The following is a 144,179-nucleotide window of genomic DNA, read 5'->3' as shown; positions in this document are numbered from 1 at the left end:
AAGCATATTTTAACTGCATTAGACCACACACCACCATCCACAAAAAAACAATGTATTATTCTGAGCATTTTCATACTATTTTGGTAAGTTTTCGATGAGTATTTGTTGAGAACGGGACATTAGTTTGACTTTTCCAAGCCCATGAGGTTTCTTTTTTTTTTTGCACTTTTTCCATTACACTCGGTACATCTACATTAACGTTCAAATCTCAATATAAAGTGCTTACCTAATGGCCACGGATGTTACAATTCTGCACGGGTCCTCCAAAATACCTGTATCTTTTGTATTGTTCAATAAAAAGCATTTTAACCCGATTGGTGGCCATTTTCTCCATGCTTTTAACTACCTGATCTTATCGGTCGGAAGGTGTATTGCACTCTGATACTTTATAACTCTTGGCAGCCAATCGGATTAAAAGGCTTTTTATTGAACAACACGGAATATACGGGTATTTTTGAGGGACCGTACATAATTGTAACGTCCGTGGCCATGGGGTAAGCACTTTATAGTTGAAATCTAAACGTTTATGTAGATGTACGGGCCGTAAATGAAAAAAGTGCAAATATCAGGTTGAAGTTTCGTCATGACTGTCATGATATGACGTTTCAGGGCTACTTTGAAACCGAGGAGTTATCTATCTATCTATCTATCTATCTATCTATCTATCTATCTATCTATCTATCTATCTATAGAGATAGAGATAGAGATAGAGATAGAGATAGATAGATTGATCATAATAATAATAATAATAATAATAAATAAATAATTGTGCTTAGATAATTTAAAAAGTTAAATGCAGTGGTTTTCTGTTGAGGACCAGGCCGGCACAACCTTGACGTAGCCTAGTTTCCATACATATTAAACGTATTTTAAATTAAAATACTTATTATCTAACTCGTAACCGCTAATTCGTGGTGCATACTAGAATACGCCTACTACTGTACGTCCGGTCTAGTGGATACGTTTCCGCATCCGCTAGACCGGATACCACTTCTGCAGTCTGCACACAGCTATCTCAGGGTAAGTGTCCGTCCGTTCATTGCATTTATAAGATATACATCGTTAAATATACACCACAAAATGATAGAACCAGGCCATGGTGGCATTGTTCACATGTTAGTATGTAGCAAGTTGTTTGATCTGACTGGACAAGTTAAAGACTATAAGCGACTATAAGTTAACTAGACTGCTTGGTTAGGTTGCACGTTGCTACGCTAACTAGCTAAAACAAAACAACGCTTTGCACTATGATGCACCAGTAAATCCCGTACTTCTCCTGTACAAATGCAACATATACGGTGCTTACCCGGTTGCCCCAAATGTTAACTAGCAGTCCGGAGTCTTTGTGCAATGTATTAGTCAATATTTTTCAATAAAGAAGTGTTTTAATCCCGTCTGTGGCCGAACGCCATTCCTCCCCCTCGTTTATTCCCGTTTACATTGAGTGTAATTCCGGCTTTGACCTGATGCGCCCGTCACTACCGCCATTGGGAACTTCCAATAGAATCGTCCACAGACGGGATTAAAACACTTCTTTATTGATACTACGGTCTAATACATTGCACAGAGACTCCGGACGGTTTATTAACATTTAGGGCGACCTAATCCTTAACTGAGAGAGAGATGAATCAGGGACCCCCTAACTGAGAGAGCTATCAAACAGGGACCCCCACTATACAGTTGTATTGCAGATTTCATAGATGTTGGATTCATGTTAATGTATATTTTCAGACATTTAACCACTTAAACCCCCAATACTTTCACTCTGTACTTGGTCTGCTCTTTTTTCCCCTCTTTGCCAAAAATAGCAGACTTACAAGCTCACAACTCCTCGCTGCATGAGGCGTTGTGAGCTTGTAGATCTGCTATTTTCGGCTAAAGTTGTCCTTAGAATAAGGATGCTAGGGTTCAAGTGGTTAATGTAAAAAACAATGATCCTATCACACAGAGATTTGGTGGACCCCCTGTAGCAACTCTGAGGACCCCCTAGGGGTCCCGGACCCCCTGTTGTAGGGGCCTCATTGTAGGGGCCTCAAAATCTTCATTGATCCTGCCTGGGTCCCATTACATTGAACCAAATGCAGCACTTTTTGGCACATTAACCATGAGCTAAAGTGGACTGAAATAACATGCCAATTTCTCTTGTAATTCAGGTTGAAGAGGGTAAAAATTAACATATGTTTACACTTGGCCATGGGGGGGGGGGGGGGGGGGGGGGGGGCTGATAAATGGTTACCAGGGTCCCCACGGTCATGAAATTCCTGGAAATATTTTGAAATTAGAAAAATCTTTTTCCAGTCCTGGAAAAGATTTGGAATTTGTCTAGGGTCCTGGAAAAATATTTGGCTATATTATTTGGCTATGTATTGTTTTTGGCTATTGATTTTGTTAATACAATTTTCTTCCAAAACGTCTACATTACACAAAATATGTTGTGTAATGATACAAAAATATCCGAACGGGCTGCGTGATTGCAGCCTAATGTATACCGGACGTGACAAAAAATAACAGATCTACAAGCTCACAATGTGCTGCAGCGTGATGCGTAGTTACTAAATTGGGCACGAAAATGGAATTGTTCCATTCTATGGTTTATTTTTGCTACACTGCCTGTCTTTGGGCATTGCACATAGGAGTAAGAGACTCATTATTGCGCTGAATGGATTGTTCTGCAGGCTTGGAAATTGGGTTAAATATTCTGGAAAAGTTTTGGAAATTCAGTGGTAAAAATGTGTGGGAACTCTGGGTTACTCTCTCCTGATTTTCTGTTTCTCTCTTTGAAGATTTTAATATGTAGAGGTCCTTCTATGGCAGTGGTTCTCAACCTGTGGGTTGAGACCCCAAGGGGCTCCCCACATTATTTTGGGGGAGTCCCCAGATGACAGTGAAGTGACAATTAAGGACTTTTAAGACCTTTTTAATACCAAAGAAAATGACAAAGAAAAAAGACCATTACTGCATCAAAAGTAATCAACAGACTATTCTATTAAAACAGGTAAAACATTGGCCAAATTGGCAAATACTGTAAGAAAAAGCCAACAATTATGAAAATAGTCGATCTACAAGTTCACAACGCATCGTAACGCGGGGCGTTGTGAGCTTGTAGATCTGCTATTTTCATAATATTTATCTGTGGAACCGAGTCAAACAAAATGTATTTAAGCTCTGTAAGTTCTCAATATGTTATGTGTGTCCCATTAATCTTCCTTAACCTTAAATACTGTTTGTTTGTTATTCTATTTATAGTGGCTCATAGGAATAGACGGAGAGACGGGTGACAGCCGGAATGTAGACGGCATCCGGGAGCAGTATGGGTTGGCGCCCCAGCCTGTGTCTTCCGTGAGGAAGAAGCCCAACAAATCCACGGTGAGGCCTTTAAGGAGGGCCATTCAAGCAAGCTGCAGTACCTCCACGGGCCAAGAAACCATCACATCACACCAGAATGAAATGTTTGGAGTGGGGGAGTCTGGTGCAACGCTCAGGTCCTGGACCTGGTGAGACGGAGGAGGAGCCCGGCCAGGATGCCAGGATTATTTATACCCCTATTCGTTGATATACATTTGACCTTTAGTCGGCCATATGCATGCACTGGACAATGGACTATACCTGCCATTTTATGCTATGTGAAGATAACATTGATTCATCTCATGTCTATAATGCATTCAATAGTGCTTAGAAATAACTTGGGGACAGTGACGAAAGCAGGGAAGATCGCGAGAGACCCAACTCATAACCTCAGCAGGTCCTGCCCTCAAGTAGGAGATATGGTGCCTCTATTCAGGAAGGCAAAGGGCAGTGCCAGTTTCATCCCCTCTGCCATTGGGCTCCTTAATAAACCCTGATCCACCTCACCTGGTCGAACTGGACTTGCTTGCTAGCCCCACCACGCACACACACAGGCACACGTGAAGTCATACACAAACACATTCTGGGTTCTCCACAAGTGTGGAGAGGACATTGCTTTCTTTTAAAGCCTCTTTTAAATTTAGAATTGTATCTTTTATAGAATTGAAGTACTTTGTTAGGTGTTTTAATTGTGGTGTATATTTATGTATTGTCTTGTCTTGAATGTATGCATTGACCTGAGCAAAACAATTTTCCCTTGTGGATAATGAAGACATCTAATCTAATCTAATCATTATTAGCATACTTATAATGCCATATGATCTTCTTTATAATCTTGTATAATTATAGTCATAAGAACTAATAAGTACTCATAATGCTTTATAACAATAAGCATGTCACATTATACAGCATTCTATAAGGACTCACACGGTCAAGTATAAATGCAATGTAATATGCTTGTAGCACTATAATTACAATTACATTATAAACAAGTATAAGCACTCCTAATGTAATCAGAACACATTAGTCATATGGTCAAGTATCATGATACTTTATAGTTACTGGTCACTCACTGACTTTTTTTCCTTTGGCCAGGATCATAGGATTACTATAGTTCATTGTGTATTCTTAGATACAGATGCTGAGAGACTATGGAGACTTCTTCGGCTATTTTTGCAATGTTTTAGTTAAAAGAGAAATTCAAAAGAAAATCTATGTTCATCACAATATTTGGTCCAATGTGTTATGTATGCATGTATGTTGTTTATCTATCTGAACTGTTTGTTCACAAATGACACGTATGTTATTTAGATTGCATCTGGTTTGGCATGTATACCTGTATCTTGCACTAAATTGTTTTCTTTGAACGATTAACTTTGTCCTGCAATTTGGTGAAATAAAAATTCTGCTTTTTGAATTTGATTGGAGTGATTGAATAACAATGCCCTTATTAAAACATTACATTACAGTAATTTAGCAGACACTTTTATCCAAAGCGACTTACTGCAAAATCATACTGCATTTAAGGCTAGACCTATATGTGAAGTTAAACCAGATAAAAAGTCAGATAAGCCGTATTACAAAAAGGGTTAATTCAACATAGTATATTGTAGTATACAATACCCCAGTATGTAGACTACAGCATGCAAGAGAAATCCTAAAGAGTGAGATCTTTGATGACAGTGTTATTCATCAACCGTGCTACAAGGCAGTGTTTCTCAGTGCTACTGTAGATGTGGATTTTCTGGGTTACTTTGATGATTTTGATTGATTGATTGATCATCCTAAAGAGTGAGATCTTTGATGACAGTGTTATTCATCAACCGTGCTACAAGGCAGTGTTTCTCAGTGCTACTGTAGATGTGGATTTTCTGGGTTACTTTGATGATTTTGATTGATTGATTGATCATTAACAGTTTGCAAAATAAAGGCACAGTGGCACAAATGTATACAAAATAATGCTAAATGGACAACCCAAATAAGCCCTCAGGGCTTGTTTCCATTAAGATCTTGTGCATTCAATTCATAGGTACATACATCTAAAGACAAAATATGATATGCAGTAATATGCAAAAATATCATATATACGAGTAGTAATAAGAAAGAAATATATGTACTGTAATCAGTTTGGGGTTCGTTTCCGGTGATGAGCTTAGACTTTTTACAGGGGCCAGTTACAATTTGCAGTCTTTTGGAAGAGGGTAAGTCCTCCATTTTGCTAATAACATAAAGGGCATGACCTTTACACCATATTATAATAATTGTAATAATAATAAAGTCAATTAAGAGAACCGTGTGTCGGTATGTGAGGAAAGTTATATTGGCGCATTCGGGCTGAAGAGCTGATTAAGAATCCGTTGTCCGATTGTATTCTCGCCCCCTAGTGGCCGAGATAATAGTGAAAAACTGTTCAAAAAGAGTAAAAACAAAATCGGACACCAAATTACGCATCAGCGCGCCGCCCCGAACTCGCTCGTATAACTCTCCTAGTACACGGCCTTACCGTTCTCTTAATTGATAGCTAATTGGTTAGCCTATCTCGCTTAATATCTCGAATACAATAAGGACTTAGAGTCCAATGTTTGGATATGTTGTTCAGCTCACCGAGACGCACGTGTGGATATCTTGTTTGTCCCTCTACGACACTTTTTTTATTTTTGACTTTGCCTGTCAGTATGGGTCAACGTTTTACGCCTCTATGTACCTTGGACAGTGTCAGAAGCAAACGTTAGAAGTGTCGTAGCGGGACAAAAAAGACATCCACGCGTGCGTCTCGGCAAGCTGTAGAACATATCCGAACGGCAGATTCTAAAAACGTATCGTTATGGAGATATATTGTGTTATTGCGCAAAATATGTTAAGATTATACCCCAGCCAATTAAGGAGAACGGTAAGGCCGTGTACTAGGAGAGTTATACGAGCGAGTTCGGGGCGGCGCGCTGATGCGTAATTTGGTGTCCGATTTTGTTTTTACTCTTTTTGAACAGTTTTTCACTATTATCTCGGCCACTAGGGGGCGAGAATACAATCGGACAACGGATTCTTAATCAGCTCTTCAGCCCGAATGCGCCAATATAACTTTCCTCACATACCGACACACGGTTCTCTTAATTGACTTTATTATTATTACAATTATTATAATATGGTGTAAAGGTCATGCCCTTTATGTTATTAGCAAAATGGAGGACTTACCCTCTTCCAAAAGACTGCAAATTGTAACTGGCCCCTGTAAAAAGTCTAAGCTCATCACCGGAAACGAACCCCAAACTGATTACAGTACATATATTTCTTTCTTATTACTACTCGTATATATGATATTTTTGCATATTACTGCATATCATATTTTGTCTTTAGATGTATGTACCTATGAATTGAATGCACAAGATCTTAATGGAAACAAGCCCTGAGGGCTTATTTGGGTTGTCCATTTAGCATTATTTTGTATACATTTGTGCCACTGTGCCTTTATTTTGCAAACTGTTAATGATCAATCAATCAATCAAAATCATCAAAGTAACCCAGAAAATCCACATCTACAGTAGCACTGAGAAACACTGCCTTGTAGCACGGTTGATGAATAACACTGTCATCAAAGATCTCACTCTTTAGGATGATCAATCAATCAATCAAAATCATCAAAGTAACCCAGAAAATCCACATCTACAGTAGCACTGAGAAACACTGCCTTGTAGCACGGTTGATGAATAACACTGTCATCAAAGATCTCACTCTTTAGGATTTCTCTTGCATGCTGTAGTCTACATACTGGGGTATTGTATACTACAATATACTATGTTGAATTAACCCTTTTTGTAATACGGCTTATCTGACTTTTTATCTGGTTTAACTTCACATATAGGTCTAGCCTTAAATGCAGTATGATTTTGCAGTAAGTCGCTTTGGATAAAAGTGTCTGCTAAATTACTGTAATGTAATGTTTTAATAAGGGCATTGTTATTCAATCACTCCAATCAAATTCAAAAAGCAGAATTTTTATTTCACCAAATTGCAGGACAAAGTTAATCGTTCAAAGAAAACAATTTAGTGCAAGATACAGGTATACATGCCAAACCAGATGCAATCTAAATAACATACGTGTCATTTGTGAACAAACAGTTCAGATAGATAAACAACATACATGCATACATAACACATTGGACCAAATATTGTGATGAACATAGATTTTCTTTTGAATTTCTCTTTTAACTAAAACATTGCAAAAATAGCCGAAGAAGTCTCCATAGTCTCTCAGCATCTGTATCTAAGAATACACAATGAACTATAGTAATCCTATGATCCTGGCCAAAGGAAAAAAAGTCAGTGAGTGACCAGTAACTATAAAGTATCATGATACTTGACCATATGACTAATGTGTTCTGATTACATTAGGAGTGCTTATACTTGTTTATAATGTAATTGTAATTATAGTGCTACAAGCATATTACATTGCATTTATACTTGACCGTGTGAGTCCTTATAGAATGCTGTATAATGTGACATGCTTATTGTTATAAAGCATTATGAGTACTTATTAGTTCTTATGACTATAATTATACAAGATTATAAAGAAGATCATATGGCATTATAAGTATGCTAATAATGATTAGATTAGATTAGATGTCTTCATTATCCACAAGGGAAAATTGTTTTGCTCAGGTCAATGCATACATTCAAGACAAGACAATACATAAATATACACCACAATTAAAACACCTAACAAAGTACTTCAATTCTATAAAAGATACAATTCTAAATTTAAAAGAGGCTTTAAAAGAAAGCAATGTCCTCTCCACACTTGTGGAGAACCCAGAATGTGTTTGTGTATGACTTCACGTGTGCCTGTGTGTGTGCGTGGTGGGGCTAGCAAGCAAGTCCAGTTCGACCAGGTGAGGTGGATCAGGGTTTATTAAGGAGCCCAATGGCAGAGGGGATGAAACTGGCACTGCCCTTTGCCTTCCTGAATAGAGGCACCATATCTCCTACTTGAGGGCAGGACCTGCTGAGGTTATGAGTTGGGTCTCTCGCGATCTTCCCTGCTTTCGTCACTGTCCCCAAGTTATTTCTAAGCACTATTGAATGCATTATAGACATGAGATGAATCAATGTTATCTTCACATAGCATAAAATGGCAGGTATAGTCCATTGTCCAGTGCATGCATATGGCCGACTAAAGGTCAAATGTATATCAACGAATAGGGGTATAAATAATTAGGGTTGTCCGATATTGGCTTTTTTACCGATAACCGATATACCGATATTGTCCAACTCTTAATTACCGATACCGATATCAACCGATACCGATATATGCGGGGATTATTGTGATTAGGGTAAGCTCAAATTTCATATCACACACACCATATACAGTAAAAACTCCTGTAACTTATTTATAAAGCCAAAAAAAAAAAAAAAAAAAAAAAAAAAATTTTTTTTTTTTCAAAAACCGATACCGATATTTTCCCGATATCAATTTTTATGCTAATATCGGCCGATAATATCGGGAGGCCGATAAAATCGGACATCCCTATAAATAATCCTGGCATCCTGGCCGGGCTCCTCCTCCGTCTCACCAGGTCCAGGACCTGAGCGTTGCACCAGACTCCCCCACTCCAAACATTTCATTCTGGTGTGATGTGATGGTTTCTTGGCCCGTGGAGGTACTGCAGCTTGCTTGAATGGCCCTCCTTAAAGGCCTCACCGTGGATTTGTTGGGCTTCTTCCTCACGGAAGACACAGGCTGGGGCGCCAACCCATACTGCTCCCGGATGCCGTCTACATTCCGGCTGTCACCCGTCTCTCCGTCTATTCCTATGAGCCACTATAAATAGAATAACAAACAAACAGTATTTAAGGTTAAGGAAGATTAATGGGACACACATAACATATTGAGAACTTACAGAGCTTAAATACATTTTGTTTGACTCGGTTCCACAGATAAATATTATGAAAATAGCAGATCTACAAGCTCACAACGCCCCGCGTTACGATGCGTTGTGAACTTGTAGATCGACTATTTTCATAATTGTTGGCTTTTTCTTACAGTATTTGCCAATTTGGCCAATGTTTTACCTGTTTTAATAGAATAGTCTGTTGATTACTTTTGATGCAGTAATGGTCTTTTTTCTTTGTCATTTTCTTTGGTATTAAAAAGGTCTTAAAAGTCCTTAATTGTCACTTCACTGTCATCTGGGGACTCCCCCAAAATAATGTGGGGAGCCCCTTGGGGTCTCAACCCACAGGTTGAGAACCACTGCCATAGAAGGACCTCTACATATTAAAATCTTCAAAGAGAGAAACAGAAAATCAGGAGAGAGTAACCCAGAGTTCCCACACATTTTTACCACTGAATTTCCAAAACTTTTCCAGAATATTTAACCCAATTTCCAAGCCTGCAGAACAATCCATTCAGCGCAATAATGAGTCTCTTACTCCTATGTGCAATGCCCAAAGACAGGCAGTGTAGCAAAAATAAACCATAGAATGGAACAATTCCATTTTCGTGCCCAATTTAGTAACTACGCATCACGCTGCAGCACATTGTGAGCTTGTAGATCTGTTATTTTTTGTCACGTCCGGTATACATTAGGCTGCAATCACGCAGCCCGTTCGGATATTTTTGTATCATTACACAACATATTTTGTGTAATGTAGACGTTTTGGAAGAAAATTGTATTAACAAAATCAATAGCCAAAAACAATACATAGCCAAATAATATAGCCAAATATTTTTCCAGGACCCTAGACAAATTCCAAATCTTTTCCAGGACTGGAAAAAGATTTTTCTAATTTCAAAATATTTCCAGGAATTTCATGACCGTGGGGACCCTGGTAACCATTTATCAGCCCCCCCCCCCCCCCCCCCCCCCCCATGGCCAAGTGTAAACATATGTTAATTTTTACCCTCTTCAACCTGAATTACAAGAGAAATTGGCATGTTATTTCAGTCCACTTTAGCTCATGGTTAATGTGCCAAAAAGTGCTGCATTTGGTTCAATGTAATGGGACCCAGGCAGGATCAATGAAGATTTTGAGGCCCCTACAATGAGGCCCCTACAACAGGGGGTCCGGGACCCCTAGGGGGTCCTCAGAGTTGCTACAGGGGGTCCACCAAATCTCTGTGTGATAGGATCATTGTTTTTTACATTAACCACTTGAACCCTAGCATCCTTATTCTAAGGACAACTTTAGCCGAAAATAGCAGATCTACAAGCTCACAACGCCTCATGCAGCGAGGAGTTGTGAGCTTGTAAGTCTGCTATTTTTGGCAAAGAGGGGAAAAAAGAGCAGACCAAGTACAGAGTGAAAGTATTGGGGGTTTAAGTGGTTAAATGTCTGAAAATATACATTAACATGAATCCAACATCTATGAAATCTGCAATACAACTGTATAGTGGGGGTCCCTGTTTGATAGCTCTCTCAGTTAGGGGGTCCCTGATTCATCTCTCTCTCAGTTAAGGATTAGGTCGCCCTAAATGTTAATAAACCGTCCGGAGTCTCTGTGCAATGTATTAGACCGTAGTATCAATAAAGAAGTGTTTTAATCCCGTCTGTGGACGATTCTATTGGAAGTTCCCAATGGCGGTAGTGACGGGCGCATCAGGTCAAAGCCGGAATTACACTCAATGTAAACGGGAATAAACGAGGGGGAGGAATGGCGTTCGGCCACAGACGGGATTAAAACACTTCTTTATTGAAAAATATTGACTAATACATTGCACAAAGACTCCGGACTGCTAGTTAACATTTGGGGCAACCGGGTAAGCACCGTATATGTTGCATTTGTACAGGAGAAGTACGGGATTTACTGGTGCATCATAGTGCAAAGCGTTGTTTTGTTTTAGCTAGTTAGCGTAGCAACGTGCAACCTAACCAAGCAGTCTAGTTAACTTATAGTCGCTTATAGTCTTTAACTTGTCCAGTCAGATCAAACAACTTGCTACATACTAACATGTGAACAATGCCACCATGGCCTGGTTCTATCATTTTGTGGTGTATATTTAACGATGTATATCTTATAAATGCAATGAACGGACGGACACTTACCCTGAGATAGCTGTGTGCAGACTGCAGAAGTGGTATCCGGTCTAGCGGATGCGGAAACGTATCCACTAGACCGGACGTACAGTAGTAGGCGTATTCTAGTATGCACCACGAATTAGCGGTTACGAGTTAGATAATAAGTATTTTAATTTAAAATACGTTTAATATGTATGGAAACTAGGCTACGTCAAGGTTGTGCCGGCCTGGTCCTCAACAGAAAACCACTGCATTTAACTTTTTAAATTATCTAAGCACAATTATTTATTTATTATTATTATTATTATTATTATGATCAATCTATCTATCTCTATCTCTATCTCTATCTCTATCTCTATCTCTATAGATAGATAGATAGATAGATAGATAGATAGATAGATAGATAGATAGATAACTCCTCGGTTTCAAAGTAGCCCTGAAACGTCATATCATGACAGTCATGACGAAACTTCAACCTGATATTTGCACTTTTTTCATTTACGGCCCGTACATCTACATAAACGTTTAGATTTCAACTATAAAGTGCTTACCCCATGGCCACGGACGTTACAATTATGTACGGTCCCTCAAAAATACCCGTATATTCCGTGTTGTTCAATAAAAAGCCTTTTAATCCGATTGGCTGCCAAGAGTTATAAAGTATCAGAGTGCAATACACCTTCCGACCGATAAGATCAGGTAGTTAAAAGCATGGAGAAAATGGCCACCAATCGGGTTAAAATGCTTTTTATTGAACAATACAAAAGATACAGGTATTTTGGAGGACCCGTGCAGAATTGTAACATCCGTGGCCATTAGGTAAGCACTTTATATTGAGATTTGAACGTTAATGTAGATGTACCGAGTGTAATGGAAAAAGTGCAAAAAAAAAAAGAAACCTCATGGGCTTGGAAAAGTCAAACTAATGTCCCGTTCTCAACAAATACTCATCGAAAACTTACCAAAATAGTATGAAAATGCTCAGAATAATACATTGTTTTTTTGTGGATGGTGGTGTGTGGTCTAATGCAGTTAAAATATGCTTTTTAGCACGTTCTGTCGTTTCAATGAGATCATATAACCGGTGGTTGATTTGCATACTGCCGGGAGCGGTCATACACACACACTCCACACACACGCACACACACACACCATCTATTTGTCGTATTTGCCGTCGGCGGCGGCCCGCGGCGGCAGGGTGTGCTGTCTTGGGGGATGGCTTAAAAGACTATATCTGCCGACTTGGGAATGAGACCGTGTTGCACACACACACACACACACACACACACACACGCACTTTGGGTGACTTTATGCTAATCACCTACTTTAACTTCCGCTAGCAGCTGAGTTATCAGTTCTGCTGAGCTCTGCAACACTTCCACTTCCTTCCTGTTTCTGGTTACCATGGCGACAGTGAAGAAACATTCTCTCATGGTCAACTGGATTGGGCCACACATTATTTTTACCTTCACTTCCTTCCCTCTGCCTCCTACACCATCTCCCCATGTTTTACACTTTGTTGTTGTCAGGCAGAAACTTCTTATCTTCATATATATATATATTTTTTAAAGTTAATGCCCTACTTCATCATATAGACAGGAGGGATTTCTGAAAAAAAGGCCTTCTATAAGAAGGTTAGAGGCATCTAGGGGTAGAAGTTGGCAACTTGATTATTTTACATAATTCAAGGGTGCTGAATCTGAAAAACATGGTTCCCAAGCGACATTTTTGCCAATTTTGAACAAGGCAAGCAAAACTGACAAATAAAGTGTCTATCTATATGTTCTGAGGGACAGACAATGTATGCAAGGTATTGTTAATGTAATTAGTCGTAAGCCTACAAATAAACATGCAAATTGGAGTCAACCATTACAGAAACCTGTTTAGTACTCAAAGGGGTCCATACGCACCCCCTTATTTTCCCATATTTTCTTTTCTATCTGTATTTTTGGCATCCTTAGGACATCTAAAATACAGATTTAGACATCCCATGCAAAAGAAATCCTGGGCAAAGTATACATTTGGCCCCTGGTGACCCAGAATACACTGTAGTCAATGAAGTTACATTCCATAGACTATCATGGGGATTTCTGCCTTGTACAACCCCCAGAATGAGTTACAGCCACAGATGGTACAGACACCAGGGTCTAGTGCTCTTGAACACGAGGATAGAACTAAGACCTTGAGTGGTTCCTGGGCGGGGTTATAGGTGGCAGAAGTCCTCTAAAGAATTTTCAATGTTTTACTTTAAAACACTGACTGAAAAATGGACGAAGGGAGCCGTGAGGTCACCATTGGTTTACTTTCTATACAGGCCCGTTTTGAAGCCACTATTTCAGCTAATTCAAATCCCCCATCTTGGATTTCCGGTCAGGAAAAGCAACCTGAAATGATAGTGCTATTTGGTGGGTTTTCACCAGTAGAACCCAATCACAAGCCCTGAAAAAATACCCTGCTTTATCATCAATTAAACAATTTATAGGACCATAATTTACAAAAAACGCACAGCCCACCAATGTCCCCGGCCCACAGGTTGGGAATGGCTGATATAGGGTTCAAGTGGTTAAAAGCAGTGGTACTTCATTCATACAGTTAAGACACACAACTGCATCCTCAATGATGGTAAATACTGTACAAGTTTACAACACATCACAATCTGATGCGTTGTGAGCTTGCAGATCAGCTGTTGTTGCTGAATTGTCACCTATTATTACATACCCATATGGATAGGGATGCTTGGGTTCATGTGGTTAAAATTCACATGGGGCAGCTGTGTTGGCACCAAAGGTAGTTAAAATATTTTAATGAAGTATCTGTGTGCATGTGAATATGCATGCATATGAATGCCTGCATGTTTGTGAGTGAGTGTCTGATGTCATATTATGCGCATGAGCAGCTGTGTGTGCATAATAATGTGCATGTTTGACTTTGATCTCCTGTGCTTAGCAAACACATTCAGTCTGTTCTTATCTGCTGCTCTTTGCCCCTCTGCATGTGAGAATACCTAAGAGGACACACTTATTCATTCTGTTGTCATAGTGTTGAATGTATTATGTTTATCAAAAGGTCATGGTGGTGGTGGTGTGCTGGTATAATGCAAATGGCTTTTAACTCCAGTTAATAGCTTGATTGTTGCAGTGAACGCAATTTACTTCATGTATTCCAATAGTTTGTCTTTATTTACTGAAATTGAAGAATATAGTAAATACAGTACAAATGATAATACGATATCCAAACTTGTTAGGTTGACCACTCTTTTATTCTATATTATTATAGTCTAACCATCATTTTCCTCTTCTCCTCTCCTCTCCTCTCCTCTCCTCCCCTCCACTGTATATCCGGTCACAGGTTAAAGAGTAACAGCAGCAGGTGATTAGCCCCTCCAGTGTCCACACACCACAGTCCAAACCTTAACCACCATGTGTGTGTGTGTGTGTGTGTGTGTGTGTGTGTGTGTGTGTGTGTGTGTGTGTGTGTGTGTGTGTGTGTGTGTGTGTGTGTGTGTGTGTGTGTGTGTGTGTGTGTGTGTGTGTGTGTGTGTGTGTGTGTGTGTGTTACTATAGAGGTTTGTGTGAATTTAATAGATAGTGTAGTAGTAGATGAGGCACTGGAAGATGATGGTGGTGGTGGTGGTGGTGATGATGATGATGATGATGATGATGATGATGATGATGATGATGTATTCTTCCTTCATCGTCCTTTCCCTCATTATTTACTTATCTTCTTTTTTACCAAGTAAATTATTTCAGACGCAACTGTCCGTTTACTATCACCACTAACAAATGAATAGTATCTATCTAAATATGAACTTACTATAATAGAAATAGAGTACCGGTTGCATGCTGGCCCAGGATTCAGTGATAGTGCCCAGTCCATATAATAGGCATCATGAATTATAAAACAAACGGTCAATTCTCCCGGGTTGGATTAGCAAACCATTAGCAGGTTGGCTCCATTAAACCCCAGACTCCCACAGGAGCCCCTCTGTGGTCTCAGCAGTTCATCCCTCCCCTCTACACCATGTGGAGGAGCAGTGGATTATATTAGAGAAGATATCAGTATCAGTGCTGCCAAGTCTGCTTATTATTATAGGCGACTTTGGGCTTGTTTTCCTGCAAAGTTGCTTATATTGGTGGTTGCGTTTTTTTGGGCTTGTTTCTAAAGTGTAGTTGTTTAATAGTTTAACCAATTTAACCCTATATACAGTACATCTGCTGTTTTGGAAAAAGAGATTTGGTGTAGAGGGAAAAAGGAGTTGATCAAGTATAGACCCCTGGGGGACCCATAGTCCCCAGTCAATGAAGTATCTAGTTAAGACTGGAAAAATGCAACAGGCTACAGTATAACTTCTCAAAAATGTGTGAACACAGCAGATTATGACAACAAATGCTACTGAACTAATACATGCTAATGTCTTTCAGGCCAAGGAAAGAAAAAGACTTCCATGAAACTTGATAAGAGGCTTTAAAATCTAGCTCTCCATTTAGCTTATTGTCTTAGCAATGTCTGTTGACCACTGAGAGATCTGAGACTGCTTGGAAGTATTCCACAGGTTTTTATTTTCATTGACTATGGATTGTCTGTAAGTGATTCTGTAGCTTTGATGGCTTCATAAATTCGTCTGACACCGCTATTATTATTATAAGTATATTAAATGTGTAAATTAAATGTTTTTTTGTTTGTTTTTTATTTACACATTATCTTTGCTAATAATATATTGGATTCATAGTTGTATTTTAATACATTTAAATGTAAAAATGAAAATTAAATAATAATCCTATCTATCACACAACAATTAGAGGTAAATGCAAAAAACAACAGTCTGGCAAGAATCTCGAATGATGAAAGGCTTGCAATCGAAATGTTGTCCCCATAGTAGTCTGGAGTAGGTACAAGTGCTCTTTGTTTATAGAGTTCTACTGTCATGCCAAGAGGGGGCTGATGTCTAATAAAATTGTTGAATTGTTTTGTTTTATGTCCTGACATAGCTGCAAGTTCCCTGGTTCCTGGCTCAGACCATTATACAGGACTTCAGTGTGTTGCTTAACTCAACATAGTTTTCGCTACTTCAATTAGACTGCTTAGTTTGCATATGAAATGATGTAGCATCTTATTTTCATTTTTTGTTTGCTTGAACCCCAAATGCAAAACAAATGTTTTGCATTTGGGGTTTTGCATTTCGATAGGCCCTTATTGGCCTATCGATTAAAAAATGTAAACTGTGAAGGTGCGCTCAGTATAGCGCAAAACTCTGCCAGGAGGCACGCCCCAATAAGAACACTTAAACTGTCTGACACAGTAACATCAAACTGCATGTCTCTCCCTCTTTCTTTTTGTGTGTGTCTCTCTCTGCCTGTGTCCCGTAGGAGAACACACATGCACAAGTCACAGGAATGGTGTGGTCAGTGATAGCTGACTAATAGTATGAATGGAAACTTTCCCCTGAACTAGGAACAGTAGTTACATAACCTTCGGAACGAGCCACAACTTATCGCGCACGCATGTGCGCGCATCATACGGTACAATCAGTGTAATATTTAATAGTGTGGTCAGTTATAGCTTAATGAATATAAACCTGTCACTATAGGAGCAGTGTGTGTACACACGTACAGTACGTGTCATAGGTGTGCAGGGTAGCCTACAGTACGTATGTTGTCACTTATAAATGTATGTTGGTGTTACTGAACAGCGTTTGTCTATGTCAGTCTCTTTCATATTATGGAAGAGACGGACATACATCTTTATAACATTATTAATGAGACCAACACAATTTTGTTGGTGTAACTACAAACTAAACAAGAGACATGTAGTGATAAGATAGACAACAGCTTATAATTAGACCTATTTGATCCTGTTGGGTTCATTCCATTTTCAGCTTCACCCAGCTGATTGCTGTCCAAGTTGTCAGACTTGAGCGCAAGGGGGAAGCAGTTAAAGGTTAAGTGTCTTGCTCAGGGACACCTCAACATATTGCCGCGGCAAGAAATCAAACGAGAGACCTTCTGTTTCCCAGGCAGCCTCTCTACCCATTCAGCTACAGTACGGTCACCCTGATCCTTATTATGTGCAATGGGATGTACCTGGCCCAGGTGAATCCCATAAGCACTGACGGTCCCCACCTCCTATACTGTACCTGTTAATAGACTGAACAGAACGGGGAAAAGCAACCTAAAACACAAACACACAACCAGCAAGTGGAGTCAGAGGCAGTGTGAGTGGTGGTGAAAAAGAAGAAGAAGATGATGATGATGATGGTGTCATGATCATGAATGATGTTACATGAAAACATTCGAGAACCACTGTTCTATACATCAGTCTAGTAGCCTGCTGCCAGCTTCAACGCTTCCATTTTCCAGGAATGCAAGCCATGACAGGATGAAACACGAAAACGTGTATGTGTGTGTGTGTGTGTCTCTCTCTCTCCTCTTGTCTTTTTCTCCCGCCCTCCCCTTACAGCAGATCCCTCTTCTCCTCCTACCTCTCACCTAAACCTTCATACCTCCCTCATTCTTTTCATCCCGCCTCCCCTCCCTCCGGCTCTCCAATTCTCTCTTCTCTTGTTATTCTTTTGGTGTTGAGTGCTGCCCGAGAGAGAGAGCTCTGCGCTGGTTCTTTATATAACTGAGAGAGAGTGAGAGAGAAAGAGGGAGAGAGAGAGAGTTGAAAGAGTACAGTACCACTCACAGTGGGAGGACAGTGCTCGCTTAAGTATTGCAGCAGCCACAGCAGCATCGGCGGTGGCAGCCATACCAGCCATTTACTGTAATTACAGTCCATTAAACTACTTCGCCACTTCTGTATAAGGGACCTGAGCATGGCCTATAGTGTGTGTTGGTGTCAGGACTGCTGCATTTGTATTTCAAATGTTTCACTGATGTCAGGCTGAACGGTTGAGATGCACTGTGATAGTCTGAGATTGTTATGAATTAATTATTCTAGGCCTAACGGACGATACAGAGTTGTGCAGTGCTGGGTCAGGTCAAACGACTAAAGCAAGAGAGTGACAGCATTATGCTCTTGGACTGCTGATAGAAATACTTTGCCATTCGCCTTGAAAAAAAGTTAATTGTATTACTATTCTTGTGAGTACATAGCATTTTTAGGACAGCATTGGAAATAAAACAATAGCCAAAAAGAATTAAAACATTTGGAGTGTGATATTGCCACTCAACAGAATTTAAATTAGGGGAAACTCTAACCCCAACCCCTAAACCTAACCTCTAAATGTTTAATCCTAACCCCAACTACAACCTGAATCTTTTTCTAATTGTAAACCTATCTCTAAAAAATAGGGCCAGGAAAATTGTCCTCACAACGTCTATTTCTCATATTCTACTATACTTGTGGGAACATTTGGTCCAAGTACACTAATGCACACACACACACACACACACACACACACACACACACACACACACACACACACACACACACACACACACACACACACACACACACACACACACACACACACACACAAACACCCATGTAGAATTATTTCCTCCAAATGCATGCTTCTTACTCCAGAGCGTGTTGCCACTTGCAGTTTGGCAGGAAGTATTCAGCATGCAGCAGAGGTCAAATACCACTGTGTCGACAGTGTTCTGCGGTGTTCCACAGGGCTCTGTCTGCCTGCAGGACATTTACCTTCACTCTGGAATCTCAACCCACAGAACTACATACATGAAGTTTGGTTGATGCAGTTTCCATGAGCTTTGCAGGCCTGCTCCATTGCATTTGTTAAATGTTGAATGATTTGGTGATAGTAGTTCAAATGTAAAATGTGTTTTGGAGCCAGAGGATGTTGTTGTTGACATTTTTGGCAAAACCATATATTGTATGTATTGTTTATAGTATGTATTGTATATTGTATAATTCAGCCAACCTAATTCTGTTAATGGCTCTGGTATCACCTGCATGCCAGTTACAATGTATTACTTTTACACCTCTGCAGGCATGCAGAATTTTTACAAATGCTGAAAAGACCTATCCTCATGTCACTACGTCGCCACGCACATGTCACCATGACTCAGCCATAACCATATAAGGAGTTCCCAATGCAGTTACGCCCAAATATGGAGTGTTCTGTTGTCTAACCTCAATGTGTCGTCATGGCATCAGGCGCAAACAAACGGGGGCATGCCCATATATGGGCATATGCTGATGACATCAGGGATATCCATATATGGGGATAAAAGGGACAAGGATTGACAGTTGCAGAGATCTCCATATATGGGCATATCGGTCGGATCGGTGAACTCTGAGATCTGAGAGCGGCAGAGCGGCCCAAACCTCGAGTCATTAAAAATTTGCCGACCTACAAGCTCACAACGCGTCGCATCGCGACGTATATTAAGCTTGTAGTTTCAAACATTTTCACCAATCATGAAATGCCCAAAATAGGGACGCCAGGTTGAAAGTGGTTAATCAATAGAGAGATCAATTATACATTTCTTTAATGAAGCAGTTAGTTTTCTCACCAAAATTGTCTGTTCTCCTCTTAGCAGAATTTCACAAGCATGCATCATTTACATATTAAGGTGTTTCACAAACTCAGACAAGAAAAAGTGCTCCTCGGAGCACAAGTCTCCGCCAGGTCAGGTAGGTTATTGTGGCCCCCTGGTGGCGCTATAATAGGCCAATGTGAAAAGGGTGCCATTTATTCTTAGGCCTTTCACGGCAATCAGACACTGCATTCATGATTTGAGGCATTTTGTTCCAAAAAAATGTTTTGTTAAATTAGACCTGCTGGTGGCGCTATAACAGGCCAATGTGAAAAGGTTGGCATTTGTTCCTTGGCCTACTGGAAATGTGTGTGCGAAATTTCACGGAAATCACACACTGCATTCATGATTTGAGGCATTTTGTTGGAAACGGACCTATCCTGCAAACTTTGGAAGCCAATGTTAGCCAATTAGGATGGAATATGAAATATCGGACACATCCGTCTTGATGACATGACTATAGAGATACTGTGTACCGATTTGCGTGATTTTTGGACAGAATCTGAAGGAGTAAGAGCACAAAATGTGTTTTCCAAAGGTCGGCCTCCTGGTGGCGCTCTAAAAGGCAGATGTGAAAAATGCAGGGCAAAGGTTTTTCCTTGGCCTCTAGTGATTGTGCGTACAAAGTTTCACACAGATCGGTGCAGTTATAGGTAAAAACGTGAATCGGCCTGTTCTAGCGCCACCATGAGGCTGATTTGAAAGTTTTTAAGTGGCATTTCTTCCTCGGCCTAATGGGAATGTGCGTGCAGAATTTCACGGAAATCGCAAGCTGCGTTCATGATTTGAGGCATTTTGTTCAAAACGAACCAATCCTGCAAAGTTTGGAAGGCAATCTTAGCCAATCAGGATGTGATATGGAAAATGGGACAGATCCGTGTTGATCACATGACTATAGAGATACTGTGTACCGATTTGCGTGATGTTTGGATAAAATCTGTACGAGTAATATCAGAAAATGTGTTTTGCACAAATCAGCCTCCTGGTGGCGCTATAACAGGCCCATGTAAAAGTTTTGGGGCAGAGGTTCTGAATTGGCATCCAGGGAGTGTGTGTGCACAGTTTCGGAGTGACCGGGCCAACGGTGCCGGAGATTAGTCGCTCGCAGACAGAATGGACACAAGGACACACGGACGGACGGACGGAAGGACGGAGGGTAAAACATACTCTCTCGCCATGCCTTCGGCCTGGCGGAGACAATAAACAACTAGGCTAATGGCTTTTTGGGGCCTAATGAAGAAAGAAAGCTCTCTGTGGTAATCCAGGCAATGTTGGTGGCCTAAGATCTGCTTGCACCTCCGATTATTGCTACCATAAACCTGCTTATTGCTCATACTGTGTAAGAGCATGTAAACAACTGCTGGGAAATCTAATGAAGCATTAAGCCTTATTGAAAATATTTTAATGATTAACATTGTCCTTACGCTTCTAAATCCTATGAATCAGTTTAACCCAATTCAGTTTTTAGCTGCAACCATGAAGCTCACAAATTTCCAAGCACAAACCGAGACCTGGTCACAGATTATCATGAATTTTAAAAAGACAATTTTATTTGTTATTGCTGTTCTTCTTTTTAAACTGCTTGGGCTAAAAGTATGATACATTGATGCAAGTCTAGATTAAATAAACGTGCACAACAAAAACACATTCTCACCAAGCGGCTGGCAGCCATTTGAAGTACATATCCAAAATGGTATGAAATAGAATAAAAAACATTCATAGGCTAATGGCACATTCTTCTGTCTAACATGCCTTTCCTCTTGTTACACTGGCCGCAGCAATGCATGACATGGTATTGTAATCGGTCCCGTCTGTGTGTGTGTGTGTGTGTGTGTGTGTGTGTGTGTGTGTGTGTGTGTGTGTGCGTGCTCGTGCGTGCATGCGTGTGCTTGTGTGTGTACGTGCGTTTGTTTGTGTGCTAGCAAGATAACTTGCAGAACAAATAGACAAATATAGCTGCAAGCAGCAATAAGCGGGTTCAAGGGATAAGGCAGAGGCAGGAAGCGGCAGGCAGAGAGAGAGAGAGAGAGAGAGAGAGAGAGAGAGAGAGAGAGAGAGAGAGAGAGAGAGAGAGAGAGAGAGAGAGAGAGAGAGAGAGAGAGAGAGAGAGAGAGAGGCAGTTAGAGAGAGAGAGAGAAAGAGAGGCAGTTAGAGAGAGAGAGAGAGAGAGAGAGAGAGAGAGAGAGAGAGAGAGAGAGAGAAGAGGGGCAGGCAGAGAGAGAGAGAGAGAGAGAGAGAGAGAGAGAAGAAGTGAACATGCATTAATTAGTCATGATTTTTGTTCAGTAAATTATATTTGGACTGGCAGACTGGCAGGTAGACAGACTGGCAGGTAGACAGTGTACTGACTGAGCCATTGGATAGACAGAATTGGATTTCATGCATGGTACGTTAACATACAGCATGGATTGCTTATTATATATATACAAGCTCATAACGCGTCACATTGTAGATCGGCTGTATGTGGTTACTGTAGGTGTTGTATTAATAATTAAATCTGCAAAGTAACAATAACTAAAGCTGTCATATGCTGTAATTGTAGTAGAATAGAAGTGACAAAAATGGAAAGTAAAGTAAAAGTACCTCAAAATTGTACTGTGCATTGTAAGCATTTGTATTGCTACTTGAGTAAATGTACATAGTTATTTTTCAGCACCATTGAGGAGCCAATCACTGACAGGCTAGGTATCACCAGGTGCACTGATTGCTAGAGTGCAGAGGGACATGGGTTGATATTAATGGTTTTAACTCAAAATGTATATATCACACAGCTTAGATTTTTTTGATTAAATCCGACAGTGATGTAAAAAATAATCTGTAGTGTAAAAGTTGCACGTTCATACAATGTGAATGTATATTGTTTCTTGTGTCTGGGTAGCTCAGTTGGAAAAGCTCTTGACTCTCAACCGCAAGGTCATGGAATCGAGTTCTGGCAAAAGCAACACAGCATATGAGTAATCTGGTTCCCTGTTGTATAGAGCATTGTTACAGGTATAGGCTCATGTGTATGTTAATGTTGCTACCCTTTAAATGGCCATGGCCAATCACGTGGCATTGGGCGCTTAAAGTTAAATATTTAAAAAACTACACATTATTTCAAAGAAAAAGCCACCAGGCCACTAATGAGTTGTGACAGGTGTGATTGGTGATGAGTGAGAGCAGGTGAGAGGGGTGGATCCAATCCATGGGAATAGGGGGAAGGTTGCTGACTAGATGCCTCTTTTCTACACCCACCGTCACTAAACTTAACCTCAGTAAAACAACGACCTAACCTCAAGACACACTATTTGTAAAAATAAGAATTCCAAATGATGATCACCTCAACACATTGTTGGGGACAGGGATCAAATCAGCCTATGGATTCACAGGCTGCCTCTCTTCTCATTGAGCTAGAGATATGGCCTCCCTGATGGTGTCTGTTGATATCTATAGATTTTTCCGTCCGTTATGAACCAAGCCTCTGTTTCGCTAACTACTCTAGATCACTGGTTCACAAAACATTTACCATTTTGTCTCCTTGGAATGGAAACTAGTGAAAATAGTCGATCTACAAGCTCACAACGCGTTGCTATCTGAAAAGTTGTGAGATTGTAGATCTCACAACTTTATGATATCCTTGCATCATTCAAGCCATTTGAGGCGGTCTTGTCTATGAATATGTGCTTGCGGTTGAGAGGAGAGGGGGCGGATTTTGTTGCGAATTTGAATTGGTACCCTTATTTTTTTGTTCAAAAGGACATGGTTGCCTTAGGACAGGAGTAGAGTATTTGAGAGGGGACAGCCTGTGTGTGGGTGTGGTATTGGGGCTTGCAGTACTGCACAACTGTTCCTCCAAATATGTCTGGGCAAAGCGTACTTCATGACATGCACCTCACCCTGCTCATACTCTAAACATTTGAAATGAGAGCAGGAAATGGTCAGTGTAATGATGATAAAATTCCTTGTGTTCTTGCAGTGATAATGGGCATGTGGGAAAACCTGATAGCACTTTGCCAGGGAAGCTTCTCAGAAAGTAATCCGGCAGACCCGTCAATCACCCTGTGTCATCTCAAGTTCTGCAAGACCATTTCTACTTCTCCTACTCGCACTGAGAGACTGCAATATCCTGTTTGGACTCAATGGCTCACTCGAGGGCGCAGGGCACAGCACTTGCGACATCAGGGAAGTCACAGCGGTATCAAGGAGAGGCATTGTGGTGGGGGAAGACACAGGATGCAGGAGGAGAGAGGGTTAGACGTAGGCAAGAGAAGGAAAGAGGGAGATGAGGGTGGAGGAGAGAGAGAGAGAGAGGGGGCAACACTAGAAGAGAAGAGGAGCGGAGAATAGAGGATATTTATAGCCAGCCAGCGCAGCTCAGCTCACAGTGCTGTCTTTCAGATGTTCTCTTCACACCCTCCCCCCTCCACTCTCGCTTCCTCCCTCTTGTTCTCCCATACAGAAATGTTTCATAATAAAATTCTGTCTTGTATGAAAATTACATTACAAGCTTGGATGTAAATGGTTAAGTTATTGTAAGGTGTCATATCATATGGCAGAAGCATATGAAATGGATAGTGTGAGGTGTAGAATAGGCCATATGTATTCATATAAAGCACTGCAAGAAACTGGCAGCATTCAAATATAAGTTTTGAATCTGGGCTATCTCTCACCTGCTGATGAGTGTTGGAGCTGTGTAAATCAGATTCACTCCTATACCTCATCCCATCGGCCGGGAAGCGGAGATTATGTTTTCGCCTCTGTGTGTCTGTCTGTGTGTGCGTATCTTATCTAGGAAACAGCTGGACCTATCAGCATCAAACTTTTTGTGCACACTGCCAGTAGGCCAATGAAGACACTCCACTCCCAAGTTTTTCAAATCAGCCTCATGGTACCACTATACCAGGCCGTGTTACGTTTTGGCCTATAAACTTTGAACTTTAGGTCATGCAATCAAAATGTCCATTCTCCTGGATTATTTTGGCTCATGGTGCAACTCGTAACATATAGGTTATGCCCCATTTCAGCCAAACTAGATTGTCATCTTGCATTTCAAAACACACTTTTTACTACTACTTCAACAGATTTTCAACAAATCACTACACATGATCATTTCTTACTGTGCATTTCCAACACTAATTCCGGGACGGGTACCGCCACAGAATTAATTTATTTGGCGTTTGTGGAGGAGGCCTGCTTCTTCCAAAAACACCATATATACACAACATCCAATCGACCCCATGCACCTAAAACGCACTGTCACTTCTGATACCACACAAAAGCGCCGTATAGCACCATGCGTCTTATAAATGCAATTTCTCTGGTCCTGACAGTTCTAACCCACAACTTACACAGCCCTGGGTATAGGCAGCTGAGCCTGGCAGAAATAATGCGAGAGTTACAAATGTAATCTGACTGCAGGTGTGTCATCCTGTGTTATCACTTACAGTAAAAATGTGGTAAGAGAGAAGGGATGTCTACTGTCTGTGAACACTTAATGATTACAGCATGCAGATGATTACAGCATCCCTCTTTATTCTTCTTCTTCGCTACTTGGAGGAAAAAATATATACAATTTGTGCTTGATTTCCCCACAACATATCTGATAGGTCATAAATGACACACTATGACCACGGTAAGCATATCTTAATGTAAGCTACTAAACAGTATGCAAACTGCAAACGATATGCATGTCCCAAGGTTCATTTGGATGATTAGGCTAGTCAGAAAGGTTGTGTCATATGGGTTTTTATAATCAATATAAGCAACACACATACGTACACCCGCCCGCCCGCCCGCCCGCCCGCCCACCACACACACACACACACACACACACACACACACACACACACACACACACACACACACACACACACACACACACACACACACACACACACACACACACACAGTGTTCCACTCATTGTGGTGTAAAAAAGGAAGGAAGAGGCAGAGTTGCAGTATGAGCAATCAAACGTGTTGTTGTCACCAAGGTTTTGAAACCATGGTTCTTCTTCTAAAAGCCACAGCAATGACAAAAGCAGATGAGTACAGTTTGTGTGCAAAAGAGAGAGAGGAAGTTTTAATTTACAGCTACTGTACTTTGTTGTGCAACCACAACGCTCCGCTGAAATCCACGTTATTTTGTTGCTGGTTTAGACAAACTCTCGTGCCTATCAATTTATACTCTATCGTAAGACGATGTCCCACAAGCTCACAACACCTTGTGGTGTGAGCTTGTATATCGGCTATTTTGACACCGTCATACCAACTACAGTATGTCATGATGTCACGTTGCTCATATGGAACTAATGAAGGAACTAAGTGAATGAGCAAAACTCACTCCTCCTGCCTCAATAATCTCCCTTGAAGTTCCCAATCCCTTGAGCAAGGCACTTAATCCCAAACAGTTAAGTGGTCAACAGTATAAGGGAGGGTGCGATCACACATACATGACTGAAAGGGAGTTGCCAATGCAATGCATGGCAACCTGTGCCAACTGTGAGCTTGTAGATTGGTTATTTTCACTTTTTTCAAATGTTTAAAAAAATATAACAAAAACAGAACGGTTTTAAGGTTTTCTACCTGACTGTAACGACGTGTGGCCGTGCTGGGCGTGCCCTAATGTCGAATTCATATGATGAACGCCCACTCGCCTTCCCCGCTGTTGCAAAGCTGAGAAAAGTTCAAAACTTCTATGTGTGCAGAGTAGCAGCCAACCAGGAGTGTGCTGTGGTCTGTCTGAGATAGATGTGGACATGGCATACCCATGAAGGTCCATGTCACCTCCTTGGGTGTTTCAGACGCATTGTACTTTTTTGCTGAAACATTTTGCTGAAAAACAGCAATAGAAATTGTTACCATTGTTAAATGTTGTTAGGCAACGGTTTCTGTTGTGTGATGTCAGACCAGAACTACAGTACTGTAGATGAGGGAGGGAGAGAGACAGCTCAATCAGCGAGAGAAAGAGTGGGAGAGAGGGAGGGAGAGCCTATTTCACCTACGCAATAACCCAGCCAATGCTGCATACGAAACCTGAACATGCTGATTGTTGTCAGTGCAATAACCCCGGCACGCCGATAATGCTACGCTTCCTCGTCTAATAATATAATCCTCCTGCAGCTGCGTTGGCAGCACCCATAGCACTGACAGTTATGGTGATTTTTACTGAATGAAGTTCACATTTGTCTTGGTTGCAGCATGTAGCCTATTCATAGCTAAAGTTTCATGTTCTCATCACATAGAGGAGATATAAACATAAATTAAACCTAATAATTACATCCACACACAACAGGTAAAACATGGTGTGGGTGATGGCTGACTGATGCAGTCACACATCAGTCAAACTGCTTGGACTCTGAGCTGGGAGTGAATACACACCTGTTGGGCATCAATTAATTGAACGCACACAGGATCAATCAGCTATCCCCCCCCCACCCCACGCACGCACGCACGCACGCACGCACGCACGCACGCACGCACACTCAAGCCAGGGCCTCTGTCATGACTCTATGTCATTTCCCTCTGTTCTGGCTTGTACCATCTTACCCTCTCTACAATACATGTTGCCATCTACCTCAATGGTTCTCAAACTTTTTCATGCCAAGGACCCCTAAATTGATATATATTTGGCCGCAGACCCCCATCTGAAACGTTTTGTGCCATGGACCCCCAGAAGAGAGGATTTGTGTTAAAAAGAAATGCAAATTTCTACAAAATTCTTCAAACAAGTTCAAGATTTTTCGAGAATGTTCAAAAAATGTTTGTATGTCTGCTATTTTTGAATAGCCAACGTATAAAATATGGATAACCCCCCCTGGGGGTCCCCAGCCCCACTTTGAGAACCAATTATCTACCTGACTGTGTCCCTGGGTGTCAGAGGTCTTGCAAAGACACAGAGGTGGCATACAGCCAACCAACTACTACACATGGATTTGAGATTCATATTATATTTAAATGACATGTCATGTGTAATCCCAGCTACTGTTGTATACACCAGGTGGTTATCAACACTTGAAAATCTCAAAAGCGTTTGTGGCCCACCCATCCGACCACTTGACATTTGACACCCATTTGCTGCCGTGTTAAGTGGTCGGATGGGTGGGCCACATGCATTTTCAGAGCATGTTTATTTTAATGATCAAGACGGAACACAATCAATTGGATTGTGTTCTGTCTTGGATCAATAGAACTACCATAGAATACCTATTGGTTTAAAAAAGAAACATACATTCTTGATACTGCATTAATGTGATTTTATCAATCACCAAAAGTGTTTTGCCAATGATTTTGGGGGCCCACAGGTTGAGAGCCAGTGGTATACACTGCCAAGCTGAAAACTCTTCCCACAAAGCAACTGGCCGATAAAATAAACACATTCAGCTCCTTAGTAAGAAATAATCATGATAGGCATTTTTAAAGAAAAAATAATTCAATATTTATTTGCGGTATAAACATGTCTTGTGTGGTTTCCATATACTGTACAATACATAGGGTCAATCATATATCCTTCAGCAGACAGAAAAGTGAACTGCCCCCTTTTAACGAGCCCCATTTTTTATACACAGACAGATTGCATCTTTTAAAAACTGCTTACAGCACAATACAAAACAGCTATTCAACGTGTGTTTGAAGCTGTAACACGATGCAAGATGCATTGTCAAAAAATTCCCTGAAAAATTCCTCGGTGAGGTAACATTTTTAATCATTCACTTTTTCTTTTGCTTATGTTATTTTCCTCTTCCTCCCGTCCACTCGTTTTCTCACTCACTCTTTCCTCCCAAGCTCGCGAGCACATTCTTACCAAGATTTAGCTACAACAAAGGACACAGAAACCATCGTTCCTGTGATCTGGCAAATTTACAAACAGAGAAAAGGACTTAAGTTTCTCTTTCATTTTGTTACAAAGACACAAAAAACACAAGAAAGCAGCTTGAAATCAACAATGTTTCTTTTAAATAGAAAAGCTTCGTACTGAAATATATTTCAATCCTAGGGTGAAAGTGATCAAGTCCTTAACATTTTCCGTATTGTGAGTGGGATACGACCTCAAACAAGGGAAGTCCATTCAAGCATGGTAATATTATTCTCATCTCTTGATGCTGTAATAGGACAGGAACTTTGCATATAAACTCATAACATATATATTTAGATATATATTCATATTGAAAGGCCACAGGAATAGCATATAGCACAATATATCAAAACAAGACAGAAAAAGTCAATGTAATTATTTTAAGTCCGGTGGCATAATCATGTATTGTGAAACATAACTGGCATGCTAAACCACAGCTCCGGCTGTGTGTGGAGTAGCTGTGTGTATGTGTATAGTGGGTGTATATGTGTTTATATATGTGTGTGTGTGTGTGTGTGTGTGTGTGTGTGTGTGTGTGTGAGGCTCTGGGCTATTTCTCAAGTTGGTACTGGATATAGAGCCCTGTAGAGTTTAGACACCCCAGGTGAAATGTTACTTCAGTCCACAAGCCATCGAGCTGGATCTTGTACAGAGTTATACAGAATAGATATAGTACAAAAAGAAGAAGAATTAAAAATTCAGAAGTCTCAGATCTAATACAAAATACTGCAAAACGGTGTTTGACATATTGCAGAGTAACAAAAAGGACCTCTTGTGACCCGTTACAGTAAAAGACAGTTAACTGTCCATTATTACCGTTTTGATTCAAATAACAGTTAACAAAGATTTTTTTATACACTGCTTTTTGTTTTCCAAAGTGAGATACAAAGAGTATTGAACAGTCAGCATTAGAAACAAGTTAGAAAGATTATATAAGGCCAACCTAAACCAACCCTGGTCAGATTCACCAGCTGTCCCCTGTGAGACTCGGTTCTTTGTTTCTGTCATAGACCCTGTCCACACTGCGGCTTTGAAACCATTTATCATTACTTTGCTCGAAGAACTGTATGTAAGCTTGCCAAGAGTTAGGGCTCACATTTCATCTGCTTGCCAAACTTCTGCACTTCTGTTACTAAAGCCCAGGAAGGAATTGTTTGGGAAACTCCCCATGGTGTTAATGTAGTATTGATGCAGTGTCCCAGAGACATAAAAAAAAAAAAGTTCTGTCCTTAAAACATGACAGAATTGTGGTGTCATAGCTGGGTTATTATTCTTTTCCAGGTTTCGGGGGAACAGTTTCATGTAGGTTTTCAAACACTGCTGATGTGGACAGAGTCACAGAAACCTCCCTGGCTACATACTGAATGCCACCAAACTCGGCAGCAACAGTAGTTAAAAAAACTACCCTCATCGTTCATCTTTCAACTGGTAAAGCAACATCCAACCCTTGGTTAACCCTACTGTCAGAGAGCATACAGTACCACAGCATGCTCAGGTATTGAAAATAATATATCTAATTTTTACAATTAACCCTAGAGCACGTATAGTCATCATTTTGTGAGTAATATATATTTATTATAATAATACCCAAGGCTTAAGGGTGAATCAACTCAGACAAAAATGTTTCTTTGACTTTGAGGAACTGGATGATCCCTTTTGTAGAAAGATCTCCCTTCCGTATTCTCCAATGCATTTGAGGAAACAAGAAGCTATTGAAGAAGCTAAGTGCAGTTTGCGTCTGAGGCCAGTCCCAGCACAACCAACCCCCACGCCACATTACAATCTGAGGCTACAGTATCCTCGGGGGCCCCTGGTTCTCAACCCAAGAACGGTCCTGGGGACCCATAGTACTGCTGGTTTTCATTAGGGGTTAATCAAACTAATCGATTTAATCAATGGATTTAATCAATTATTATTTATTATTTATTTAAAATATTGATTTTGGAGGAACATTTTGATTTAGTTTAGTAGTTTTAGCTTCATAAGTTTTCAAAAATGTTAAAGAAATACCTATCTACATGCTCACAACGCATTTGCGACAAGTTGTGAGCTTGTAGATTGGCAATTTTTGGGTATTTTTGCATGACCATTGGTTAATCAGACCAATTGATTTAGTTGATTGTAAAAAATCTATAAAAGTTTTTCACGTATATTCGTTGATATATTTTAAAATGTTAAAAATGATCGAAAGAAATGCGCTCCTCGATGATTTGATTAATTGAAAAAGTTATAAATATAATAATTGCTAAAAAGATTATTAATAGTTGCAGCCGTAATTTCCATTAATCTAATCAGGGACTAATTAAGACCCGGGAGACCAGGTGGATGCAAATGACTGACAGGTAGGATAGAAAATGATCAGCTGGCTGGGTCTTCAGGACCAATTGAGAACCTCTTTACGTATAACACGGTCGAATACGCTACGAGTGACAGGTTTAGGTTGGTGTTCATAATGTTTTTGGTTAAATTGTGGGCGATTATTGTGGCTCATCGCTGGCAACCACGTTCTAAAAGCAATAATACAAGAGAGGCCATGGTATATCGTACCAACACCTGTAGCCATGGTATAATCAAGATAATGCATGGCATCTTGTGTATTATTGCTTAATTCTAATCCTAACCATAAACCTAACCCAGCTTTCAATCGATGGGGTTGTGATACACAGAGCTATTCTTTGGGCAAATTGTCTGGGAGATGTTCCCGGCAATGCGAGCTGAAATCCCTGTGGATAAAAAGAAGTTGCAATGGAGTCAAGAAATCTTAGGCACTTCCTTGTCAAATGTTCCTTGGCAATGCTACCCAAATGTCGCACGGAATGAATCAAAGCCATACCATTCCCGAACCAAGTGCAAACCATACTAATAACACTTAGCTACTCATTCATAGCCCTGCTATTCAATCCAACCCTGGAACTGTGGCAGGCTTCTCACACACAAAAATCAAACCTTGTTGATAAGGATTGACAAAGGATTTGGCAAACCTGATTCTATTTCTAAACCAATATGTTGAGATGGTAGCCTTCGGGAGAAGCTTTTAGTTATACATTCTTGACTGAAGAGGAACTCAGAAGATTAAAATAAGCGACGGCTGTTAAAAACAACTGGTAATTCTCAGACAATTTCAAACTCCCTTCACTGCATGCTATGGATGCTCAAGTGGAACACCGGTCTAGCATCCAAGCTGCAAAGTAAATTTTGTTGAACTCTTCTTTAATCCGAAATGCAAAAACTGTTCCTCGAACCCATGTTCCAAGTCCCGTGCCATTGACCTCAGCCATAACCCCACTCCCTCCCCACTGGGCTGCTGTCCAGCTGCTGGGTCTCGTCACAGCCTGGGACTGGCCTCTCCTCTCCCCTCTCCTCTTTTGTGAATGTCTCTTTATCTGCCTGCCTCCAGCACTGGTTCCAAGTGCCAACAAGTCAATGGCTACACCACTGTGCAAACTGCATTAGGTCATTGCAAAACTATGGAAAAAAAATAAAAAGAAAGAAAAACTACGAAAGAAAAAGACAAGTAGAAATATCACAATAACGTTCTCTTTTGTTGCCCTAGCGTCACCCCCCCATTTTCTTTAGTTTTACAATCTCTTAAGCCATTATTGGATTGGATTACTTTTGAGTTTTTTTGGACAAAGATAAGATTTTTATGCGTACAGTATATAGGTATACATTTGTGCGTAAATGTACACAAAGATATACAAAATACATAATAGACATACTCACTTATTAAGGACTGTCCATACATGTTCTGCTATGTACGTTACACACATACATACATACAAACATACATTGTGTGTGTTAATTCCTTGGTTTTTAAAACTCTACATTCAGTAGAGCGAGATTTTCTCCTAGTAAATCCCAGATTCTCCACTTGGCACCAATCAGCTCAGCGTGAGAGCTGAGCGACAAAGACAGCGAGGATGTTGTCGTCTCCTAAAAATCAAGCGCTGTGGATCCCACGTTCCTATCTTTGTATGAAGCTGTCCGTCCTGCTGTTTTGCCCGATTTATACTTGGTCGCGCATCGTGTCGCGCATCGGAAATAGCCGATCTGCAAGCTTGCGGCGCATCGCAACGCGACCCCTTGATAGCTTGTAGATATGCTATTGCCCATGCACGACACCGGCACGCAACTAAGTATAAATTAGGCTTTAGCCTTCACTGTTTCGCAGTCAGTAACTTTCCCTCCCCCGTGACAGAGAAGGCCATTCCCAAAAGTGAGTCCGTCCGAGGTTCTTTCCAAAGCAGGACCCCCGTCCACCCATCCTTCACCCTTTTGACGCTTTAACCCGTCATCTGTGACATCCCCTGTCCGGTCACCGGGGCTGCCGTTGGTCGCGTACGCTCTCTCAGACAACAAGCCTCGGGAGAGACTAAAACATTCATTAAAACCGACTGCTTCCACCAGCGCAGCCACTGTTACCGTGGTAACGACACCACCTTGAACCCGCACCCCCCCCACAACACCACCACCCCCTCCCGACAGGGAACTGGCCACTTGGTTCTCATGTGGACTCTAGTGTGTCCAGCTGAAACACGTTGTGATTGGTCGGCGTGGTGAAGAAGAGCTGCTCGTGGGTGGGCGAGGAGGAGGAGTGGTTGTCACAGGGGCTGTTGAGGCCCAGTGTCCTCTCAAAGTCCAGCAGCTGGCCCATGAAGTTGAAGTTCGGCGAGATGTTGGACTTCTTCCGCTTGACGAAGTCGTAGGCGTCGTTGAGCGACAGGTTGAGCTTCTGCATCAGGTACGCCACGGTGACGGTCACCGAGCGACTGATGCCCGCCAGGCAGTGGACCAGGATGCCACACTTCTTAGAGCGGGCCTCGTCTGGAGAGGAGAGGAAACAGATGGACAGGAACGAAAAGGGGAGGAGAAAAGAGTACAAATTAAGACATTATTAAATCCTACTGTATATCCTAAGTTGTAGCTTATTTTTGGTCAATGAGCAAAATGGAACACAGTGTCCTTGCCTACAGTATATAGTATATTTAAGTTATAATTCACTTACATATTTCAACACTTATCAAAATTAGCTCAAACAAGGCTCAAAACAAAAAGCTACGTTTCTCTATGTGATCCAGAACTGAATGACCTTTCTCAATGACAGCAGAAAGTCATAGGGACATATTATTTCCAGGGGGATGTGGTCTCGTTCTTTCTGCTTCATAACGCTTTGTACATGGACAGGCCTGGATAAAATCCTCCTACATTATTAACAGGCTACATCCATGTGCCTTCTATCAGTTGCAAACCCCTGCACTATCACTAGCAGTATCCATTTGAATAAGTGTTAAGCCACACGCACACACACTCTCTCTCTCTCTCTCTCTCCCTCTGATAGCCCATCCGCACTCTCTGTAACCGCATCTCTTCTTGCAGTAGGATTGGGGTCAGTTGGCTCACAAACTCATCATGCTGCATGAGGATGCCAAATTAATTTTACATGTGGTGTGTGCTCACCAGGTGCTCACTCAGCAATATGAAAGGCAAAAGTAAAAACTCTCCGCATCCAAGTGAGGACGACCAAACACAGCCAAATACATTGGTTCACTCGAATAATCATGCTTCAAGAAAATTTTACAATGCCACCCGACTGTAATCTGTCTTTTTCAGATTCTGTACAGAATGCTAACTATGCTCTCTACGACAAGACGAGGCCTACTGTAAGGAAAATCACTGTATTTTTACAAAGAAATTATATAACCTATGTTTCCAGTTACTATAATATTAGAAAACAATGTTGATCTTACAAGAGATCAACAACTTACAAAGCATAAGGCTGTGCTCTAAGACTAACATTTGGATCCCTGTAAGGTTAAGGTATAATCTGTGTATATTACTGCACAAATAGCTAGACGGCACGATTGTAACATCAACATTATCCTGACCCCTGCTTGTCATATTTCCGCCCACCCAAACGGTGGCATTGGTCTTGCAAACAAACAAACATTCCAACGGTCTGGACATTCCCCCAAGAGCCAACAAAAGACCTTTGCGTTCCAGTGGACCCATACAAAAGAAAAGAGGGATTTCCCTTCTTCACAGAGAACTTCAACAACAGGAATTATGGGAATCTATTAGAATACTGAAAATAGATTAGTGATTGACATTGAGAGAGCACGACTCAAAAGCAGGGCTTTGCGTGGCAGATGCTGCCCTATTCCCCAATATAATGGTCTGGTGCAGCATCATGTTTTACAGAGGAAAAAGGAAAGTAATACCTCTTTATATTTGTGGTAATAATTACACACAGATGACCCACACGTAATTGATCATCTAAATGCAAATAAAGGTCACATAACTGTAATTGGTAAGTGAAATATTCCCAAGCTATTTCTTTGTCAAGACCAATTTCCACAAACCATTTGTATGCTAAGAGGAACAATTCCCCATGATTTATGTTTGAAATCCAGACTAGATGAGCTGTAGTGAACAAAAGGATTGTTTGGGGTGCAGACCACACATAAACACAGCTTTAACAAACACCCACACAACCATATATATATACACACACACATGTACATATACATACATATATATATATATATATATACACATACACACACACACACACACACACACACATTGCACAGACAGACAGACAGACAGACACACAGACACACAGACACACACACACACACACACACACACACACACACACACACACACACACACACACACACACACACACACACACACACACACACACACACACACACACACACACACACACACTCCCCGACCCCCACTTACCAATGAATGAGATGGCCTCTGGGAAAAACTGAGACAGGTTCTGGCTCCAGTGGTCGGAGATGGGGATCTGTTTGTACTTGAAGTCTCCGTCGTGCTCAAACATGTTGGGCAGGTTTGGCGTCACGTTGAGGATGTACTTGATGTTATACTTCCCCAGCACGTCCAGGTTAGTGGAATCTTTGGCACAGCCCAAGTAAAGGTACGGCAAGATCTGAACGGGGAACGCCGGCTGGTTGTTGGGGAGAGGGCTGCCCTCCGACTCGGTGGCGCTGCCCGGCTCGCGGTCCGATTCTCCGTCCGAGCAGTCGGAGCTGATGCGCAGCCCCCCCAAGCCGAGGACGGAGGCCGGTGGGGAGCTGCTTGGACAGGAGATGTCTAGGTTGGTCTCGCAGTGCTCAGGGTACTCTGACTGGAATTTGTTGAAGCCCCCTGAGGACCAAGAAGATGATTGTGAAGATAATGTTAACCACATGAACCCTAGCATCCCTATTCTGGGCATGTCATAGTAGGTGAACATCCTGCGAAAAAGATGATCTACAAGCTCATGATCGGCTATTTTCGGCAAAGATATTTGATGAGACTGAAAAAAGGAAGGGGGGGGGGGGGGCTAGTATAGACCCATGGGGGACCCTGGTCAGTTAAGTCTATAGGGTTTAAGTGGTTAATATTAGGAACGAATCATCAGACTAGTCACCTTAACAATAATAATACACAGTATATAATTTGGTCTGCTACACATGCTGGTGGATTTCTATCTTTCCTATTCATGTATTCCATGTATTTTGACACCTTTGTAATGGGTGCTGCTGAGTGTTGAATCTGACTGGCTGTACATTAATAATGAAACCAAATAAACATTTAATCTGCATGAAAAATAAAAAATAAACCTTGAACCACAATGAATGCTGGAATTTAATACCAGTAAATGTATATTTATCACAAATTAAAACTAATATAGTATGTATATACTATTTGTATATTGAATAGAAATAGAAATATGAAACTAAAGTGCAATAAGAATGACAGCCAAAGTATCCATAGGCCTACAGTCTTTCATCTTATATTTTACAAAATAAAACAATAATGTGGTATTAAAGTCACTGTGATAGAAGGAACAGAGCAGCTTCTTTGACAGATCATGCTCCATTGAGAAAAGATGAATCATGGACAGAAGGCATATAGCCTATGAGAGCAAGACACTGTCTGCTACAACACTGCTCAGTAGTGGACTTTTTGTGAATGACAACTCAGTGCTCTGCTGCTGGCCTGGGAAAGGAAACATTTCTGTGGCGTGATTCATAAACGAACTTACATTTTAATACCCATTAAGACCGGGAAAGCGTCTGTCATTTTACATTTTTTTTTTTTTTTTTTTTTTACGTGATTTTTTTTGCAAATCTCTGAATATATATTTTGTATGATTTGAAACTCAAATCTTTGCTTCTGGGGGGTCCTTGGAATCAAACTATTTTTAGATGGGGGTCCGTGGCAAAATACATATCATTGGGGGGAGGGGGGTCCTTGACATGAAAATGTTTGAGCACCACTGATGTAGCAACATAGGTTTAAAAAAAAAAACTGATTTAGAAGACAATGGGACAAAAATATCACTGGTTAACACAGTCAATGGTTTAACTAGTGATTTTTATGACACACCGAGTATTCATTTGTAACTGTTCTATCGCGCTGCCTTTTGCTCGGCATAGAGTTTAATAAAGTGTTGCCTGACTGACTATGCGTTCGTTTCCCTTCCTGTTCATTCATGAAAAAATGCATGTCTTTTCCTGAAGGAGCAGCACAACATGGCGGGGCCATTTTGCAGCATTAATTGAAAACATATTGAAGCAGAGACTCTTCCTTTTGGGAGACATTCCGCTTTAACACCCATATAACTAATGAACAACATATTACACTGAAATGGTGTTTAAATGACAATAAGTGTGTTCTGTCGCCAGATTCTGCTTGTCCACTCAAAGTATTTTGACAACCTCTGGAATAGACTGGAGACTATAATTGTTTAAATCTCTAAACATACAGACTAAACTATATATAATCCACAGCCAGATGCCTGGAACCGTTCAAGTTCATTGGGTTTATGACACTATGAAAGATGATTACCAGACTTAACATTAGTATAATTATTGCAATGATCATAACAACATGCTATTGTGACATATTAATGCGTTCTTATGTTATCGTAACCGCCTTTAAACTTGTAGCTAAACTTCACAGAAGGGTAATTAGTTACAAAGTAACAACTCTGCTTGATCACTCGTTTGAAAACATCCATTCATAGATCAAATACAGCAGGGGTCCTCAACAGGGGGTCCGGGGACCCCTAGGGGTCCTCAAGAGTTACTTCAAATCTTCGTCAAAGATAAATCAAATCTTTGTGTTATATATTATATATATATTCTTTTTTTTTTTTTTACATTAACCACTTGAAACATATAGCATCTCTCTACCGAGAACTTTATCCACAAATGGCAGACAAGCTCACAAGCTTGTAGATCGGCTATTTTTGGCAAAGAGGTAAAGGTGTAGAGGGAAAAAAAAAAAGTTTGATCTGATACACAATTTTATACAATATAGAGGAGGGGGTCCCTGCTTCATCTTTCTCTCAGCTATAGGGGGTCCTTGGCCCGAAGAAAAACGTTGAAGACCCCTGTACATATGTATACACAAATACATGTGTATAGTGTTCGATCTCCAGATCCTTACCCTCCAGGTAATAAGCCTTGCACCCGTCGTCCCGGAGCTTCTGCAGCAGCAGCCCCAGCACGGAGCTGCCCAGCCCGGCGGTGGTCTGATCCTGATGCCACTCGTAGGAGGAGGTCGCCTCGTCGTACAGCACAACCACGTCCGTCTTGCAGCGCTTGACGAACCGCTCCTTGTCCTCGTTGTTGGGGATGATGGAGCGGATCGGCAGGTTGCCCTTCTTCAGCCGCCGGAGCATCAGGCCCGGGATGGCCAGGTTGATGGCCGACTCGACGTGCGAGGACTCGTACAGCTCGTGCGATCGGCAGTCCAGCAAGAGCAGCGACCCGGAGCCGGACTCCAGCTCCTCCTGCAGCCATTCCACGCTCTTCTTGTTCGACATCATCATCACGGTCACCATCATAGCAGAACAACCACCGCTCCTCCGGAGATTGATTCTCATCGGGGAAATATTCCGATCGCGTCCCGGTTATGACATTATTAAAAAAGGGAGAATGTAGACGAAATCACGGGTGCTGAAGTTCCCTCCTGCTGCGGCGGGGCGCACTCACACACAGACACACACACACACACACACACACACACACACACACACACACACACACACACACACACACACACACACACACACACACTCACTCACTCACACAAGCAGCAGCAGCACCGACGGCAGGAGACTCTTAGGTTTCTTTCCCCGGTTCCCCCCCTGGCTGGCTGGCTTCAGTCCGCTAGCAGTGGAGGTTTCATGATTCTACTCCATCGACGTCCATTATTTTTTCTTATTTTTTTTGGCACGCAGCTTAAATACAGCCTACTACCACTAGAACAAGACAAAAAAAGCACCGTTTGATGATACCGCGTTAATTTGTTACGACGGTCTGGGTTTGCGTTGAAGTGTTGCTGCCGTTACGAGCCATGATTCTTGTTTTCTTGCTTTTCGCCTGTTCAGAGGAGTAGAACTCTGGTTTGTCATTCTTCCACTGAAGGCGGTGACAGCCGCGCACTAGAAGAGGCCAGTGTTGCCAGGTTTTGCGAGAGTAACAAGCAACTGGGTCTTTAAAAACGAGCCCAAAAGAAGCGACTTTGTGGGTTTTTTAACTCTATGGTGGGGTCACACAAAGCTTGCCTTGTAGATCTGCTATTTTCAACAACAACAACAAGTGCAAAATGCGGAACAACACAAATCTTGTATGGGGTCCAAGGCTGCCAGGCTGGCACAAAATATTGTCAGATGGAGGGGGGGGTAAAGTACATATTAATTTGGGGGTCCTTGACATGAAAATGTTTGAGAACCACTGGTTTAAACAACATTAGGAAACAAGCCCAAATAAGTAACTACACTTTAGAAAACAAGCCCCAAAAAAACCAACCACCAATTTCTGTAAAGCAACTTTACAGAAAAAGAAGCCCAAAGTCGCCCTATAATAAGCGGACATGGCAACCCTGTAAAAGAGGCTCTGCGGACATGTGTCACTGAGAGGAGGAGGAGCCGGGGGCGGGGCACATTTAAAGACGCAGTGTTGCTACTGGTGCTACATGTTCTCATTCATTCACTAATAACTTGGACGGAAATTGTGGCGTAAATTAGACGGTTGGCAATTCATGCTGACCCCCTCCCCTTCACATCTTTTGCAAATATTGACCCTTTGAAGTAATTTATCACAATCAGTAAACTATTCAGACAGAGTGGACCTTTAGTTTACCATTCATTAACCTTGATGTACTTCCACAGTCCTACTAAGATTTAATTCGTCCATGGATCGTTGAAAGAATAAAATTAAACGACTGCCAAATTCCCATAATATGATTATTTTTGCTATTTCATTATAATATATTATATACATTTTATATATACACACCGGTATATATTTACCCCCCCTTTTTTTTTTGTAGTTTAAAGATTTTTAATAACCGTTACAGGTGTAATTTCAGTTCAAGGCTGCACCTCTGTCCAGTGCCATTCACAACAATATAAAGTAGTGCAAATACTATACTGATTACAGTTTGAGACAAATGCTCTGTAGCCGAGGAGGGTACTGTATGACCAAGAATGTGGCATGTACAGTATCCACTTATTTTATTGTGTATAACAGTTCAGTGTAACTAACAAGAGTGTACCAGATGACTGGACCTCAATGCATTCTCACTTCCTCAGCTACCTCTATACCACAAACAATGGTTCTCAATATGTGGTATATGACTGTATATGACTGATAAAGTACTTAATTGTCATAATTGTTACATGTACAAGTAAATACAACAAGAGAATGTAGAAGAATGGCTATTTTTTTTTAAATCAATTTCCCTGTTATACCTACTGTACATAGACAGTAAAGGAATTCTGGACCAAATGACAGACCATATGGACCAAATCATGTCTAGCAATAAAACATTTCTTAGATTGTAGTCCCAGAGAAAAAAATCGTATCAAATGGGGGCCCGTGGCCTAATGTATATCAAATTGGGGGTACTTGAAATAAAACATTTTTGAGAATCACTGGTTTAGGAGGTAGCACTCGAAGGCAATTGTATGCTACTTAGGGTGATATCTGTGAATACAGCTATAGTATTAGTACATAGATAAAATGACACATGGTGTCTATACTTCTAATACTCACAGCTATACTGTCTAGGAATTGGTTTATTTAGCAGTGATCGCCATTTTAGCATGTCAATCCTGCTTCATGGTTGTCTTTAATGATCCGACTCTATTCCAGCTGAGCGTTCCAACAGTGGTGATAACATAGCGCGTTACCATCTGTGCACAGAGAGTCTTACTTTTACAGAAGGAACTAGGGCTGGGCAACTAACCAAAAATATATTGAAACCGATATTTAGAACCAATAACCAACTTAATCTTGCTCATGTAGGTTAATCGAATAATCGAGAAGCAGTAAACAAAAAAATAACAAAAAAATATAGATAGATATATATAGTAAATAATATATAATATCTCTATATACTTAAATTCTAATAGATTTTTCTAATTTATCAACAAAATCAATTAGTCTGATTAACCACTTACTTAACTTACTTAATCCTCTTCGTCCCTAGTGGGACATAAGGCTTTAACGATATGCCTCCATCGGGACCTGTCTTGTGCTGCATGTTGTGCCTCGCCCCACGTCAGGTTCATCTCCTTTAGCTCGGCAGTCACGGTTCGTCGCCAGGTTATTTTGGGCCGACCTTTCTTCCTTTTCCCTGCAAGAGTCCACCCTAAAGCGACCTTAGGGATACGATGGGCCATTCTGAACACATGACCTAGCCATCGAAATCGGTGGCGTTTGATCTCTAACACTATACTGTTGCACTTGGTCACCCTGTGTAGCTCTTCGTTGGATATCCTCTCAGGCCAGAAAATGCAGCAGGTTTTCCTCAGGCATTGATTATGGAAGGCATCGATTTTCTTTGTATCCCTTATTGTGACTCGCCAGCATTCAGATCCATACAACAGTACGGACTTCACATTGCTGCTGTAGAGTCGGATTTTGGTTCTTAGCGTGTACTGTTTTGACTTCCAGATGGATTGGAGCCTAACAAAAACACTGTGAGCCTTCCCTAGCCTTGCTCTGATGTCCTTTTGTGTTGCGTTTTCTTTGCTGACTAGACTTCCCAGGTAGGTGAACTCTTCCACATATTCGAGATTGTGCCCGTTCACAGTGACTGGTGCACCTGGAGTGGCATTAAAGCACATCACTTGTGTTTTAGAGGTGTTGATGTTCAAGCCTGTTTGTAGGGCAAACGTGTTAAGTCTGTCAGTTTTCTCCTGCAGATGGGTATGGTTTGAGGAGAGCACCGCAAGGTCATCGGCAAAGTCAAGGTCTTCGAGTTGGGAAAACAGGGTCCACTGGATGCCTCTGGGTCTGTTGGCTGTTGTCTTCCTCATAACCCAGTTGATGGCCATCAGGAAGAGAATGGAGGACACGATACACCCCTGTCGTACACCAGACTCCACTGGGAACCATTCAGATGGTTTACCATTAACAAGGACACTGCATTGGAAGTGACGATAGAACAACCCCATCAGTGAGACCATTTTGGGAGGAATTCCATATGATCTCGCAATCTTCCACAGGGTGCCACGGTGCCACAGTGCAGGCTGTCAAATGCTTTCCGGAAGTCGATGAAGTTGATGTACAGTGCGGTGTTCCATTCTATACACTGCTCTATGATGTTTTTCAAAGCAAAGATCTGGTCTGTGCATCCCCTCTCTCTCCTGAATCCTGCCTGTTCGTCTCTCAGGGTCTGATCAACAGCGGAATCACTTCTGCCAATTAGGATCCTGCAGAAAACCTTTGATGGTATCGACAGCAGTGTGATCCCCCGCCAATTGTCGCAGTTTTGCTGGTTTCCTTTCTTGGGGATTTTGTCTATCAGGCCCTTGTCCCAGTCTTCAGGTATCATTTCCTTCTCCCAGATGTTTCTGAAGAGGTCTGCGAGCACCTTGCTTGAGGTATTAAGGTCGGCTTTCGGCATCTCTGAATGTATTGAGTCTATGCCGGCAGCTTTCCCACACTTCATGGCTTTGATGGCAAGCTTTACCTCTTCATTGGTTGGGGGACTGGTGTCAATGTTGAGGACATCCTCTGCTGGTGGAGGGTTAGCAGGGTCATCTGGCGCTAGGCAGTTGAGTACCTTGCGGAGATGTTGTGCCCATCTCGCTGTCTGCTCTTGCTCTGTCCTGAGGATGTTGCCGTCCTTGTCTTTGACAGAGGCTGACTGGCTGGTGTACTTGCCACTGAGCTTCTTTGTGATGTTGTAAATTGTACTCATCTCGCCTTTTGCTGCAGCTTGCTCAGCTTTATTTGCCATGTCCTCTACGAAGGCCCTCTTGTCGCTTTTGGCGCTCTCCTTCACCTGTCTGTCCTTTTCCTTATAGGCTTCTTGAATCCGCTCTAGAAGCCTGGGTGATTTGGTGCACAACATCTTGGCCTTCAGTTTTTTCCGTTCATCTATCTTCTTCCATGTGTCTGGGGTTAGCCATTCCTTGTTCTTCCTCCTTCTGTAGCCTAGGACTTTGGTGGCTGTCTCTATGTAGAGCTTTTTGATGGTCTCCCAGTCGCTGTTAATATCTGGGTCTTCCGCAGAGTTAGCCAGAGCACTAGAGCGTTTCCTCAGCTCCAATACAAACTCCCTGTTGGTTTTGGGGCATTTCAGCTTGGCTACATCTAAATGTTTCCTATACTGACTCTGTTTTGCCACTTTCCTTAGTTTCAGCTTGATGATGGCTGTTATAAGGTAGTGGTCACTGTTGGCATCAGCTCCACGACAAACTCTGACATCTTGAAGTGATCTGCGCCACTTTCCATTTATCATAATATGGTCAATCTGGTTGATGGTGGAACCATCAGGTGACTTCCATGTGAGCTTGTGGATTGTTCTATGTGGAAAGATGGTGCCGCCAATGACACAGTTATTGTTCATGCAAAAGTCAACAAGACGTTCACCATTGTCATTCATCACACCGCATCCGTGCCTTCCCATAGCTCTCTCACAGTTCGAATTATCAGCTCCCACCTTGGCATTTAGGTCTCCCATGATCAGAAGCATATCGTGCTGGGGGACTTTAGAGACTGCCTGTTGTAGCTCCTCATACCAGTCATCTTTATTGTACTCCTCCGCTTCGTTAGTTGGTGCGTAACACTGGATGATGGTGAGCTTGCAGTGTTTGGAGTTGAAGCGGGCCCTGATAAGCCTGTCACTGAGGGGTTCCCACTCTAACAAGGTGCTAGTCTTCTCCTTCGTGATTATGAGGGCCACGCCGCGTGTGTGTTGATCATCATGCGAGCCATCGCTTGACACTTGCCGTCCACAGCCGGTCCATCGGCATTCACTAATTCCCAGAATGTCCAGTCTGACTGTATCTCCTCATTTTGCGGATGACTTATGCAGTTTTGGATGTCTCGAACATAGTGCGGACATTCCATGCACCTAAGCGGATCTTATTTTTGGGCCCGAGCAGACTGGTTTTCGCTCTCCTGACTTCCTGCTGGATGTTTCATCAATTGGTTGGCTCCAGTCTACTGCTAGGTCCGTGTCTGTCGGTATAGCTACCCAGGTCACGGAGACACACAAGCTTCCCCACCACGGCAAGGTAAACAGCACGGAGAAGGATTAACCACTTAATCCTGTATTATATTTTGTTCAAAAATTGTTACACCGCGACGTGTTGTGAGCTTGTAGATCTGCTATTCCCACAAAGGTTTTAAATAATTGTGATATTTATTTGATGTCATATTGCCCAGCACTAGCAGGAAGTAAAAGTAAGCTGGTTCACCTGTGTGTACCTTTGACTACTCATAGTAAATTCCTGAGCATTCAATTAAAGAGTGTACATACTGTATATATGTATAGAAGCAAATGGTCTTGAAAGGTCAACCTGGGAAAAAAATGTCCGAAAAAAAAGAACAGAAAAATAAATCTAATTTTACTATTTTCACTATTCTTGCACAAGAAAATATATAGGTCTTGAGTGGTTAAATGAACAGTCTGAATTTAAAGTGTACTACTACACATGGCAATGACCTAATAGGGCATCAGGAGGTTGTGACAGAAGCAGCGAGGGTGAAAAGAGGAGCATTTGATTTCCCTCACAGCTGCAGGGAGTTGGAATGGGGGGGGGGGGGGTACACCAGCTGCAGACAATGGTTCTTTATCCCTCCCAATGACTTACACACTCCATGCACACACACACGCTCGCTCGCACATACACCACATAGTGTAGCACACACACACACACACACACACACACACACACACACACACACACACACTCCAGACTGACAGCTCTTGTGTTTCCACCCCCTCTTTGGACAATAACGGGCTCTCTCAGAGTGTATTGCCACTGTGTGTGTGTGTGTGTGTGTGTGTGTGTGTGTGTGTGTGTGTGTGTGTGTGTGTGTGTGTGTGCAAAAATGTGCTCCACCAGTAAACAAAACTATCATCACTAATATCCAAACTCAGGCTGTCATGGCCTGCTGTCATATTAACATAATAGTCTGCTGGTGGTGAGACAATGTATCATTTGAGTGAGAATTCTAAAAGGTAGCCAATCATTCATCGTGCTCTACAATCATTCTTCCTATGCATCAAATGGAAAGTTTTAAGATGATGGTTTCATAGCAAAGGGGATGTAGCTACTGTACCTGTCTCATTACAGAACTGTTAAAATGAACCCCCACCATTTGAATGACTGCAAGTAGGCTACTTGTTTAGTTCTATTCTGTAGATTGGAAAATCTAATCTTAGAGGAAATGCTACAAATAGGGTAATGCATACTATATACTGTAATTTATACCGTCGTACGACGGTGTCCCTTGCCGAAAATAGCTGATCAACAAGCTTGCAACACGTCGCACCACAACACGTTGTGAGCTTGAAGATTGGCTAGATCGGTCGACCGTAGTAGACTAAGTATAAATTAGACTCAAAGCCTTGAACACACTTCTTATTCTGCTTGGTGATTTGTGCATATCAAATACCTTAAGCTGCTTTCTTCTTATTTTTATTTGAGAAAACAGGTGTACAGCAGATACATGCCCCACAGTACACAATAATTCACCCATTTCCTATTCCTTCCCTCCAACCCTTATACACACTGACACACAAATAAGGTGCACATACGTGCTCCCTGGTGTATTGCTTGTAATTCAAGTTCAGTTTCTCTCACCAGAAGAATCTACTTCTACTATCAGTTCTAACATAACTAGCATATATTACTATACAGAGGGATTCTTCCTGACTCAGAAAACCACCTCTGAGGCTCGATGATGGAAAAGTCCCACTCTGCCAGATGGAAGGAAGAGCCCTTTATTCCTACTGTATCATCCAGCTATACTCCAGAATGGTAATGTCATTTTCTTTAGGAGAGAGGAGCACAGAGTCCCGTCGTCCCCTGTGTAACCCCAACTGAGCTCTCCCAAGACGCCAGCCAAGTGTGACGTGTTGCTCCTTTGAATGAAAGGTGCAATTCACTCATCTCCCCAAATACTCCTACAAAGCAGTGCTGATCTCAAAAGCATCGACTTAAAAAAGACAGAGCTGTTCATCTTCCTCTAGGGGAAGTGGGTACATGTAGTGTAATGGTGTTTTGGGGTATAGTATACATACTGTACTTTCAAGCATTACTGTAATGTAATGGTTCTAGCAATAAGAACCAGGGGCTCCAGGGGCACCCCCAGCTAAATGATTGATAGTTAGCAAAGACATTGACCTTTACAGATGTTCCTTGAGATTGTTGAAGAGGGTTCCAGTGGGTCCTCGGCTAAATGATTGATATTTAGGAACCAAATTGACCCTTACAGGTCTGTAACTGTGTGTATATTTTACAGTACGATTGAAGAACCAGTCAGATTGAAAAAGGAGTGCTCGTTTTATTCGAGTTCACCTCCCGCGTTCCCCCGCGTCGGGGCGAGGCGGGGCCCCCCGTCAAAAAAAGATATGACGTCTCGGAGGTACCGAGACTAGGGAGGACGATGATTTACGATTCTGTCCCTATCGGTACATAACTCGGACGGCGCTGAGTCGACTGAAGGTGACTTAGCAACGCTCGGGATGGCAACTCGCTCGCTTTAGCTTGCTCGGCGGTGCCTCCGTCGGTGAAACTGAGTGCACCTAGTTCAATCTGACTGGTTCTCCAGTTGTACTGTAACATATACAAATGGAATCAAATGAACCCTTACGGGTCCATTCCGTTTGTACACTCTGAGAGTTAAATTAACACTGATGATCGTATAGTGTAGATTGGTGTCCCAGGAAAAACAAACAAACAAACAAACAAAAAATCTAATGGGGGCCTGTGGCTTAATGCTAATGAAACTGGCGGTTCTTGAAATGAAAAAAGGTTGAGAATCACTGCTGTAGTGTTACAGGTGAGGGTAACTGAAACACAATTCACAGATGGCGCTCATGTGATAGGAGACTCTCCACCAAGCGGGAAACCTGAGTACCGAGAGCTGAGTGTCTGTAAAGGTTTTCAAGAGACAAAGCAGCTTACTCTACTGACTTTGGAGACACTGCTCATTGTGTGGGCTCAAATATACTGTCAATGGGAACGCTTCAGGCCTTTTGTCTTGATATTATAATAGTTTAGAGTCTAACTTCTTAATCTTGCTCCTAGTTTTTGGAGGGAGTTGCACATGTTGACCTTTTGATAAGGACAATATTATTTAAATGTTGAGTTTGGCTGGATTTCTAGCAACTTGCCCATGTGGAAAACATGTTACATACTGGACATTTGTAAAATTCCCATATTATTGTCCCCTTGCAGGATATAATTTAAATAAATGAACAGACACAATTATAACTGGAACACTGTTAAATTGAAGCTGATAAATGATCCTTATGGGGTTCTCTCCCCCGGTTAAACTCCACTGCTTCTGCACTGGCAGTATCACTTACATGTTTGATATAGGCTGATATATAACTGTCTCTCACTTGCACAAGACTGTGATTCTATCTGATCTGCTGATATTTATATCTACTACAAATATTGTCTCTAATTTCAGCACATTCTGCCTCATTTTATTCCTATTTTGACCATGCACCTTGTTTATTTGACATTGTATATTTGACATTGTGTCCTCTTGTTACATGACTGTGTCCCTTGTTCCTTTCTCTATTCTGTACCCTTATGACTCTTTTCTTGAAAAGGCAAAACATTGTAAGCAAAAAATAATTTGAAGTTGATTGGATAAAATTGGTATCCCAACCTAAACATGTATTTTCTGTTTACCAACGAGCTGGATAGACAAGGAGGCTCCTGTTACTGAACACTATAACAATGATTACGGATGATCGGAGAAAAAAAAGAGCTATTTGACACTTATTTTAACGACATATATCACCTACACCACCTTAACTCTGAGAGTGTCCATTTCTTACACTCTCAGAGTTAAATGAACACTCAGGAATTTCCAGTGTTCCAACCTGGCAGTAATAAGCACTCATTCTTGTCTGTGGTCTCTTTAAGGCAGACTGTGGTTTTAAACCCACTCACCTCAGTGACTGAGGCGAGACGGCCACCCCTCTCCCACGCTTTACACTGGCATTTCCTCCGCTGCTTCCCTTGCCCCCCAAACACGCAGGTCGCCTGCACAAAAAAGCGGGCCTGGAAAAAGTATCAAGGGGTTCTGCCCCCCCCTCCCCTCTCTCTCATCCCCCCGTTTCATGTGGGCTCACCTCCGCTCTGAATATCTTTCCTCTGTTTCTCATCACTGTCAGTCATCGTGTTCATGAGATGTATAACCAAAGGGAATCAGCAAAAATGACTGATGAATTCTCAGTCTTTGAGGTTTTTAACCAATTAAGCCCTATATACTTCATCGTACGACAATTAAAAATAGCAGATATACAAGTTGGAAGTGCATTGTGAGCTTGTAGATCTGTTATTTTTTAAAAGATTTTAATCTTAATGTGATTAAGAAGTAATCCCCTGTTACACAGTGTACTGTTAGTTTATTCAAACTGAGGAAGGGAGGTAGTGTGACATCCTCATGAATAAATGGGAGTGCAGAGGGAGGTAACGTGCACATGAGCGCATGCACACGCACACGCACACACACACATACACAGGGTTTAAGTTTATTGCTTAAAGGTAACTAGACAGTAGTGCTTGAAGTAAAATAATACAAGTAGCATTCTCCTATGTAGTATATTAAAATAAAATAAGTTATCCATTACAGGATTTGTTTTAACCCTTCTTTGGCCTTTATCAAACCATTAGATTAATAGAGCCACAGATACCTGGATTTGAACCCTTGTATCCGCTCATCCAAAGGGGAATCCCCGCTTGTTCAAGGGAGACATTAGGCTTCTGGTCTCCAGACAGAGCTACTCTGCTACACTGACTCATTCTCCCTTTGATCTCCCTCCCCCTGGAAACCCGATCCGGACGAGCCCCCAATGTAACCACTCTGAATTTGAATCCGGGAAATCAAACCAACAGCATCTGGTGGTCTCAAGCCTGATTTATAGTTTATTCATGCGAGTTGCGCTGGAAAAGGACGATCTACAAGCTCACAGCTTGTTGATGGTCTATTTTCGGCATGCGACACCCGCAAGCCAACAAACTATAAATCAAGCATCAGCATTCTACATAAAAAGGCATGCAGCGTTAGCACTGTTTCAATTGAACTGTGTGGGCATATTGGCTGCTATGAATATTTCAGGAAACCCAGAGATTGCCTGTGTGTGTGTGTGTGTGTGTGTGTGTGTGTGTGTGTGTGTGTGTGTGTGTGTGTGTGAACAGTATGTGAGGCGCTGCAAACACGCGCTTAGCGGTGTGAACTCTGAGCAGTCCCTAAGCCATGTAGAAACCTCTCAGCTCAATCCATTATTTAAGAGCAAGCAGAGTGAGACAGGGGGAAAGCGAGTTTGAGAGAGAGAGAACGAGAGTCAGAGAAGAAAGCGATGGACTGATAGCACCAGGGACTCAAATAACAACCTTTAGGAAAAGAGATCAAGAGATGAAGAGATATTTTAAAGGAAGGCTTTAAGGAAGACTAATGAAATAATTCTGCAACCCTCCAAACGCCTCAATATAAAGACAGGGCAACAGATCAATTTAAATGCCTAAACCTTATAATTTAGCATTTTTATAAACAATAAATGTGTAATATACATTCTGGGAATCGGTATTTGAACAGCTAAATCCATCCCGCCCCCACATTTCCCATACTCAAGGCTGTGATGTCAGGAGTGGATGAAGTCCACCCTGGCAACTCACTAATAGGTCTGTATAAACAAATACAGGCTTACTGTACCTATACCATCAATATAAATCTAATTTCACATCATCATGCATAGCAAATATATGTGGTTTTAAATGCAAGACATCTACAATGTATGTCCATTTATCGAGAGGGGTATAATAGTTAATAAAACTAATCGATTTAATTGAAACATTTCGACACTATAATTTCGATTTCTAATTCATTTAATAAAATCACCTTTCAAGCCAATCTACAAGCTGCAAAAGTTCACCCCAGAATAGGGATGCAAGGGTTCACGTGGTTAAATGTTGCACCGGGTCAAGTGTGAGACTTGACTCTAAGCATCAGTTGAAGAGTTTAAAAGAAAACTCCACCCTAAACCTGAGTAACCACAGTGCCAATCTTCTATTCATTATCAGGGCAGAGAATGTGGCTTGGATGACATCACACACTATTCTCTGTCTTTGTTGCTTCTCCTGTCGCTGTGTACACAAAACCACTGATCCGCCATTACAAGAACAACACACCAATTCCGATAAACACTAGATTGTCCTCTCTTCAAAAAAAATTAAACAATAATAAAATGACAATAACGGAAAGAAATAAAACGTTCCGCTCCCACTGCTATGAATCTACAGCACCTGTAGAGTAAACACTGTATCTACCGTACGTACGTAACGTAGGCATGGCTGCGATTCAGATCATAAATGACAAAAAGTGAGTCATACAGCTTGAAGATACACAAAGCGTGTGCACGTCGTACACACACACACAGTGATATAATGAGGTGAGGGACACGCACGCTCGCACACACCTATCTTTATCCTCAACCCATTATATCACTGTGACAGCTGACTGGCAGCTCCATAAAATACAATGGTGGTCAAAGGTTTGCTCTGTACACACTATATCTCATTAAAAGAGTTTCTTTTCTATCTTTCAGGTCACCATGATCTAATGTTGTATAACGTACTTATGAAATAGGTAACCTATTTTTATGTGTTCGTCATAATAACACCACTATAATTAATTCCATAATTAATTCTATATAAGTTGGTAAATATAATCAATTCTATATAAGTTGGTAAATATAATTCATTCTATACTTATACAATAACTTTAACTGTGTATACACTCAAATTAAATTAACTGTTTAACTTAATGCTACTGATATTGACTTGAATTATCCATTTTCTGATCTGCTGATACTCACATTTGGTGTTTTTTTTGTATAGTTTTTCATTGTTTGATTGTATGGTTAATGTTTCTTGTTTTTTATTATATGTTTTGCCTAATTGTGTTTGTATTATTGTCAATGAGGATCCCCTTGAAAACGAGATGGTACATCTTAAGACTCATAAACAGGAACCTTTACAGCATAGGAACCCAGTATCAAAATTTCATAGCACATTCTGGTGACATTGTAACTATTGATCATATTTGAACAAGTACATCTGATGCATAAGCATTTCATGACTCTTAATTTATTTAAATATGTTTGAATAATAAAATGTAAAAAACGCAAGAGGTTTCTTTAGAACAGTGGTTCTCAACCTGTGGGTCGGGACCCCCAGGGGGATCCCCACATGATTCTGGGGGGGCCCCCAGATGACAGTGAAGTGACAGGACTTTTAACCTAATACCAAAAAAAAAATAGAGAGAAAAGAAAAAGACCATTACTGCATCAAAAGTAATCAACAAACCATACTATTAAAACTGGTCAAACATTGACCAAATTGTCAAATAATATAAGAAAGAAAAATTTAGAAAAAATAGCTTGTAGATCGGCTAATTTCATTTGTATGTGGAACCGAGTCAAACTAAATGTCAACACCTACATTCCAAATGCTTATCAGGGTGGGGCGTCCCCAGGTCATATATGATTATTTTGGGGGGTCACGGCCTAAAAAGTTGAGAACCACTGCTTTAGAACACTGCCGTTAGACTTTTAATTAAAACCAGAAGAAAAAAACATATTATTCCTATTTTAACGTCCATAGACAATCTTAAGATTTGACTGATTACTTTTAACCACATTAACCCTAGTATCCCTATTTTGGGCACATTTTCTAAAAGATAATTTTCTTTTCAATTGTTACGTTTTAAATAACGAAAAATTGTAAAAAAAAATAATTGTGCAGATCTACAAGCTCAAAAGGCGCTGCAACGCCTTGTGAGCTTGTAGATTGGCTATTTTCACGATTTTTAAGTATATAGGGGCTCAAGTGGTTCAGGCACTTCGTGGCCTGGCCTACTTATTCATTAACCCCTTATGAGCCAGTGTGCAGCCTGGCTGTTCCTGACTGGAGTTGACATAATTGTTCCGTTTGGAACAACCTGCCTTAGGAGCTCAGGCTTGCTACATCAATGTCTTTTTTTAAGCTGCTTACTTAAATGTATTTATCAAAAGCCCCTTTAATAATAAAATACATTGAAACGTCTTTTCCCTTAATATTTCAAACTCATTTAATTTAACTCTACAAGAGCTTTATGTTATACGTTTGTTTGTGAAACTTATTCACAATATAGACAGTAAATTATGGGAAAAAGACACATTACCTGTAAGAGTAACAGCTACTGCACTGTTTGTATAGTGTACATAGCATTATAATGATAATTACTGATAGACAGATAGATAGACCTTTAATGACCTCCCTTTACCAGTTACCAACCCAAACCCTGATTTTTGTATTAATAAAACTGCAACTTTCTCTTTTTAGCACAAAATAACATTCTGACAACTTATCAGCTACAACATCTCAGTGACACCCCATCTACAGTATGCTATATCTTTGGTTTAATTAACACGCGTGTACTGTACGGTCAATCTACCTTATGAAAAGTAGGTGTGGTTTATACTGTAGGTTAGGAGGCAAGGTTTAAGAAGGCAGAGGGTGTCATTAAAGTCATCATCAGGTTTGCTTTATGGGTTGGTCCCATTATAAAGCAGCTCCATGGCTTTGGAGCCCTCTTTTGAACTCAGAACACACCTTGATGCATGTGTGAGCTGGTCTTGCCCCCGTTGCTAAACATTGGCAGGTCATAATGTATTGCTCCACATTTGTGTGATTTATAAATGACCTCACCGATCGATTAAAAAGGTAGCCAATCTAGGTAATGCACAGAGGCTATCCTACACACAGCAGTGTATAATTTAGTTAGCATTTTGACCAATCAAAGCACCAGTGTTTAATGCAACAAATCCCTTCCAAGCTGAGGCACTAGGATCGTCGGAAATTCATCGGAATACAGATCACTAATGAAGGAGGGCAACAAAGGAATACTACTGAAAACAGGAATAAATATCCGTTTTGGATAAAAGATTTCTGCAAAAATAGGTGATAGCCACTCAAATCAAAAGTAATTGAAAGTAGATTTATAAAATCCTACTGGGGCGACCCAATAGGCAAATGGTCAGGGCATATGCCACACAGGTGCAACGCTCTGATCAACGAGTTTCCGGTTTAATGTCATCCCCCTACTCTCTAGAAAGACAAAAAAGAAATGCACCCAAAAAAGAAAGAAAAAAGTAGGTGCAGATATTGGCTGATAAAATAGATGATAGAAGCTAACAGTCTGATTGTTGGATGACGTGCTGTGCCTCAGGAAAACTGTACCTCTCAAACTGTATGTGTATGGCATTAGGACATAACTCATCGGTATAGATGGTCAGAACAGGCTAGCCTGTCAAACAAAGTCAGCAGAGAAGACTGGAAAACATGGTTTTTGGAGCAGGAGTGGAAGCGTGGGCAGGCGGATCTCAAACACCGGCCAAAATACTGACTGAGGGGGAGGAGAGGGGGAAGCAGTGGGAGGAGAAGGGAGGAGGAGGAGGAGGGGGAGTCTGACAGGAAATGAGGCACTGGGGAGTTCTTCCAAGTCCAGCAGTGGCCAGAGGAGACCTGGAGGTAGAGCAGTGGTTCTCAAACTTTTTAATTCCAAGGACACCCATAACTCTGAGACTGTACACTCTCAGAATTTCAGACCTACAGTATAAGGGTCCATTTGGAACCCCCTTAAGGAACCCAGAGGGTCCCTGGATCCCCCTTTGAGAACCACTGAGTTAGAGAGAATCACCTACTCTCTATCTAGCTCCAGATCTACTTTGTATATCTTTACTAATAAAGTATGAAATAAGGATTATCTACTTAAACCCAATATTAGTTGACTAGAGTCCCACATAACTCTATACTAGGCCCCTTCCTGTTTTCACTCTACAGTCTACACTAAATATCAGGCAAAAATAGCTAATCTACAAGCTTGCAACGCACCACGTCGTGAGGAAATCGATTATCGCCAGAGAAGCTAGGATTTAAGTGGTTAAACTCTCTATTTGCCATTAGTAAATGAAAATAAACTTTTACAGAGTTATAAGAGTGACAAAATGTGTAGTGGCTATTCAGCATGGACATGAATACAGGTGTGGCTTGAGACTTTGACTTGCCTCTTGGTGTGCTTGGTGTGCGCCGAGAAAGGCAGAGAATAGCAGACCTACAAGCCCACTGTAGGCTTGTAGGTCTGCTATTATCGGCGCAAGACACCGGCACACGACAAAGTATGAATCGGGCATGATCAGTACCAAGATTATACCATGAAAACGTTTTGTGGGGGGGGGGGGGGGGGGGCATATTTTGTTCCATCTTGTAGCTGATGTGAAACTATGTACAGAGTGTCAGTCTACACCTGTTGCCATAAAAAACACCATTCCACCCATCAAAGTCAACGGATATCATTTCATTTTCTCTAAGTATATAAATAATGGTTGAGGGAAACGATATAAAGCCGAGAGGAACAGAAGATCACAAAGACCAAAAATACTAAAACACACACGCACACACACACACACACACACACAGGCAATCGACCACAGCACACCAGGAAAAACGCATCCAGATGTGCTCCTCATCTCCAAGATCACCAACCCCCTCCTACACACACACACACACACACACACACACACACACACAGAGTTGTGGGCCACACATGGTCTACATATTACTGAGAGTCACTCTTCAATGTCTCTTCCCTCCCCTCTGCCTTCATTCTCCAACTCACAAACATACATATCACTCACATTCACACTTTCTTCCCCCCCTCTCTCTCACACTCATACACGCACACGCACGCACACGCACACACACACACACACACACACACACACACACACACACACACACACACACACACACACACACGCTCCATCAGGCATGGCAGCTATTGAACCCAGTCTTTAAGCCCCTCCTCTCCTCCACTCCTGGCAGTGAGTCTGGTTGAGGCCCAAACCAAGGGGAGCTCTGGCACAAATATGTACGCATGTGTGTGTGTGTGTGTGTGTGTGTGTGTGTGTGTGTGTGTGTGTGTGTGTGTGTGTGTGTGTGTGTGTGTGTGTGTGTGTGTGTGTGTGTGTGTGTGCCCGCGCACGCGCACACGCGTCCTCCTCGGGTCCCAGACAGGAAGGAAGAGAGTGGGCCCGGCAGCACAGCTACAGAATTCCGGTTTTGTTTTCTCCTTTTTTCCATCAGCACAGAGCCTGAGCTTGGTTCTTAAAGAAACAGTCCTCAATAATTAATGACAGCTTCTCTGGCCTGTGCTCTGTGCCGGTGTGACGTCTGCAATATGACTCACTTATGATTAATTTGCATTGGTGTCTAAATATATAACCCAGTTTCCTTACAGAGCAGTCAAATGAATTATTATTTTTTAAACCATTTTCAACCTGGCGCCCCTATTCTGGGCATGTAATTCTAGCGGAAATGTTTTTAAAAAGTAAAAAAATAGCTGATCTACAAGCTCACACATCAGCTATTTTCAGTATTAGTCATACAGCGAAGTTAGACTTGTTTATTTTAATGGCCCAGCTGAAACTCTCTCTGCGAGAAACAACAGAACTAGCTTCTGAAAGTAAAAGCAGTGAAGGACGATGGTTATAATCGGGTAACGGGACCACATGAAGGACCAGGGGTGGATTTTAAAGAGCAAGAGATGGCGTCCGTTTGTCTGCCGTCGACGACGTGCGAAACTCGGAAGGCACATTCAGATTGACGAGCGGATTCTGGACTGAACTTACAAGCTGCATGTCTGTGGAAGACATGGGGAACTGAATCTTCTTTTGTGGAGGACAATAAAGTCAGTCAGGATTTCTCAGGCGGCTACTCCGGCTCTGCGGGCCAATCAGAGAGGGGGAACAGCCTCTTAGACGGAACACGGTGAGATCACCAAATTGGCAACGACTATGAAAACAAACCTCGCTCACACAAATACCACACGCGCACTCACGCTGACACACACAAGCGCACAAGTAGACACGCACACACGAACGCGCACTCACACAAATAGTTCACAGACAGCATACACACACATACACACACTTACACACACTTACACACACACACACACACACACACACACACACACACACAGTTCAGAGACATCACACACGCGCATACACATTTACACACAGTTCACGGACAGCGTGCACACCCGCACACACATGGCACTACACTGGAAAAGAAAAGAGGAACCGTAATCGGGTTATTGAACCAATAAAGGTCAGAGGTTGAAAATGATTTATTATAAAAGCACAACATAAGATAAAAGACTCCTTAAGATAAAAGATTTAAACAGACTATGTCATACAAATAAAAATGAAGTGTACTTACATAACATTCTGCAATCCAAGCACATAAAGTCACACCTTTACAATCAGAGCACTGTGATTCAAAGTTTACAAGACTGTTATCATTGATGCCAGTGTGGACAGGAGGCCTCTCGTCAATCATGTCACACCACATGCACCAGACTGGATGTGTGATTAAGGCTCGGGTCGGCTGCTTTTGACAGCATGGGTCCTTTTACTGACGATAGCAGGCCGGTGACTGATAACGTATCCTGGAACAATGAATTCAGGGAAGTAAATGTTGGATTAAGGCCACGTTTGGACGACAACGGTCTCTTGAGAAAACAGCAAAGTCCCGTTACATTCTCACTTTTTATTCTGCGTTTAGACGGAGGCGCAACAGTGATTGAAAACGTCGTAGTGTGCATGGCAGGTGGCTAGGTGGAGCCATGACATCACACGTTTTGCGGATTCCCACGTGTTGCCCGTTTACGTGGAGACGCGAGGTGTTGTCAAAGATTTCCACTCAGGAAGGGGTTTTCACTTTTTCGCGCTTTCAACCCCTGATAACGCCGTTGCCTTCTCAACGGCACATCTGATATCTTATTTTACCGTTCTCTCTAGAGACCGTTGTCGTCTAAACGGGGGCTTAAAAAGCTCATCTCTCAAACCACTGACCGAGGACCTCAACATTTTGTTGATAACAGCGTAATATAAGTTACTATTCCTTTCCTGGCCTGAATGCTAACCGTGTGTTGAACAATACCATTATAATTGTAGTTATAGTGCTTTGAGTGAACAGCCCTTTAATACTTGACTGATGTGTGTGTGTGTGTGTGTGTGTGTGTGTGTGTGTGTGTGTGTGTGTGTGTGTGTGTGTGTGTGTGTGTGTGTGTGTGTGTGTGTGTGTGCATGGGTGTCTGTCGCGCACAAAAATAGCCAAACTACAAGCTCACAACACGTCCCACTTGTTGATCAGCTATTTTCATGTGGGATGTGGATATGACGTGTGGGAGTTGAGACAATCCTTTTTTTTTTATGTGAAGGACACAGATACTGTAGTGGCACCACTTGACTTGAATTAACACAGACTAAAAGACAAGAACAATCTCACACCAAGTTAGAGACAAGTACCCACTGACACACACACACATAGACACAGCCTCTTGCACACAGCAACTAGTGTCGATAGATCCTTCGTCAGCAGAAAAGACCCCGCTCTCAGCACTTCCCTGGATGAATAATTTCTAACAACGCTCGACTGCACTCCTTGTATCTTTGCGTAAAAGACACAAAACATCTATAGTAGACTCCACATCTAAAATCAAGAACATTTCACTATTGCTCTTCTGCTAAATGCGCGTGTGTGTGTGTGTGTGTGTGTGTGTGTGTGTGTGTGTGTGTGTGTGTGTGTGTGTGTGTGTGTGTGTGTGTGTGTGTGTGTGTGTGTGTGTGTGTGTGTGTGTGTGTGTAAAAATGTGCTCAACTGTTGTACTAAGATTTACCTATGTGAAATATGTGGTGTTGACCTTTGCTTGTTGCATGATCGGTCTATTGAACAGCACCCACTGTATTATATTTTTTTTACCTATTACAGCGTTCCACTGGTGGTGACAGTGAGACAACACAATGTGAGATTTGAGGGAGAAAAGTAGCCAGATAAACCTGTGTTCTACCACATTCTTCTATAAGATGTATCAAATGTAATGTTCTAAGATGATTGATAGGAAAAGGGATGTAGCTACTGTACCTGACTTATTACAGAACTGGGGTAATTTAAAGGGATATTTCATATGTTTGGGGTCATTTTAACGTCTACTCACGTTGCATGTGTGTGCACCCCAGCCAGTTTTTAAGTTGCTTGATTCAGTATTAAGATATTTGATATTAATTTGATCAGACACAACCCCTTCCTGTATAAACCCTTTGTAACTTCAAACTCCATTTTAACCATGTTAGATTCATTAAAAACACTCGTCCTTGGTTCTGATGACTGATAGGCTATTGTCCTTCTAATGTGTGAGGGGGCTGTGTTTTTTCAATAACCTTTTTCATTTATTTATTTATTTATTTATTCATTTAGTGTGTGTGTGTGTGTGTGTGTGTGTGTGTGTGTGTGTGTGTGTGTGTGTGTGTGTGTGTGTGTGTGTGTGTGTGTAAGGGAAATTGTGCATTATGAGCCTGATCCAAGAGTGAATAGTCTGTTCTGCTCAGCACAGTGTCTACAGCCATATATAACACAAGACCTTGTATTATTGGCTGTGGTCTAATCCCTGCTCTGTAGCTGTAGGCCGATCTTCATCTGGTTCTCCATGCATTCCTTCAGCTTGTCCTCTGTCAAAGTCAGCCTCTGCTCCAGGATAGACACTGTCTGTATGGAGAGAGAGAGAGAGAGAGAGAGAGAGAGAGAGAGAGAGAGAGAGAGAGAGAGAGAGAGAGAGAGAGAGAGAGAGAGAGAGAGAGAGAGAGAGAGAGAGAGAGAGAGAGAGAGAGAGAGAGAGAGAGAGAAAGCGAGAGAGAGAGAGAGGGGGGGAGGATGGAGGAACGATGGGAGGTAGAGGTTAATGAGGAGACAAGGAGAGGAAAGGACAAAAGGGAGGAGTAGAATATTGAAGAGGAGAGGGGATTAGGAGGAGAGAGAGAGGGAAGGAAGGCAATGGTGTAGCCAGAAGGAACATTTTAGAGAGGGCTACTCACAAATCACTACCTACAAAGCACTCAGCAACCAGGCCCCCCGCTACCTCTCTGAACTCATCCAACGCCACGGCCCCTCCCGCTCCCTCAGGTCGGGTGATGCCAGGCTCCTGGACACCCCCAAGACAAATAAGCAAACCTGGGGTGACAGGGCCTTCTCGTGGCCCGCCCTCACTGTGGAACTCACTTCCAGCTCACATCAGAGCTGCCCCCACCCTCACCACGTTTAAAACCACACTCAAAACCCACCATTTCAGACATGCATTCCCTACATAAGTCCCAACCCCCCTTTGTTTACCTTTCTTTTATAGCTTTTTTTAAAAAACCTTTTTAACTACTAATTACCGTTTTTCCTAATAACGTTGTTTTACTCTTTGAGCAACTTTGAGTATTTAAGAAAGACCCCTTTCTATTAAGGGGAGGTGTGTGTATGTGTGTGTGTGTGTGTGTGTGTGTGTGTGTGTGTGTGTGTGTGTGTGTGTGTGTGTGTGTGTGTGTGTGTGTGTGTGTGTGTGTGTGTGTGTGTGTGTGTGTGTGTGTGTGTGTGTGTCACAAGAGGATACACTCCGAAACCAGCTACCCTCAACAGTAGCTCTGCAACCATGTTTTTTTTTAGATTGCATTATCTGAGTAATCTCTGTAGTCACAATACAGACATTATTTTTTTTAAATTGATGAGTGATTAACGTGAGTGAAATGACATGCAGTGTGACAACAACTTAGTGCTCAAAATATTTAGCTAAATAATGAGCGCATTGAATCTTGGAAAATGTTACAAAATTTGACACACACCTGACTATACAGTAAGGTATATACTGTATATATATTTTTTATGTATTCGTTTTTGCTCCTTTTTTTCTTCAAAATCAAAGTGAGTAGAGACAGTGGCCCTCATTTATCAATGCAACGTAGAAACCAGCTTAAATTCCAGCCCAGGAATCAGGATACGGCCACGTCCGCGTGTGATTTATCAAGTATCAAGTACAAATCATCTGAGGCTTTCATAAATCTGATGGCTGAAACCGACCGTTATTTAAATAACACGCCCTTAAATATTCTCAAAATGCCCCGGAATACGACCAAACAAAGTATAGAAAGCCAATGAGAACGATTTCCCTCCGCCCGCCTAACTGTCTGTCATGTCCGCGTACGTTTGTATATTAATTTAACCTATTACCTAGCCTTGATACAAGACCGTCTTGTGATCCAAGGCTACCCATTACCGAGCAGTGCGCATTCCGAGTTACACTAAAATAAAGCAATCATGTATTCCCCGTGAGACACCACGTTAATGAGAGATAGCCTGGCAAGTGGCGAGGCAGTCATTTGAACGTTTATGGATTGATTGATGAATGAATGCATAAACATTTATGGATGAAGGCTGCTGTGTGCTGGGATGGTTATACCTCAGATCTCCCGCTGAGGTCCCGGTGGCCCAAACCCACAACGTGAAGATCACTTGCTCTGGGCACAGGTTTGGAGCGTAGACGTAACTACTGTATACGTTTGGAGACCTCACTGTCCATGAAAAGATTACAGCGGCGCTCTCGCATAAGAGCTTGTATAGCCTAGGTCTGAGCCAGATCTACAATCTTATCTGAATGACCGTTAAAGCACTCGTTTAAATGAGTGAATGCACCTAACTTATAACATTGCAAATAGGCTGTTAGATTGTTTCCATTGCTTGCTTTTAATTGCTTGTCATTGTCACTTGGAAATAAAATAGGCGTGCATGTCCTTGTATGCCTTTATAAAATGTTATATTTTCACAGAGATTATTTATTAGTGTGTTAGATATACATTTTGGAGTGGATACATGTGTCCAGATATCTGTCAAATTGTTAGACAATGCTGCTCCGCATGTCTACAATGGAACAAACTGGTGTAGACAAAGCCTACACGTCCTCAGACCAGACGTGAGGTCTGAGCGTACTGATTGAGTGTACAGCCCACTCAAGTCAAAGTCACGATAGATTGATAAATCCCGAAAGTGACGGTGATCTCGGCGTACGCCCGTTTTTTGGTCTGCGCAACTTTGATAAATGAGGGCCAGTGAGTAGATAGCCAGAAATGGCAGGCGGGAGAGCGGGAATGTCTCCAGCTCTTTAGTAAACAGAAAGAAAGAAAAAATCCGGTCGGGATACCAATCTCATCCAATCATGATACAGGATAAACAAGTGATATTGGAAGTGATGAAACAAATAAATGAGCTGACACATTTTTAACTGTGTGTGTATAGATAGATGGATAGAGCCGGCATACCTCTTTGTACTTACAAAATGACATTATTTTCAAATATGCAGATATATGTTGGTTACTTGTTCACGTTTCGTTATTTCAATTTGTTTTGATTGTTAACAATGTTATTTAGATAACATATTGTTTAGACAGATGCCAGGTTTGTTGTTTACCTGGTACCCTAGTTTCTGTCTTTGCACTGTACTTTAATGTATGTAATATTAATGTCTATTTAAAAAGAAAAAGAAAAAAGGGAATTGTTTCACATTTGCATGTGTAGTACATGAAATTTGCTCTCTGCATACAACCCATCCTATCCTAACTATTAGGAGCTTAGGCGCATACAGCGCTTTTCTGTTCCGAAACCATTCATATAACGAAAAAAGAAAAAAATATCTATAATTATGCTGTTTAAGGTCATCACACATCTAAAATGAATATAAAAGCCTTGGAACACAGAAAGCCTTCCCGGAAAGATGAATCAGGGCTCTTTGTGCACAAGCATTTGCACAAAAAGAACTGCTTGACCTCGCACAGAACAGCACAAAGACCTAAGACTGCACACTCTAATAATAGAATATTGACTGGCACTTCTGAACATTTGTCTGAGAAAGCAGACATGTATGGATCTGGTATAAGACGTTTTTCTTTTTTACCCCATACTTAAAAGAGTTAAATTACCGGAATACCATAAAGGGGGGGGGGGGGGGCAATTCTGGTCATGTAATAATAGGTGAATATCCGGCGACAACAAAATTGGATACTTAAAGGATACGTTTTTCTTTTTTTTAGTTATGAATGCGCAACCTCACCTTCACCTTCCTGGGAACCCACTTGGGGTCCCGATGCATCGTTTGAGAACCTCTGACATACAGCAAACAATCTGGCCAGCCGGGAATCTAACCAGGGACTCGCTGATAAGGGCACAGTATATACAGTATATAGCAACATACATCTTTTGTCATTTCTTAATACATATTTGAAGTTTTTCAGAAAAAGGTCAGGATTTAGAAGGCGTTATTAGAATCGGCCTCAGGTCTAAATGGGTTAAAGGTCAAATTAGCATTCATGATTTTGGGGGATAAACAATTCTCTTATACTGCTAACCCTTTTGGCCAATTGAAACACTTTAAACCGCTTTTTATCAGTTTAACTATTCATGCAGTTTGTAGTAGTCACTTTGGCTTTGTAGAGTAATGGGTAGAGTAGTAGTATTAGTAGTAGTATGTCAAAGGACCCCCAAGTATATAAAGAATGTAATAATTGGACCTTACAGGTCCAAACACACTAATAGGGACTATAAAAGGCAATCAAAAAGGTGCCTAAAGGACACATCGGTAAAAACAGAACCCTTTCCCCTTGAAGAACAAAGCATAAACAGATTTTCCCCTCAGAGAGCCTCCGGTTTGGGCATTTTGTGAAAGATCATCCACTTCCCTAAAAACTAAGCTGTGTGACAAAGGCAACAGATTTCTTAACCACTTAAACCCTAACCCTCTGTTGACCGAGGTCCCCCAGAGGTTGATACAGTACTTGGTCCAGTCCTTTTTTCCCTCTCTACACCAAATGCCATCGCCAGAAAAGAGCAGATCTACGAGCTCACAACGCGTCACGCGATGTGAACTTATACGTATAAGTGAGCATAGTTTAAAACACCTTGGTAGTAGCATCCTCTGCCCCGCCCGCACCCCTCCTTTCTCTGTAAATATACCTGTTGATGCTAAGGTTTTCTGTCAATATGAATCGTACTGTATTATATGTATTACTGATGAATTGAGTACAATGGACCATATTGGAAACAAGCCCCCTGGGGCTTTTTGTGTTATCCTTTTAGCATAATCTTTGACAATAATACCTGTACTGTTAACAAACCTGTTAATAAGGTGTTCAATCAATCAAAAACGCGACGTGAACTTGTAGAACTTGTATTTCCACCAAATGTTCGCCCCCAGACTAAGAACGCTAGGGTTTCAAGGGGTTAAAACATTGTTCAAACATATCTCACACATCATGTGAGGTCTAAACACGCAGTAGGGAACATTCTGTATTCATGGAAGTGAAATTGGGTCAACTGCGGACCACTGTGCTTAAAAGGCTGAGTTCTACTCAGCACGACGCATTGTGACCTTGTAGATCTGCTATTTTCAGTACGCGACCAAGTATAAATCAGGCTTTACAAACAGGACTTGTGGACATACAGCGTATCTTGGATAACGTAGCTGTCAGGTAGAAACCTTGTATATCGAAAAGAGATAGTTTTCAGGAAATGGAAAGAAGAACCAGTGTTCCAAAGGATTCAATGTAGTTATTTAGTCACAAGCTCTTGGTCATACCTTTAATAGGTTCGATATTTATGAAACCCACAGACACACTAGCAAAAACACCGCTTTAGCAAAAATAGCAGATCTACAAGCTGACAACGTGTCAATGCGATGTGAGCTACTGAGCTTGTAGATCAGCCATTTTTTCTACTTTTGCACAACAGTTGCATGAAGAAATAGGGCATTAATTTACTGGAAAGAAAACATAAAAAGTTTTGAAACGTAGGTACGAGGTTTATACTCGACAGCGGCGATAAGAGACACTTCCCGCATTATGGGCTTGTGCGTTTGTACGCGCACATGTGTGCAGATCTGTGATCTCTGTCAGATCAGAGATCACAGCAGGGTCAGCGGTCTGCTCTTCATGTGACATCACACATAAAACACCATGCTGTCTGTTCATCTCCCCCAAGCACTCGCTATCTTTAGATTCGTCTGGCCAGTAGAAAATCAATTGTGATGGAATACTTTATGTCTAAGGAGGCCAAATGTGTGGTTTCACCGCTATTAATATGTGGGCAGGACAAGAACAGTGTCAAAGACACGCGCACACACACACACAGAAATGCTAGACGCACACAAAACTTTTTCAGTCTGGGAGCCATGCAATCCTTAGTTTTTTCTTACTGCTTTATTTCTCTCTGCTTTGTATTACAGTAGGTAGTGGTACGCGCCATTGGAGAGGGAAGGTGTTGGGGCAGGGAAACAAAACAGTTGTGAGCCAGATTTAAACTCACTACACTGTAAGCACATGGGGCAGAGCAGCAAGGACGCGTCTAAGTCTATACAACAGCAACTATTGATTACCTTTTCAAATCGTTTAGATTCTTTTTTAAATAATCGATGGAGTCGATTGGTTCAATTAACTGTTGCATCCATAACAGCAACACACGGCACACGCACACACATAGACACACACACGCTCCAGAAGAATCATGAAAGCGCTACAGTCCGACATACAGAAGACACACATACAGGTTAGAGGTAGTGTGTTGGTGGACACCAAGTGTTTTCTTCTGGGTCATCAAACTGGATAACTATCTACTTCTGTTTCATGCTGCAGGGGAGAGAGAGGGTTTCTATTTCCTTTTTTCGCCCTCGCCCGCCTTATCTCTGTTTTCAAGATCAATACTACCCTGTTTATCTTGCCAACTTGATATGGCTATCCAGTCCTCCTTGCTGATGGTGTGTGTGCGCATGCGTGTACGTACGTGCATGTGCATGCACATGCATGTGCACTGGTTCCCGGGCAGAGGGGAACTTTATACAGGCCTATAGTTTTCATCTGGAGTAGAAACCAAATCTTTATGCTCCTAAAAATAGATGTTGCTGTATTTTTTTCTTCTCAAGAGCATATTATACTCTTCATCGCCCCGAGCATTACTGGACCGAATCTGATCGCTGTGCTGTGACCAGTGTTATGACAGCCTGAAAGTCAGACCACGGCACATTTGTGACCATGATACAGTTAAATGAGTATGCACTAGTACTAGTTGGTGCAACTGGGGGCTATTGTCATGTATTTCTCATTGTAATAAGTGAGGTTAGAAGGCTATAATGTCTCAAGACAGATTCTGCTAACACCACTGCCCTAAACATGTAATGTTAGTAGGAATAAACACATAAGTACCTGGGAGGAAGTGGACTAAGAAGGGGGAGGAGCCAAACCGAGTTTCTACACAAAAAAGGAGGTGGTGGTAGCAAAAACAAAAGAAAGAAAAAAGTACTCCTTTTTTAACCGAATGGGTTCCCAGATTGGTAGGGCTGCAACTTGTTGATATGTATATACTGTATCAACAAATCGATTAACCAGCCCTATCTTATACTCTGTGTTGTAAAGCCTTGTGAGCGGTGAGCGCGTACAGTAGATCAGCTTTTTTCACTTATTTTTTTTTTGTTTTAGAAAATTGGGGAAAATCTGATGTGCCTTATCGATTATAAATGTATTATTTTATAAAATCATCTTTTTTATATTTTTAGATTACATGGATTAGTTCAATTAACTGTTTAACCCCCAGAGTTTAGTTTCTTTAAAATGTTAGCCCCATTGTACGCAAAAATAGCCACTCTTTACGAGCTCACAACTCTTGGAATAGTAACACGTTGTGAACTTGTAGAAAATATATATGATAATTGAAAAACAGAATTGAATTTATTTTCGAAATATTCTGCCTATAATGTCATGCCAGGTTGAAAGTGATTAATAAACAGTAATAAAAAACATGTCTACAACAAAGTGAAGTCATAGACAAAACCTGTCTCACTTATCAATCAGGATTTGACCACAATACAGGTACTAACATTCATAACCCAGGAAGTATGCAGACCATTACAGAGTCAAATGTTCCTTATCTGCCGGCCACAGTCACCCGAATACATACAGCCTACGACTATGGCACTCTGAAAAAAAAAACATGATTTGCATTCTGACCGCCCAGGTGGCACGTTGACTATGAGAGGTACTACAGGCCTGCTGCCATACATTACTGTCAATTATGGTATATCTCACCTTTCGCCTTTCTGTCTATCTCTGTCTCTGCCTGCTACAGATGAAAACATGTTCTCCGAGCCTCAGATCAGTTAGATTAGACTACATTAATATGAATCCTTTACACTGTGAACGTGCAGTGGAGGAAGCAACAGATAGCTCCCAGATTTAAAATTCTGATTCAACCCACAAATGTTTTTACTTTTTTCTTTAACACAATCTAGACAAGACATTATTTTTTTTAAATCTTTGTTGACCTGCTGGTTTTGATGCATTTTTTATCAAGTGCTGAGTCAACACAGCCATCTACCAGGAGATTTTAGAGCATGTTGTGCTTCCGTATGTTGATAAGCTTTATGGAGATTGTAACGGACCCTGGTACGGCCAAACCTTTATTTTGAAGGCTCTAGCTGGAACACGGAAGTCAGGGTGGCTGGCTTCCTGAAAGGGGGGTATTTAAGCCTAGCTCAGTGACAGCATGGCAGGAGAAATGTTTGTTACCGATGGCATGGAAAGAAAGGACTGCAGAGAGACTGTATGTCAAATATAGACCTGAAAGGATGGTCAAGGAAACGATTGCACAGAAAATGTTTATCAATGGACCTGAAAGGATGGTCAAGGAATGTTACAGAACTCTGCCATAGCGCCTAGCTGGAAGGGGAAAAAGGTATTATTTTTGTATAAATGTTTTTGGTACTGTTACTTGTCACTGGATGCTTCATTGAGTTTTATTGGTTTCTTATGGTTGTATATGTATGCTCTATCTAATGTATGGGATAATGTCTAATGTATTCATAATAATGTGTTAATGATTAGGAGTTTATATGAATTTTAGATATGTTTTGCCAGGTTTATTGATGCAATGATGTTTATGAATTGACTTTTGATGCATGTATTGTATGTTTTCTGTTCCTAGTTTTCACGTTGAGACACAAAATAAAAATGGTAAACTCATCAGTCGATCTTCAACTCCTTCATGTCCAGCTGGGTCCGCTACAGTGAAAACTTTACCCATCATCTCCACATCTACCAAACTTCACCAAAAGGGCCTGCTGTCTACACCTGCAATAAAATGGACTTCTCTCACTCAGTGGCATCTGAGCTCAACCTCTACTAAATCAAACCTGTTTCATGGATTTGATGAACAGTTACATGGACACAAACGGTACAGCTACAGAACATTATACTCAAGGTTGGGAAACAAAAGATAAGGACATATGGAAAGTGAATTTAACTTTGGAAATGTTTTGCATAAGGATTGTTTAATTTAATTTTCAGCTGTTTATGATTTCCAAGGCCTCGTTAAATTTGCAATACACTTATATGAGGAAAATATTATTCATTGTTACATTTATTTCCGATTATTTATGGTCTGTATTTAGTTAGCTAAGCTTAGCTTTGCATAAGTTACTGTGGGCTAAATCTAAGGCAGAATGCCAGATGTTAGCACGATGGTTAATGAGCCAAATGACCATAGAGACTCGGGGGTGGAGAAAAAAGTAAAAGAGCTTCTCTGCCTATTTGACCAGTGGAAGGTCCTGGTACGAGAAGCAAAGAAACAGTTAAAGTCCAATGTTGCAGAGACTGACCCAAAACTCGTCATAGATGCATTGGAGAAAAGTAAGGACATTTCTAAACAGTATTCTGAAATCCAAAAATGCATCACACCGGAAATTAACCTAAGATGGCGAGTGGATGCATGTGAATCTATATCAAATGATCTTTTCCAAATTGTTCATGAGGGTATGGTAGATGGCAAATTTAATGGACTGGAAGTGCCACATTTTCATGAACAGTTTGGTTATGATCATTTTCACTCCACACCCTCATCTGAGGCTGCAGCTGAGTTCACCACAAGGAAAGCAGAGGATGAGGTACGGATAGAGCAAGGGGAGCAGCAGAAGAGACTCCTGGACCAGCGGGAGAAACTTCTGGTTGGCGTAGAGGAGCAACACAAGGAGATCCACCAGAAACAGCCAGGCTCGGATGCTCTGGAAGGCGAGGAAGAAAAAGGCATCGAGAAACACATGGAGGTGATTGAGGGAGCAGCAGTGAAGCTCAGAGACCCAGCCCAGCAGGGTGCAGCTGCCATGGCCTCAGATCCCAAGGCACCTGGGGATTCAGTTGGAGCTGATGCCCCGCAGGTCGGAGGGGCCGAGACTCATGACGTCTCTCAGAATCAAGCCCAGGCTGCTGTTCGGAGTCCAGAGGCCCAGGCCCCAAAGGCACTGGCTCTGGTGACTTACAAGAAGGACGCCAAGGAAGATGCCCCGGCTGCTGTAGTGGCTGCAGTAGAGGCGGAACGGGGGGCTAGAGGAGTGCCACTGCGACAAGGACAATTAGACGAAGCACAGGCATCCCTGGCTAGACACCAGGAGGGAAACCTGGTCAGGGTGGGAGAAGGACTCAAGGTGGGAGAAGGATGGTACAGGTCATTGTTACCTATTCTGAGAGTTTTAAATGCGTCTGGGGTCACATGATTTTTGAGGATGTTTAAATCATTTGTAATTTTTTATTGTTTTTTAAAATCACTGTATAATTTGGTGGGAGTGTAACGGACCCTGGTACGGCCAAACCTTTATTTTGAAGGCTCTAGCTGGAACACGGAAGTCAGGGTGGCTGGCTTCCTGAAAGGGGGGTATTTAAGCCTAGCTCAGTGACAGCATGGCAGGAGAAATGTTTGTTACCGATGGCATGGAAAGAAAGGACTGCAGAGAGACTGTATGTCAAATATAGACCTGAAAGGATGGTCAAGGAAACGATTGCACAGAAAATGTTTATCAATGGACCTGAAAGGATGGTCAAGGAATGTTACAGAACTCTGCCATAGCGCCTAGCTGGAAGGGGAAAAAGGTATTATTTTTGTATAAATGTTTTTGGTACTGTTACTTGTCACTGGATGCTTCATTGAGTTTTATTGGTTTCTTATGGTTGTATATGTATGCTCTATCTAATGTATGGGATAATGTCTAATGTATTCATAATAATGTGTTAATGATTAGGAGTTTATATGAATTTTAGATATGTTTTGCCAGGTTTATTGATGCAATGATGTTTATGAATTGACTTTTGATGCATGTATTGTATGTTTTCTGTTCCTAGTTTTCACGTTGAGACACAAAATAAAAATGGTAAACTCATCAGTCGATCTTCAACTCCTTCATGTCCAGCTGGGTCCGCTACAGAGATGCTGATTTACGTTTCCAGTTTTGGCACCTGCCCACAGTGCCAAAACTACTAGTAACTGCTGTACTGACCATGGTATTACTGTGCTTGTCTGACCAGCCAACTGGCCTGTCCTGAACCCCATGGATAATCTGTGTTGTATTGTCAAGAGGGAGATGAGAGACACCAGACCCAACTATACAGATGAGCTTAAGGCTATCAAAGCAAACCTGCGCTTCCATAACACCTCAGCAGTGCCACAGGCTGATCACCTTCATGCCATGCCCCATTGATGAAGAAATGTGTTAAAAAAGTAGTCAAGACCAAGTATTAAGTGCATAAAGTAACATACTTTTAAGATGTTAAAAATGTCTGTATTATAAATCCTTGAGTGGTCTCATATAATATTCCAATATTCTGAGATGTGGATTTTTGATTTTCATGAGCTGTATGCCATAATCATCACTTTATGCGCAATGAATCTAGAATAAATGAACGTTTCACTTTTTATATTACAGAAGAAAATTAACTTTTCCACGATATATATATATTTTTTAGAAGGATATGTATATCTGCTATTTTTGAATAGTAAAAATATTGTTTTTTGTATAAAACCTAAAATGACAGATGCTTTCCTGGTTTTAATGGGTTAAACCTAAGTGACAGTATACTCTGTTGCACGACAGTATCATGTGACTAAAATAGTAGACTGTTACAACCCTCTGGTCTAGGGGTATTGGAATAGAGTCCCATGCTCTCACTAGTGGAGCTAAAAATAAAAAAGGAGAAATTATATTGATTGGGGGGGTGTATTGTATATTCAAGGAAAGACGCTCAGAAAAAAGTAAGGAAATTGGCGATCCTATGTGATCGGGCGGCACCTTGTACTGCATTAAAGGACTTATTATAGGATGACGAGGGTCCACGCACAGCGGACACACTCATGCCTCAATTTGGTGTCTGCAGACACGCACGTTTTCCACACGTGAGCACTACAAATCAAAATGGTGAAACCTGTCTCGCAAACCAACAGGAGGTTACTTCCAATACAGCAAAACTGACATTCTCTTTAGTGGGCATGTGGCTAAACAAAAAAAGAAAAAGTTAAAGAAAATAGCCATGCTGAGCCTTCCCTTTAATCATACAAATGTGTTTAATCCCTGTGGAAAAAAACTGTTATTATGAGTGAAGCCTTTCGTTAAGCTGAACTTTTTTCTTTCACTTTATCCCAATGTTCCTTATAGCTGCTGTTATAGAGCTTTTACAGACCAGCTGGTCTTGTTTCAAATCTATTCCGGTACTACTAAGTTAACATACACACACCGACACACATACATTTTGAGTGCATGTGGACACTTGCATGTGTGTATACACAGATATTTGCGTGCGTGCGTACACACACACACACACACACACACACACACACACGCACACACACTATTTTGGGCAGAGCGTGCGGTCCTCTGGCCGAGTGGTTTTGGGGAATTACAGACCAGGCCCTGCATGGTCGTGTGTGCCGTTCTGTTCTGGCGACCACTATACTGCCATGAGACGCCCACAAACTCCATCTCACAAGAGGCCGTACTGAAGCATGTAACATTCTGTAATTCATTTTTCAATGAGTCACATCACACAGCGGCTGTCTTGTAAACTAATGTCTTCAACTGTATGTGTGGTGGTGTGGTGGTGGTGGGGGTGGTACAAGCACTGTCATGGCAGCTAGAATTACTCATAATTAAGACAGAGAGAGCGGTGGGGGGGGGGGGGGGGGGGGTTGCTCATAACTGAGGGAGACAGGGATGGTTCATAACCACGGGTGAGAGAGGGAGATGTTCCTAATTAGGGGAGGGAGAGCGGGGAGGGAGAGAGATTACAAGAGTGTGACAAGGTAAGTCAGCGTACCTGTAGTACAGAAGTATGAAAGGATGAGTAAGAGAGATGAATTATAAGTGTGAGAGAGTGTGTGTGTGTGTGTGTGTGTGTGTGTGTGTGTGTGTGTGTGTGTGTGTGTGTGTGTGTGTGTGTGTGTGTGTGTGTGTGTGTGTGTGTGTGTGTGAGAGAGAGAGAGAGAGCAAGAGAGATTAGAGAGGGGGAGACAAGTGAAAAGTAGCCAACGCAGCAAACTGTGGCTTTGGAAGCTTGGTTCTAATGCTGAATAATTCATGTGTTCCCTCGCAGCTTCTTCGAGTGTTGGGTCTACAAAGAGCTGTAATGCTGAAGAATAATGGAGATGGGGGGGGGGGAGACAAGAAGGAAAATCTGCAGGATTCTACCGCAGAAATAAATAACGTTGCTTTGCCGGCCAAACCACCAGAGGCTGGGCGACGGTAATTTAAGACACCATCTGAAGTATAATTTAAAAGAACAGGAACATGAGCAGCTTTTTAGTCACAGTTTATCGAGAAAATTTGAAATATTGAATGGGTTCTGGGAAGACTAGGCTCTGGGAAGAATATCAAAGGCCTATAACGTGACAAAAATGGGTTCCGTCTATGTCTTTGGAACCAATGCACAGAAGTAACTTTGCACGCTATACTAAAGCAAGTGCACAAGTATTTAAATCTCTGGGTAAATTAAAGAGTTCTGTCAGAGTCACAAGTTATGCATGAGAGACTGACACGCAGACATTAAGATTTCGTTTTTTCATTTTCCTCTCCTTTCCAATTGTCCCCTCTGGTGCCGCCTGGTGGCCCCCACTTTTAACCCATTAAGACCTGAAGCCGATTCTACAAATGTCTTCTAAATCCCAACAGTATTCTGAAAAACGTATGTTTCTACACTATGTCAGTGGTGCTCAAACTTCTTCATGTCAAGGACCCCCAAAACGGGGGCCGCGGACCCCATCTCAAAATATTTTGTTCCAGGGACCCCCAGAAGCAAAGATTTGAGTTAAAAAATGTTAGCTTTAAAATAATATATATTCAAAGATGCACACATTTTCATCTTCATTCTATGAGCTTGTATATCAGCTATTTTTGAATAGCCAAAGTGTAAAATAATGCTTTTTAGCTCAAATAAAAAAATGACACAGATGCGTTCCAGGTCTTAAACCTGTGGTCTACGCAGCAGACTAAAAACACTGGCGGTGGCGGATGAATTAGTTCATTAATTCCTGGCAGTCAATGTTTTAATATGCAGGGGAAAACAAGTAACTTCAGCATGACTTAAAACAAGACAGGGTCTAATAATAATGGCGTGGTTTCATGTGGCTGTCTATGACAGCATATGACGTCAGTACTATGATGTCAATCACTTAGATTTTGAGGCGAGTCTGTGAACTTCTGATTCCCAGACGGCCCCCCTAAACATCTCTATATTTGGTCATGTTCTCAGCCCAATTCAACTGCCATTGACTTTGGCGAGTTACTTCCTTGGCCTACACTTGCAGCAAGAAATGTGGCACTGATCAATCCAGTGGTTTGTGAGATTAGCACACACATCTATCTATCTATCTATCTACACACACACACACACACACACACACACACACACACACACACACACACACACACACACACACACACACACACACACACACACACACACACACACAACTGAGAAGAGCCTTGCTTTGGTACTTGGATCCTGCACTGTCCTAAACAATGAAACCTGAAGTGGGCAGTCCACTTGGCTGGGAAAAGACCAAAACAGTGGGGTCTGGGGGTCAAGGTTCAGAGGTTGCCACCGACCCCCTTGGGAGGGGTTAGCCAGCCATCCGGCTGCCATGGGTCAATATTAAACACTCCCATATGCTGGACTGCAACCTTGTCAGAGAGCTAGAAACGATCAACATAGACAGAGAGAGACCTAGAAAGAGGTGCAGTCTGACAGAAACACAGGCATTCAAGCTGTGTGTGTGTGTGTGTGTGTGTGTGTGTGTGTGTGTGTGTGTGTGTGTGTGTGTGTGTGTGTGTGTGTGTGTGTGTGTGTGTGTGTGTGTGTGTGTGTGTGTGTGTGTGTGTGTGTGTGTGTGTTTAGTTGAGTGTGTACTATGTACCCATTAAACATTTAGGCCTACTACCAGTCAGAGTGCTTATGTACAGTATGAATGATGGTCTATGGGCTTACAGCTTAGAGTACATTCACAACACACTCAACAGCATGCACATACAAACACAGGTTTTCCCCTCCACGTGTCCTCTTTCACCTTCTTGGTCACTACTCTCCTTCTAATCCAGTCATTCTCATCTCCTATTCCCTTCCCCTCTCTCCGTCTCTACTCACCTGTTCAGCCTTTTTTCCCCCACACACCCTTCCATTTCTATCTAATTTGACCAATGAGAATTTCACCTCTTTACCTCTACCATAATTAACCACTTAAACCATATATACTTTGTTTACCGGGGTCCCCTCCCTTTTCCCCTCTACATCGAATCTCTTTGCCGTAAATAGCCAGTCTACAAGCTCAGAACACGTTGCAGCACGTTGTGAGCTTGCAGATCTGCTACGTCAAGTGTTCATCTATTTCTGCCGAATTTGTGCCCATTATGACAAGCCCAGCATATGTCCCCTGAATACTTAAATTGGAATGATAATTTCTTTCAGTTTTCCACTTCAAGAGTTCAGGTGAGGATTGTGGCAATCAGTTGAATAATAAAAGGCAAAGCACATAAAAACATATAGTTTATTGTAATCTATTCTATTTCTGCTTCAGATATTTTTTTATATATTTTGGCTTGATTTTATTTTTATTAGCCCTTAAGAGTGTATCATGACACAAAAATGTCTTTGGTGTTCCTCAGTGGAAATACGTGTATTGTCCTCTGTATTCATTTAATCTATTATGTCAAGAATCTTGTGACATTGCTTTCAAAAAGTGGTACAGTATAAGAATTCCAATTCCCGTCCCTATCACTGACCATTTTAAACCTGGTGTACCTATTTTGGGCATGTCATAGGTGAAAAATAGTGATAACACATCTACAAACTTAGAACAAGTCACAATGCAATGCGTTGTGAGCTTGTAGATCTGCAATAGGGCTTAAGTGGTTATTAAGTTAAACCAAAGTGAAGTCAATTGAGTCAATTAGAACGAGAGCTCTTTTCTAGTTTCTGTTTTGTTTTGGGCTATTTTTAAGTGTGACCTTGCAGATTCTGGTTTGGTCTGGCTTTCAGCCTCTACCGAGCGGCGAGCTGGAGCCCTGACAGAGAGGGCACAGCCTAACCAAACTTGGCCTCGACCAGCGTGCACTGTTTGTGTTTTTGTCCTCACAAGGAAAGAAAAATGAGGGGAAAATCTTCCAAAACAAGGACATTTTGTTGGGTCTTAATTTAGAAAGTAGTCATTTCAGAGTTAAAGTTAAGCATTTAGTGGTCAGGGTGAATGGTGAGTAATGCGAGTTGTCAGTCAATGAGATGTCCCTCCATTTTACGGTTTGTATACAAACGCGTGTCTACTCTGCACATGCGCTCATGTGTGCATGATATGTATGGAAAATGTTATAAATAAATTGAATACATCTGTACAAGTAATTATGGGGGAAAAAAAAACTAAAATCAAAATTTTAAAAATAGCGGAAATAGTAGATTTATTTATGAACATTTCTTAAAAACGTTGTAATGTATAAAATAGGGATAACGTGATTAAAACCAGGAAAAAAACATACTGTATATATTACTATTACGATATCTCAAGTCCCAGAGGATATCGATATATTGACCAGCCTATAATGAAATGGCAAAATATTAACAATAACTAGAAAGTTACACTCAGTAGAGTGTATAGATCTGCCTATAACTATGTCAATATATGCCCTTTCCACCATAGATATGAGTGATTATGTAGTTTTGCCCTCAACTGTGACCTTTTTGACTGATCATACCCACCACGTTTCATGAAAGTCCAGCTATCTATCTGTTCTCTATTGATCTTGAACTTGATTGTGATCTTGACCTTTTCAAGCCAGATGTTAATCACCTCTTCGGGGTAGCATACTGATCCTTTCCACCAAGTTGGATGAAAATGTGGCCATTGTCTTGCCTTGCTAAAACACACACATTGACCTTGGTTGTGACCTTGGCCAAAAATGTAATCAGGTATCCAGGGCAGCCTACTGATTACACCCACCAAGATTCACAAAGATCCGGCCATCTGTCATTTATTGTCATTGCCATTATTTTGCTAACACACATACAAAGATAAATGGAATGTAAATACAAAAGGAAAATAATAAGTGTAATAATATTGGAGTGTACAGTGTAATAAGGAGGTATTATTAAACCAAACAGCTACCAATAGCAACTCTACCTGTGTGGGCAGGAATGAGGCAGTAGTAATGTGCAACCGTTCAAACGGAAGAAATGAAAAATCCCCCAAAATGCAAGACAATCAAAGACAATTTAAAAAAAAGCACGCACATGAATAAATGGGTAAATGCAAAGTATGATCCAAAGATGATAAAACGGAACGGGCAACACAAAAGAGTCCCGGATTGGAGACACAGCCTGGTTCTTACCTGAGTGAGAACATCCAGTTGACCTACGATGTGCTCCAGGGTGCTGGCCAGAGCAGGGGACAATCCTCCATCTGAGGATGGAGCCTGAGCCTGCTGGGACTGCTGGGCGGAGGAGGCTTTGGATGCTTGGGACTGGGACGTCCTGCTGCGGCTGCCGCTACGACTACAGGCCTGAGTACAGGAGGCACTCTGGGAGTCCTGTCCATTACAAAGATCCACCGGCTCCAAGCTCTAAGCAGAGAGGACCAGAGTCAAACGAGATGTTAAAAGCGGAGCTCGGGATTGTCGTGAGCAGTGTTGGGATTAATTTTGACTTGTAATTATGTCCTTTTAATCGTGCAAACTTTAATTTAAAATTAGCTTAAATATTAATTTAAGCTAAAATAGTCATTTAATGTAGCTCTTAACCACTTACACAGCATCATTTGCACAGTCATAGCAACATAAGGGACACTACAACAGACAAGCTGGTGCAGAGAAAAAGTTACGTAGTGTAGCTTTAAGCCCTATATACTTACATTTCCATTTCATAGTACAAGCTCACGATTGGCTGTTGTTTGCATTATGGTTACATAGCAGTCACTAACCTACTGAAACTATCTCAGTAAAACGGTACCTATGATGTTTTATCCCGAATGAATTCTTGTCAAATTTTATTCAACATACTGTATCCAAAAATTGTTTCTCAAACCCAGCCAATTCCTTGTCAACTGCACCTTCAAATAAGGATAATATTTAGCTTTTCCACAGCATGGTTCTCAGAGAATGTTGCATCAACCCTCACATCTACCACAGGAGACATTTAGTTGTAAGGTATGTTTGTGCACCTATTCACACTCATGCCCACATGCACACACACACACACACACGCGCGCACACACAGACACACACCATCACCCGTCAGTCACCCAGTGTTATGATTAATACAACTAGACAGAAACACATGGACTCCTATGAGCACATATCGCCGTCTTTCCACTATCATGCCCACATGACTAAAGTGTGTGTGTGTGTGTGTGTGTGTGTGTGTGTGTGTGTGTGTGTGTGTGTGTCTGTGTCTGTGTGTCTGTGTGTGTGTGTGTGTGTGTGTGTGTGTGTGTGTGGGGAAGCACGAGTCTCCCAGACAATCCAGCTTCTCCGTCACAGCTGGGGAGACGAAAGCTGTTTTATTCATCACCACCCTACAGGATACGTCTATTAATCACACACAGCTAAAAGATGTCTAAGGCCACAGCTTCAAACTGTGCCGAGTTAAACTGAAGCCAGATGAGCTGGGATGTCTGTCGTAACCTGGGTCAGCAAATCTGACACACAGAGGGATGGTCCAAGCTGACACACTGACTAGGAGGTAGAGTCTACCTACATTACAGCCACGCATAAAGACTTAGGTTATTGATATAATCGAGAGCCCAATGCTCCTATGACGCCCGATTTATACTTCATTCTGCACCTGGGTCTCCCATGCTGAAAATAGCAGATCCACAACGTTGGAGTTCACAACGTTGGAGTTCACAATGTGTCGTATTGCAACGTGTTGTGAGCTTGTAGATCGGCTTTTTTTGTCACAGAAAAGTATAAATCAGACTCGCGTCATGCAAGTGTTAATGGATACTAATCTATACATACCAAATTTGGAGACCTACTCCTGTGACAAAGCTTTGGTTGCAAATCCAGTCACTCAAGGAAAAAACAAACCTGACAGCCCAGCGCATTATACAAAAAAAAAAAGGATTAAAGGGCTGGCCTGTAACTGTATTGGCCTAGTTTCAAGTCATTCATAGCTGCTGTGACTATGCTCTAAAGCACAATAACTGAAAACAAGATATCATATCCAGCATGCTCTCTGAGCAGGGCAGAATGTGAAAGGAACTCAATACCATTTGTCCTTTGATCTCTTCATGTTGTTGCTGAATAAATCCATCATAAAATACACTCCCACATTTTAAAGATGTGTGAAGATGAGATGTGTTGAAGTTATTTTTTTGTCAAATTCTGATTTAAAGAAATAAACTACTAGAATTTAAAGTGAGATTCAGTTGACCATTTTTTTAATCATGGTCATTTTAAACAAACTTATGCAACATATTTTTAACACGCAAGTGGTTGCAGTGAACTAGATGATTATTTGATCATCAGCACTAGTTTTTCGTTTCTTTTGATACCCAGCTACACTGTACGTCAGATCGAAGCGGTATCTTCTCTGAAGATCCAATTAGTCCTTCACTCAGCTCATCCCCCATTAACTTGTACTAGCATTGTGCTTCTAATGCTACTAACAAGCTGTCTAAAATTATTGTATCCGTTCAAATGGGGGTCTGTGAAAGTTAATTCTGTCTAAATGTTTTATCCTTATCAGCATGCATTAAGCACTCTCCAAAAAGAAGTAGCAAAGCTCTTTTAGGTAGAAAAAAATCACACCCAGTGTGAAGTGGGCGGTGTGTGGTCATCACAACATGACTCACTTAAAAAAAGGATAAATTACTTTTTTTAAGTCCATACTGCTATTCATAGGGCTTCACATGTGTCATGTGTTTCACTAGCCAATCACAGTCCTGAATTTGCAAAGTCAGCCAATCACATTACAGCTAGTGGTGATGACACTAGCTGTAATGTGATTGGCTGACTTTGCAAAAGTATAGATTTGCATTGACTGTGGAAGGGTTAGGGTTGTAGACTGCGTTGTAGACTATTGGCCAATCACGGTGCAGGATTGGTCAGTGTCCAAAACTCACTTATAGGGGGCGGTTACACCGCCCCAAAAATCACACCCAGTGTGAAATTAATTATTATTAATTTCATCATGCGTCTCGCTAGCCAATCACAGCGCGTCTGCGAAGTTTGAAGTTAATTTTATCATGTGTCTCGCTAGCCAATCACAGCACGTCCTGCAAAGCTTAGCCTATGGGCGTGTTTTCCACAGCATGGCGTCACAGCGAAAGACAAATTTTCACGACGGAAAGAAAAACTTTCACCACGGATGGGTCCTAAACCCTCTTATAGGAGCGGTTGCACCGCTCAAAAAAATCTAATCCACTTGGGAATAGCGTGACTCAAATGTGGATCTCGGACTTCCTGTGGACAACCTGTGACGTCAGTCATCTATGACGTCTGTCATCTATGAAATAGTAGGCCTACATATGACTCCAAATTTGGGCAAGGCTTCAGCCTGATCAGAGCCCCACTGACACGAGTGTCCTCATCCTAATATATTGGCTAATGTGTGTGTGGGCCACACAGTGGCCCCGTCACTATAACTCAGACATAACCATATAGAAACCGTGTCGTCATGACATCAGAGTCAAACAATATATGCATATATGGAGATCTGGTTGTCCAAAGCCATTAATGGTCATGCGCATACTGTATATGGGAACACGGACTGACAGATACAGAGATCTCCATATCTCCAAGGGCACACAAGGGAGTAAGGGACACACAGGTAGATGGGTACAACGGGTACTCTGACAATGCCCCGTCAGGCCGTCACCATGACTCAGATATATTGGTCGGATCGGTGGTGCGACTCTAGAAATCAATCTAAAATGCGGCGGACAAGTAGTCTGACTGCACATGCAGTAGAAGATATGCATGTACGTATGTGACATTAAATATTTTAACTAGATGTTATTCGTTAAGCAATACAAGCAGGACAGCATAAAAACCTGAATAGAAAGACTTCTCAAAGCTTTGCTTAAGGACAGGGGTGCAATGCTCAGTGGACGGGGTTGCACGCCGAGCAACCACTTATTTGGCCAGGGGGACGCGCAGGCACACGCATAGATTTAAAACTACTTTAAAATTCACACTTCATCAAAGTTTACAAAGGCTCCCGACTCACGCCAGTACATTTAAGGCATTGTAGGGAGTTCAGACATAATCAAAAAAAAAAACTGTTGTCAAACACCGCCCCTCCAGCAGTTCTTTTCCCCGACCACCAGGGGGTGACGCAGGGGGGACTTTTTAAATGAGTCATGCCCAAAATAGGTTGCCTTATGCGGATACAATTCGCGGAAATGCCCGACCCTACGGTTCTCTGAATTTATATTTTTAAATAGGCTCTTTCATGATAAATTGACCACATATATGAAGCTCAACAACTAAATTCTATCCAAACGATTTTTTAAAAGTAAATTATGTGCCTCAAAAAAGAAGTTTGAGAGCGTTTTAAAACCGAAAGTAAAAAGTTGATACGGGCACGGACGCGCACGGACACGCACATGCGTGCGTTAATTTACGACCCGGACATAAACAACATGAACATAAACAGAAGGGAAAATACGGATTTCAGACAGAGGACTGTGTTTCAATGAAGGAAAACACCCCAGCATCATTATATAGTGGCTGATAGAGGGGAGAAAATGCAAAAAATATATATATACATATTTTTTAAATTTAGGCTTAATGTTCCCTACAATGCCTTTAACATAGGAATTAGCCTATATGCATATCAATTGCCCATTGTGTGACCTGTACTGTAGGTGTTAAGCGACGTGCGCGTCACGTCATTAAAATAGAGAGCATTGCAGAGCAACCACTTCTCAAATGAGCATAGCATCACTGCTTAAGGACTTTATTAGCAGGCGAGGTCTTTAGTGGATAACAGGAATGCAATTGTCACAAGATTAAAAGTAAAACTAAGACAGCAGACCTATTCTCACAATGGCCTCTTCCTTGAGTTATCTAGAAATAGTGGTTCCCAAACTTTTTAGCCCAAGACCCAAAAGAGAAATCAGATGTTTGCCCGGGACCTGTGAAAATAGCAGATCTGCTATTTTCACTACTTCTTAAACATTTGTTTTTTAATTTAGGGAATTTCTTTGATTCTTTTTATTTTATTCATGCAATTATTTTTGAAAAATGTTTCAACTCATGCAAATGTGTGAATTTTTGTGGAAATCTTTATAAAATCTTTTAAAAAAATACAAATGAATGACAAAATGTAGGAAACAAATAATAAAGGGATATTCACTCGCGACCCACGGAAATGAATCGGCGACCCACAAATGGGTCCCGAACCCCTGTTTGGGAAACACTGATCTAGTAGAAGGTTATACCTTCTATTATCAAGCTGCCCAGTCTGCTACACGGACACCCCGAAACACAGCACATAAGAGGCCGTTCTGCTACTTACAGAGGTGGTGTATGGTAACCATGCACAGGTTAAAAGTTACTGCATGGAAATAGTGTTGTGGAAAATTAGTGGACAGTGATGACCCCACCCCCTCCAAAAAAAAAAAAAAACAATTAGAAGGATACATTTAATCTTTTGTCATGGTGTATGCTTTGTACAGGCTTAACACCTGTGATGAATGACTCCATAGAGACAGACACTGAACTAATGACACCATTATATTAAAGTGTCAAACTCGTCATTATCAATCACTGTGACTACGGAACAATGCTGTAATTAAAAGCCCTCACAGCTCTAACCTGTGGAGCCCTGATGAATAGCTGCATGTCGAAACGCACACAGCGTGTATGTAGAATATTACATTCATGGAAATGCACGAAGCCATAAGTTTAAATTGTTCCTTATAATTACTTAATTAATAATTCAGTATTTGATTGCAGACCGCTCCTCTACACTTCTGTCGGAGAGAGAGAAAGTAAGAGGGTCTAGTTTTCATAAACCAATTAAGGCAACATTCACATATGACCAGATTAACTTTTGAGTGTTGAGTGTACGACTTCTAGCTTTGTATTAAAACAGCTGCTTAAACACACACACACACACACACACACACACACACACACACACACACACACACACACACACACACACACACACACACACACACACACACACACACACACACACACACACACACACACACACACACACACACACACACAGAAGCAGAGGCATACGTGGACGCAGACAACGGCCCAGACAGACAGACAGACAGACAGGCAGACAGACAGGCAGACAGACATACACACACACAATTACCACCCTCCTGATGAATCACCTGGTGTGGAAAAACCAACAGTGGAAAATTTCCTGCGGCCCAAATGAAACTCTTGGTCTGACACAGCTAGCTATCAATACACCCAGCTAGCCGCACACAAAACTATTCATCACCATCACACACACACGCACGCCCGCCCGCCCGCCCGCACAGGTGCGCACGCACACACACACACACACACACACACACACACACGCACACACACGTTCCCACTTGTTTGGATCTGTCTTTTTCAGCTGTAAGCAAGGGCTACGGTACAAGCGTGTATGGAATGAACAAGTGAGTAACCGAAGAAAGAGAAGACCAAACTGAGATGAGCAGAGAGAGAGAAGAAGAGAGGACAAGGAGATGAGGAGAGAGAGGAAAAGAGGTGTAGAAATATATTCTGTACTTCTGTAGACCATGATGGCACCAGTCAAATCATCTTACGTTCTAAACAAGAGGACTGGGACTATCCTCTGAGATACATACAAGTGAGTTACATAATATGGCTTATTACTGGACAAGCTATCAAGACAGCCATATTAATAATACAATGGCGCTGCCTTAAGGAGGAAGATACAGAGATGGTAGGTTTTTTTGGTAGGATCCTAGAGGCAATCCGCCTTTTGGGCAGGGGAGATATAGGGCTCATAAGTTTCAGGCAGAGCTACTTGTCAACCATGCAGTAGGTGTCGAACACCTGGGTCGAAATGTCTTAATGGAAGAGTGGGGAGACTGTGTGGAACACTCTCCATCATACAGTTTGGTTAAAATAAAGTTTTATTCATTAACCCATTTAGACATGAGGCTGATTCTAAAAACGCCTTCTAAATCCTAAAAGTTTTCTGAAAAGTTCTCTGAAAAACTTCAAAAATATAACATTTAAAAAACATTATGTTGCTATAAACTGTAGTGTACATAGCAACAACTACCCCAAAAGGGGTTCCCAGATTGAAAGGAATAGTAACAAACAGGGGTTCCCGGTCTAAATGGATTAAAATAAGTTCTGAATTGCAGCTTTTTAACCTTAATCTATACTCCATCAAGTGAGGGTGCATAAATTAGGTTTTCGCCCAGCCCAGGTGATTCAGTAGTACAACAAACACAGCTGTAAAAATCTTCTATCATTCCCCCCAGGGGATAGGGTTGGAGAGTGGGTGTCTTATACCAATGGTGACGTTTGGCGATGAATGGAGCTTGTAATGTGACTCAGCTATGACTTACGCCTCTGGACCATAGCTGACAGGAAGTACAGCAGGGAGCATCCATGGGAAGGAGGGCTCTCAACTAACCCATTTAGTGACGCTCCTCACTCACTCGCCCCATATTCCTGCTTCTCTTTTTCTCTATACGCCAGACTCTACTTTCCTTCCTTTGCCCCCTTCCCACCTCGTTCCTCTCCAATCTCTTGGGACTTTTCCCTCCCTCTCTCCATCTCTATGTCTCTCTATCAGGCCCTGTCCATCTTTAATGTGACATGAATTAACAGGTGTCTGTTAACGGCTCACAGCTTTTTGCTTCTCTCTCTCTCTCTCTCTATTTCTTCCTCTCTCTCTGATGCTGTCTCACTCACCCTCCCAGTGATGCTCTCTCGCTCACCCTCCCAGTGTCTTATCTTTTTCCTTTTTTTCTAGGCTGCTCACACCCCCATCTCACGTGCTCACTCTCGTTCCTCTCTTTCTCTCCTGCTCTCTCTCTCTCTCTCTTCTTTGTTTCTCTCTGAAGCTCTCTCGCTCCACTAGACCATTAGGCTCTCGCCTCTTTTTCTTTCATGCTCTCTTACACCCCCCCCCTGCCCTCCTCATGCTGTCAAATACACTCAATTCCTGCTGTGAGAACACTACCACCTGCCATTCCATACCAGTGTGCTGAATGCACGTGGTGCACACACTTGCACAGTTACAGCCCCTATAAAATGATTAAAGTGATAGGGATGGATACAGCAGCTATGACAACCACTGCAGTGTCAGTATATCCCCCATTCTACTCTCCAAATCCACACCCTACGGCTGAGCTGAGCTGAACAGTGTGTGTGTGTGTGTGTGTGTGTGTGTGCGTGTGCGTGTGCGTGTGTATTGCTATACTTGTGTGTTAGGTTTACAATTAGGAAATGATTCAGGTTGATTTAAGAGTCATCTGATTTATACGTAGTTGCACACCAGTCTCGCACACTGAGAATAGCAGTTCTACAAGCTTACAACGCGCTGCGAAACGTTGTGGGCTTGTAGATTAAGTATTTCCTGTGCCCAACCAAGTATAACTCAGCCTTTATACTGTAGTTAAGGTTAAAAATGGTAACACAAAATTAAAAAAGAACGACATTTATAAAATTGACAGTCTCTTAATGTTTATGTCGCAAAGTAAAGCATAGCAATAGAAACGTGGGTGTGTTGAGCTGTGTGTGGGGAAGTCTGCTGTGAGCATGCAGCACGTCTGGCTGTGCACGTGAGCAGTAGAAAGACCCAGATGTGAAGCTAGGGAGAGAGAGGGGGAGAGCGAAGTGACATGGAAGGATTAGGAGGAGGAGCGGGGGGGGTGATCAGGGAGAGCTGATCTGCCTACACAGTACACACACATTCTTTTCTTATTCATAAGGACTTTCGAATGATTTCCATTGACTGCATTCATTCCCTAACCTCTAACCTAAGGGATGTGTGTGAGTGTGTTGCAGTATTGTCTACATAATATTGGGTGTCATGATGGCGCAACATGAATTTCTTCAAGGACCAAATAAAGAATCTATCCATCTGCTCTAACTCTAATTATAACACTAATCCTAAATATGAGTCCTACACCAGGCAAAATGCCCTCACTTTCCTCGTCTTGCTAACTTTGTGAGGACATTTTGGTTCTCACAAAGATAGCAATACAAATATACACACACAAACGGAAATCACATACAGACACAAACAGGGGTGAATAAAAAAGATTTGCTCAGCAGAGACACGGTGTGTATGTGCGTGCACACACACACACACACACACACACACACACACACACACACACACACACACACACACACACACACACACACACACACACACACACACACACACACACACACACACACACACACACACACACACACACACACACACACACAGTGCATAGCAAACAGGGCTTCCATATTCCTGTTGTAGTGCCCATCACTGGCAAATTATGAAGGGGTTTCACTTCTGAGCACATGAAGGGATCAGCATCAAATGAGTTGCTTATGAAATCCAAACGGATTTAATTCTGACAAGGCAGTGGCAGAGGATGACCTCTCCTTTTGAAGGAATACAGATAATTACAGCCATTAGCTGATTTATTCTTGTTCGAATGAATTACACATAATGTCTTTATTCTACAGTAATATGATGGCATTACTATGGAGATTCTGAAGGCTGCTTTCAAGGCACAGAGCATGGCTTCAGCGTAAAGCTACAATCTGCACATTTTAGGTCCCTCCGGACAGAGAGAGGTAATTGCAAAGCTGTCTAAACTGCAATAAAGATGGTAGCACATCTAGTGTCCAATTCAGTACACTGTGTGATTCAAACTTGACATTGACAACCCAATACCGATAAAGCAGGGAGTCCACCTCCAACCACTGCGACACTCCAACATACTAGACAGAATGCTTAAAATATAATTTGACCCATTAACCACTTAGGCCCTATATATACTTTGGTGTACGGCAAATAGAAAGAATTGCCGATGTCTACAAGGTCACAACACAACCACAGCACACCTAGAACGACAACATGGCTAAAATAGGGACATCAGGGTGAACGTGGTTAACATGAGTTTTAGATTTTAGCTTTAACTACTTTAAACCGATTTGGTTGACCGGAGTCCCTCGGGGCTCTAAACTAGTGTTTTTTTTCTGTTTTTGCTCTACATTAAATATCTGCAAAGGTTTTCCCCAGAACACGGATGCTAGGGTTTAAGTGGCTAACGATTCCCCATCTCAAAAGAATTAAAGAATACATCCCTGACATGTGAAAGGGGGCCCTGATGGTCGCTTTTTGAACAAGCTTTTAACTAGAAAGCAGTGAGATTTTAAAGGGTCTACACCATGAATTTTAACTTTTTCTTCATTTTTGTGTGTTTTTGGTCTCCCCCACCTCTCTTCTGTTCCAACAAATACCCGACTTCGAGCATGCAGGCTTTCATAGGCTATCTGTGGTTTTCATGTAAATTGGTCTGAAAACAGTCCGTCAGATTTGTTCCCCCACCCTACGTCACGTCTGGGAACAATTCCTCCCGTTTTTCAGTTCTAACCCAAAAAAAAAAATCCCCAATTTTTTTTTTTTAATTTTTTTTTTTTTTTTTTTTAAATCTTATTTTTTTTTTTTTACTTTTTCCACACAGAACCAGGACATGACATGCATACAAACTGGCTCAATAGCGCCCCGTGCCAAACAGGACAATGTGGTATTGCAGGTGAAAGTGCTTTATAAGCCAGAGAGAAGTTAGTTGGAATGAGTATATCTGAGGCTTGATTTAGGCTCAAACCTTTTGAAAAACGTTTGAGGGACATAAACAATATGATATCAAATATTATTATTATTTTTTAAATTCATGGTGTAGCTCCTTTAAGACATGTTAGCAGCAGAGACCATTCTCATCCTTCCCTAGGCATCAGGCATGTTTACAGTATCTTCTCCCATCTCCTTTTCACACCCAGGGTAAAAAACTAGCAAACGTCCTGAAAATAAACCAATTTGTTGCAGTACATTATGTTCCACTTTTCTCCACACAGAGAGCAGCAGTACTCAACCTCTTTCTCTCGGCTCAAAACAAGGTTTTAGATATTATTTAACTAATGGGTAGGGATCGTGTTTAGGCAAGCATCTGTGACACATTTCTCTCCTCTTCTTCCTTTCAGGCATCACGTGTGTGTGTGCGTGTGTGTGTGTGTGTGTGTGTGTGTGTGTGTGTGTGTGTGTGTGTGTGTGTGTGTGTGTGTGTGTGTGTGACTTGAGGCAGTGTAAGAGAGATGAAAGGGCCCTGTTATCAATAATAAAATGCGAACGGTTAAATTATACACGAACTGCAAAATCTAGGATGTGGGCACTTCCAGGTGTATCTGCAACCAGCTGGCAAAGGATAATTCATTAAAAGTATAAAAGGTATGCACCATTCAGTAGTCAGAACGCAACTAATGAACAAAACAATTTTTGCTCTCACAAAAGTACCATTCAAAAAACTATAAATAAACTTAACCACATGAACCCTTGCATCCTTATCCTGGGCATGTACAAGCTCACAGCACATGACAACTTATTGTGAGCTTGTAGAACAGCTACTGTCGGTGAAGACATCTGGTGTAGAGGGAAAAAAGGAGGGGGCCAAAGACCCCTGGTGGGACCCCATTCAATTATGTATAGGGTAGTTAAGTGGTTAAGTAACAATCATATACAATAAATAGCCCCAGAAACATTGCATGTGATGCTTTATTTTGTCCTACCAAACTGAACTGCTTCCTTTGGCCATAACGTATTTTTCCTAAATGACTGGCATTTATTATGAGAGCATATGTTCCACAGTCAAGTTGCAAGTTCTATGTCGCAGTAAAAATAAATAAATCCATAAAACTAAGTTGAGACAGGTGGGAGAGAGATGTCCCAGATGGTGTAGGAGATGGTGTGACACTGTGTAATAACTATGGGAAAGGTGTCAAATAACTAAATAATTGTGTCTGATAACACTTGCAGCTTAGTTCACCGGCTTCGAATGCTATCAATGCATTGAATGGGAGATTATCACGTTTTATCAGACCATTGAATGGGCGAAGTAGGCGAGCTACCGTCTACCCCGCGATTTGTCAGACCATTCATTGGGCGTAATCAGGAGCTACTGACCTACCGACGGAGGCGGAGCAGTCCCCACAACAATATTTACGATTCTGTCCATATCGGTACATAACTCGAACGGCGCTGAGTAGGCACAGGCGAGGGTCGCACCGCTCCGGACGGCAACTCAGTCGCCTTAGCTCCTTCGGTGGCCCGTCGCGGGGCTCCACCTCGCCTGAGACTGCGCGCCTCCGTCATGGTCCGAAACCGAAACAACCAAAACCAAAACCGAAACTAAAGTATTTAAGTCATCTCCGTCGGTAGGTCAGTAGCTCCTGATTACGCCCACTGAATGGTCTGATAAATCGCGGGGTAGACGGTAGGTCGCCTACTTCGCCCATTCAATGGTCTGATAGAACGTGATAATCTCCCATTCTATGCATTGATAGCATCCGAATCAGGTGCTTAGTTTCCTCTACCCAGAGATCATTGTGTGGAAAAGCTATTTTATGAATTGTTAATTCACTTTTTTTCTCACAATTTAGACAACACAACATTTCAGAATGCATGCACTTTAGTACACCCTCACGCACACACAAACACACTGACACAATGTTTTTTAAATAAACATCCTTCTGAATATTGTTTATTAATTCAAATAGGCTACCAATTGGTTTAGATAAACAAGCTTGGAGAGTGAGCTATGCATAAAATAAGTCAACGTTCACCAATACAATTTGCTAGAGCATCTTAGTAACGAATGATATCATCTAAAGTAGAAACTTAAAATTTGGCCCACTTTTGAGAACTTCAGAGGACTAGTTTTTTGATCACTGGCTTTAAAATCTCAATCAAGTTCAAATTGATGAACATCTGCAAAGTTATGATTAGGTATGTGCTGTATCTTGTTGATGGGTGCATGCATCAAGATGAAGACAGACAGCCAGCACAGAGAACTCTTAGTTGGACTGTCTTTCAGACTATTACTTAATTAAACAAATGTGCTAAGTATCTCTGTATCCTTCAGCTCCCTGAAGCATCAGCCAGCTGTCTTCAAAAAGCCATATTTCCAACTGAAGGGAAGAGGATGGGATGGGAGGGGAGGGTTGGGAGGGGGGTTCAAAGGGTTTGTGGAAGAACAGCATTTCTCAGAAGAAGGGAATAAAGCTTTTATATTCGCAGTGCTCGTCATATCTCTTCACATGGTCTGCCTGCGTGTCTCCTAATCACCCTATGAGGCGAGTGTGTAATAATGCCTGTCAATGGGAAGGAGGGCTATTAAAGACCATTTACAGCCCTGTGTCATGATGACAGTGAAAGAGGGGCAGCAAAAAGAGAGAGGGAAGGAGGGCAAATTATAACGGCTAGCATTAAGTAACCAGGTGTGATGTGTGAAAGCTGTTAAAAGCCACTCGTGGATACTGTTCAGTCCAACAAAGCTTGATTTATTCTCGCATAACAATTTTTTTTTTCCAAAAATTTTGTCTGATGTCTTGGTTGTTTGTTTTTGATTTTAGAAAACATAAGCATGTGGACTTTTTTTTTTACTATGAAAAGAATCCTTCTAATGAACATTAGATTCATACATTTTTGGCTTGCTCACATCACAATGCAACATGTTATGCGTGTGGAGATCTGCTATTTTCAGCATGGGACACCGTCGTACAACTTAGTATACATTTTATGCCGAGAGATGCTACCAACAATTAGCCTATAGCCTTCAGACAAAAATATTTTTTCAATAAGTGGGAAGACAGAATGTTTCTTTTTAAGCAGCTGTCATTGTGTGCTTTGGTTTTGACTGAGGCAGAAATTATGAACAGTTGTATAACATTTTTTTTTGTTTGTTTGTTTTTTTGCCTTTATTTTGATAGGACAGTAGAGAGAGACGGGTAACGGGGAAGAGAGTGACACGCAGCAAACCCGCCCCGGGCTCAGGAATCAAACCCGGGACACGCCATCAGGTATAAAAGCCTATGTGCTGTGCGCCTTAACCACTTGGCCATCGGCGCCCTGGCTTGTTAAATTGTATAGGGAAATTACATGGCCATTGGCGATAGAATGCTGCTGTTGTCATTGTTTTATTGCTATAATGGCAATGGTTTTACTACCTTGACTAACATTCAAGTGTGTAGCCAATGGACCTATCAGACCCTACTAATTCAATTCAATTAAATGTTGCTATAGTGCCAAATCACAACAAGTTGTGTGACAAATGCACATTATATTTATTATAATTATCTGCTTGATCATTGGTTATTATGTCTGATTGATATGTGACATCTGATCTATCTATGCATGTTATTATATACGTGTGATATGTAACATGTTGGACACTGTGGAATATATGAACATTTCCTATTCACGTGAGGTAATGGGTCTGATCACTGGGGATGATTGAGTGATTGATGCCACACTCTACTTGACAAATAGAGGGTGTGGTGCGCGCGGAGGACAGATCACACAAACCTGTGTAGCAGAGGCGACAGGAGGAAAACAGCGGAGATCTCCGAGGCGCCAGTTTATAGTTGAACTGACAAAGTTTAAACGTAATAGTCAGGGCCGCTTCTCCCTACACGCACACTACGCAGGTTGCGTGGGGCCCCGCCTACCCGCCTATCAAAGAGGCCCCTTCTCCGCCCCCTCCCTTCAGCAGAAAATAACGTGCATTACTGCGTTCACATCAGCGCAGGCTGCGCAGCACACTAAAACCGAAATAAAGTAACCAAAAAAGTAACTATCCGCGGGAAACCCGAAAAAAAAATCTCTCGCGCGCGGGGGACACATGCACGCCCCGTATCCTGCGTAGGGCCCCTGTGGAGTCTAAAGCGCCACTGGTAATAGTGAACTGCAGCCAACAGCAAAGAACACTCGAACCCTGCGGACTCGCGGAGGAAGAATCCTACCGTTGCTGCCATAGGAGACGAGCGCTGCGGTGTTTGTGAACGTGACGCCGGCCGGTGTTGGAGTCGGGAGGAGCCGAGGCCAGTGGTGAGGCAAAACCAAGCGTCCATTTTCTTTGTGGATTACAAATTAGGGGTACCCCGCCCGAACTTTAGTTATTTGGACGCCAGTGCGGAAGATCATTTACGTTTTCGTTTGGATATAAGAACACACTAGACATTCCCGAGACCACGGTTACACAAGAGGCCGTTCGGACGTTAAAGAGGAATTGTTTATTATTGTTTGTCAAGCGAGTAGGCGAATGTCCGCGCGGTGCTCTGAATAAGTGACTGAAGCTGTAACTTTGTATATTGTTCACGGGTGAATCTTTGATGTGAGGGGTTCGTGAGAGGAACATTTGGGTTGTTGATTTGTGTGTTTGTTTGTTTACTAGGGAAAGAGATAGGGACAGAAGTGATTTAAAGCCCTGAGTATATTATTTGTTTGGCCATATTGTCATGGTAGTTATTATTTTGTGGCTTCAATAAAGTAATTAAGTTAAAATCCTGCAGATCCTGTTGATTTTCCTTTTAGTTAATAATTATCCTTTCAGTGAAAAAGGCCGATTGTTACAGTTGTCTCAAGACTCTTTACATATAGAGCAGAGCGCTTTCCCCCTGAGCAAGACTTGAATGAAAGTGGCAGGGAAAAACTCCCCTTTTAACGGGAAGAACCAGACTCTAGCGTGGGCGGCCCTCTGCCTTGACTGTGTCGGGGGGTAGAGAGGGAGAGAACCGCTTCGGATAACTCTGACAAAACTTTCAGCTCTGAAAAATGGCACCCATCAGTTTCAGCGTCACACTGCACCCCAAGAGGTTTAGGATAATAATTATTTGGAGACAGTGGGTGAGAATTTGAAGCTGGAGGCAAGAGCAAATGGGATGTGACAGTCATCATGATTGAAGGCAATAATAAGGATTTGTCAGCTGTGAAAATATGACTACAGTGTAAGTGAAGTAATAATGCCCGTCAAATGGGCAGGCATTAGTTGCTTGGGTATGCTTGTTCTTTAACTACAAGAACCATAGCATCCATATTCTCGGTATGTCATAATAGGCGAACATTCGTCAAAATAGGCTTGTAAATCGTCTATTTTCAGCGAAGAGATTTGGTGTTGAGGGAAAAGGGTAGGGGGCCAAGTACGAGGGACCCTGGTCAATGAAGTATGTACTGTAGGGTTTAAGTGGTTAAATGCTGAATTCAGGGGAAACAGAAGTATTGTATCATCCCCAGGAGGGGAAGTTACTTTTTTGCATTCACCCAGCAGATGGTTTGCTCAGATGAGTGCTTGTGGGGGAGCTGTTAGGGGTTAAGTGTCTTGCTCAGGGCCACTTCAACACGTACAGTACATGGGTGAGCCAAAGGTCAAACCGGTGACCTTCTGATTACCAGACTGCCTCTCTACCCACTCTGGACTCCCTCTTTTATTGGTGTATCACCCAGGTTGCGCCTAAACCCTAACCTTTAACTTCACAAAAACTATGCCTAAACATAACCTTAACCCTAACCTCACAAACACTATGCCTAACCCTAACCTTAACCCTAACTCTAACATCACAGAAATTATGCCTAAACCTAACCTCAAAACCACGTCGACCTGGGCGAAACACCGGGAAAAGAGACAGTCCGCTACCCACTCAGCTACAGCCACCCCAAAGCGTCAGCTACTGTAGTTTTACTGCATTAGTAATATGAAGTTGTTGCTAGTCCAGAGCAATGTTGTACCAAGTATTGCCTTACCTTACTTTCGTTTGACTTGACGCAGTGCCATTGGTGCTGACTTGACTGATATGCTAAGCTAAGTAAAGCCATGGCAAATCACCGATCAAAGGTCTCCGCCAGGCCAGGTGGGTTATTGTGGGCAAGCAATGTTTGGAATTGTGATAACATTTCCAACTGTGAACTCACAGAAACCATGCGCCAAAAAGACGACCAACCCTATGCTGAGCTGGTTATGAGAGTTTGTACAAACACATGCACTGATAAAGACAGTGCACTGCTACAAACCAGAATTGTGTCCCCACCATGATCCGATCCAAGGAAGGCATAGAGGGAAGAAAAGATAATGATTGTACAACCTATGGTTCAAGAGTGTACAATACGTGAAGTGGGTTGTGTAGCGGCACCATGAGGTGATTTGAAATAATTGGGGTGGAGGTTCTTCCATGGCCTAGTGAGAATGTGTGTGCAAAGTTTCATAGCATTTGTGGCAAATAACACATTGTGGCACCTTGTGCTAGAGATGCCACTCCTGCATATTTTGGAAGCCAATTGTCACCGACTCGCCAATCAAAATGGCCGACTTGCGTGAAGTTTGGACAAAATAATAATATAAAAGAATTTGGTGCAGACAAATCTGTCTCATGGTGGCTCTATAACAGGCCGATTTGAAAAACAATTGGGTGGAGATTCTTCCTTGGCCTACTGGGAGTGTGCATGCAAAGTTTCCAGCTGATCAGTCCAGTGGTGGTTATAACATGTCGCGCAAAACAAGCCCCTCCAGCAAACTTTGAAAGCCAATTGTAGTCAATTTCAAAAGAATCTGGAAGATCTGACAGATACAACTTTATCACATGACTAAAGAGATAGCCAATTTGGGTGAGGTTTGGACAAAAACGGTAAAAGTAAAGCAAAAACTGTGTTTTGCAAAGAAAATGCAACATGTCGGAAAACTTGTCGAGTGGAAATGGGAGTGGCTTATTTGAGGAGTACCGTAATGATCCAAAGAATCCAGGGGAAAAGGAATGTTGACTGTATGACCTACAGTTCAAGAGTTATAAACCAAAACGTGAATCTGCCTGTTATAGCGGCACCATGTGGCCCATTGAAAAATGTAGGGTGGCATTTCTTCCTTGGCCTAGTGGGAATGTGCGGGCAAAGTTTCAGGGCAATCAAAGGCTACGTTCATGATTTAAGACATTTTGTACTTAACACGCCACTCCTGCAAACCTTAGAAGCCAATCTTACCCAAGCAGGATGTAGTATGAAAAATCGGACAGATCAGTATTGATCATATGACTAGAGGTGTGATGTATTTGTGTGATGTTTGGACAAAATCTGTAGGAAGAATATAAAAAAAAATGTTTAGCAAAAATTGTCCGGCCTAGTGGCGATATAACAGGCCGAAATATGGGGCAGAGGTTTTTACTTGGCCTCCAAGGAGTATGCATGCACAGTTTTATGGCGATCAATCCAACAGTGCTGGACATTATCTGCTCACAGACGGACACACACACACACACACACTGACACACGGACGGACGGGGGCGAAAACATAGTCTCGGCCACGCCTTCGGCCTGGCGGAGACAATTACAAACAATCTAAAAAATACCACATCGACAAGCACACGTGTCACAGGTGCAACATGTTTTGAGCTTATAGATCTGCCATTTTTGAAATAGGGATTAAGTGGCTAAGATTTGCAGCTAATCAGTTACATGAGCTAGATGGCGTGAAATTCTTCCTTCAGCTCCTAGTTAAACTGACTGCAAATGCCACTCCTTGAGACATTTTCTGTTGTGCATCTGAGAAAAACACAGTAATCTGGTGCATATGCATGCTGTCCTTAAGGCTTCAACAACCCATCTGGTGTTTACATGTCTTATGTGTGTACACAGACAAGTGGGAAGCTAGTCATTATGATTTATTACAGCTATTCATACAGTGTATTCATTTAGCATCATATTTATTTATGATATCTCAAGTTTTTATTTAGTTTTTCAGTTTTCTTTTAATTAGTTTTTACTTTTGCTTGTGGTTTTGAGTTTTTGTTTTTAATTTTAGGAATTGACTCGTTTTTGTTTCATTTTTAGTTAGTTTTACTTTCGGTTTTTCACATATTATGAGGAAAGCCTTGATTTATAGAAACCAGTTTGGCACTCACCATTAAGGGTTGGATTGGGGGCAAGTCCCTGCGACCCACTAGAATCATGTCCAGGGGGTGTGCGTGTACTTGTACATCAAGCTGCTTCATGCTATGGAAACAGGAGCCGGCTCAGGAACCATTGGTTACAAAGGCTACTTAAGTTACTTTACTTAATTTATAGAAGCTGAAAAGGGTAGGATGAAAAAAATACATGACCCAGATGCTGGAAAAACTAAAAAGATGATTCGTACATGCAATTTTATGTTGTTTTAGTTTTGCATTGTTCTTTTTAGTTTCTTATTCAGTTTTAGTTTTTTATTGAGATTTCCCTTTTAGTTTTAGCCTTACACTGTTTCTCAAAAGATGGACCGTTACGGGCTGTAACTCTGAGGGTGTGCAAATGGAACCAAATGGACCCGAGATTGGGGTTCCAGAGATAAAGAATGGTATGACATGGGGGTCGGTGGACTAATGCATTTCAAGCAAAGGGTCCTTGAAATTAGAAATGTTGAGAATCTGGCTTGGACCGCTGGCGTAGTGGTCCAGGCACCTAGGCTCCAAGCAAAGTAGCTTGACAGTGCGTTGTGGATTCGAGGCGGCCTTTGCTGCATGTCACTCTCCATCTCTCTTCCCATTTCCTTAGCCTACTATGTCCTATCAATAAAAGGCATAAAAGCAAAAAGAAAAACTTTAAAAAAAAAACTTACAAAATGTTGAGAATCACTATTCATGGATTTGTTGTTTTTGTTGCATTCCTAAGCCAATAATTTGATGACCAGTGGACCGGTAGGCAGCTGTTCCGGTAGGAGACACAAACAAAACTCTTTGTGTCTCCTACCGGGACCGCTGCCGGTCATCACATTATTGCCTATATCGATAGGAAAAAAGTCATTTTTGGGGTGAACTATCCCCTTTAGCCCTCATATGACAAATGGCGCAAATAGACGATCTACAAGCTTACAAAGTGTCATATTGTGAAGATGATGAAAGTTTTAGAAAAGGTTTGCCTATAATGGCAATGCCCAAAATAGTTGACGCCAGGTTGAAAATGGCAAAAAAAAAGAAGAAAAAACTGAATACAAACAGGACCATTGTGGATGTGTAGCTGTAGCCATCGATCAGAGGAACCGGAGACACAGGTGTGGTGAGGTCACACACTGGACGGAGCCAAACAGAATACCCCCAGGACTCTGGCAAGAAGAGTGTGCGCGTGTCCCTGTGTGTGTGTGTGTGTGTGTGTGTGTGTGTGTGTGTGTGTGTGTGTGTGTGTGTGTGTGTGGGGGGGGGGGGGGGGGGGGGGGGGGGGTGTGTGTGTGTAAGGACCTTGGCTATGTCCTTGTTGATGTAAGTAACACGGCAGCAGTCAAAGGGTTGAAATCCAAACCGAGTCCTGAGGTGCCCCCGGCTGTGACGCCTCGGCCTGTTTGTGTGTCTATGTGACATCTGACAAGGCCTTTTAATATTTAACCACCACTAATGGTCTCTTCTCCTCTCTATCCCTCTCTCTTTTTCCCATTTGTTTCAAATACTTTGACCTCACTCATGCACCCACCCCCCCACTTTGTACATCTTTCCCTTTTTAGGTCCACCCCATGTCTCGTAATCTTTTCCCCCCCGCCATCCCATGCTTTTTCCCCACAAGTCTTCCCTCTTTCTTGTATGGGGTACCAAAGTTAACTGAACTAATCAATTTAGTCGGTTACAAAAAAATGATCAATAATTTAAAATAAAATTACAATTAATAATCGAATATTAGTGCAATAGTTATTCAAATTAATACTTTTAATCTACAAGCTCACATGCGTGACACAATTGTACGATGAAGTGTAACATAGTCAATTATAAAAAAATATTTTCATTATTGACAGATACATTTCATTATTCAATTAATAAATATTAATATTAATTAATATTAATATTAATATTAATCGACAGAACAGTTGCTAAGAAATTCATTGACAGTTGCAGCCCTAGAGGGAAATGCAGAAAAACTGTGATAAATTAGACGTGCAACAGGAAGCCTTGCCGAGCCATAGGGCAGGAGCCTATCTCCTGTTTCTGTAGCGTGAGGCAGCTTGATGTACAAGTAGTACTGTACACCCCCTGGACATGACGCTGGTATGTCGCAGGGACTTACCCCCAATGCAACCCTTCATGCTGAGTGCCAAGCAGGGAGTCTTTGGTATGACCCGACCGGGGATCGAACCCTGACCTGCCAGTCACACAGCAACAGTAAGAAATGTAAAACTAGGGAGGGAGAAGGGCAGTGTAATGAGCAACAATGACATGAGCCTACTTCACCATATATAGACATCTATCAATCATGGAGCTGTGGCTCCTCAAGGACGAAGTCAGGAGCACCACTCCAGTCCAGGCTTTGTTCGATCGGCTATTTCTGTCTGTAAAGAATCTGGATCGGTTATCTAAGATGATGCATCATCGGGCTGCAGCTCTAAGGATTGGCCTTCGAGAGGAGAAGTAAAAAGACCTGGAATTATAAAAACTGCACACATAACCACCAAAACAAGTAATTTAAGTCTCAAGTCCTGAAATAACTGAAAGAATCTATCTTGGGACAGGGCCCTGCTCTTGTTCCCGATGAAAACAAATGAGTTTCAGAAGGTTTCTTTAAACTATCTGAAATAAGGATGATGTAAAAAATGAATACATTTAATTTATCCGAAAGTAATACATACAGAAATGTAACTAATAACTTTAAATGGATGTTTTGCACAAGGAATCCCTCGTCAGCCAATCGTGGCTTGTTAAGGTTTGAGATTGCCAAAATAATTGAGGAAGGGCTATTTTCCATTAAGTTACACTACTTTTATGTGATTATAAACAATGATATTGCTAAGAAAGTCCCCACTGCCTAGTTAATAGTTATCAACAAATTATACTTGTATAAATGATTTAAAATAGTTCTCTTCATTTCATCTATCAAACTTTGTGTATGTCATGTGTTCTCCCATTTTATGAATTTTCCTTACTTTCACTCCCTTTGAACACAATGAACAGCAATTAACAAGAGCCCTCCATAGTCGCCATTATTAAATAAAAATGTCCCCCAATGACCCAAGCTCATTGGAAACACACCACTGCTCTCATCTCATGTGTGGTGACCCACCAGAACTTTAGACAGTGTGCCAGTTTGAGTCCCAAAGCCACAGCATAAGAAATACAGGTTCTGCACAATACACCGCGAAAATAACCCAATAACTGAACTTCCTAAATGGAAACCGTATTTTTGTCTTGCTTACATTAACAAAATCCAGTTCCAGATTCTGTGAACTTCTATTTATCTATACAGTAAAAGTGTTGTTAACAGGTCCGTTTTTTTTTTACACTCTCAGAGTTGTTACAATACTTTCGAACACCTAGAATAAAGGCTGAAAAGTGCACATCAACAATAATTTAAAAAAAATGACTATACACTCACTAAGTTAAACACATTTTCAGAATTGTACTGTGTATACACAATTCATGAAGTGCCCCCCCCCACAATAAAATCTAATTTATTTTCATTATGATTACCTCAGCTGTAGAGCTGCCTCACAACAGGTGGTTTGACATTAAACAAGAATTAACATGTCTTTGGACAGTGGTCCATGCAGTCAGCGGGACTGGCAGTTGTATTATATGTTATAATAGTATAACATAGATCTTGGGCATTAGAAAATAAAATCGACAAGATATGATTTCACCTTAAATGAATCAGAATCTATTCCTTTCTCCAGTATGCTCTACACAACATTAGCAGCTAGTGTAGTGATTTAACAAGTCGGTTTTCACACTGACGCAGTGGCACACCAAGGCTACATGATGTTTTTTTTATTATGCAATACTGTGGCGAAGGCCAGATGGCAGGGCTCCGCGTGTACGCTCCTGCTGATGTCCACTATGTGCATGTCAGTCAAAACAGACAACCGGGGAGTTTTACATACTGAGTCACTGACCCGTACTTCCCACAGCACTGAAAACACCAACCCTTTTACTGTGAATACTAATATAAGTTAATATTCACAGTTTGATCATAGATCAAAGAAAACATCTTGGAGCTACCACAGTGGGGGGTCTTCTCCAAAGCACCATGTGTATATATCGTCAATGTCGGGCAGAAACCTTGTATCTCCAATTATTTTATTTTTTTGTCATTTAATGCCCTACTTCGGGATTTTCACTATTTCAGAAAGATTTCATTCCATTTCTTGAAAAGTAACGTTTTTTGGCATATGGGGTTTCCACCCGAAAGGGACAATATCCATGTCTTATTCACAGATTAGCATGCTAACCCAATAAAGCCTCATTTATGCTCCTTCGTACAACAGTGTCACAGACTTAAAATCCCTGATCTATAAGCTCACAACGCGCAACGGATGCAGCGTGTTGTGAGCTTATAGACATGCTATTTCTGAGGTTCTGCATGTTTTTTTCTTTAGTTTTTACTTAATTTACCCAGGGGAGGTTCACTGAGAACAAATTATCTTTTTCAGGAACGCCCTGCTTCACACTCACACAGACACACACACGAACAGCAAGCATAGCTATCAAAGTCTGTCTTCAATCACTATCAAAGTCTGACACCTCCAATACTGCATGTAATCAGCTCCATCCTGCATGTGAGAGATGGATGTTCTGCTGTTACAGGCTTCAAAGGAAAGATGTCACTCAAGAGGAAATAAGCCAGCCTCAATAGCAACACTAGATGCTCCGAGTGTGTGCGTGTGCGTGTACGTGTACGTGTGCGTGTGTGTGCGTGGGCCGAGTGTTCCTGTGCATGCATACAGTGTGTGTAGTGTATTTTAGTATGAGTTGCCAGGCTCAGTGGTGGTCCAAATAGAAATCATCTGTATCACTACAGTGTGATAGATTGCTCACTAGGTAACCACGGGTCTCTGTATCCCAATGAACATCTTACAGAGGAAAAAGACAAAAATAACTAAGATTTCACTAATCAAAAGAAACAAACAAATAAATAAATACAACAGAATGTGCAAGGGCCATTCAGATAATTCTTCGTGAATGATGATGCTAACCACAATCATACAGCAACTTTAACAGGATCGATTTGCAAAGATGCGCTTTTGTTTCCAGGTTACAGTAGCTACTAGCTAAACCTACATTCTGGTGAGCATTATTGAAGCTTTGACTGATTCGAGAATGATTCAAAAAATATATATTGTTTTGCAGCGACAAAGTTGGAGATGTTGAGAAAAGTCATGAGCTAGACTTTGATTAAAATCGGTAACAAGACCCATCTATATTTCTGGTAAGCAGAGGACTTATGGGTTGGAGGTCGAACAAACGCTCATATGCACTTTGAAGTGGTAGTCTTTTATAACATGAATGGTGCCTTCAACATCTGTTCCATCAAAAACACAACTGGGATTTATCGAGCAGCTTAAACGATTAGTGAATCAGGATCCTTCAGTAGTTACCATGGATTCTAAACGTCACACTGACTCAAAGTGTACCCCTCAACCTGACCTTGGCTGAAAATTATTCCCTTAATTGGCTTTGAAGGTGAAAAAAGAACAGTGTCATGGAAATATTCACCATCTGCTGAGACTAATGCTGTATTTGCATTATTCACAATACTGGATGATATATTGCACCAACATAAAACCTACATAATATCAATGTGCGATCACATTTAGATAAATCCGGGACCTCTTGAGCACGTACACACTACACATACATATCAAATAGCATGTTGGTTGAACCTTTGGCGTCTATTTTTGTTTTTAAACATTCTGTATTTGTTCAAAGCAGTTGAGTTTAGTGAGAAAGAAATCAAGAGCAGAGAATAATTAACATCAAGTGGACATAAGCCTGTCATATAAAGCCAATTGTCTGTGAATGTTAGATACAACTTAGTTTTTCTAGGTGGTAAGCACTGTATTGTGTGTTGTTGCTTTTGTATGTTTGTTGTTATATAAACCAACAATCTAAAAGCTCACGACGCGTCGCAAATGTTCATAATGCCCAGAATACAGCTGCTAGGATTCATGTGGTTAAGCGGTTCTTCACTCTTTACCTGCCATTGACGAGATTTCTCGTTTTTCTCCGCATGGCTCAGCCAGCCGTCGACGAGATTGACGAGATTTTTGAAAAAATTAAAAATAAAAATAAAAATATATATATATATTTTTTTTTTTTCAAAAACACAAAGGAAGCAGGAGATAAGGCGATGCGAAGATTTTCTGCTCCATTCACTTCAATGTTAAAAAATAAACGGAGACAAAATTCACAGTTTACCTTTTTGCAATGTTATTCTCTGGCAGGGAAGGGGGGTAGATGTGTAAATACTCTGGCAGTTAAAGAGTTAAGAACTTTAGATTTTTGTTTGTGTGGTGGAAGCTATTTTATTTAGTAAGATGTAAATCCCAATTTAGAAAACACATAGCTAGGAACTTAAAGACAGCTGATGCAATGGTAGCCCAGTATGTATCCAAACAAATTCCAGGGGTTGCAAAGATTGGTTACCTGGCTGCGATGTACGGATGTCTGGGAGTCAAAGGGAAGATGGACTGTTGAGCTTGTTGGAACGGCGGCCTCTTGTAGGCTGGAGGTAGAACCATGTTGTGGCCGTCTGGCAGCATCTTCATACTCAATACAATCAAAGTTGGTCTTCCACACCATCACCTGTAGTATAAGAGCATTTATTACACGGCTTGGTTGAATGCTCGATTCTGATTGGTCAGTCATCGGTCATTATTTCTGGATAATGACCGATGAGCTCTATAACGGACCGCTGTGTAATCAGAGACTCAGAACACCTGCTCATGTCAACCTGTGCTGCTTGGTTATATGCTTTATCCAACATGACAGCCATGTAAACAAACAAACAAAATGTCATTTACAACTAAACGTTGCTCTCAAGAATGTTTTTGAAAACATTTGAAGTGAGAAATAGACGATGCAATAACCGAGAAGTCATTCTATTTGATCCACTGCGCTTCCTTGTTTATCGTGGCACAACAACGGGGGAATACCAAAACGCTCGCCCCAAAACACAGTCGCCCCGGGGCAAATCCGGCGGTATTACAGGCAAATCGGCAGTAAATAGAATGGGGGGCGAGTGTGTTTTGGGGCGAGTTTTTTTCCATTTCGTCATTTGTTTTTGCGAGGCGAACTTGTCCGCCCAGCCCAATACTTATGGAATACTTTCATTGCCGTAAGCAAGGAAATACTTCGTTTTGTTGTTACTTTTGGGTAAATGTATTTATGTATTTATTAAGTAGCCGTGTAATAAGCGGCTACTTAATCGCCCTTCAGGGCGATTAACCACCTCGGCTGCGCCTCGGTGGTTAATCGCCCTGTCGGGCTTTAAATTTCAATAATGACTACCTCCCCATGCATTATCCCTTGCATAATTGCTCCTCATTCACAAACGCCTAATTGACGGAAGACAATGTAACAATGCCAATGTGCCTGTGTTTTGAAATATGTTAGCAATGTTAACACGATTTTATCAAATCAGCTCTATGGTCTCTGTAATGTATAGCTGTATAACTGGACATCCCCAAGACAAAGAAACAGACCTGGGGTGACAGGGCTTTCTCAGTTGCCGCCCCATTCCCTATGGAACTCACTCCCTCACATCAAAGCTTGCCATGTTCAAAATCCACCTTTTCAGACTCGCACCTAATTAAAATCCCCCATATCCACCTTTTATATCTTTTGTGTTCATACTGTACGTCAAAAATAGCCAATCTACAAGCTATCCTTATTTTCTGTGCACAACACGATGCACAACCAAGTCTAGTAGACACTGAGCGCTGATGAAGGCCAGCTAGGACGTAACGTTAGCAATTCTTTGTCTGGCCAAAAATACATAATACAATACACAAAATGAGGCACTGACCTTGTCCCTTCTTCATTTGTTTGTGTGAGTGCTATCAAACATCCTTCGATGTTCAGTACATGTTTTTGTGGTTTAGTAACACAATAGTTTCATTCTGGGAAGGCACGTCCAACCCCTCCATTGCAACATTGAGCACCATTATGTTAGACACTGTGTACTGTACACTTTGAGAACACTTTGGTTCTCAAAGTGGGGTCCAGGGGCCCCCAGGGGGTCCCCAGCAAAATGTGTTAATATAGTGTCAACCATTTTAACCACTATAACCATATTTTATACTTTGGCTATTCAAAAATAGCAGATATACAAGCTGCCAAATACATATCATTTTGGGGGTCCTTGACATGAAAAGCTTTGCGAACCACTGGTGTAGACAGAGGACGGAACTGGATTAGAACCACGACACGCAAGCCGCCACTCATCAGGACACCTGTCGGTGTGTAGATCATTACCTATATCATATTTCACCCTCAGTCAAAGGGACTTGGTCCTTACCTGTTCATCGGAGCCTCCGGAGGCAAAGTGCTCTCCCGTCCTGGAGAATGCCACACAGGTTGCTGATCCCTGTAAGGTGAGGGGTGGGGGGGCAGGAACATACACAGGGAGAGAACAACAGGAATCAACAGACCACATCAGAGAGCATTAGAAATGGCAATTAATCCATTAAGACCGGGAACACACCTGTGTCATTTTAAGATGTCTTTGGCTATTCAAAAAGCAAATAGCAGATATACAAGCTCATAGCGCGGCACCGAGTGCCGCGCTATGAGCTTGTAGGTCTGCTATTTTTTTTAAAGAATCTTGAAAATGTGTGCAAATCTTATATATACATTTTTAACTCAAATCCTTGCTTCTGGTGGTCCCTGGAACAAAATATTTTGAGATGGGGGGGTCCACGGACAAATACATATCATTTTGGTGGCCCTTGACATGAAAAAAGTTTGAGAACCACTAATATTATGCCATGGATGCCCTTTTCTTTTCCATACAAAAGTAGTTGCTAGAACAGCGGCAAGAAGCAATGCCCAATGCTGTCACCACCCCAATACAAAGGATCGCCATAAAGACTTGGGATTGATTCTGCAATGGAGGGTTTTATTGAAAACTCTCTAACTTTTTCCACACAGTTTTAGAAAGGAAAGCTGTGAGACTGTCCTCGGTCTCTAATGAGCCAGAAGTATTTAGACCGACTTAGTCCACTCCTAGCAATGTTCTAATGAGCCTGCATTGATGAGCAGAATTTATATTTGACTTTATTGATCCTCACAGGGAAATTTAAGCATTATAGAAGTGATGTAAAATGGACCTACAGAACACATTTCTACACTCTCAGAGTTGAATCGACATTGAGAACTCTGCTGTGTGGTGGTCATCTTTTGTTGTGATCTATTCTATGGCAATGATGTGATTAAACCATCAGAAGAAAATGATAAGCATGATCCACATCCATTTAACAGTATACTACTGCAGGCCCCCAGGCAACAAGCAGACAGTAAGTGTGTGTAAGTTGTGTGTGTGTGTGTGTGTGTGTGTGTGTGTGTGTGTGTGTGTGTGTGTGTGTGTGTGTGTGTGTGTGTGTGTGTGTGTGTGTGTGTGTGTGTGTGTGTGTGTGTGTGTGTGTGTGTGTGTGATGACTCATATTGAGTCACAGCACTGACACACAGGCGCAAACATGTATGGTTAATACATGTGGGATAAAGGGCCTTCATACTCATTCAGCGAACTGGCAACGTATTGTCTGTCTATCCAACTTTGTGGTTGTCTACCTTATAAAATACACTAGGGGCTTTAGCTAGAGGTGGCTGAAGTACACACACATGCCTTACTCATATAAATGTGAAAATAATCATCTAAAATGTTCTCTGGTAAACTTACCATCTCAAATGCTATATTCAAGTTAAAGCATTAAAGCACATGCCCTTAGTTTAATTAAGCAAGGGTAGCCCTCTAAAAAGGCATTTCTAATGCACTTTTAGTGTTGTTTGTGTATTTTCTTTTTCCGTTATGGTCCGTTTTGTTTTGTGTTTTTTTTGTTGTACTGTATTATACTTGCCTTTGGAAAAGTAACATTTCAGTAAACATGTTTTAAAAGAATGGAATGTTCATCTGATCAAGAGTCACAGATGAGAAAGGAGTCTGCACTCGAAATCACAATTCCCTAAGCTGTTTACGCCCATATTTTGAACTTCCCTCGTTAGTAGTCGGATTCATTAATCTCTTTCTGGCGGTTAATTTAGCGGGAGAGCCGCTCTGAGGGAGAGTCTGCTCCGAGGCTGACTTTGATGGGACCAAAGCTTGCGTATGTCATTAGAATGCCTTATTCTTCATGCAAAATTAATTACGACCTGAAATAAAATATTCATGTGCCCAACATTTGTCAATATTATATAAAAAAAAGAAAAAAATATGTCAAACGATGTATTGCTTGTAGCCTATGCATATCATAGGTCATGATGAATTTTTTTTTAGCCTATCAGTTGCATTTAGAGCTGAATTATTAGGTCTCTCAGTGTGTTTGCCAGTGTCGGCCAACTCAGCCAAAGTTTCATGTAATGATGAAAATAGACTATCGTGTCTTAATGTCACTGGGGGAACAGACGCACCTCCAATGTCTGCGGTATTCATTTATAATACTGTACTGTATATTGATCACATGACCGCTATTCGCCACACACAATAGCCTAATAAGTCTTACGATCTAATGAGGAAACAGTGGATGAAAGCTGTGTCCAGAATAGAACCATTCCGATGTAGCTAGGACAGTGATATACTGTATTAATCCAAAAGACAAATTTCTGCTCAGTTATCAATACAGCTCTTGTCCATAATCTATTGGATAGCAGCGTGCCAGACTGTTCCAGTATGCCCTGGATTCCAACATTATCTTTTTACCTCGGTAAAAGGTGAGCAATGTTCAGTAGAAAAGGCTTATATAATATCCTTTCTTTGTTGTTTTATTAGCCTATCATTTGGTGGTGGGATTAAACTTTGTAAACTTCTAACACGTGGCTATTTACTTTATAAATGTTTAATCGTGTGAGGGACTCGCTTCCGCTGATCTACAAGTGTGTCGCACCACGTTATAAGCTTGTAGATCTGTCCCTTTTGGAGAGTCGCGTTGTTTTTGTCTTAAATGGGGCGTGGAGCAACGCAAATGATCTCCCACGTGAACCTGCCTCTGACCTTCAGGCAAAGATTAGGAACAACTGTGATCCCCACATTTGAGGGTTTACACACGCCTCTGTGAATTGCACGTCGGCTTTTGCTTAGAGAAAATACACCCTCCTTTAGTCACTTTATTTACACGTTATTTACGACCAGCTTAGTGAATCGGGCCCATTGTGTTTTTGAAGACTACTAAACTTTGACAAGTCAATTAGATCGAATACTGAAATAATTACACAGAGCAAAGGATATTCTGTCAACTCTCCGATCAGTCTGTGCACAACAACTTTGCTCAAGCCAGCTTCTACACAGCTGGTTTCACTATCCACTCTGCAGTGCTGTTTCTCCCTGTCTTTGTCTTTTCCACTTGTTTTTAGTGTAAGTCAATGTGCTTGCATGAAGGTTTAGCAGCCAGTTGCAAGTGTCAAGTGAAATGTAGTGAGTGTAGACTAATACTTTCTTTAAAGCCCATATCTATAAAGAATTTTAGATACCTTCATAACAAATTGTATGCATAATGCATTATAAAAGTGACTATTTTATAAGAGTTCCCCTGTATATTATTGAGGGTAAAAATTTACCCACCAGAGTCACACCCAGAGTTTACTGTGTGTATTTGTGTATTTCTTAACCGCATTAACCCTAGAGTCCCTATCCTGGGAACGTTCAGTGAAAATAGCAGATCTACAATGTCACAATGCGTTGCGTTGCAACACGTTGTAAGTTACAATGTACCCTCCGGCATTATATGGACCTGACAAACCTAATAATTACAATTGCTATCAAAATACCATTTCAGTTAGAGGCTGCTCCATAATGGCCTCAACCATAATGGCCTCAACCATAATGAAAAATGAATCCATTATCGCACAGCACACGGTGCGCACACCTTTGATCCCATGGAGGTATCGTTTGAGTGCACTTGTGCAGCTTAACATTTTTCCATATTGAGCTGCAGTAATCTGATCCTAGGTCAGCCTAAATCATCACGCAAGTTACACAGCACTTCATGCTTTTCTTTCCTGATCAGTGCTGAGAATTGGCCTTCTCGGATCCAGGGACCTAAGGTAATCTGAACCAACCAGGACCCGTTACTGACCGTAATAAAACCCGGACCCGGACGGGTCTCAGGCATTGTCAGGTCATTTTGGTTTGGATAGACTCGTAAAAACTTCTACTCTGAGGATGGCTATATAGAACCGAAGTCTGACATCACTGCCAGCTAGTGTGCCCCTGGATTTATTTCTATTGAAAATACCATATGGTCATTTTAGATCGCGTCATATAACAACTGTGTTCCAAAAATAAACAAATCATCCCTGCTATTTTTAAGTAAGAAAAAATAATCGCCAAACACAGAAGTTATCAAATGCAACTCAGTATCATAAACGAACGACACATACCCGACAGAATCGCAGGGCTAATTTGTTCATTTTTGGAACCGTTCTTATGACACAATCTAAGATTTCCCCATAAGTATTTTCAATAGAAACAATACTTCCGTGACCCAGGGGTAGCAGGAGTGACGTCAGAACTTCGGTACTCTATGGCGATCAATCACTTGGGTGGTCCGTCCAACACTTTGGTCACAAAAAAGATATCTCAAAAACTACTGACTGCATTGCCATCTAAATTGTGTGCACCTTCATGCTCCCTGAGGAATGAAACTTTCTGATACTGGTGACTCAATGGCCTTTCCTCTAGGGTCACAAAAGTTCCAATTGCATACAAGATATTAATCTCTTGGGTGGACTGCCAGGAAACTTGCAGAATGCATTTAGGCTCCCCAGAGGATGGACTGTAACCATTTAAGTGACTCCAAAATACCTTTCCTCTAACCCTGACCATTCTACCCTCAGGCCAAAATGTCAATTCTGCACACAAGATATCTCATAATCTAATGATTATGTAAAGTAAAGATACATGTAATCCTTCACTGCCACTGCTGGTGTCGATAAAATAGTCGATAAAATGCAAGCTGTGTTGGGCATGTCATTATAGGCATTGCGACGTGTTGGGAGCTTGTAGATCGTCGAATCGACTGTGGTGCATCCGGCTTTGTCAGGCGTCTATCCGAACACAATTAGCCCGTGTTCGGGGGAGCTAAGCCGGGCGGGGAGGGTGAAAATGGTCATTGCACATAATCCTACGGGCTGGGGCGGCACCTATCAGTGTGGAGTGTTGGGCGGGAGGAGTAGGACGAAGGCTCTACGTCCTCCTGGTGGGGGCTCCTCACTGGCAGGTGAGTTAGTAGGATACGACAGCAGTGACACAGAAATGTGTGTGGGGAGGAATGAATTGGCATAACAACTAAATTGGGTAGAAAAAGGGGGTAAAAAATTATTGGCTAATCTAAATTTTGAGGGGAAAAAAGAGGAAAAAAAGATGTTAAACATGGTAAATCCACACACTGCCAAAAAACTTGCACAGGACAAAGTTAAAGTCCAAAACACTTGCAAAGGATAAAGTTAAAGTCCAAAAAAACATATTAATTGACATACCCGCAGAGATTTCAAGACATACCTATGCTGCTGCATTGTCTGAAGGAAGCCAAACCAAAATAAATAGTACTTTTATGTATCTGTACACAAGATGTAAACAATAAAGTACAACCTTGAACCTTCTCCCCTTTTTGAAATTCTCATCGCCTGCTCCTAAAAGATAATCAACTAGAAAAAGTGCTCCTCGGAGCACATGTCTCCGCCAGGTCAGGTAGGTTATTGTGGCCTCCTGGTGGCGCTATAATAGGCCAATGTGAAAAGGGTGGCATTTCTTCCTCGGCCTAATGGGAATGTGCGTGCATTCATGATTTGAGGCATTTTGTTGCAAAAATGTGTTTTGCTAAATTAGACCTGCTGGTGGCGCTATAACAGGGCAAGGTGATAGGCCAAAATTTCAACTTGTGCAACTTGTTGTACAACTATATACTGTACGTAGGGCTTAAGTGGTTAAAGAGCAGCACATGCTCTAGAGGCAGCTAGCAGGGCTTTTAGACTGTCTTATTTATTTGAACCTCATAAAAATGAGTTATACCTACATATAAGCACATTACAGAGATAAATGCACAGACATAAGTCCATTATGGTCGAAGAAAGCTCATTGATGTTCATAAGAATTCATAACCTTTTACTGAAAATCCGTAGTGATTATGAACACTGATCTGACTTAATAAAGCATTATAATCAAACTTATAATTCCTTATGACTGCCACTAATAAGACATCATAAGGCATAATGTAGAAGGCTTATTAAACTCTTATAATGTATTATGCATGAGTTAGAAAAGGAGGTTGTGCTTCATCAGTGGGATTCTCAGAGGAGCACTAAAGCCAAAATCCAGTAATCATGTTCCAAAATATGAAAAAGGTCTTTCTAAACAACAAGTTATCTAAATCCCATTCTTAACATTTGTGGTCGAGAGAAAACAAATCTAAGAAACAAAAACATGAGAACAAGTAACCAAGTTACACGTCTATAATAAGCTACTGTAGCATGAAGAAGGGATACAAGGAGAGTGATGTGCTAGCTAGGGGGAGAGGTGGAGTCTGAAGAGGTGAGTGTTCAGACTACGGCGGAGCATTGGGAGTGAGTCTGCAGTTCTGTCTACATTGGGGAGTCCATTCCACAGTTTGGAGTCAGGAGGGAGAAGAAGCATGTAGACCATTGTCCAGGGTGTTTTTGGCCATGCCTTTAGTTGTCTTGTAGGCCAGCATCTGTGTTTTGTACTAGGTGCGGGCAGCAACCGGAAGCCAATGAATGGAGCAGAAAAGGGGGAGATGTGAGCATTTTGGCTGGTTGAAGGCCAGCTGTGCAGCAGCATTCTGGAACATCTGGAGGGGCTAGTAAGGAGGGAGTTACAGTAGTCAAGCTTTGAGATGAGTGAGGCTATGAGGAGATGACTGGATATGGAGATGGACAGACTCCTGGGTGAGGATGTAACCCCAGGCCTAATTCCTTTTCACATGGCAGGATAAGGTCATCATTTACAGCCATTTGTTTAGGGGTGCAACAGTTAATCGTACTCATTGATTTAATTGAATAATCAATAATTTCATAACATCTAAAATAGTGTAAACAGCCGACCTACAATCTAGCAACAATCTAGCTTGTAGATTGGCTGTTTACTATTTTTGCATGAGACCGTTGCGAGACCAAGTACTAAATAAAGCTTAAGTGGTTAATCAAAATGTTGATATATATAATCAGAAGATTAATCGATAGTATAATCGCTAAGAAAATAATGGATAGCTGCAGCCCTACATTTGCTGATAGAGAGGAGGCTGTCTGGAGAAAAGCACTGAGCTGTGCTCTTCAGCATGAAGCCAGACAGACAGGCCGGTTTGGGGGTGAGGACGTTTCCCAGAAGCACCTGGGAGAAGCAGACAGTGTCACTATGGCAACTTGACGACCTGACAGACAGCATGTGCTGTTGCTGCTCTGACTAATGCCCGCTGCCAGCCTGGCACTGGCCATGACTGCGCGCACACACACACACACACACACACACACATTTGTATTATTACTATTCTTGCGAGGACATCAACATTTTAGGACCTCATTGAACATGGCTGAAAATAGGCATTTTTTGGTGCGTGACATGGGCGCACAAGGCACAACTAAGTATAAAAATAGGCGAATCTCAATCCCAAACGCCTAAACCTAACCTCTCAATGTCTAATCCAAACTCCATCCCCAACCTGAATATTTTACTAATCGTAATCCTAACTCCCCAAATCATATTTAACCTTAAAACAACAATTTCTCTTGTGAAGAAGAGAAAGGAAAACAGTCCTCACAATGACTATTTATCACATTCTAGTTTTAGTATTATATAAGATAGCATAGCCTTTATGCAATGATGGGTTATGTCTCTGTACTAGTGGTAAGCCCGTTTCCGATGAGTACCATTTAACCACATGAACCCTAGCATCTCTCTTCGGGGTCATGTCATGGTAGGCGAAAGGTTGGCTCACAACGCATCGCACCATGACGCGTTGTGAGCTTGTAGATTTTTACAGACTAAATTCGGTGTGTAGACTCTAGTGTAGCAAATGTCTCAGGGTACTACTTGAGGATGCATTACATAAGGACTGCACCTGCTTCGTGTGTAGACCTTATGTGTCTGTATTATGATGTTTTTTTGTTGTTCATTATATTGCACTTTACTTAAAATTGTATAGATTTTTTTATGTTGTGAATGTGATCATGTTGTACTCAGGGCGTCCTTGAAAAAGAGAGCTTGAAGAGAGAACATCCTCCCATACTGGCTTCACACCCGTGAACATGGGCAACTGTGCATGGGCAGTTGTACAGAGGAACTGTGGAGGAATCAAACCCCAGTCTCCACGGTGGTGAAGTATTTCACACCTTCGGCACCTGGACACCCCTAGACTTACATTTTAAAGTTTGTTCACTTCCTTCTGAGTTTATTGTCAACAAGTGCTTTTTTTTTCTTAGTCAAGACACTGTAGGTATTCCTGCCTGGTACAAAAACAAAGGGTTCTGTCAGTTTTGAGCTTTCTGTAAACTTTATGTTCTCTGCTTACATTTCATTTGTTTGAGGATTCACTCCAGAACAAAAAAAAATGTATTGGTACAATGTGAAGGGGCGGCTGTCAATGACAAATGAAAACAAACTTTCAGAGACACACGTCTCACCAGTCAGGTGGGGTGTTCCATGGGCCACGTAAACAACACATTGATCCCTGCCAAAGGCAATACAGCACACTCTTTCAGAGTACACACACACACTAGATACTCAACCACACACAAATGTGTTTTTAACACATACTAGATGTACAGAGAGGTTAGCATATTCTCACACGCACGCACGCACGTGGGGGTTTCTCCCAAATCTAGCTATGAGGGCTGTAGAGACAATTAACACCCTAAGCGTTCCCAGCAGCAACAGAATGGTCGAATCACAACTGGGCCAAAAAGAAAAAAAAACACACAAAGAGAGAGAGCGACAGACCGTGTAGGAAGAGATCACAGGTCGAGGTGTGAGAAGAGGAAATAAGCAAGCTTGTCTTAAGTCTTAACAGAAGATGGCTGATTTGCAACAGAAGTAAGCGGATGGAAAGAAAGGAAGACGGACAGAGACAGAATGAGACAAAGACAGACCGACAAGAGTCAGAGAGAGTAGACAGACATTGGGATTTACAGACATTTGGTGGTATTAGTAATCAATTGTCTGTCAGTCCCTTTAACCACATCAAAAAGAGGCGTCACTACATTTCTCAATAATAGCAGACCTATAAGCTCACAACAAATCACATCTTGACAGGTTGTGAGCTTGCAGATTGGCTATTTTCAAATAGCTGGAGTAGAGACTAAAACTGTATTATGAAAAAAATAAAAGCTAAAACTAAAAGCGGAAAAGTTGTAGCCAAAAAAAAACAATGACGATGGCGACAATGCGAGAGGATGTAGAGAGGACTGACTGTATTCACATGGCGGCCATTTCGCTCTTACTTCATACTCGTTTATGAAGTAAGAACAAAATGGCCGCCGCGTGACTATGGCCTCTACAGAGAGAAGTTGAATGGGAGGAGAAGACAGGGTGCAACCATAGACGCTGAGGAGGTGGCAGAGCAGGAGACAGAGGAGAAGGAAGTGGAGGAGAGGTTCCAGAGGAACGAGGGGCAGAAACAAGAGTTCTGTTTCCTTCCAACAACCCTGGGATGAGTCACTGTGAGTGGGCCGCCTGGCGAGTACTAAAATACACTATGCACAAAAGACACCGCACGAATCCATGCGCGTGAGTGAAATGTGTGCACGCCGTACACAATCGTAAGACAGTCTGACACACACACACACACACACACACACACACACACACACACACACACACACACACACACAATAACAATAGAGCTGACTACACTACATGGTTTGATCCATGTATTCCAATACAAACACATTATGTGAGAGCAAACCTACTTTTTAACAAGGTAATCGTGTGCGTGTACGCACGCATGTGTGTGTATAGTATGTGTTTAGGGTGTGTCTACCAGGTGTGTGTGTGTGTGTGTGTGTGTGTGTGTGTGTGTGTGTGTGTGTGTGTGTGTGTGTGTGTGTGTGTGTGTGTGTGTGTGTGTGTGTGTGTGTGTGTGTGTGTGTGTTTAGAGCATGTTTACCAGGCGTTAATAGACAATGGGTATGTGTGTGTGTGTTACAAGTGTCTTTAATGTATGATTGTGTGTTCTGCCGTCTAGTCGGTACTTAGCCATGAAAACTTAACAAGATGATTGTATGCGTGCGTGTGTGTTTATGTGAGAGAGAGAGACAGAGAGAAAGAGAGAGACAGACAGAGACAGACACAGAGAGGGAGACAGAAACAGAGACAGATAGAGAAAGAGAGAGGGAGTACATGAAATTAAATTAAGAGCTATGAATGTAATATTCATAAAATCAGTTTTATATTCTCATGGGCCTAAAGACATATTTTTCATTAAAAAGTCAACCATTAATAAACACTTAAAATGGGTGCAGATTCAGAATATTGCATAAAATGCACAATCGCAGAATATAAAAAACCCAACGCAAAATCCAATGCACTTTCTTTTATCACAGATTCCTGACAGTGTGTATGTGTTTACCAGGTGTCTCGGAGGTGTGTGTGTGTGTGTGTGTGTGTGTGTGTGTGTGTGTGTGTGTGTGTGTGTGTGTGTGTGTGTGTGTGTGTGTGTGTGTGTACCTGGTGCCCATGTAGTGTGTAGAGAAGCTTGCCCTCCACTAGGTCTAGTATCTTCAGCGTGGAATCATTGGAAGAGGTGATGAGGAAGTTGCCAGATGGATGGAAAGACAAGTTGTTCACCACACCACTGTGTACTAGAACACACACACGCACACACAGTTATACTGAGTACCCATAAGGTACAAATGGGGTCCATTTGGTTAAAATTGTAAACTCTGAGTTAAATGAACACTAAAGATTTTCTGTATATCCCTGCATTATTTATGACAAAAGGCAAAATAAACAACAGCAGAGGCTGTCAAGTTTTTTCTGCCTGATACATAGCACACCTGGATAAAGGCGGTATTATTATCAATCAAACATACTCATTATGATAGTGGCAATGAGATCATATCAACATATATTCTTAAGGAGACCTTGGTACACATGAACAATGTGTTAAGGAGATGGAGAAAGGTTGGTCACAGTTGTAAAACCCCTTGGTGCATTCTGGATGCTGAAATGACAAGTAGTGAGGATAACTTATTTAAAAGGCAGCAGGCTCCCTCTGCTGGCTACTATCTGCTATAGCTACTGGGAAACTAAGTCAAAACTGATTCCAGCCGTGTGCAAGGATGCATCAAAGCTGCATTAGCTAACCATTAAACCAAATGGAACCTGTGGGTAAATGAGGGATACAATGGTGCCTATTAAAGCAGGTGGAGTTTTTTTTTGTTGTTCTTTTTATTTGCTCCCCTAAAACAACGCCAGAGAAGAGAAGAGAAGAGAAGAGAAGAGAAGAGAAGAGAGACTCAATCTGACAGATGTGATTATCCATTATTGGATCTTGTAATTCTATTTAAGAGAGCTATTAGAACAATCAGACAATCTTGACAAAGTGGCACCCTGAGAAGAAAACAATACATTGAAAGATAACCCCAGGGCAACTTTATTGTCGTAAAATCACTAGGTGTCCTCACCATGATAGCTGCAGCTGTACCCCACCTTGTCTGTTTAGTGTCGAACTTGGGAGTTCCAAAACTCCAATGAATCAATACAGAGACAAATCTTTCATATCAATGTTGGTGACAACGCTTTAGGAAATGAAACTGAAAATGAAGATTAAGATTGTTAGGATGAACTAATTATAAAGTAACTAGTTCGGGTGTGGAGAGCTGGTAGCAGGGTGTCCAGGGCTCCGCTGATCAGGGCGGTATCCTCGAATGGGGGGGGTCTTCGCAAGGAGTTGGGTTATCCTCTGCGAGGGGGGCCCTAGTAACCTATGTCGGTATTGAGTCTTATTATTAGCGGCAATTGGGTTGTAAGGCCAATTACCTGTTCCTATATTATTCTTACTGAATTGAGATATCTTTTGACTGTCTTATCCGTCATGGGCTCAGCCTTATATAGTGGCGGTTTGTGCTCGCCATATAAGGACGGCCCTAGGGCATAACCGTTTCATTCGTCATCCGTATAATTCTATTCAGGAGATGCCCGTATAGGGACATCTCCGTAACAAAGATTAAATTAATCACACGAACCCTAGCGCGCGCGCGTGCGTGCGTGCGTGCGTGCGTGCGTGCGTGCGTGCGTGTGGATTTATTTGACATGGACATCACAATCGCATTGGACGCACCAGATACATTGTTTAAAGTGTTTCTCTACTCTACTGACTGTGGCAGTTAACCAACCTCCTCGGTCCATACCACATCATTTGCAAGACAAACAGTCAAAGTGGCTGGTGAATTTGGAGTGGCCTTTAAGACCCTGATGCGTCATCAAATGTACCCAGTATTTATTATGGCTGTAGCCCTACTGGAGGCACCAAGTGGGCCCGCCAAAACCTTTTGACGTGTCTTCCAGAGATCGCCAATGCAGAAAGGTAACCTCTTTTTATTTCAACCTTGTATTGCAGTGTATGTTTGTTTTCACTTGTTTGACCGTTCTAGAATCACAATTCCATTTTTAAATTAAGTAGACGATGTGAACAGACAGACTTGTGTGACATGCATCAAATACTCTTTCACTGTGTCAGGGCCCTTAGATTTTCCAACCTTCCCTGTTTATAAACATTTCCAGGACTTTACCTTGGTAATGTTGTAGCAGCTTATGGGAGCGGATGTCCCATACTTTGACTGTGTTGTCAGTGCAGGCTGCAGCAATGCATGTCCCACTGGGGTGGAAGTCCACATCGCTTGCATAACTGGAAGAAACATGGCAGAACAGGATACATGCATTGAGATAATGCAGTCTAAATCTGCTTTGTAATTCATCCAGGTTAAACCCACCGGCATAGAGTTCTGGAATGGTTTACTTACAAAAAAACATACTACTTACATACAATTAAGTTAACCACTTAAGCTCTAAATACTTTGCCATAGGACAAATAACCCTGTGTGTTCAATCGAATGGATACAATCTATGCTGTTAAGGTCTCACCCCGTGTGTTCATAGAATGAGTGTAAATGTTAAAAGTTCATGTGGGAAACCAGTACATGTGGGAAAAGCGGAACCAGGAGCACTCCTTGTTCCGCTTTTTTTTTGTACTGGTTTCTCACATGTACTGTAACATATACAGTCTCATATTCCCATCTCACCCTGTGTGCTCATAGAAGGTGTGTATACACTCTCGGCTGTTCTTGTCCCATAGCTTTACAGTTTTATCATCACTGGAAGAAACAATCACACGACCATCCGGAGAAAACCTGAAATAGATATTATGAGATTGTTAAACGAATAATGATTTAGCCACAAATGATATTCCATTGAATAAAGCACACCTTTGCACACACTGGTCATAGCCAGATAAAGTCCAAACATAATACAGAAATTAGATCCTTGCAGGATTCACATTCACATCTGTAAGAAAAGGTGACTTTAATCTTACTGAAAAATGCAAACAAAAGGGTATTTCACTTTAAAACACTTCTGGGATCATTTTAACTCTACTCATACATTTGTATGTACCCCAGTTATAGCAGAGACTGAGACACACGAGAGCAGGTGGAAAAAACAAAGCCAAGAAAAGCTGACGGAGCAGATAGCAACTGATCCAGCCCACATGAAGCCACATTTTGCCAAATCTGGCCTGTGACCTAAAATTAGTTTGACACCCTTGATTTGGAGGCATTAACAAAACATGAGTGTTCTGGGGCTTGCTATAGATATCCAACCAAGAAGGCACACTACATCACATATTTAACCACTTAAGCCCCATTTTATTACAAATCAAAAAGTTAAACAACTGATTATAAAAACATATATTGTAAACAAAAACGTGCGTAAATAGCCATTCTACAACTTACAATGTAAACTTGCAGATTGGCTTTATTTGAAAAATGGCACCTATAATGATGCCCAACTTAGGGATGCCAGGTTGAAAGTGGTTAAGAGGTAGACCTGTAAAGAATTTATGAATTTTAAAACAGAATTCGGCAAAACTGCCAATTCTGTATTTGGACTGGACAACCGGCATATGTGTGTGTGTGTGTGTGTGTGTGTGTGTGTGTGTGTGTGTGTGTGTGTGTGTGTGTGTGTGTGTGTGTGTGTGTGTGTGTGTGTGTGTGTGTGTGTGTGTGTGTGTGTGTGTGTGTGTGTGATACCTGGCACAGCGGACCCAGTTAATGTGCTGGTTGAGAGTGAAGAGAAACTTTTGCCTATGGACAGTCCACACTTTGATGGTCTTGTCATCCGAGGATGTAACCAGAGTCTGTCCATCGCAGGAAAAGTTGACGCTACGCACAGTGGCTGTGTGTGCCCTGAACACTGTCGACTCACCCTTTCTACAGAGGCAACACACGAAACACAGGAAATGATCAATGGCTCAAATGGCCTTTCACAGTTCAAACACTCAACCGTGCCGTGTTCACACAATTGCCAGAGAGGGCACCATAAAAAACATATAGGTAGCGGATTAGAACTCACACACTGGGCACCCATAGACGAACGGTCTTATCTCTGGAGGCGGACGCCACCAAATGACCTGAGGGAGAGAACTGAGCGGATGTGATGGCATCTTTGTGTCCAACAAAGCGATAAGCCCTCATCTGAGGTTTCATGTTCCAGATCATCAAGCAAGAGTCCATAGAACCCGTGGCTGTGAAAGAAGTAAACACAATTAACGCATATGAACTCACAACAATGAAATGTACTCACTCCATCCAGAGACATACAGCAAAAAATATCATGGACTTGGAAGGAAAGATACAGACACGTATCAAAATAAACGTGGATGAGCACACAGCCACACACATTCACACAGCAGTTACCAATCTGTTTCATGTTGCAGTTGAAGTCCACACATGTCACAGTGTCCCTGTGTCCCTTTAAGTGCCTTTGCAGGGTTGGATCAGCCTAGAAAGATAGAGAAATTACTTTAACATTCTATTCAAAAAGTCATCAATCACCAAACATTGTGGAAAGGCCTACTCCTTTTAGGTGCTGCATTTAGCAAGACAGAAGATAAGTAGGCTTGATGATTAGGTCACTATTTATGACTCGGTAGCTTAGAACATCTGGATGGATAAACAAAAATAAAATAAAGTCTGCAGACTGCTAGATTTGTTCCCAGTTTATTCTAAGCTCGGTTCAATGTTTCGACCCCATCTGGATCTTCATCTCATTTTAGTGGACCTTTTTCTCTTTTTTTTTCATTCATTCTCCCCATCAGGCGGCGCTGTTTCATAGTCTGTTCAGTCTGTGTCTGCTAGAACGAATGAGCTCACTTCCAGTGTTGCCATGTCCGGTTATTATAAGCGACTTTGGGCTTCTTTTTCTTTAAAGTTGCAAAAATTGGTGGTTGCGTTTTTTTTTGCCTCGTTTCTACACTAATTAAGTGTAGGCCTTATTTGCTTTGGTTGTGTACTTATTTAGACTGGCTTCCAAAAACAATTAATTTAAACCAGTGGTTCTCAAATATTTTCATGAAAATGTTTTGTACCCAGGCAGGGAGCATTTGTTGTTAGAATGTTTAAAAAATATTCCAAATATTCCACATTTTATTGTATGAGTTTTTGAAAATAGCCAATCTATGCGACGTGTCGTGAGCTTGTAGATCGGCTATTTTCTAATAGCCGATTTAAGTGCTCAACTGCTCATGTGGGGCGGCCATAGCTGAGTGGTTAGTGAGCCCACCTAGGGAGCCAGAGGCCCTGGTTGCCCCAGGTTCGATTCCAGGCCATCCCAGCATATGTGTCGATGAAATGAAATTTGTCCCTGAGCAAGACTCTTAACCCCTAATTGCTCACAGCTTCTCATTGGAAACAAGACCGCAAGGACTTTCATGAACGACCTGTTAAAAGGAATTATCCTTAATTATCCTATGTGGCTTTTTTTTGGGGGGGGGGGTCCTGGACCTGGTTGCTTATTTCTATCACACAATCTGGCAACACTGCTCACTTCCTGTTTTCATAGCGTTAGCAACAACAGCTTCGGTTACCAAGGAAATAATAACGCTCAGTCTTTACGCGCCGCTACTTAAAACACCAAGAAAGAGGGGAAAGACATCGTGGAACTCGTTTTCACATGAGAGGACGGACACTTCTTCTGACATGGCAGAGCTGCACATCATCGGACAGATAGTAGGAGCCAGCGGCTTTCCGCAAAGCAGCTTATTCTGCAAATGGGGCGTTCATGCCGGAGGTATGATCACGTTCAAACAGATTTGCCTCAAACAGGGGTTACATTCGTTCTACTGCTATGCCTCCAAAATGTGGAATGCCCTACCAACAGTCATAAAAAATGTGACTCCTTACTCTCCTTCAAAACCGCTCTAAAAGAGCACTTACAGGTGGCTGCAATTCGGAACTGGCACCTGTAAAAAGTCCAAGCCCCTTCGATTAAGTGAATAGTGAATACACATGGACCCCAATGGAAACAAGCCATAGTGGTTTCTTGGGTTTTAATCCACTAACCCTTAATACATTATAATTGCCCTAGTATGTAACTAAACTTAGAAATAGCAGTTGATGATGTCATTTGTCCATCTGTGGTCCAGCCCTATGGAATGCATGTACTAATTAAAACCAACGTAATACTTCCTAAGCATGAGCATCAAAGCAATATTTGAAAAACTTTTTTATTAGCACATGCATTGCATAAATTCCATGTTGCTGGACCACACATGGACAAATGACATCATAAACTTGTGACAGGAGTTGTCCCTATTGAGTGAAAGATGAACTATTTCTGAAATAAATAAAATATTTACGGTGTTTTTCATTTTAAATTTGAGTTATAGAGGGCAATTATAATGGATTATGGCATATACGTGTTATTAGCCAGGGATCCTTTAATAAAGTATTATTACAATCATTCAATCAATCAGGTGCGTGGCGACTTCTGTCCGGCGTGAAGGAAGGTCAGACCCAGGTGGATCTACCCCAGACAGGCGGCGACATGGCGTACTGGAGCCACCCGCTGGATCTGCACTACACCACTAAAGGAGTCCAAGGCTGGCCAAAGCTCCATCTGCAAGTGTGGCATCAGGACGGTTTTGGACGCTGCCAGCTGTATGGTTACGGGTACTGTCACGTTCCCTCCAGCCCCGGACATCACCACATACGGTGCGTGACGTGGAGGCCGCTCGGGTCGTGGCAGGAGCAGTTGGCACAGAGGTTCGTCGGCGGCGGCCTCCAGCTGCGCAGCCCGGACCTCATCTACAGCGGCGCGGACAGATACAGGCTGCACACCGAGGCCGTGGGCACCGTGGAGCTGGAGCTGGCCGTCATCATGAGACACTTTGACAAATATGGCGTAGAGTATTGAAATGGTCACTAAAAGTACACTATGTGTAGAATAGACTATTTTCTGTTACATACGATTTTATACTTTGTTTTTTTTAATACAATGTTGTGAATAAAGAAAAAAGTTGTCAAAGTCTGTTTATCTTAAGGGACTGTTAAAATGTCTTTGCTATAAAATCACAAAACATGTGATTCATAATTTATTTCTCAACTATTTCCAATGCAAGTGAAATAATATAATCTTTTAACATTTATTTTTGTGGAGTTATTGCAGGCCACAAGTTAAACAACAAGGGACATGTATTGAAAGAGAATCAGGTCTGCAGGGCCACTTTAGTACTAGATTTGTACTGAATGTGCCTGTATGTGTGAAAAGTTAAAATATTTGTCAAATTTCAACCAACTGATCAAACAAAGTTGGATTCAATGTCTTATCTTTTATTCATCTCAAATCTGTCAGATCTGTGCTATTTTAATACAATTACGTTTTTTTATTTAACCAGGAAAAAATCTCATTGAGATATACGTAATCTATGTTCATGTATACAATACATTAAAGCAGCACTATGTTGTAACTTTTTTGTAATGAATAAAATGTAATTTTGTCCAATCTGTGTATGTTAATACAATATAACTTATGCAATTGGGATAGTTGTATTTTGTCTCCCTGCTCTTCTATTGAGACATTTAGATTGCGTCAAAGCCAAGTCATGTCTCACCTAGACAGAATCTGACATTAATTTTGACCTGATGGTCAAGATTCAATGCATCCCCTGAACAAGCAGGCAGGCTCTATTATTATTATAATTGCTCAATGGTAAACATGTCAGCACTTGCGCAGGAAACCGGGTTCAAATCCGGTCATGTAGAAGAGGAAAGTTACTTAGTGCAGCTTTAAAACATCTTCCAAGACACTTTCGGGGTCTTGAACTCCCTAAAGAAGTGGCACCTGCACCTCTACTGGAGAACTTTTTGTAAGGTGTTCTAATGTGTAATGGCAGGTGTTTCTAACGTGGAAACAACCGTAGGAACTTTTAAAAGTAGAAGCCAGCTGGAACGTGTTTAATAACTACTAACTGAAAGTTAAGGAGGCTACAACGATAACTGGACAATTTGCACAGCAGCACAGGATTGCCTTGTAGATAAAAACAAATGTAACTGTAAGTGTAGCTAGACAGAAAGTTATAATGTCATAATTCTATCTTTATTAATTCCATTTTTTGTTGTACCTATCCTGTTTTTCATGCCTACTGCAGTGCTGCTATATGTCTCTGTCTATATCGAACAGCAGGCAAATTGCCCACAGTTGCAACTCAACAAATGTTTACAGTAGCTAGATCATTTGGGCCTGCAATAGTACACCTGATGTAATGTACAGACTCAAGAAAAGCAATACCATAGTTGTTACACAAAGCTATCATAACATGAACAACATGGATGCATGTTCTGCTTTTCCAAACATGTTTGCTTTTTCCAGGTACAACAATCACTATCTAGAACAGGGGTCTTCAACAGGGGGTACTCAGAGTAACTACAGGGGGTACGCCAACTCTTTATGTGATGCCGGGGAACATTAGCGAAAATAGCTGTGAGGTGTTGTGAGCTTGTAGAAGGAAAAAAGAGCAGACCAAGTACAGAGCCAAAGGTCAAGTTTACTAATTATTGAGGGTTCAAGTGGTTAAATGACACATATTAACCTGGATGCAATATATTAATAGAAAAGGCCATGTGTAAACAAATAACAAACATTCATTTAAACAACACCGATGACAGTGCTGTCAAACAAGTCTATTAAACTATCTATGAAATCTACGAAAAAGTTCTGCAATACAATTTTATGCAATATGTGGTGGGGGTCCCTGCTTCATCACTCTCTCAGCTAAGGGGTCCTTGGCCTGAAAAACGTTGAAGACCCCTGATCTAGAATGTTAGTACAAATAAAAGCTTTAGTGAGATTGACTTGGACCTTTGAAGACTTGTGCTTAAGTCTTCACTTTTTTTTTGGTGCACATGCACGCGACTTAAGTTGTCAGACTTGTCACATCTTTTAAATTGAATCGATAATTTGCCAAGAATGAATGAGTTTATTTTGGTTAATAGGAAACCCTAAGTAAGAGTTTTCCTGCAATGCTCTACCTCCCAAACAAAACTTTATAAACGGTTTTCTTGTCAAAGCTGTTTCAACACAAATACAGGACAAATAGCCTACGACTAAAATGTCTGAAAGGGGCCACACACGTCAATGTATCGTGAATGTATTCACTGACAGTGGTATGATAAATTAAAAAAAATAATTAATATAATTATATTATTCCTGTTACTCGTCTGTCACAAGCGTCATTGAACCACTTGTTCCTGGTTTACATTTACAACTCTTACATCTACATAAACGTTTAGATTTCAAATATAAAGTGCTGACCCCCAAGCAACGGATGTAACAAGTTGAGCCGCAACCGGTCTAAGTACCCGTATCTTCCGTATTGTTCAATAAAAAGCTTTTTAATCCAATCGCCGGCCATTTTCTCAGAATTTTCTCCGATGCTTTCAACTACGCGACACTATCGGTTGATAGGTGTATTGCACTCTGATACATTACCAAAAAAAAGAATTAAAAAAAATAGAAAATGGCCGCCGATCGGATTAAAATGCTTTTTTATTGAACAATACGGAAGATACAGGTACTTAGACCGGCTGCGGCTCAACTTGTTACATTTGTGGCTTGGGGGTAAGCACTTTATATTTGACATCTGAACGTTTATGTAGATGTAAGAGTTGTAAATGTAAACCAGGAACAAGTGGTTCCATGACTGTCATGGTATGACAGTCATGTTTCAGGGCTACTATAAATGTATGACATACATATATCCCTTTGGAATGGTCAAACATTGTTTTGTATTTCTGGTTGTGTCAGGTTGTATATCATACTGTATGTCGCTTGCTAGAACAAATGTACATGCCAACAAGCTCATTGTTAATGTTACGTTAGCACTCACTCACCATGTTTGTTGTTGTTCGACAGGGTGAGGAAAAACTCCTTAAATTCCTAAAGCCTTAAATGCTGTTTGAAATGTAACCTCTGTTCAATAACAACACTTTTATACCCACACAGAGAGCTAGCTAGAGCTAGCCGGTTAGCACAGTCACACACACCAACCATCTGTTGCTGCTAACAACAAACTGCTTGGATTTCAGTTTACGCGCTGCGGCCGCGTTTCCGGTTAATCGTTAAAGGGAACATTCACATTTACGATATTATTTAATGTCGTTTGAGTCGACAAAAAGTTAAATGGCAAGAAAATATATCTATAGCTTTAATACAGTGAAAACAATGGCATTATACACAGCTGAATTTGACTATAATACAAGACAAGACTGCTAAACTAGGAACACAATCATGTTGTTGTTGCATTTCACCACCACCAGGTGTCACCACTCACCAGTGTGATACAGATGAGATTACATCTCGTTTACTGTAGCATCAAAACGTTATCGGTGTGAGCAAGAATGTCTCCCACACGCACCGATATAATAACTCTATGACGTACACCCAATCTTAATCTTAGAAATAAATAAATAAATAGTCGAAGAAGAAAAATACATTTAATATAATGTAATAAATATGATCCAGCCAAGAAGAATATGTTAGGCCCCTACCAGATATGACCTAACTATATCATTAGAAAGATAGAAGGAATAAACATAAAAGTCAAAAGAATATATCAGCATGACAATTCTTAAATTCTTCCAAGATAGTGTCGCAAACTTTTTATTATTATGGAAACTAGCAATGGTATTGGCATGACAGAAGTGACAAACTTTCTGAGTTGTAAGCACCTGACAGCATAACAATGATAACAATAGACCTGTTTATGTATGTGGGATTGTGCTTTCTAACCAGCATCCTACTGTGGGTACATCTCACTTCTATTATATACAGACTATTTTGGGCTTTGTTCAAATCTCATAATGTCTTTCACAAATCTTTGAATACTCCTCCTAAATATGGCCTTGACTCCTGTGGTTACTGTCTGGTGGCCTACAGTGCTAACGGGTTATATATATACTGTAGTAGCCTATAAGCTACAATTATTATTACTCATGTTATAATTGTGTTGTTCTTACAGTGTAGAATTAGGCTATTTTCTCATGACAGTCATACATCTGTGCATGTCATGTAGTTGTAGGCAATCACATAAACAATGCCATAGCCACAACACTCCACACTGCGCTCACCCACCTGGACAAGAGGAACTATTATCATTATGTGAGGACGCTGTTCTAAAGGCCAAACCGCACCAATGCAACTAGCCGAAACTCCTTGCAACAAAACAGTTTTAAGGCCATGTCACACCAATGCAACTCCTTGCAACTGCCATTGGGATAATGGTCGCGAGTAGTTGCAAGTAGTTGCAACAAGTTGCATTGGTGTGGACTGGCCTTAGGCTACAGTTCAACAGGAAGAAGTGAAGACTCAACACCAAGCTCTGGGACCTACAACTCAAGCTCAGCCTGTACAGCTGGATCCCAGACTTCCTGTTGGGTCAACCAGGTGGTGAGGATGGGTTCCAAAACCTCTGCCCCTCAACACAGGAGCCCAGCAGTCTGAGACCTGGTTATGCAGTGCTCCAACTTGGTGATTAAGTTCGCTGACGACATAACAGCATAATAGGCCCGCCTGATCACCAACAGCGACAAGACGGTCTACAGCAGAGAGGTCAACAAACTGACACAGTGGTGCCAGGAGAACAACCTCCCTCTCTCTCTCTCTCTCTCTCTGTGTTGACAAGACTGTGGGTGGTGGCTGATTTAAGCAGCCAGTCACCCCTGGCTTGAGTCAAAATAACTATACTGTGAGCTTGGTGTGACAGCACTCATGTTGTGCACAAGGAAAAGCCTTGCTCTGGCCCCTCTCTTCAATAAGGGGTATGGGATTCTCCCGAGACTCAGTTTGGCGTTGGTGTTATGTGTGGTGTTGCTGGTGGATGGTTTAACACCTGGCCTGAGTCAAACTAATTAGACTCTGCAGGCTGGGTGTGACTATAGCCTACACCTGTTGTGTAGTCACTTTATGTCACACGGGAAAAATCAGCCATCTCAGGGGAGAGCCTCTGTCATCACAGCTTGTTCCATGATCTGCTATGGCTTGTATCGTCTTGCCCCTCTCTTCAGTGACCTGAGACCAGAATTATGCAGAGAGAGCATGAGGTTTGGGACTTTGTTTCTTTACCAGAATAATGCTCAAAGAGCGTGAGGTTCTGGACTTTCCTTTGATACCAGAATTATACTGAAAGAGTACACACATGGCAAGCAGTTTTGCTTTTGTTCTTTTGACTCTTTGAAATAGAAGGTCATTGTGATCCAACATTCCTGATATCCTCTATTCACGCCTACGAAGGAACTGTTTGTGTACTGCAGGAAGAGAGGCGAGAAGGCTGGATGCCATCAATGGGTCTGCTGAGAGAGTCAGCAGCTTCAAGTTCCTCTGCATTCAACACCTCACCTGGGATATAGTAGGGTTAAAAAGGCATGGCAACACCTCTTTCTCTTCATGCGGTTGAAGAAGTTTGGCATGAGGCCCAAGATCCTGTGGGCCTTCTACAGAGGCACCACTGAGAGATTCCTGACTGGACGCATCACTGCCGTGCCTGGTATGGGAACGGTACTGCCCTCAACCACAAAGCAGAGGGTGGTACGGATAGCCCAGAGCATCAGTGGATGTGAGCTGGGAGCTTCCCTCCATCCAGGATATATACATTGTCAATATATTGTCAATATAAAGCCTGTAGCGTTAACAAAGACCCCAGCCACCCCAACCACGCACTGTTTCAGCTGCTACTGTCTGGCAAGTGGTACCACAGCCTCAAGGCCCGGATGATCAGGCTCTCTCACACACACACACACACACACACACACACACACACACACACACACACACACACACACACACACACACACACACACACACACACACACACACACACACACACACACACACACACACACACACACACACACACACACACACTCAAACATGCAAACAAATGTGTGTGTAATGCGATGCTAACAATAAAGAATCTTGAATGTAATCCAAGCCAGTAGTAGGAGATAGCTGGGTCAGCAGAGGAGGATATTACTGTATACTTAAATCACGATTATTACTGATGTAGCAATTCTGATGCTGAATCACCTATTGTTAGCCAATTATTGCATGTACTGTAAGTAGCTTGTTCTTTTAGATTACACCAGATGGCAGAAGATGCATGCACATTCACTTGGTTTAACATTTTTACAAGGATCACTCAGCAAACATTTTTTACATGGTTCTTGAGAATGAGCTCTTTCTTCTATTCAGTACAACAACAAGTTAGTGTGTATGTAGTCAACTCATTCAGCAGTGACTGAACTGAGTACGAAACTGGTAAACTCATAAAGTCACTCAATTACTTATCTATAGGTTTGTCCTTTGCTAACACATAGCTTCACTTCTTCCTTTTGACCTCCATTCACAGCTTGCTACAGCCATGAGATTCTTCTGCATTACTGTTTATGCCCTCAAGGTGCAATTCATATTCAATGCATGAGGATATCATTTGTCAATAAACATAGAAAGTTTTGCATCAAATTTCCTCTTTGGAGCTACCCTACACAACTGCTGTATGACATTTATGTGTGAGTATATTCATGTAACTGGCTTTACTAGAACCTATTAAGCACTTAAAGTTTCTGGACTATAATGCTTTATTAATAGTTATCATTTGACAGTGTGAAAACAATATTTTTTCAACACAACATAATATTGAGTGACACAATCTCATGACAAAGCAGGTAATTATGGTGTAATGGTCAGTCATGATATTTTAACCTCCCCACCCTGACAGGATTGAATTTCATGGACCCTAACCACTTAAGCCCTTTATTATACATCAGCTATTTGAAAATGTTCAAATATTTTGATGAAAAAAATGGATTTTGCCTGTAATGACATATCCAAAATAGGGATGCCAGAGTGAATGTAATTAACATTTCAAAGTGAACATTATATACATACGTATATACAGTAGTAGTGACACAGTGCAAAACCACAAAACAAAGCAGCAACGCATATAAATTATTTTATGATTTCTCAGTCAGGAAGGAAGAAGGAAGAGAAAAAGAGAAGGAATCTATTACACTATAATTACGCTTCTCGCAAGGAAAAGGGAGTGGTAAGGTGTTTCCTCACACGTACAGTAACACACACACACGCACACGCACACGCACACGCACACACACACACACACACACACACACACACACACACACACACACACACACACACACACACACACACACACACACTCATGAACACATGCATAGAATAAAATCTCTTTAACTGCTTTGGCAGAGAGTTGACTAGAACTCCTTCCAAGGTCACCTATGGCTTTGAAACAAACAACCCTGGATCTACCTCTGACTCACCTTTTTCACAGTGTATACATACTGTAAGAGCATTCAACAAAAAAACATGTTTTTACAACTTAATGGATAACGTTTGACTGCAATGTTCTATTCATGACATTACATTATAACATTTTACTGTAGCAGCCAAGTGGATGGCAGTAACCATGCCATGTCTCAACTCTCAACTAGAGCAATACATTACTAACTTGTACTAACTTACATATACTAACTGCAAATACTTAACTGCTCATTGGTGGTTGCATTGTGTAAATCATAAGAGCAAAATTTAGAGCACAGGGCTCTAATGATGCCAATGTCAGTCAGTTCAAACCACTTTGGTCCAAACTGGAAAGAACCATGAGTATATTATATGCATTTTCCTCCCTCGTTTTTTGGACAGCTTATCTTGCAGTGATGTGATTTAGGCTACATTACTGTAAAACAAAATTACCTTTACACTTCCTCATTACTGGAGACAGGCCTTACTGAGAGCTTACAGGAATCCACAGTCAAAACAAAAAGTCCCACATCAAGACCAACAAGAACAGAATCCATATTTATTATACTTCTAGTGCCTTGCTCATCTCATCAGACAAAACAAAAAATCCCCAAACAAATACTGTGACGCACGAAGAGCATGACATGCCTCTGGCGCAGTGACACTTTCAGCATAAAATCTCTACAGCCCAACAGTACACTCACAGGATTGAGCGGTTTCTCTGAGTGATCATCACAGGACAAGACTGTGACATCAAATTTAACCCACGTCTCACTTTTAAAAGCTTATGTAATGATGACAATAGGCCTATGGTGAGAATTATATTGTACGTCACCTATAGGGTCACACACCAGAAAGCTTCTGCTTTCACTCAGACAAATTGAGACTATACAAACAATGACAAGTGAATTTTATGGTTTATAATAATTTATATTTGTCATATGACAGCGTTACAGCGCTTGAAGATAGAAAAGCTTGTTAGGCCGATTTCCAGCGTGCAATTCATAGAGGTGTCAGGCTTTGGAATGGAAGCAATACACTTGTGATTAGTTGCTGCAGTTATTGTTTAGGAATTAGTAACAGCCTTCCAAGAAATGCTAATAAAATAACTTGCTCAACATAACCTGGGCCAATTTACTGTTGTTACTTAGTTTTACATGACTAAGTTGATCGAACACATCGCTGTGTGTTTCTAGTTATTTTCAGAGTCATGAATTCATCCTGACTGCAGATATTAAGGAAATCAGTTTCTTGGATATCAAAGTGCAGTATAGTCAAAGCCAACATTCACACTACCAACCTCTTGCGTAAAACTACAGACAGAAACACTCCTCCCTGTTGTGACTCCTACTGTACATGCTTCAAAAAGGGCCTGCCCATAAGTCAGTTCAACGGAGTGAGGAGGATTTGTAACACATACCATGTACCACATAGCACATACTCTGACACATGGATACGTAATGCAATGGAAAAAGTCAATCACATTTCCCAGACAGTGTTTAACCACCTATACTTTGTTGACTGGGGTCGTCCAGGGGTCTATACAGACCCTCCCCTTTTCTCTTTACACCAAATCTTGCGCATTGTGAGCTTGTGTAGTAGATTGTAGATCTGCTAGTTTCACCATTATGTTCACGCCTATCCTCGCACAAAGAGCACTCATATCAGATCTACTCTATATAGCGGTCTGGTCAGAACACATTTGAAATCAAGTCCACAATGTGGTTCTACCACTAAATGTGAATTCTTTAACCACCACTTTAACCGGGAAAAATACATACACTAAAGGAACTGTTCAATGACAAATGTGATATTGTACTCTATGCTGAGGGAATCAGCAGAGGCCTACAGGGCAAAGTGAGTGTGTGTGTGTGTGTGTGTGTGTGTGTGTGTGTGTGTGTGTGTGTGTGTGTGCGTGCGTGCGTGCGTGCGTGCGTGCGTGCGTGCGTGCGTGCGTGCGTGCGTGCGTGCGTGCGTGCGTGCGTGCGTGCGTGCGTGCGTGCGTGTGTGCGTGTGTAGTATATAGGGTTTAAGTGGTTAAATCTCGTGCTAACTTGTGGAAAGCGTTTTTACCTTTGAGCAGACATTTCCCTCTTTGTATTGTCACAGAACAATGGCAGTTAAGCCTATATTATGTAATGGCATGTTTGACAATGGTGGAATTCTTCAGATACAGGTCTTAGCATTTCCTTGTTCAGTAGCGTAATAGTCTTTTCATATTTGGGGTCTAAAAATAAGCAGTGTCCTCACTGTGTTGTTATCTCACTAATGGCCCTGCCAACACTCATGCATGACAGACAAATACAGACAACAGAGCTGAAACTTTGGAGTACAATTCCAGCTGTGATGTCATTGTGTGTAATGACGGTGCTTTAAGAAGGAAGTTGCATGACTAAGAAAAGGTCAGAAAGAAAGGAAAAAAGTCCACACAACAGTTTGCTGCTCCACCACATTTATTGCGCAAAACATAACGTTTCGACCACAAACTTGGTCTTCGTCAGATAAGAATAACCCATGAACATACTGAAATGCCCTTGTGGCCTTACTTACACTGTAACAACATACAGTTGTCTAGTCGTGTACATTTAACCACTTAAACCACATATATATCATTGACTGGAGTCCGCCTCCTTTTTTCCCTGCACCGAATATCTTCACTCACGAGTTACGTATCAATATGTTGTGAGCTTGTATATCTGCTATTTTTGCCAAATGTTCACCCCAGGATAGAGTCACTAGCATTCATGTTGTTAAAGCTGCACTCTTAACCACGCACTATGTAACTTTCCTCTTCTACCCCGGATTTGAACCTGGTTTCCTGCGCAAGTCCTGAAATGTTTACTATTGAGCTAATAGAGCCTGCCTGCTTGGTGGATAAACTGAATCTTGACCATCAGGTCAAAAAGTTTGTCAGATCCTGTGTCTAGGTGAGACATCGCCCCTCCCGTTTTTATGCGAGAACTTCTGGGAACTCAGATTAGGTGAGACATGACCTTTGACATATAAATATCTCAATAGAAGAGCAGGGAGACAAAATACAACCACCCCAATTGTATAAGTTATATTGTACTAGTCCATGCCCGTGGGGGGATACGTCGCATCGCGAAAAATCAGATCAATTGCTCCAGCCACTGAGGAGAACCGGGCAGAACAATTTTGGCCTCACCATGACACCATGATGACAGAGGTTTGTGAAATTATAGGAGGACTAGTCCATACCCGGTGAAGTGCGCAGGCGAAAGTAGTTGCAAACGTGGGGCTATGCCGCGTCCTGTCACGTCCTGGCGTGCCCCGTCACAAAATTACATTTCATTAATTAAAAAAGTGCCGCTTTAAAATCCTTTGGATAACAAAAGATTTTTTTCTCCCCCAGTTAAATATGTGTACAGTATACATAAAATATAGCCCAAGAAAATACATATACAAAAATATTTTGTATATGCATAGTTTGGTGCTAAATGTAGCCATAGTGCAACCACAGCTTTACACACAATTTATTTGTCAAAACTATTTTATTTACATCCTACTATAATTCTAGTAACCTGACGGTGGGTGGGTGGGTGGGTGGATGGAGTCCTGGGTCTCCGATCAAACTGCGCATGCGTGTTGCCAGGTTTCGCGAGAGAAACAAGCAACGAGGTCTATGAAAACGAGGCCAAACCAAACGAACCCTATACCACCAACATTGGCCCTACAGCGCTTACAGTCGGCCGACATGGCAACACCTAGACCCCGCCCACTCTCTCAGTACAACTCTTCCTGTGGAAAGTAAACACACCAGACGGACCCGAGGCGGGCGAGTAACATGCCTACGCCATTCTCCGTGCTGACATATATATATATATATATATATATATATATATATATATATATATACGCCCGTGGGGAGGGGTGACCGCGGGCCGGGGGGAGAGCCATATGAAATCCGTGTTAACGGAATCGCGGTCGGAATCGCGGAAATGACCAATAAAAATGGAATTGGAATAAAACACGGACTGCAGAATTTGGAAAATAAAAAATATTTGCGGTAAAATATTTTTTTTTATCGCAATTTTTTTACAAATCCACCGGCCACCACCATTTTGCATGGTCACATCCTACTTTATAAACAGTAAAATCCACGTAGAAATAGTCTTAGAAAGACGATAGAAATAATAATACATGGGCGACGCCATTTTGCGCATGCTCAGACCGAATTATTTTGGGAACATTTTTGCGTATAACACAACAAGGGCCATTAGCGTCCGCGCAGTTGAAACGTGACGTGAGCAGACCTGATTGTATGGGTAACACATTTAACACACGTGAATTAAAAATAAACTCTGATTAATGTTGTTAGTGGTGTAAAATGCCATCAAAAAATATACTCAAGCCTGCTGCAGGGCAACAGAAAATAGCAAGCCTATTTTGCTATTTTATATAGCAAATTTTATATATATATATATATATATATATATATATATATATATATATATAGAACTATAACAACATAGTATTTATATATCCCTTTTTATATTTATATTTTGCTATATTAAAATAGCAAGCCTATATTGGTGCTATTTAATGTACTTATATACTGTTCTATGTTTGCATATAATTTGCAAATATTAAAGATTTGGAATTGTGTAGATTTCTTTCAGAGACATGTATGGACTGTTATATCTTGAACATTTATTCATTTCCACTTACCAGACACTTTTTTATGGTAAAAATTAGCATAAAAAGCAAAATACAGAATTCAGAAATATTAAAATGGAAAAAACAGAATTTGGGAAAAAAAATAAAACGGATTTCATATGGCTCTTGCCGCGACGGGAGCGACCGGGGGGGGGGTGTGCCACGACGGGACGCGCGCGGGGGAGAAACCGCGCGACAGGACGTGCATTACCCCCACGTTTGCAACGACTTTCGTCTGCGCCCTTCACCGGGTATGGTCTAGTCCTACTATAATTCTAGTAACCTCTGTGCGTTTGTAGTGGAGGTGAAGCTACCGGGTTCTCCTCACTGGCTGGACCAATTGCTCTGATTTTGCACACAGCCATTGACCATTACCATCTGAACTTAACTGTGAAGCCCGTTGTTCAATTTCATCAAATCTCAGCTTCTTATTAGCGTTTATGTGTCAAACAATGTCGCCATGGTTACGGGGCTGCCCAGCTATGGGACGAACTGCCTCCCGGGTTGCCAGATCATGTGCGCATATCCCCCCCACGGATGCGTCGACCGGGTATGGTCTAGTACTAGGAATTTTCTTAGTATATGTAGGAATCTATTGTCTGGGAATTATCTCTGCATCTGCATCCAAGGTAAATCATTTTTTGTGTCTTTAAGTATGTATTCCATGCCTAATAAACTGAGTGTATGACTAGAATACAATCTATACAGTATATGTCCATACAGTATATTATATGGTGCAGGTGCAGTAAAACAAATCTTATCTTCAATACTTCCTCTCCAATTCTCTTTCAAGGAACGTAATCTTACTTGTAAATCCAGTAATTATTGCCAAGCATGGAATATAATACTGACACACTCACACAGTGACAAAACACTTCTTAATGTCAGTAACAAAACACTTCTTAATGTCAGTAACAAAACACTTCTTAATGTCAATGTGTCACAATCTTTCTGTTTCCTCGAGTCAACGGATCCCATTAAAGGGCACAATAAAAACAATAAAAGGTCACCTTCCTTCAAGTGGCGAGCTAACGACAGGCCCATCTGGCTACCGGTAGGCAGAACCAGCTTCCTCTTCACAACAGCCAATAGCACAGGCAGGGGGCATGTGAGGGCAACAGCATTCCAGATCTGTTCAAACGAAGGCTCACCGCATTTGTTGCTGTAACAACTAACAGTCAATACCCACAGTAATAATGATTTGGCTTAAGACATAAAACAATTAGAAACCATAAGAACCAAAATGAGAACAGTGAATACATAAATCTATGACACTCTATTAAACATACAGGGTCCACATGAGGACAGCAGGATATTGTGCAAGGTGAAAAACTGTTAGCATTCGGATTTCCCAATATGTAAATCAATTAGCATAATCAGCCTGTTTATATTTTGGTAATAGGACATTTACAATTTACAATTTAGCTGAGACAGTCTCAGACTTACTCCAATGATGAACAAGTGGAAGAAGGGCAACCCTATAAAATAGTGCAAAGGATTTCATGTTCATATGCTCCAAAACAAGTTTAAGTTGACTTTTTGGGCCATTTCCTTGTAATGGTTGCAAATTGATTTTCTCAGAAGCATTTACATTTTAGTGTAAGATTTTCACTTGCTATATTTGACTCATAGCAGCAACAAGGAATCCTTTGCAAATCTGTCTGAAAAACATGTGCAAATGCACACATTTCACCAGAGGGATGGTGCAATGGTTGCTGTTGTGGCAATCGAACATGTGACCTTCTGTCTAGGATGTTTCTCCAAGCACCAGCATCAACCTGTAGTTCATGAGTTCATTTTAACCACTTAAACCCTTAGTAAATTGGACCTGTGATGGCTCTGTACTTGGACCGCTTTTGTTGTGAGCTTGTAGATCTGCTATTTGTGGCTAATATAATGTCCCCATAATATGGATGGAAGTGGTTAATATATGAGTGGTAGTTATTTCACATGTCTACATCTCTAAAATGTGTATTTGAGGAAATTGCAAACTCCCTTTGCAATTTCACTATTGGAAACGCCATGGCGTATCAAACTCACTAGTGTAATGAGTTTGCAAGCTCCCTGAGTCCTCAAATGCACTGCAGCATATTCAGGACATGTACACAGTATACAGTAGGTCCATGAACTGGTAGTGTCTCTGTGTAGCAGCTATTATATAACAATGTTTTTCAACTTTTGAAGAACAGATATGATCTAGTTGATGTTCAACATTAAGATGAATATTTAATTCTAAGTGAACCATGTCATCATTATAACTGACCTCTATAACAGCAGGAGGACAAAATCACTCAGTTGCACTTTTTTATGAGCGAGAATGAATCAAAGTGAGATTGTGATGTAAGTTATTATCATTTCAAGGTTGGATCTTAACTTATGTTCGTCATTTGCTTAATCTCATATCCAGTTTATATTTGAATGATTCCCATAACACCTTCATACCAGCATGAAGAAACTTGGCAGCAGAGAGAAGCCTGCATAATCACTGGAGCAAGGTCCTGACTATTTCGATAACTTCTCACCTATAAGTCAATAGCATGCTGCTATTGATTGACTAACTGAGAGTGCAGAGAATGCTGTAGAATATTATTAAAAGGTAACTGTTTGAAATGTTCACATAAATGAATGCAATAAAAGTCAGAAATACTTTCAATTGAGCTGGATTTGTTTGCCTGATCTTCTGACTGAAATCCTCTGCATACCAAACCTTTGCAACATTTTTTTTATATCAAGATGTCTGACTCCAAGTCATGCGACTAAGTCCTATTGTCAGTTATTTTACCAGTTGCTACACCCTATTTTGGAAAAGTTCTGTAAGTAAAGTTTATTAAAGTTTATAATAAAGGGCACAAACATACTGGTGTCATTTCACTGACCACGTAATGATGTTGCTTTCCCTTGCGTGACTACTGCTTACTGAATGTTGATTCTATCAGCAGGCTTTCCGCTATAAAAGAAATGCTGTGGCACTTGGCAGAGAGCTGATCTATGGATAGGAAAAGAAATGACTGACCCCCCCTGTTCATAATGAACTCTATTGTTTCCAATGCTCTCGTGCAAAACTCTTTCGTCGTTTCATCGTTTGTGTCGTGTGCAAGTATAAATAAACAAATGGTATGACATGCACGTACTGCTGTACAGAAGGGCTTTCTCTTTCATTCCCACCCTTTCTTACCTCACCTACAACACACTTAAACACATACACGTGTGTGTGTGTGTGTGTGTGTGTGTGTGTGTGTGTGTGTGTGTGTGTGTGTGTGTGTGTGTGTGTGTGTGTGTGTGTGTGTGTGTGTGTGTGTGTGTGTGTGTGTGTGTGTGTGTGTGTGTGCGTGCGCGTGCGCGCGCGTGTGTGTGTGTGTGTGTGAAGGTGTTTGACCATAAAGCCTGGAGATCCTGTTCTAAATTTCGATTCAGTTGTCCATCAAAAAGGCTGCAGCAGAATGAAAAGTAAGAGGAAGTGCACTGGAAGGAAACTAGAGATAAACACAGATACTTAGATAGACATGTATTGATCCGGTGGGGGAAATACAGTTGCCAACGGCAGTACAGCATTAAGAAACACAGAGCAGATACAGGAAGAAAACTGTATCAATACAGTCAGTACAGTACATACTTGAAAAGGGACGTAGGGACCGCAACAGATGCAGACAAACCTCCAACCTCCAACAAATATACCGTTAGTACAGTATACACATACAGTACAGTATAGACCAGAGGAAAATAGCACCAGAGTTGAACTAAGCAGAGTGACCATGCTTCGTTGTATATCCTCATGGCAACCAGCATGAAGGACAGTCTATCGTTCTTCTGCTGGGGGAGGATGAATCTGTCATTGCCTCTCATGCTCAATCGCCCCGCTATCTCCTTCTGGAGGGATTGGGAGGGGTTGGCCATGATAGCTTGCCCTCCACCACCACCTCCAAACCATCAAGTGTAGCCACCTCAACAGAGCCAGCTTCTTTCACCAGCTTGTTCAGTCTGTCAGTGTGCCTTATTGCAGTGACCCCCCCCCCCCCCCCCCATGTAATTGCAAAGACAAATTATACATGAAGAATGACGTCAACAGAAATGTAATTGCCCTATACTGTGATAAAAAGAAACCATATCTGATCAACTACAGCTAACCTCTTAAAGCATCTTTGTTCCTGGTTTAGTGTCTGACACTGGCCTAAATGGAAAAAAAGCTGTACTAGCATTGTATGATTAAGCAGGGTTTGAAGATGCAATTTACAGTAGGATTGGTTTATTCGCAAATTCAAGCAAAGAAACGCTAGAACACTAATAACACTATTTCTACTGCTGCTGCTTGATGCTCTTACAACTACTACTGTTGTACTACTACATAAAATGCTAAAATCAGCCAAATCCATTTTAATGTCATCACTATCTTGTTTTCACAGCCTATCTAACCTTGTATTGAGGAGTGGTTATCCCTGACCTGGGAAAAGGCCTTAGAGGGAGAGGAATGGCCAGCTGGTGAGGCTGGACATGTACCAATTCTATGCTAAGAGGAGTGAAGGGTAAGTACAGGCTGGTACCAAAACAAACGTTGGGACCTACCCCTCATTCAACAACAACACACAGCATACAGTAAATGTACAGTACTGTTTTATTTGCGGTTTCTCAGGGGTGTCACATGAATGCCTTTTCATTTTTGCCATTTGGCAGACTCTATTGCTAATGGCTAAGTATACCCTGACTTCACACACCTTGTGTGTACGGCATACAGTAGGACAAAGGCTTTGATTTGGAACAAGGCTGGCGGTTAGTTAGGAGATAAAAAGATTTCCATCAAAGATGAGGGGATGAGGGTCAGTGGGGGCAGTAGTGGGCAGAAGCCCCTCATTATGCCAACAGTCTATTCATGGTGAGGCCAGTGTTGGACGTTTTTAACCTCACAGCTATTCATGCTTATCTGATGTTCTGCTCCAGTTACCCAAAGGGAACGTGAACACTATTGCACCGTTAAAGATTCTCAGCAATGAAACAATGCTGGCTGCGGAGCCTGCCTACATTAGTCTATATGTACTTAGTTTCAACCTGGCATAGCTAGTGTGGAAACAAAAACAAGCTCACAACGTCTCACGCTGCGGGCTTGTAGATGGGCTATTTTTGCTTTTGTTCACAACAACGCCGCACAATTTAAAATGATCATTTTGGATAATAAGCAGAACGATTTTCATAGCTTTCAAGCTAAAATAAAGCATGAAAATTTAACAACTTACAGGATGACAAAGAAATAAATGTGTGGCTCAGTGTTCATTTAATATTATAATTGAGTCTATATAGCTCCCTCCTTTTTCTCTTCGCCAATAATAGCCAATCTACAAGTTGCAACTCATTGTGAGCTTGTATATGCAGTTTTGGTGAATGTTCGTCCCATAATACGTAAGCTAGGGTTCAGCATGTGTTTAACTGACTGGTATAATTCGGAAAAAGCAAAATTGCCGGAACAAATGAATGAATACAAACAGATAAAGCTATTTCAACAGGCTGCTAAAGGTGAAATGTTGGGCATTTACCTCTGTTTTACATTTGATGACACCACCAGATCAACAAACAATGACAAGGAAGAGGTCAAATGGAACTATATTATTCTACTGTGTGTTCAAAGTCTGGAAAAACATGCGTCCCTTTAAAGCCTGCTTCATACTTTGTCATGTAACATAATAACCAATGTGAAAAACCACAATGCGTCACGGATGCGACACATTGTGAGCTTGTAGATCTGCAATTTTAGGTGATAAAGTAGATAAAAGAGCTGATAAGGGTCGTAAATCCTGCTCTATGTTAATTAAAACTATTTGTAGTTAAACAGCTGAAAACCCAGTGTAAAAAGGATGAGACGAAATCAAAGACAGACACAGGCCGGTTCTCAAATTAAAAGGTTGACATTGTATTAAGAGAAAGAATCAATCCACGAGGCACCGTACAGCAAAAATATCTCTCTACCTAAACCGTCAATGATCACAACAGTTATACACAAATTAAGTTGTTATCAGCTCTGACGATGACATCTGGCCATGAGGAGCCTTGCTCGTAGGTTGAGACTTTGGCGAGACCTTGGCTCTGACCGGCGTCGCTGGAGGTGTTGTGGCTTTGTCATAGATGGTCAAATTAACTCCAATGAGCTGTTATTGTATTCCTCCAGAGATAATCAGTGACCTCGGCTGGGGCTGTGCGCTGTGCAACTCAAAACACATGCAGTCTCTAGAGGAAAGGAGAGAACTAATACTAGGATTAGTTCCAGACCACCTTGAACTTAATAAAATCATAGGCAAACTTGAGTTATGCAGAGATGGCACACTAAAATAGGATACAATGGCATATATATCAATATTGTCGACAAAATACATAGTTTTATACCTATCATTAGGCATGCAACAATGTCGTACGTGGAACATAACAGCATAATTCAGACCAGAAGACGATGGCGGGAATTCTTGTCATTCATGGTGCAAGAACGGGCTTGCCCCTTTCTACAACAACTGTAGTACAGTAGGCTGAAATGTGTTTTCTTTGCTTGATGTTCTGTGTAAGGCATTTTGAATTGCCTTGTTGTTGAAATGTGCTAACTTATATTAAAATTGGCAGGTGGGTGGATCTCTGACGTCACGCCCATATGAGCATATAATGATGACATCAGGGATCTCCATATATGGGAACAAAAGGTGGCATGCCCATATATGACATCATGGATGTCCATATATGGGCATAAAGGGGACATGGACTGACAGATACAGAGATCTCCATACATGGGCATAAAAGGGACAAGGACTGACAGGTACAGATATCTCCATATATGGGCACATCAGTCAGATTGGCGGTGCGAAGTGGGCCCGATCGTACAAATTGCCTTGCCTTGCCTTGCCTTGCCTTGCCTTGCCTTGCCTTGCCTTGCCTTGCCTTGCCTGGCCTAGGTTAGTTGAGCAACAGCCAGAACAATAACTGATGGTCCTTGGTGGTCAGTAGATACAGAGAGAAACGAGCTGGCCTTCAGTGTGACCTTGAGTTGCCTGAGTAAATTCAAGCCAAGCAAGTCAATTACGTTTTGAATATGTCTGTTTGCTTTATAATACAAAGACACCTGTTTTACTTGAGCAGTAGACAACATTAACAGTGATTTTTGTCCCTGCTGTATTCAAACCTTCCCCAATGATCTAGGTCAACTGCGAAAATAAATTCCAGTATTTATGGCTCTGATATCACGTGCATATGTGTGGGAGGGGGCATGTGGTGTGTGCGTATGTATGCGTGTGTGGGGGTGGGGGGAGTGTGAGAGTGAGTTTGTATGCTTTGCTTGTATATACAGTGCTTATGCACTCAGATGCACTCATATACTGCATGTGTTTGGCCTAGAGCACTGTAGTAAGCACGTGACAGCATTCCACAGAGCCAAGGGCTCGTAGATATCACAACCTTGCTGAGTTCAGTGTTACAAACATCCAGGATGTTAGGATAGAGGGAGTCTGTTTACTAGTTCCACTTATCTAAATGGCCGTTCACACTGAGCACTATAACTATAACGATAACTATAGCTATATCATTCACCATTGTATTTTTTTTTTAGTTGGTGTGAACTCATTCATCCACTTGACATAGAAGATTTTTAAAACAATATTTTTATAGTTATAGTAATAGTGCTCAGTGTGAACGGCCCTTTAAGAGTCTATAATGTTGTGCTGGTATGGTTAGGATGACTGTTACAGATCCTTTGTTAATGTTTAATGTTGTGGGACATTTTATAGCAGTCAGCACTTAAAATAATAACTACAAATGTTATGGCAGCTATATCCCATATGCACTGCACACCAAAGCATATTATCCTTCTCCTATTTTTCTGTATATCAGATACGTGCAGACATAGGAGCCAACCAGTGCCTGAGCACCTACCCCATTGCTTTCATAGGAGAAAGCGCAATTTTGTATGCATCATCTCTAATTTATTTCTCTCTTGCTAATCTGAATCACAGTATGTATCTCTGTCCTACTCACACTCAATACAAAGGCTTGGCCATTTTCTATGTTTCCAATGTTTTCCCCTTCTGATGTCTGGTGTTAGGGCATGCCATGCTTGTGACGCCGAAAGCTAAACTAAAACTAAACTGGCTTCTCTGGTTTGTAAATATACTACTGTCCTTCTGTAATGAATAGGCAATTTTCCTTTATTTCTAACTAAGTTATGCATAGTTTTTATAGTTTATACATTTATTTTGGCCTTGGGGGGCTGTTTGTGAGTATATACCACAACAGGAGAGGAGTAAGACATCAATCAGAAACAATATTATAAAGATGACATTGCAGTCCTAATAAGGGATCTACTGTTTGCCAACCCCACCTGCAAAGTGGGGCAATTCCCCAATAGGGTCAGGAATGTTTGAACCTTTGAAATATAATATTGTTGTAATCAGTTTCATACCAGACTGCCGTCTAAACTCATGATGATATACGTATTTTCAGAGTGGTTCCATCAATAGAATGTAATTTGTTTTAGTGTGTGTGTGTGTGTGTGTGTGTGTGTGTGTGTGTGTGTGTGTGTGTGTGTGTGTGTGTGTGTGTTAGTGTGTGAGTGTGTGTGTGTGTGTGTGTGTGTGTGTGTGTGTGTGTATGTGTGTGTGTGTGTGTGTGTGTGTGTGTGTGTGTGTGAGTGTGTGTGTGTGTGTGTGTGTGTGTGTGTGTGTGTGTGTGTGTGTGTGTGTGTGTGTGTGTGTGTGTACAGTATGACTCTATTGTACAGAAGCCCTAAAAGGCCATTGTGCTCAAACATGCTATGTATTTCATCAGATAGCGAGACAATTCTCAGGCTATTTACCGGCACTTTGAGCAACACCAGGAAGTGACCTTTGCAAAAGAGATAATTGCTGTCAGATGAACAACAGCCTTCAGCTTCTGGATATTATGGTCTGGTTAACACAGGACGGACATGGGGGGTGGGGGTGAGTCCATGTGCAGTACTCATCTGCCGGAACACCAGGGTCGGAGTTTTGTTTTGTTTTGCGTGCGTGCGTGCGTGCGTGTGTGTGTGTGTGCCTGTATTCTTGCGTGAGTGCATTCTTGCGTGAGTGCATTCTTGCATGCGTGCATGTGTGTACAACGTGTATGTCCATAGCAATAGAAACTAAATTCCAGAATATTTTTCACATCGTTCACTGACAACTATATTATTTTTTGGAATCCATAATCTCAGACTCGCCATATTCTCCAGGGGGTGTGTGGTCTGATGAACAGGAAATAAACCCTGACAAAGGGTTCGACCCTGACAAAGGGGTCGAAGTTGTCACTGTTGACAACTTCGACTCCCTTATGTATTTAAAGAAAACAATGCTCTCCTGCAACCTGGAATGGACTGACTGATTCTTTAAATGACCAAAATGATGACTGAAATGATTGATGAAGACCACAGAGGACAACTAACTGGTTAAGTTTAATTAAGCTGTGGCTGTCTCAAAGAAAATCTATTCTGACATTAGCTTCCTGGCCTGTATCTTATCCTGCAATTATTACTGTACAATGAAACAAAGTCAGTGAAACCACTGGAGGCTCCAATTGTTCAGAGGATATCACATAAGTTGATTTCGCCTGGCAGCAGTTCCAGGAAGTAAGCATGCATGGAAGAGCTCTGATTGAATCTTTCTTCACATGTCTTCCATGGGCGAGGTCACAGATGGGGCTAATGTATTCCTTGACCACAAAATATATCAGTCTTATTGTAACGCCGGATTTGTACCTCATCATACAATGGCGTCACGTGCAGAAAACAGCCGATCTACAGGCTCACAACGTGTTGCAATGTGACGTGCTGTGAGCTTGCAGATTGGCTATTTTCAGCAGGCGACACCGTCATACGATGAAGTTTAATAAACATTGGGATTTCAACCATTCAAATCCAGTGAAGCACCAATTAAATGTGCATGAAAATTGGAGACACGCTGTCATACACATGGTTAGTGTGATCATCAGTGAAGTATAAAGCGATAATGCATTCTCTCTCTCTCTCTCTCTCTCTCTCTCTCTCTCTCTCTCTCTCTCTCTCTCTCTCTCTCAGAAATAGTCTGTCTCAGACAAAATAAGCTGTCACGTCACAAACAAAAATGAAGTATGTGGTGTCAGCTGATCGACACCAAATACTGAATCGAATTGCTCCCATAACTGTGAATCTCCTCAGCATGTGTGCAAAAACCTTTTGATTCAGTCAACAATCAGTCCATGCATTAAAGTATCATGTTGGAATTGGCGCTGGTGCAAGAGTGCAAGTAAGAAGCTATGGACAAATCAACTCAAACGTAATTTATATAGTACATTTCAAACACCAAGTGCAACTCAATACGCTTCACAGAAAATAATAATAATTATCATCATCATCATCATCATCATAATGTAATAAAAATAAATACAAATAGATTAAAAGTTTACTGTTAAGGGACCAGTCGGAATTTACAGAAGGGGGTCCCTGGAGGAAAATAGGGGCAATAGGGGAGGGTCATGCCTTTCTAATTTTAGTACAAGGGAGGGTCAGCTAATTTTACTTTGAATCCAAGGGAGGGTCATGGAATTTTGAATTGATAAAATAGTCCGTTTTTTATATACATTTTTAGTACAGCAGAACAGTGGTCAAAGACCCCTCTCTATTTCAAATGATACAAAGGATTCAAATCTAGTAACACCTTGGTCTATTAATTTAGAATCAATGACGGTCGTTAACAAGCCATCAACGCACAATAAGTGTGAACGACCCAGTCAAATCTATTCAGCGTCTTAACGATGGTGGTTGAACAATTAAGCAACACTTCAACAGGTGTTAGGCATATTATAGAGATGCATTATCCCAATTTCCAACACAGAGATATTCTCTTTTAAGTGTGTTTTTGTAGTACATCAAGGTAAATACAGGCTTTTATTTGATGTATGATGACGCATCAATGTTGTCAGTTACTTGGAAGTCGGATGTCTCGGAGTCGGATGTCCGACTTCCAAGTAACTGACAACATTGATGCAATCATACATCAAATAAAAGCCTGTATTTACCTTGATGTACTAAAACCTCCCTTAAATACACACTATGCTGTGTGCGTGTGTAAAACTGTCATCCTTGAGTTGAATTTCCTTTCTGTTGTCACGCACATTAAGGGCAGGTACACACTGCAGGACCTTAAAGTGGTCGGGGAGTCGTCTGATTGTTAAGCATTACACACTGCAGGAGTTTATTTCTTGAAATCGGCTGTCATGTATCGTTGTGGTTTTCACCCATAGATTGATCCCCGACCAGGGATTACACACTGTAGGATAGTTCAGTAGGATGCTATCTCCAAAGTCAGACCCAATAACAGTGATGTGTTGTACCGTGGTACACTGTATACGTAGTATGCCCTGTAGATTTTTTTCGTCGCCACCGTATACCTTCAAAAACTGTTCAAAACAGCGTATCTGATACGTTGATACGGTCTGATACGCTACTGCCCAGGACTCCAGGAGTGGCTGGGGGGCAGCAAGAATGTGCTGGCCGGAGCCGAGCTCCATGCAGTACCTACCTGCCTGTTGGCTCAGAGAAATCTAGAAGGTGCTCCATCACCTCAAATGCACATACAATACAATGACGTTTTTATTTTAGGTTATTTATTATTAATGCAACTTTCACATTTTGTGTTCTGTGACTTTGTGCCTTACAAAAGTGAGAGTGAGTGAACATGCCATGGTTTCATGGTCTGTCTGTCTGTCTGTCCGTCCGTCCGTCCGTCCGTCCGTCCGTCCGTCCGTCCGTCCGTCTGTATGTGACTGTGTGTCACTGTCTGCGAATGTGAATGCATGCACAATTGAGAGAGGGAGAGGGAGAGGGAGAGGGAGAGAGAGAGAGAGAGAGAGAGAGAGAGAGAGAGAGAGAGAGAGAGAGAGATGTTTTTGTGCTCCCCTCCTATTTTTGTCAGAATCGTTTATTAATAATACATTATTCTATTGCTACATTCTTGATTATTAAATGCATTATTTGATGTGAAAACAGTAGCCCTTATGCTGTTACTTGGCCTAGCTTTCTAGGGCTATTATATGGTTAAATCAATACATTTTATTTTATGAAACATATAATTTCAGTCAGATTCATGAGCTCCTATTCATGTACAAAGTATGCATGCATGTCTTCGCTTTGACAGTCAAAGCGAAGACATGCATGCAGAGGCTCTTGGGTAATGAAGTCAAAGACGTTGGCTGCCATATAATTTGTGTCCAAAGTGGCC

The 144,179-nt window shown here is 41.5% G+C and overlaps 3 protein-coding genes across 3 annotated transcripts; 1 reads left to right on the top strand and 2 right to left on the bottom strand.

Annotated features, from left to right (window-relative positions):
* Positions 1–29,188: 29,188 nt before the first annotated feature.
* On the bottom strand, positions 29,189–39,148 carry dusp7 (dual specificity phosphatase 7). The gene is made up of 3 exons (XM_084063240.1): positions 38,164–39,148; positions 35,443–35,871; positions 29,189–33,516 (listed from the first exon to the last, which is right to left on the bottom strand). The coding sequence occupies exons 1-3, from the start codon at positions 38,600–38,602 to the stop codon at positions 33,197–33,199; spliced, it is 1,188 nt and encodes a 395-aa protein (XP_083919366.1). The 5' UTR covers positions 38,603–39,148; the 3' UTR covers positions 29,189–33,196.
* An 18,930-nt stretch (positions 39,149–58,078) lies between these two features.
* poc1a (POC1 centriolar protein A) lies at positions 58,079–122,972 on the bottom strand. Its single transcript, XM_084062409.1, has 11 exons — positions 122,835–122,972; positions 117,363–117,447; positions 117,019–117,190; positions 116,697–116,876; positions 115,692–115,799; positions 115,182–115,297; positions 113,116–113,249; positions 102,748–102,816; positions 100,875–101,033; positions 75,849–76,079; positions 58,079–58,858 (listed from the first exon to the last, which is right to left on the bottom strand). The coding sequence occupies exons 1-11, from the start codon at positions 122,835–122,837 to the stop codon at positions 58,754–58,756; spliced, it is 1,362 nt and encodes a 453-aa protein (XP_083918535.1). The 5' UTR covers positions 122,838–122,972; the 3' UTR covers positions 58,079–58,753.
* Positions 118,517–120,393, top strand: b9d2 (B9 domain containing 2). The gene is made up of 2 exons (XM_084063654.1): positions 118,517–118,734; positions 119,420–120,393. Exons 1-2 carry the CDS (start codon positions 118,644–118,646, stop codon positions 119,857–119,859), a joined length of 531 nt encoding a protein of 176 aa, XP_083919780.1. The 5' UTR covers positions 118,517–118,643; the 3' UTR covers positions 119,860–120,393.
* Positions 122,973–144,179: the final 21,207 nt, after the last annotated feature.

This window comes from Gymnoscopelus microlampas (genome assembly GCF_963454915.1).
Source record: "Gymnoscopelus microlampas genome assembly, chromosome: 7".
Classification (NCBI taxonomy): Eukaryota; Metazoa; Chordata; class Actinopteri; order Myctophiformes; family Myctophidae; genus Gymnoscopelus; species Gymnoscopelus microlampas.
The sequence above is the reverse complement of the archived record's forward strand: the minus strand, read 5'-3'. Positions and strand labels throughout refer to the sequence as shown.

Coding starts and splice junctions, on each gene's coding strand:
- b9d2 (XM_084063654.1), top strand. CDS start 118,644: ATGGCAGAGCTGCACATCATCGGACAGATAGTAGGAGCCAGCGGCTTT. Junction 118,735..119,419: donor ATGGGGCGTTCATGCCGGAG/GTATGATCACGT, acceptor TCAATCAATCAG/GTGCGTGGCGACTTCTGTCC.
- poc1a (XM_084062409.1), bottom strand. Junction 76,080..100,874: donor CATCCGTACATCGCAGCCAG/GTAACCAATCTT, acceptor CTCTCTGCTTAG/AGCTTGGAGCCGGTGGATCT. Junction 58,859..75,848: donor AACTGGATGTTCTCACTCAG/GTAAGAACCAGG, acceptor CTCTCCATACAG/ACAGTGTCTATCCTGGAGCA.
- dusp7 (XM_084063240.1), bottom strand. CDS start 38,602: ATGAGAATCAATCTCCGGAGGAGCGGTGGTTGTTCTGCTATGATGGTG. Junction 35,872..38,163: donor CAAGGCTTATTACCTGGAGG/GTAAGGATCTGG, acceptor CTTGGTCCTCAG/GGGGCTTCAACAAATTCCAG. Junction 33,517..35,442: donor AGAGGCCATCTCATTCATTG/GTAAGTGGGGGT, acceptor TCTCCTCTCCAG/ACGAGGCCCGCTCTAAGAAG.